General features: G+C 37.4%; 1 protein-coding gene and 1 long non-coding RNA gene across 2 annotated transcripts; both read left to right on the plus strand.

Moving 5' to 3' along the window:
• Positions 1-28987: 28987 nt before the first annotated feature.
• On the plus strand, positions 28988-73982 carry LOC145138733 (cytochrome P450 CYP72A219-like). Its single transcript, XM_079072765.1, has 4 exons — positions 28988-29410; positions 29486-29703; positions 29793-30037; positions 73042-73982. Exons 1-4 carry the CDS (start codon positions 29131-29133, stop codon positions 73847-73849), a joined length of 1551 nt encoding a protein of 516 aa, XP_078928891.1. The 5' UTR covers positions 28988-29130; the 3' UTR covers positions 73850-73982.
• Positions 73983-81686: 7704 nt separating this feature from the next.
• Positions 81687-82195, plus strand: LOC145136594 (uncharacterized). Its single transcript, XR_013720572.1, has 3 exons — positions 81687-81812; positions 81900-81987; positions 82092-82195. It is a non-coding gene; the product is annotated as an uncharacterized LOC145136594 (long non-coding RNA).
• Positions 82196-144179: the final 61984 nt, after the last annotated feature.

Below are 144179 nucleotides of genomic sequence, written 5' to 3' on the forward strand. Positions count from 1 at the left end.
TGGGCTAATGCTTATTGAGAATGGGCTAGGCTAGCATGGTAAGTCCATGGATAGTCCATGGAGCTTTAACCCATGGATCTCATGGAAATGAAAGGTCATGGGTATTAGGGTTTACATGGATATAACGCTAATCCACCACACTATATAAAGGAGTCCTTGGCACTTGAAATTGCACTAGTTTGTGTGTGAGAACTAAGGGTGGCCGATTTCTAGAAGTGTTCTACTATTCTCTCAAGTTTCCAAGGTTTCTGGTGATTTGTGACTTCCATTTGAGGCATCCATATTATTGGTGCTAGGCTCTCAAACTCCAAGCAATCAACCACTACTAAAAGGTATGTAACTCTACTAGCTTATTATGTTTCAAAGTTCCCCATGCCATGCAAGTTTGGTTAAGAACCTTGGAAAAACAAATTTGCATGTATCTTAGTAAAACATAGATCCAAGGTTTCTAGGGTTGCATGTACACCATAGGAGTGTTAGAATGCTCAAAACCCAACAATGTAAGCTCTCGTCTAGTTCGATCTCATCGAGGGGTATCACAAGTGTCTCATCGGACAGACACTTCTTTAGGTTCGACACGTGAAAAACGGGATGTACGTTGCTAAGTTCTCGAGGTAAATTATGTTTATATGCTACAGGACCGATCCTAGCGAGGATCTCAAATGGTCCTATGTATCTCGGGTTTAGCTTTCCAAGCTTTCCGAAGCATATCATGCCCTTCCAGGGTGAGACCTTCAACTGTACGCGGTCACCAACCTGGAATTCCAAGGGTTTTCGTCTCTTATCCGCATAGCTCTTTTGTCTATCTCTTGAAGCTTTTAGTCGTTCCCGGATTTGTACGATCTTTTCTGTAGTTTCTCGGATGATTTTTGGGCATGTAAGAGTGCTATCAGGGACTTGACTTTTGGCTAACTGCGTGTCGCCCACCTCAGCCCATCACAGAGGGGATCTGCACTTACGACCATCGAGGGCTTCAAACAACACTGCCTTGATGCTGGTATGGTAGCTGTTGCTGTAGGAAAATTCGACCAAAGGCAAATGTGTGTCCCACGACGTGACAAAGTCAATGACGCATGCTCTCAACATGTCTTCCAATGTTTGAATGGTTCTCTCACTCTGCCCGTCTGTCTATGGATGGTAAGCTGTGCTCATATCCAGCTTAGTTCCAAGAGCCTTCTGCAGTGACTGCCAAAACCTCGAGGTAAACCTGCTATCCCGATCGGAGATAATGGATACAAACACACCATGCAGGCGGACTATCTCTCGAATGTAGATTCGTGTCAGTCTCTCCATTTTGAAGTTTTCCTTGATTGGCAGGAAGTAGGAGGATTTAGTCAATCGATCGACAACTACCCAGATGGTGTCGTGCCCACTCGGAGATTTAGGAAACTTAGTGTTGAAATCCATCGTAATCCTTTCCCACTTCCACTCACGTATTTCTGGCTGCTGAAGTAGACTTGAGGGCTTTTGATATTCCACCTTCACCTTGGCGCAAGTTAGGCACTTGCCCACGAAGGTAGCGATCTATGCTTTCATGTTCGGCCACCAATAGAGTTGTTTGAGATCCAGATACATCTTATATGAACATGGGTGAACGAAGTATCTAGTCTTGTGAGCTTCGTTCATGACAACCTCCCTGTAACCGCCGTACTTCGGGGTCCAGATCCATTTCATGAAATAGTAGACTCCATCACCTTTGATCTCCAGGTTCTTTTCCATTTCCCTCAAAGCTTCATCCGAAATGTTTTCTGGTTTTAAGGCTTCCAACTGAGCCTCTCTGATCTGAGCGGATAGATGGGAATGGATGGTCATTGTCAGTGCCTTCACTCTTTGACCTGAATACTCTTTTTGGCTGAGGGCATCAGCTACCACATTGGCCTTGCCGGGATGATAGTGTATTTCGCACTCATAATCATTGAGTAGCTCTACCCATCGTAGTTGCCTCATATTCAACTCTTTCTGATTGAAGATATGTTGTAGGCTCTTGTGGTCGGTTAAGACGGTACACTTGGTTCCGTATAGATAATGTCACCAAAAATTTAATGAAAAGACCACTGCTCCCAACTCCAAATCGTGAGTTGTATAATTTACTTCATGTGCTTTCAGCTGTCCCGAGGCATAAGCAATAACCTTTCCTCGTTGCATGAGCACACAGCCTAGGCCCTGATTAGATGCATCGTAGTTGACAACGAAGTCCTCCGTCCCTTCTGGCAAGGATAAGACAGGTGTGCTGCATAAGGACTGCTTCAACGTTTGGAACGCAGTGTCTTGCTTTTCTCCCAAACTAAAGGTTACACCTTTCTGAGTCAGGGTGGTTAAGGGCTTAGCAATCCTGGAGAAGTTCTGGATAAATCTGCGATAATAGCCAGCGAGACCCAAGAATTGATGAATTTCTGTGGGTGTCTTCGGTGCTGACCAATTCTCAATTGCTTTGATTTTGGAAGGGTCCACGTGTATGCATTCCTCACTAACCACGTGACCAAGGAAAGTTACTTTTCTGATCCAAAATTCGCACTTGGAAAACGCATTGGTAATTCGATGTTATAAAACGTATAAATCTTTAAACTTAGAGATATGAGTTGTTGACTATGAGTTGGTTATCCATTGATTGTACGAAAATGCATTGGTAATTCGATGTTATAAAACGTGCTTTTGTGCATAATTCAACAAGTGGTCAGTACAAGCATATGAGTCGAAGTTTATCTGTTCCTTCTAGAAATAGAAGCGATATATGGGCCCCTCGATGTTTTGGTTTTGACTTATGTACCGGGCCCGGTCAGAACCTAATTGATGTGTTCAATTTAGTTCTATGTCAAAACAAATCAGAGATCGAGAAACAAATGCTGGACAATAAGTAAGACCATGTTCCATGTGTTTGTCCGGCTGATATCTTGAGAGCAGAGGATTATATGATCACTTATCTTAAATGGTGTATCATTATTATCTCAGTTCCGAGAGACTTTGAAAGAGCTATGATTGCTAGTCGGATCCTGAAGTCATATCTGCAAATACAGTTATTAGACTTATCCAAGTGGGAGACTGTTGGATATAGTCTCTAAGTCCATAACTTTATTTGGTATGTACTTGACCCGACCCGGCATGGTCCATTTGGGTTGCATGGCATTGCAATACTTGGATAGACTAAATGAGAGAAAGGACACTTGTGATTATTAATATATTATAAGTTCTAATATATTAATAATAGTATTATTTAATTAGTATTGATCAAGTATTAATTTAGAATTAATTTGGTGATCAAAATGAGACTAATTAAATACATAGGGTTGATTATGACAATCATCTAATCTTTTATGGTGGATTCATGATCCATGGTTTATTGTGATTTGGAGCTCCATGGATATGGGAGTTACAAACCCATGGATCATTAGAAATCAAGAGTCATGACAATTAAGGGCATTCATGTGTAAACCCTAATTGTGACAACACTATAAAAGGAACCCTATAGCTAGCAAAATCGGACTAGTTGATTCTAAGAGGGCATAACCGATTTTGAGTATTAGTGACATTCTCTCAAGTTATTCCAAGTCTTGTGGTGTTGTGTGAAGCATTTGAGGCACAACATTTGGGGTGCTAGGCTCACAAAGTCTTCAAGGAATCCAAGCAACAATAAAGGTATGTACTTCTACTAGTTTTTATATTACATATTCCCCATGCCATGCTAGTTAGGAAGTAAACCTTGAAAAATCAAATTTGCATGTATATTAGAGAAAACATAGATTCAAGGTTTATAGGGTTGCATGTACACCATAGGAGTGTTAGAATGCTCAAAACCCATCAGTGGTATCAGAGCCTAGGATTGTTTTCTGTATATTTGATGCAAACTGCTTGAAAAATCGAAAAACTGTTCACTGTTCGACTGGACTCGCCGAGTGCAAGGGGAGAACTCGACGAGTCCAAGACAAAATTCATCCTACTCGTCGAGTAGGATCATGCACTCGACGAGTAGGTGCGTGCTGGGCAGTTTTCCGAGTTTTGTTGCTGGAAATGGGCTAGAATCATTATCTCAAACTGTTTTAGACTTGTAAAATCTGTTTTTAAAAGTGGTAATGATTATGTTAACCCATTTCAAATGACTATTATCAATTTTCAAGTTTTATATGTGATTTCTTGAAATTGCTAGATATGAATATTTGTTCTTATGAGTTTTAGAAGATCATAGGAATTGTGTGTAACTTACATGCTAGATTAATTCATGATCTTAATGCTTATGATGGTGTTCATAACTTGTCCTCCAGTTATGGATAACCAAAAGTCACTTCTTTAAAAGTTGTCATTAAAGAATAGTAGGTTTCATAAAATGAAGAGTCTTCAACTTTATGAACCATTAAAACTCATAAGTTACAAATTTGAAGAGTCTTGAAATAGTTTCAAAACTTGCCCTCAAGTTTTGGAATTTGTAAAGTCTTACACTTTAATACTTTAATTCCAAATTAAACCTTAGATTTTTAAAAGTTTAAAAATCAACACTTATACTATTATTATAATCTTATTTATATAGATATGTATAAGAATAAGTCACTCTTACCACAAGTAGGCCTCATTCACGAAGCCGGTCTATAAGGGGGGTATAAGGTTGTTGCCTATAAAATGGCAGCTTAATGGGTGTCTACTCTCACCCACCGCTTCCTTGACTGGTGGAGGGTCGTTAGCCGAACGAGTAGGATAAGACTTTAACTCTCATTAAAAGTATAATGAATTATAAAGTAACTATACATTATTAATTCCCAATCTTAGTTACTTTAGGAAAATGTGAAATAGGTGCTAGCCTATAAAATTACACTTTGTACCTTACCAAGTCGTTAGTGGAGCGTGTGTGGTTAACCGGCACACTAACAAGGACTAGTAAGTGTGGCAAAGGGTAACTTGACTTTATTATAGATCGGTGGAGCGTGTGTGGTTAACCGGCACATCGATTAGGTAATATAGTGAAGGGTACCAAGTCAATTTGTATGGTTATTCACACATTGTTTGTGATCCTCGGCATCCCAGTCACAAACTTGAGAGGGCACAATCGAGATTTAAACATGCCATTGAAAAGTTCAATGTATCTCAAAAGATCTAGGAGTTTCAAATCCAATAAAACCTAATAATAAAATATTTCGCTCTTATGGTGGAAATTGGTAAATCGTCATTTACCTACCTTCAAATATTTTATAGCTTGGATTACGGCATCCCTCTTCCAACTATAAATAGTTTGTTGGATCCTAGCCTTAATATTTCATTTGGGTGACTTATTAAGGACTCTTAATCTAATGAAACTTGTCTTTCTTTTCTTTCAGATGTCTTCCAACAATGCTTCTGGCTCAAACCCAACAGGCTCCTTTTCCCTTATGAACTTGTGTGGGAAAGTCACTTTTGATGGATCCAACTTCAATGAGTGGATCAGAAACATCAGGATGATTACCCGCTATGAGGACAAGGAGTATGTTCTCGATAGGGAGCTTAAGGTTGTGAATGAAGCCACTGCTACTCCTGAAGAGTTTGCGGAGTTTGTTGCACATGAAAAGGATGCTACTAAAGTAGCATGCATCATGATGGCCACCATGACTCCTGAACTTCAAAAATCCTATGAAGATTTTTACCCCTATGAGATGCACCAGGATCTGATGGAAAGGTACCATCAGAGCGCGCGTCAGGAGAGGTATGAAATCATCTCCTCCATGATAACAACCAGAATGAAAGATGGTGAACCCATCACCGGTCACATGCAGAAAATGCAAAGGTTTGTTGACCGGTTATTGAAGCTCAATGTGGACTTTCCTGAAGAAATGGCGATTGACATCATTCTCCATTCCTTACCTCCAAGTTATGATCAGTTTCGTATGACTTATCATATGAACAAGGAGGAAGTCACACTGAGTAAACTTCAAGGACTTTTAAGGACATCTGAAAATGGCCTTAAGAGTAAAGCGGTTATTACTTCTACTTCTACTCCTTCAGTAGCCCCTGTTCTTGCGATTGGGCAGAGAAAGGGTAAGAAGAGGAAAACCCCTTCGAAGGGTACCAAGGGTAAGCCCCTTGATGGTTCCGCTTCTAGTGGGACAAAGAAAGGTCCCATCACTCCTTCCTCAAACCCAAAGGAAGCACAATGCTTCTATTGTCAAGAAAAGGGGCATTGGAAGCGAAGCTGCCCCAAATACTTGCAAGATGTAAAGGATGGGAAAGTTAAACCCACCCATGCAGGTATTTATACAATATTGTCTAATAACTCATCTAATGCTAATTCTTGGGTGCTTGATACATGTTGTGGTATTCATATTTATACTGATTTGCAGGGTCTAAGAAGAAGTGAGCAAGTGGAGCACGAGAAGATAAACTTAGTCATGGGCAACAGGAAAGCATCACCTGTCACCAAGATAGGAGTTTATTCTTTATTGCTAAATAATGGGTTAATGTTATATTTGAATAAATGTTGTTACTCGCCAGAAATGGCGAGAAATATTATTTCTTTTCATGGCTTGTACAAACAAGGGTTTACATTTTTATTTGATAATAATAATGGTGCTATTAATGTTTACTACAATGATGTATTTTACTTTAAAGCATTACCTTGTGATGGTGTATATGAAGCTGTGAATGTTGTAGACAATCTAGGAAATAATGTGTTGTATATTGATTCTTCGAATAGCTTGGATAAAGCATCCTTGTGGCATTGTCGTCTTGGACATGTCAACAAGAAGCGCATAGGCCAACTCCAAAAGGCTGGAGTCTTGGAATCATTTGACCTAAAGTCGGATGATAGTTGCGAGTCTTGTTTACTTGGAAAAATGACGAAGTCACCCTTCACAGGTACTTGTGATAGGGGTGAAGGTTTGTTGGACCTGGTACACACAGATGTGTGTGGGCCCTTCAGAGTTGCTACAAGAGATGCTACTCGCTATTATGTGACTTTTACAGATGCTTATAGCAGATATGGATATATCTACTTAATCAAGTATAAGTCAGAAACCTTTGAAAAGTTCAAAGAGTTTAAGCACGAAGTTGAGAATCAATTGGGCAGGAACATCAAGATGCTCCGATCCGATCGGGGAGGAGAGTATCTTAGCATTGAGTTCCTTGACTATCTTAAGGAATGTGGGATTGTCTCACAATTGACACCTCCCAGAACACCACAGTTGAATGGTGTAGCTGAGAGGCGCAATCGAACCTTGTTGGATATGGTTCGTTCCATGATGAGTCGAGCTTCGTTACCAATCTCTTTCTGGGGGTATGCCTTAGAGACTGCCGCCCATATCCTTAATCTAGTCCCTAGTAAAAAGGTTGCCAAAACACCTCACGAGATGTGGAATGGGAAAGTTCCCAATTTAGACCACATCAAGATTTGGGGTTGTGAAGCTTTCGTGAGGCGTGAGACTCATGATAAGCTTGAACCTCGAAGTGAGAGGTGTATTTTCATCGGCTACCCACAGAGATACTTTGGTTACCTCTTCTACAGACCCAGTGATAATGTGGTCTTTGTAGCAAGAAGAGGAGTCTTTCGTGAGAGAGAATTTATAAGCCAAGGGGACAGTGGGAGGCAAATTGACCTTGAAGAGCTTCAAGAGTCAAGCGGTGAAGGAACCTTAAATACTATCAACCAACCTGAGGAGGAAACTCCTGTTGATCCGATAGATGAGTCTGTACCTCCGAGGCGTTCCACTAGGGTGAGGAACACACCTGATTTTTATTATGGTTATCACATCACCACTGAAGGTGATACATTTATTAGTGATAGTACACTAATAGATTTGGATGAACCTAATATTTACAGGGAAGCCATGGCAGGCCCCGAGTCTGCTAAATGGAAGGAGGCTATGGACAGCGAGATTCAGTCCATGTATGACAATCAAGTGTGGAACTTGATTGACAATGTACCAGGTCGTAAGACAGTTGGGTGCAAATGGATCTTTAAAAAGAAGACCGACATGGATGGGAAGGTACACACTTACAAAGCGCGACTGGTTGCGAAGGGCTTTACTCAAACTCCGGGAGTTGACTATGATGAGACCTTCTCACCAGTAGCGAAAATTAAGTCTATTAGGGTCTTACTGGCCATAGCTGCATTTCATGATTATGAAATATGGCAAATGGATGTCAAAACTGCTTTCCTTAATGGAAAGTTGGCTGAGGATGTTTACATGGCTCAGCCAGAGGGTTTTGTCGATGCTAAGTACCCTAATAGAGTATGTAAGCTTGAGAAATCCATTTATGGATTGAAACAAGCATCTCGTAGATGGAATCTTTGCTTCGACGAGAAAGTCAAAGAGTTTGGTTTCTCGAGGAGCGAAGATGAGTCATGTGTATATGTTAGGGCTAGTGGGAGTATAGTTAGCTTTTTGGTGTTGTATGTGGATGACATACTACTCATAGGAAATGACGTCCCAACCTTGCAGGAGGTGAAGTCCTGGCTTGGGAAGTGTTTCGCAATGAAGGACCTTGGAGAAGCTGCCTATATCCTAGGGATAAGGATATTAAGAGATAGGAGTAAGAGACTAATTGGACTTAGTCAAAGTGCTTACTTGGATAAGGTGCTGAAGAGGTTCAGCATGCAAGAATCCAAGAAAGGGGAATTACCCATCCAAAGTAATGCCAAGCTGAGTAAGACTCAGAGTCCGAGTATAGAGGCTGAGATAGTTGAGATGAGTTATATACCATATGCTTCCGCTGTGGGCTCTATCATGTATGCTATGACTTGTACTCGCCCTGATGTGGCCTTTTCTTTGAGCATGGTCAGTAGATATCAAGGGGAACCCAGGCAAGGCTCACTGGACTGCGGTAAAGAACATTCTCAAGTATCTGTGGAGGACTAAGGACTGGGTCCTTACCCTCGGAGGCAGTGATGACTTGAGAGTGGAAGGATATAGCGATGCTAGCTTTCAGACTGATAGGGATAATTTCCGCTCTCAGTCAGGCTGGGTCTTTATCCTAAATGGAGGGGCAATTACTTGGAAAAGTTCCAAGCAGGAGACAGTAGCTGATTCTACTTGTGAATTAGAGTACATAGCAGCGAGTGAAGCAGCAAAGGAGGCGATATGGCTAAAGAACTTCATCGGAGACCTTGGAGTTGTACCAGCTATAAAGGAGCCAATGGAGATTTTCTGTGACAGCGAAAGTGCGATTGCTTTGGCTAAGGAACCAAGAGATCACGGGAGATCTAGGCACATTGACAGAAAATACCATTTCATCAGACATCGAATAGAAGAAGGACTCCTCGTGGCTAAGAGGGTATCATCAAATGAGAACCCAGCAGATCCCCTCACGAAGGGACTGAGTAGGATTAAGCATTTACAGCATGCGAGGCGCATCGGGCTGAAGGATGATATTAGTTTCAACAACTAGATTTTTGAAACTTGTAAAATGTAATTGACATTTTGATGATTAAATAAAAGTTGTTATTTATTTATGAGTAAAGTGTTACTATCTTATGTTAATCGTTTACTATGGTTTCAATTTTGCATGTTTTGACTTCCAGAATAATTATTTTATTCGAACTTTCCACAGTCGGTCATATGTCGGAAGTAGATATGAATCAAGACTGTCATGAATTTGGTTTGTATGATATGTCTAAATGGTATTAGACATAGCAATAGTTGCTGCAACATTCATGAGTGCTCATAAGTTCTGAGTATTGGATTCAACCCACGCTCACTTGCATCACTTCATGGAATTTATCTCGAGTGATCGTGAGACGGTAATATCATATAAATCTTTAAACTTAGAGATATGAGTTGTTGACTATGAGTTGGTTATCCAGTGATTGTACGAAAACGCATTGGTAATTCGATGTTATAAAACGTGCTTTTGTGCATAATTCAACAAGTGGTCAGTACAAGCGTATGAGTCGAAGTTTATCTGTTCCTTCTAGAAATAGAAGCGATATCTGGGCCCCTCGATGTTTTGGTTTTGACTTATGTACCGGGCCCGGTCAGAACCTAATTGATGTGTTCAATTTAGTTCTATGTCAAAACAAATCAGAGATCGAGAAACAAATGCTGGACAATAAGTAAGACCATGTTCCATGTGTTTGTCCGGCTGATATCTTGAGAGCAGAGGATTATATGATCACTTATCTTAAATGGTGTATCATTATTATCTCAGTTCCAAGAGACTTTGAAAGAGCTACGATTGCTAGTCGGATCCTGAAGTCATATCTGCAAATACAGTTATTAGACTTATCCAAGTGGGAGACTGTTGGATATAGTGTCTAAGTCCATAACTTTATTTGGTATGTACTTGACCCGACCCGGCATGGTCCATTTGGGTTGCATGGCATTGCAATACTTGGATAGACTAAATGAGAGAAAGGACACTTGTGATTATTAATATATTATAAGTTCTAATATATTAATAATAGTATTATTTAATTAGTATTGATCAAGTATTAATTTAGAATTAATTTGGTGATCAAAATGAGACTAATTAAATACATAGGGTTGATTATGACAATCATCTAATCTTTTATGGTGGATTCATGATCCATGGTTTATTGTGATTTGGAGCTCCATGGATATGGGAGTTACAAACCCATGGATCATTAGAAATCAAGAGTCATGACAATTAAGGGCATTCATGTGTAAACCCTAATTGTGACAACACTATAAAAGGAACCCTATAGCTAGCAAAATCGGACTAGTTGATTCTAAGAGGGCATAACCGATTTTGAGTATTAGTGACATTCTCTCAAGTTATTCCAAGTCTTGTGGTGTTGTGTGAAGCATTTGAGGCACAACATTTGGGGTGCTAGGCTCACAAAGTCTTCAAGGAATCCAAGCAACAATAAAGGTATGTACTTCTACTAGTTTTTATATTACATATTCCCCATGCCATGCTAGTTAGGAAGTAAACCTTGAAAAATCAAATTTGCATGTATATTAGAGAAAACATAGATTCAAGGTTTATAGGGTTGCATATACACCATAGGAGTGTTAGAATGCTCAAAACCCATCATAATTAACATTTGATGATGAATAAAAGTTGTTGTTTATTTATGAGTAAAGTGTTGCTATCTTTTGTCAATCGTTTACTATCGTTTCATTTTGCATGTTTTGACTTCCAGAATAATTATGTTATGGTATCTCAAAATCCTTATCCCTGAAAATGTTAAAACTGTAAAGAAATGGGGGTATGAACTCACTTGATTAGGAGTGACTAGGATGAATAACAACAACAAGATGCTTGGTATGCTAAGTGAAGTCACGAGCACAGTACGGTCCTATTAAGGACATATTAACATGTATAGGCCTACAAATAGTGTCTAACCCACTAACAATCATAGGATACACCCTTAGGATGTAGGAAACACTCACAATGAAGTGTTAGAATCAAGAATGAGGGACAAGAAAGTGTTCACGGCCAAACCTCCATGGGTTCACGGCTCAAGAGGTGTTCACGGCCCATGAACACATGAAGGGTTTACAGCCAAAGATGTGTTCACGGCCCAAGAACACATGAATACTTGAAGGGTTTACGGGCCATTCATGAAGGGTTCACGGCCGTGAACTCTTGAAGACCATGAAGATGGTGATGAAAAAGTGATGAATCAAGGCTAGAATCATGGGGTTTCTAAGCATGAACAAGTAAGGGATGGAATACTTACGTTTTGAGGTCTTTAAGAGTGTTCACGGTTGAAGATAGTTGAGAGAGAATGGGGATGTTCACGGCTGGAGCTTGAAGAAATGAGGAGAAAAATGTGTGAATCACACACACACACACACACACACACACATATATATATATATATATATATATATATATATATATATATATATATATATATATATATATATATATATATATATATTGTCACACCCCCAAACCTGAACGGCAGAAACATTCGGGGGCGTAGGACGTCATGTACAGTATCATAACAATTGAATAGTAAAGAAAGTACACACCACCATAACATATATTTGAAAAGTTTACATGATAGTTGTTTTACATATTTCAAAAGTCAAATACAATATGATGTTCCAAAAGATATTACTAACGCCAGAGCATTAGTCCCCAAAAGCAGTTGCTAACCTGGTTTAGCGATTTCCTAAGAATACAAGTTATTTCAAAGAAAAAGTGTCAACATTTAAGTTGGTGAGTTCATAAGTATATATTTGTATAAATGTATGCCATTCGAAAGTTCGTGTTCCTTTTCCGGAAAATCCGATATATTCTCATAAAAGGAGTTATGAATCTTTGTTTGTATAGTATGAATGTATCGAACCAGGAAAAACCTATATTTTCCTAACAGTGATGAGTACTCTCAAATGTCCGAGACTATGATTTTGTAAGTAAATATGTCATACTTAAAATAATGATGCATAGTTTTATTAGTAAACAAAACTATAAGAAGTTTGTAATTTCGCGTAAAGATAATTGTAATATTACTTTTCCCGCAAAAAGATAAATACCATAATAATTGTCTATCCTGTATTATGAACATGCTTATAATACCCTATTATATAGTTATTACCCCCCGAGCATGATTGAGTTATGTATTACTACGTGCATGAGTGATTGTTTCCGCGTGTTGTGAGCTCCTCATAACCATACTAGACCCAGTACCTAATGTTGACATTTGTCACCCCGGGGACTGTAGCTAACAGTCAGGGTGCGGAGTCGTCAGCCCCGTATAGATCTATACACACTTGTCACCAACCTAAAATTCCAAGGGTTTTCGTCTTTTGTCGGCATAGCTCTTTTGTCTATCTATTGAGGCTTTCAGTCGTTCACGGATTTGGACAATCTTTTTAGTCGTATCTCTAATGATTTCCGGATCAGTGAGAGTTTATCAGGGACTAGGCCTCTCGCCACTGCGTGTCACCCACTTCCGTCCAGCACATAGGTGATCTGCACTTGCGGCCGTAGAGGGTTTCAAAAGGAGCAGTCTTGAGGCTAGTGTGATAACTGTTGTTATACGAGAATTCAACTAACAGTAAATGGATGTCCCATCCTTACCGAAGTCTATTACACAAGCTCGTAACATGTCCTCTAGGGTTTGGATATTGAAATCTTTAGCCGATCTAGTTTCATAGGTTTTGGAAGAGGGTATCCCTCTTACTATTTTTAGTTATGAAGAAGGATGTCATATACCTATCTCATAGCGCAAGTAATATAATTACCAACACACTAGGTAATATTAATTATTAATTATACGTTTGACGCATTAGGTCCTCTACCACTTCGCATGCTTCACGAGTGGTTCCCTCTGTTCTCTGTCCTATTTTTGGTGGAAATGATTTGTTATCTCCTTGTATCTATATAGGGTGTCCTTCTCAGGTGTGTTGAATCTCTGTCATTGTATTGATTGCCCTAGTTGAAGTTGTAGAGATTTAATATCCTATGGTAACTGTCTCTTTCTCTAAAGGGTGTAGGTGATAGGAAAGTTGGGCTTATTGAAGGATTTGGTTTGTTTGGTTAGAGAGACGGCATTTTCCCGCTATAGGGTTAAAGATGAAACGGTGGCAAGACTTAAACAAAGTTTCCAAGTTCAATTCTATTGAACTTCAATAGATTAGGTCAACAAGGATAGTGTAGTGAGTTGCTAAAACAGTTTATGACATGAACTGTTTACATAGCCAAAGCATGGATTGATAGTGATGATCTTTAAAGGAAACAAGAAGTTTGTCATAATAGTTGGGGTACAAGTTACATAGAATTCGGAAAACTTGACCTTGAAGTAGGTCTACAATACACCACACAGGGAAAACTTGACAGCATAGAGATCTAGTAACACAGTGCTAGCTAGACCGAAAAGTTTACATGAAAATAGTACTAATCGGAGTACATACGAAGGTTATTCCATAAACCAACAGAAAGAGCGAGTAGAGTGACCTCTACTCGTGATGTGAACTGCTTGGATGAGCCTTTGGTTCTGCCAACTGACGCTCCATCTTGCACATACGACTTTCATACATTGCCTGGTGTGCTCGAAGTTTTCTGACTGCAGTTTGAGTTGTAGTTAGCTCTCTCTGTAGAGCTTCATTATGATTCACGATTCTTCCATGGGCTAATCCTAACTGTCGGATACGAACTGTATTGACCCCGGTGTTCGCATCATTCTCCTCGGTTCGTTGGATAGTTGCCCTTCCTTGCTCATCATTGCGAGCAATTCGGCGAACCATTATAGGAAGGACTCTGTCTGCTGAGCCTCCCTCGCTCAGATTGTAGAAGTTCCGGTCTCCATTGAACGGAATGGGTTGACCCTGTTCACGACTCCACCTATTCAGGTTCATTGCCCATAGAGGTGTCGAGCCTTGAAATCCCGGTCGAGGATTAGGATTTTGGATTGGAGTTACTAAGGGTAGGTTATTGTTTTCATGATCTAAGTCGGAGTCCTCTTGCATTTCTTCCTTGAATTCTTCTTCTTCCTCGAAAATTTCTTCTGGATCCTTTCCCGGATCATTCTCTATCCATCATCTATTGCCTTGGTTCGGGTAGTAGGGGTCCCTTGGTAAGTGAAATCCGGCCATTGAGTCTGCGCGAGAATAGGGATAAGAGAATGGTCTAAGAACGAAGGCATGTAAATTCGAACATGGAGGTTTAAACTATTGTATTTACAAAATACTCCTATAGTATTCTAAATGTTATGTTTGATTCTAAATATTTATGTTTGGTAAGTTTTAGACTTGTCGTTTACTGCAACTATTCCCTGACGTATGTTAGTCGGCTCTCGGATAAATATAGTTGATCACGCTATATTTATCCCAGTCCCGATTACATATTCCAAGGCATACTTGTAGTGTACAACTCATATATAATACTTCTATATTGTTTTCCTTATGATACTGTTATTGTTATGAAATGTATGCATGTATACTTTTTAATAAAATTTATATTTTTAAAAGTATGTCTCTTAATCAGAGTGTTTTTGACCAGTTGTGTTTATAGTTGTATATCGAAAATAAACAGTTTTGATATACTTAGTTCACTATAAACAATGCTCTGATACCAATCTGTCACACCCCCAAACCTGAACGGCGGAAACATTCGGGGGCGTAGGACGTCATGTACAGTATCATAACAATTGAATAGTAAAGAAACTACACACCACCATAACATATATTTGAAAAGTTTACATGATAGTTGTATTACATGTTTCAAAATTCAAATACAATATGATGTTCCAAAAGATATTACTAACGCCAGAGCATTAGTCCCCAAAAGCAGTTGCTAACCTGGTTTAGCGATTTCCTGAGAATACAAGTTATTTCAAAGAAAAAGTGTCAACATTTAAGTTGGTGAGTTCATAAGTATATATTTGTATAAATGTATGCCATTCGAAAGTTCGTGTTCGTTTTCCAGAAAATCCGATATTTTCTCATAAAAGGAGTTATGAATCTTTGTTTGTATAGTATGAATGTATCGAACCAGGAAAAACCTATATTTTGCTAACAGTGAGGAGTAGTCTCAAATGTCCGAGACTATGATTTTGTAAGTAAATATGTCATACTTAAAATAATGATGCATAGTTTTATTAGTAAACAAAACTATAAGAAGTTTGTAATTTCGCATAAAGATAATTGTAATATTACTTTTCCTGCAAAAACATAAATACCATAATAATTGTCTATCCTGTATTATGAACATGCTGATAATACCCTATGATATAGTTATTACCCCCCGAGCATGATTGATTTATGTATTACTACGTGCATGAGTCATTGTTTCCTCGTGTTGTGAGCTCCTCATAACCATACTAGCCGCAGTACCTAATGTTGACATTTGTCACCCCGGGGACTGTAGCTAACAGTCAGGGTGCGGAGTCGTCAGCCCCGTATAGATCTATACACACTTGTCACGCTCTCCCTCCAGGAGACTCTGGTTATAGGTGGGGACTTTTGTTTGGTACAAACAAAGCCATATGACATCACATGATTGCTAACAACGAGTTCACGAGTAATATGATGAAAAACCTTTTGTATGAAATGATTACCCTTTCTACATTGTTAACAAAGGCATAATAACGAGTTGTGATTTCTTAAAAAAACATGATGATGTAGTTGAAATGGTTACCCTTGTAGTATGCAAACGTATAAATAAAACGTATTTCATTTATAAAACATATTGTATCCCTTGAGGGTATAGTTGCGATGTGTGATGTTTTACATGTTAACAACTTCATATGATAGTTATAACAATAGTAAGATAAGTATAGCAAAAGATTGATGTTTTTCATACGAGTTTAACCGTGTGTTTACTTGTATTCCCGCCCCCCCCCCCCTTAAAAGTGTTTAAAAGCATTTAAAAAGCATTTGAAAACTTAGTGATAGGGGTATGAACTCACTTGGTAGATCGAAGAAGGTGAGACAAAGATCGAGCAGAACTTCGACTGGAGAAAGCTGATTTCTCGGGATTCTCGGGAATCTCGGGAGCCTAACACTTACTTCGGGACTTGGATGTGCAAACCGGGATGGCTTCGAGGGGTTAAACGCAGAGCATAAGCACTAGAAAGAGAGGAATTGAGCATTAAACCCGGAACCCCTTGGGTTCTATTTATAGGCTGATTTTGGGGTCTCACGTCGTGAACCTGAAGAAGTCCACGTCGTGAAAGTCTCTCCCACATCGTGAAGCTTGATCTTATCTCTTCCATGGACGCGACGTCTGCTGGCCAGGTCTGGAACCCATCAATCAAAATCTCACGTCGTGAGCTTCTGGCTCACGTCGTGGGCTGCCTGACAGTCTCGGGTTTCGTGTCCCGAACTTGTAAAATCCGTAACTTTCGCGTACGAGCTCCGATTTCGACGTTCTTTACATGCACGCGTAGGTGAGATTATGCTCTACAACTTTCGTTTAGACTCCGTCGGCTAATTTTGAATTTATTTTTAATATTGTATTTTTAACAGGCCGGGACTGGAAAAGTCCGTTAAAAATCCATAACTTCTTCATCCGACGTCCGATTTTGTCTGTCTTTTTACCGTTGTACTAATATTGTTGAGATCTTCGATTCTCGTTAAGGTTGCGTTGGCTAAAAGTCGCTCGATCTCTATTTCGAGTTTTTAGCTGTCTACTGCTATGTCTGAAACTTTGAAAAATCATAACTTCCTCATACGAAGTCAGATTTTGACGTTCTTTTTATGTAAGTTTATGGTTCAATGATATCTACGACTTTGATTTAGATACCTAAAGCTGAAAAGTATTTTATTGAAATTTCGTATTTTACGCTTAACAGTGTTTTGCCGGTTTTGTTGAGGATTTTCGATTGGTCATAACTTCTTCGTTATAACTCAGATTTTTGTGTTCTTTATATTTTTGAAAACTTTGATACGATATCTACCACTTAGTACATTCACATTGAGATTTTCGAACATTTCATTTTTGACGTTATTCCTATTATATTAAGATAGGTTACCAAACTCGACTTTGGATCGTTACATTGATTCGAAATATCGGGTTGTTATATATATATATATATATATATATATATATATATATATATATATATATATAATCTTGAGACTATTTCCCATATTTTTTTCCATTGCCAGGTTGCCTCGCAAATTTGGAGGAGGGTAGCAATGTGGTTGGACGTTGATCTTCTGGTATTTTATTTAGCAGTAAATATGGTGGACTGGATAGATGTGAGACCAGTGGCGAGATCAGAAAGGGTTATCAAAGATCTATTTTTATGGTAGTCATTTTGGTGCTTTGGACTTAGGAAAATGTTGTTTTGTTCCGTCAAATTTGAGTTTAAAAAGCATCTTATTTTAGATAGTATTGTTGATAATTCTTTTCATTGGTTTGCGTATAGAAAAATGCTAGGGTTAATTGGGTCTCTTGGATGCCAAACTCAATCCTGCATTAACTGTTTTTGTTTTTTGCTAGATTCTAGCTAGCCTTCTTTTTTAATATATTGCTGCCGTTAAAAAAATTAACTAAACATAAATCCACATAAATGGTTTTTAAGAAATAAGTATTTATATTTTATATATTTTACGTAGAAAAATTTGTATGCAAAATGATCAATAAATTCATAAAAATTACTAATATTATGTATAATTGGTAATAAAGCAATAGGGTAAAGTTCAAAATTTCTTCAATTTTAGAAAACCCTCGGAAAAAAAAGTAAACACATCAAAACTTGGAGCGGGTTTTCTTCATGTAGAAACAAAAGAGGTGGAAATGGAAACCGGTAAAATGAGAGAGACAAAACAACATCGGAGATATGAAACAATGATGGAAATGCGAAGTGGCATCGACACCAAGAGCCTGAGACGAGACGAAATAGGTAGGACGAAGGTGTCAAGCAACAAAGGAGTAGCATGTAACGCTCGATTCTGTTATAAGCTTCATTTTTTTAATTAATCAAATTTTTCATCCGGGACTCGACGAGTTGGAAGCTCCAACTCGTCGTGTCGAGAGGGTTTTTGGCCATGGGTATTTCCGGACCAACTCGACGAGTCGGGGTGTCCCAACTCGGCGAGTTGGTGGCCGTGAAGAAACCCTAATTTATAGGGTGTTGCACCCTATTTAAGGACCTTAAACCCCATTGACTAGCCTCCCTACCATCCGCCTTATCTAAAAACCCTAATATCATACATTATCCTTCTAGATTGAGTGTGTGAGCTTGTGGTGAAGCTTTGAGAGTTGGTTTTTGGTGTTCTTTGGAAAGAGCTTGAAGTTAGATGTAACACCGTAAATTTTCAAATAAAATTTTCATTTAAAATCGCATAATTCTCATAAAACATTTTATGAAAATATTATTTATTTAATTAAAAATCGCAACTCCATAATTATTTGATTCAAATTCAGGATCCTCAAAACATAACTCCTTCACTGATGTGTACAATCAAGCTGGTGCCTTCCCGCGATCCTGAGAAACCTGAAACACATAACACATAACACGGTAAGCACGAAGCTTAGTGAGTTCCCCAAAATACCACACACACAGCTCATTAGCCACTCGAGGCTATATCACTGTAAGACCCTCCGGTCAATGTGTCTCAGTGGGACCCTCGAGTCCCATGATTCGTTGGACCCAATGGTCCGGTCTGTAAAGCTCCGCATAGCATAAATCACAAACACATAATGCACAGCACAAAACATAAGGCAAGATAACATAATAGTCAATGTAAGAACATAAGACCCTCAGGTCACGCATAAGTACCACTCTAGGTAAAGTATAGTGAGAAGACTCACCTTGCGAACAAGCAAGCAAATATCCTCGAACTCGAATCTCGAACTAGCCACCGCCTAACACATAGGGTAAATATCTCTAATTAATACTCGATTCTCGACTCTAAGTAACCACATGTTATTCTTCTCTCTCTAACTCTCGAATTGGGTAAAAGACCATTTTACCCCTCCATGGTCTCCATTACTCATGTTGACCAAACCCTAAAGTCAACATAAGTCAACTCGAGTCAACAGTCCATGTTTGACCCGACTCGTCGAGTGCACTCTTGCGACTCGTCGAGTCCCCTCGTTTCCTCAAAAGTCTCAAGAAAGTCCAGCTGAACTCGTCGAGTTGACCCCCAACTCGTCGAGTTATCACACAATCAAACCCATCGAGGCAAACCCTCACCGACTCGTCTAGTCGGCTCCTTGACTCGGCGAGTCCATTCAGACTCATAACTAATCCAGTCGTTTTCAAGGCAGAGAACCTTCCCAAATTCTAGATCTGCACTCCTAAGGCTCATTAATCACGTAAAGTCACAAACTTTATGTTCATACATGGCATTTTGAGCTTAAAATGCCAGAACACACCTCAAAAAGGGTTTTTCACTTAAGATCAATATTATGGTTGGATAAAGCGGGGACTTTTGGACTCTAGAGACCTCACATGGTCCAGATCTGAAGTTTAATCCCTCTCAATGAACATAAAACACTCAAGCTCCTCATATTTGGGTGGAAAAACCCTAGATTCATAAAATCATGAGATCTATACAAAATAATGAGAAAGGTGCAAGCTTTATACCTTTCCCAGAAGCTCTGAAGAGGAACAATATCAGATCTAGCAGCACCTTCTTGTCCCTTGGCTTGGAATTCTTCTCTCCTCTTCACAAGATGCACCAAACACTCACAATTAGCCAAGCACTCTTTCTCAAAGCTCAAAGGTCGTCTAGGGATTGTTCTTAGGGAAGTGTAGCCGCAAATAAGGCTATAAGTGCATTTAAATATGCCCCAACCCACGGAAATTAGGGTTTCTCTGCCCAGCACCTACTCGGCGAGTCATCTCTCTGACTCGTCGAGTCCACTCATTAAATCCACGTGGCCAACCCGACCCTACTCGGCGAGTCGGACTCACAACTCGTCGAGTTACTCCATACATCTCAAAGATAAACACACATTAATGCATCTGAAAGTCTGGATGTTACAATTCTCCCCCACTTGAATTAGATTTCACCCTCGGAATCGCTTCTCGACGTCACATAGATCGAACCCAAAAACCCTAAAAGTACCATCGAAAGGATCTCACACCACACAACCAACTTCCTCCATAGACACCTGAAACCAAATAGGAACTCCCAAACCCGAAAGAGGACATACCCTTCTGCCGCTACGATACCCCTTTTGACTCACCAGAATTTGAAAACTCTAGTGGCCTGTCTCACTGCCCGAACGGTCTCTCAAGCTATCATCATGTTATTCGCTCCTCGAATAACGGACCCTACAAACTCATTGCCCCTCTGATTCTCTCGTAGCGACTGATAGAAACAAGTCAAAGCCCAAAAATTTTCAACCGATCACTCATACCAGACATACTAACAATCCATATCATACTCCAAGGAATGAAAGGGTCACATTACACCAGAGACCCATCCAATATACTGCAATCGAAATCCCATATGAACAAAGAACTCTCAATACCCTGCCCTCAAACACAAGAAAATAATCATGGTTGCTCAGAAGCATCCTCTGACATCTAATAATCATAATCCCCAGCTCCCTCTCGGATATCCCCTTCAACACTGAGCACCAGGTCAACTCCCAACCCAACTGTTGAACCTCCAAAGGTTACCCGTTTCATACCCCAAAACGTCTCACTGACTTTCTTTTCACAACAACTATCTTGGCCCATTGTGACGCACAAGTCACGAAGTTAATCCCAACTGAAATCGTCTCACCCTCGACCTCTGCCGCCTACTACTCATTAGTTCCATGGGTCTCGCGCTCCTTCCCATACAAACGAACTGACCCACTCAGGTCTAAGACATCAGATGACACACAATACCCCTCAAAATGGAACCCATATCTGAATCCGGAATCTCATTCGCCTACCCAATTCACCACCAAAGCTAAACTCAAACTCGAGAGTTCGGTCCGACACAGAATTGGAACCACTCGTCCCATTGAAGCGCTCAACTCATGACCCATGACCCGCAACCCACCCGTACATCACTTCCCCAATTCCTTTCGATTGCGATAACCACAACTTAACTCGAAATATAACGATTCCCGACAATTATAGAGACCCCAATCTCGCACCTGGTCCGACCACCAGGTTCCCGAAACTAAAAAAATAAGGCTACCCAAGCCTAAAGCTCTTCTGCGTCATGATCTGACTAGCGAATAGTACGACTCCCCGTAGTATCATAAAATTCCCTTTCACTAACCTGCGAAGGCTACGACTCCCCGCAGGCCTACGACACTCTCTCACTTACTTACGGATGCTACGGCTCCCCGCAGTATCACAACAATCTTTCTCACTGACTCGCCATGGGCTCACTCCATGGTTTTCCCTTGATAATCCGAAGTGATTACTCCCACTCGGATCCACGCACCCTCTTATCACCCCATAATCTCCTCTTCGAGTCATCACCCCACCAAGTTCACTATCGAATACTCCACGGCTCAACATAGATAGGTACACACACCCACCCACGTTATGCATCTCCACTCCTGACGACAACTGTCGTGTCCAACACTTTTTCTCGCTGCTATTCACATTCTTGGATCTCCCATTTGATGACCATTAGCTAAAGGGATCCCACTGGAACCGTAGTCACTTGATACTCCACTTGCCATCTCATAACTCAAGTCTCAAAGTAATCCGAAATTCAGGGCATTCTACTCGGATACCTCGGTACACCATCACAGAACCTCACGATGTCTTGCCTCAACCACTGATCTCCTACTTACGGCATCATACCCAGATACCGCACTGCATCCTTTCAGAATCTCACAACGGATCTTCCTCTCAAACAACTCGTAACGTCGAAATATTCCAACTCTCAATTGAAACACGGAGGAATCGTCGATGACTCAGAACACGTTGACGACAATCCGAAACTCCCTCCTCTAATGCTCAAAACCCATGTAGGAATACTCATATCGATCCTGAATTTGGTTGCCCAATCAACTTCTATCCTTCCCAAGGTGCATATAACAACCCATACATTGAACCAAAAATTCTCAACCGCCGAAACTATCCTTACGAGCCAACCACCTCGAATTTACCATTACAACCTCGAAGAATTCATATCCACCACAAGGTCTCTGACCAATGGCCACCTTCCATGGAGACACTCATCCCTTCCGAAACACGTACAACATGCACTATTTCACTCTGCACCTCGCCTCGACCACCAATAACCCTGGTCTCATATAACCGTACAGTAGGTCACCATATCCATTCCTCTAGCCGTTGTTGAACGAATCTCTGATATCCTCAATAAAATAACCGGTTCTCCCCCACTCAGGGCTCGAACCATCACCATTTGGCACACCAACCATCTATTCTACAGACTGTTTCACCAAGTACATCACACTTACTCTTGGAAAGTACCACAGAACACTCGATGATCTTCCCGATAGGGACAAAGAAACTCCAAACATCCCGAATCTCAGATAAAATCTTCGAAAACTTCCCAACTTGACTGCCCCTAGTCAAGTTGAATGCCTCAGACCGACACACCGTCGGATACTCCGACTATCCCGACACAGTCCTGGCTTTCAATCTGGAAATAATGCACTATTACACACCTCATTTCTGATTCCTCGACCAGTCTCCCAACGTCATTCAAATCTCATACTGACACACCACCATACATCTCAACTGTCACGTAGTAGTCATAACTCTTAGTCTGAAAATTAATGAACTATCACACTCCTTATCTTCGACTCCCCAACCAACATCCCATCATGAGAATTATCATGATAGCAGAGACCTTACTCCCACACTCGATATCCATCATAGACGATGAGAGCCACCGCCTAACATACTCCTCTTGATCACCCGACACTACTGCTAACATATGCCCTACTATACTCAAATAGGGTATATCCTTGTCCTTGACCATCTCAGTCTCCACTGATGATCCTTTCATACTATAATACTACCTTGCGGTAGACAACTGCCCAGATACTCCGGCGAAAGATCGCAACCAATGCTACCCCACAAGGTTTACCTTCAAACTCAGAAACTGAAAACTCAATGGGTCTTCTGCTTCTCACAGGAAAAGGAAATAGCACGACTCTCGTCATCGAAAGTGATGTCTCCACTATTGGCCGTTTGCTCAAATCAGACCGTAATCCTCCATAAAGCACCATCTTTACTCATCCCTGAATCTTGCGACTCCAACTAACATCTCACCAAAAATCTCCCGGAAACTATCTCGATTTCCCTCTGACGATATGCTCCCTTGAACTCGTTCAACATGGCCCTCTGGCCCCACACTCTATCACATCTGATCTCAGTCTAATAAATCACAACAGGATAACTGGTAAAACCAAAAACACTTACCTACTACGAGTCATGGTACTCGAACCATGTTATCTCCCTTCAATCTACTATAAATCATGGTACCCGAACCATGTTATCTCCTCTCAATCTGCTATAAATCATGGTACCCAAACCATGTTATCTCCTCTCAATCTGCTACTTAGAACCTCTGGAGCTCTCTCAGTTTCGAGTACGGGTCCTCTGCTTTCAGTAGTACGAGCCCATACTACCTGCCACATCTACCCATACTTTCCGCACGAATCGTTCCAGATTTCCTAAGTAGCTGCTCAACCTTCTCGATCACACATCCCATTAAACCTGGTCGCTCCCCAGCGAATACTCTAATCTATCAGAGTACTCATCTGACTAAGGTTACTCCCTAGGCTCTTCCTAGGTTCTCACACTTCTCTGCCATCAGCTGTTGAAGAACTCCTTATGATGTCAGCCATCTACCTCCTGAATATTATCATATTCAATTAGTAGTTGACTCCCATCATCGAGAGTTCCACAAAGCACGAAGCAAGCAGCATTCGGGCATCGAATAATCTCCACCCACACGCAAAACCACTCTATGTTACAACTCTATCTGTTCTACTCACACTCAAAAGGTGTCACCAAACTCAAACAACTCTACCCCACACGGGTATCTAACTACTCTCTCAGTAGGCTCCCCTAATGCTCATCTAGGTATCTCTCCTAGATTACTCCTCTACTCAAAGCTCTATCCCTGAAATATTCCTGCTGGATACTCTTACTCCGCACATACTCAAAGCAGATCACAGATAACAACAATTCCTAGACTAAGGCATCACAAATCAAGCAACTCTAGCCCTATTATATGGGATACCTAGCCTATCATCTAGCATGCATCACTAATATCTCAATAATAACACAAGTGAGTAAGGGTACTTTGGGAAATCACCGTTCGGGCTCTGGCTGATTGTACACACCGCTCCTTCTTGTTGTCTCTTAGAAACTCTTACTCGTTATAGAAAAATCTTTTCTTTTTGAAAACTTTTCTCAAATCCTCAGTTTGAGTCCAGACTTACCCGAAGGTACATCCGAATCCCTCAAACCAATGCTCTGATATCAACTTGTAACACCGTAAATTTTCAAATAAAATTTTCATTTAAAATCGCATAATTCTCATAACACATTTTATGAAAATATTATTTATTTAATTTATAAATCGCAACTCCATAATTATTTGATTCAAATTCAGGATCCTCAAAACATAACTCCTTCACTGATGTGTACAATCAAGCCGGTGCCTTCCCGCGATCCTGAGAAATGTGAAACACATACCACATAACACGGTAAGCACGAAGCTTAGTGAGTTCCCCAAAATACCACACACACAGCTCATTAGCCACTCGAGGCTATATCACTGTAAGACCCTCCGATCATTGTGTCTCAGTGGGACCCTCGAGTCCCATGATTCGTTGGACCCTATGGTCCGGTCTGTAAAGCTCCGCATAACATAAATCACAAACACATAATGCACAACATAAAACATAAGGCAAGATAACATAATACTCAATGTAAGAACATAAGACCCTCAGGTCACGCATAAGTACCACTCTAGGTAAAGTATAGTGAGCAGACTCACCTTCCGAATAAGCAAACAAATATCCTCGAACTCGAATCTCGAACTAGCCACCGCCTAACACATAGGGTAAATATCTCTAATTAATACTCGATTCTCAACTCTAAGTAACCACATGTTATTCTTCTCTCTCTAACTCTCGAATTGGGTAAAAGACCATTTTACCCCTCCATGGTCTCCATTACTCATGTTGACCAAACCCTAAAGTCCACATAAGTCAACTCGAGTCAACAGTCCATGTTTGACCCGACTCGTCGAGTGCACTCTTGCGACTCGTCGAGTCCCCTCGTTTCCTCAGAAGTCTCAAGAAAGTCCAGCTGAACTCGTCGAGTTGACCCCAACTCGCCGAGTTATCGCACAATCAAACCTATCGGGGCAAACCCTCACCGACTCGTCGAGTCGGCTCCTTGACTCGGCGAGTCTATTCGGACTCATAACTCATCCAATCGTTTTCAAGGCAGGGAACCTTCCCAAATTCTAGATTTGCACTCCTAAGGCTCATTAATCACGTAAAGTCACAAACTTTATGTTCATATATGGCATTTTGAGCTTAAAATGCCAAAACACACCTCAAAAAGGGTTTTTCACTTAAGATCACTATTATGGTTGGATAAAGCGGGGACTTTTAGACTCTAGGGACCTCCCATGGTCCAGATCTGAAGTTTAATCCCTCTCAATGAACATAAAACACTCAAGGTCCTCATATTTGGGTGGAAAAACCCTAGATTTATAAAATCATGAGATCTATACAAAATAATGAGAAAGGTGCAAGCTTTATACCTTTCCCAGAAGCTCTGAAGAGGAACAATCTCAGATCTAGCAGCACCTTCTTGTCCCTTGGCTTGGAATTCTTCTCTCTTCTTCACAAGATGCACCAAACACTCACAATTAGCCAAGCACTCTTTCTCAAAGCTCAAAGGTCGTCTAGGGATTGTTATCAGGGAAGTGTAGCCGCAAATGAGGCTATAAGTGCCTTTAAATAGGCCCCAACCCACGTAAATTAGGGTTTCTCTGCCCAGCACCTACTCGGTGAGTCATCTCTCTGACTCGTCGAGTCCACTCATTAAATCCACGTGGCCAACCCGACCCTACTCGGCGAGTCGGACTCACAACTCGTCGAGTTACTCCATACATCTCAAAGATAAACACACATTAATGCATCTGAAAGTCCGGATGTTACATTGGAGATGCCTAGCTTGGAAAGAGGGTTATAGATCCAGAAACTCTCCATTTGTTGCAGTCCTTTTGAGGTATAAAGTCGATACCTTGCCTTGTTTTTACCTAGATCTCATTGTTTGATGTTTTAGCTTGATTTTGGGTTTATGTTTGGGTTGTCCCAAGAAGTTGAGGGTTCCAGGGGTTATTATGCTAGATCTAGCCCTTTCATGACCTCTCTTGGCTTAAAGTTGAAAGCTTTACTAGGTTCTAGGTTCCCTTCATGCAAAAAGTCCCTTATTAAACCCTTTCGTGTCCTAGGGTTCATTTCTGGCATGCATGGACGTAAAGTTGGAAACTTTACGTGATTTTCCAGCCTTGGGATGCTAGATCTGTGTTTCGGGACTGTATTTTGAGAGTTTAAGGGCTTAATGGGTTAAGTCTAACTCTTTTGAGACTAGAGTTCAGGTTTGAGCCCATTATGGTGGTTCTAAGGATAAAGGTGGAAACTTTACCCATATAGACATCATTTTGGAAGGAGATATGATATTTTGGAGTCCCTAGATTCAATGGAAACAGCTTAATACATTAAGTTGTTGGGTTTCTGGCCAACTCGGCGAGTTCATTGGTGAACTCGACAAGTTGATAGGATTTTTCCCGATCTGAACAGTTAATGGAGGAACTCGACGAGTTGGAGGAAACAACTCGGCGAGTTAGGTCAACTCAGGGAGTTGACTTTGAATTTTGACCTTGACCTTTGACCAAGTTGACATATAAGGGACTTTGGGGCATTTAAGTTGAATTTAAGGAATAGTTTTTGTTTATTCAGTAGAGCTGACACTCGGAGCCAGGACCTAGTCAGCTATCGTTTAGTATTCAAGGTAAGTCTCCTCACCATACCAATAGGTCTAGGGCACCAAGGTCGGCCTATATATGTTATGTAGCTGTAATAGTTATGTATTCAATGAATGTGCTAGAATTATGATATATATTATGTGAAGAACATGGGGGGAACTCATGGCAACTGGTTAATACCATGGGGGAGCCCATGGCACACGGGTGTAAGACCACGGGGGTAGCCCATGACATTCCGAATGAAGACCATAGAGGGAGTTCATGACATCTCTATGTGTATGTTTGCATGTCAATTATGTGGATTTGTGGTTGGGTATGTATGGGGAACTCACTAAGCATTAGCTTATAGTTTGTTGGTTGTTTCAGGTACTTTAGGATCTAAGGGCAAGGGCCCGACGTGATGGTGCATCGTGCACTCTCAAGCATTTTTACCCATTAGTTACCTGGACACTCTGATCTTTCTAAATAAAATGTGAATGTATTGGATTTTTAGGAACAACTTATGATATGAATTTCTAATTATTAAACATGAATGGTTAATATCTAAATGAAAATTTTTGCTTGAAATTTTGGGTCGTTACATAACAGCATCAATTTATTTTTTTGCTTTGATATTTGTTTTTTATCATTTATACAAATTTGATTGTCTATGTTGCTAATTACTAATTAGTAAACAAAAATCTAGCCTCCCTTGGCCTTTAACTGTTCTGCCGATTGACATCATAAGTTGCCTAAAATGTATTTAGATATGTAAATCTTTTTAAAATATATTTTTAGAAAAATTGTAAAAAAAAATCACTATATTAACACAAATATTCGATTTTGACACCGAATTATTTTTTACGCAATTATGTCACTATATTTACAATTTTATTGCAATATCAACCAAATGATATGTTCTACATGTTCTCCCGGTAACCACTTTTCCCGAATTACAATTTTGTTGTAATATCAACCAAATAAACATTGTATTTTAATTTTATTCAAAATATTACAATACATTGTTTCAAAAGAAATATATTACAACATATTTTTCGAAAAAATTAATGCGAAAAAACTATTATGAAATAGTCATAAAAATATTGAAAAAAAAATATAAAATCATTATAATTTTATATTTTATAAATGAAATCTCATTAAATATTTAATACAAACAACTAATTAGTAAATAAATAAAAAATATTTAAAACTAAAAATTATTTAAGAAAGATAAAATAAAAATACTATAATACTCCGAGTTGATTTTGAAGGTACATGTGCTGTTCGCCTATTAATATATATTTTTTCGTGAAATTCTATAACATCTTAGATAATAATCTTTCTCTGCATAATATGTTTCTACTTTTGAATTCTTTGTTATATGTTAAATAAATATGGTTAGCAAATATGATTATCTTTTTCTTTCATGTTAATAATTTTATGTTATTTTTTTCATTAAAATATGTAAAGATTGTAAAACTTAAATTAACCGGTTTTAAAATTGTAAAAAAGGTGTGTTTGTATTATAAAGAGATGGTAAAATGATTATCTATTTACTTAATCTAAATGGCTTTAAAATTGTGAAAAATAGTGTGTTGAGATTTTGATGACTGTGTAGAGTATGTATCTGACGATCTATTAGATATCCACCCCGACTACAGGTTTGACGGATTGAATGACATCAATCATTCAATCTTATAAATTAAATAGTTGAGATTTTGGACCAAAAGACTAAGAAATACAACTGTGGGACTAATGTTGTTGGTTGTTAAATAGATCAGGGCATACTTTATGTAATTTAGTATTAATCAGCTCGTGATGTCAACCACAGGATCTCATATACACGCCAACCGGTGGTAATAATCTTATCTTCACCCCAAAAATGGTAGCAACAGTGGGTAAAGTTTTGATCGCCTTGGCTATAACAATAATCGTGAGCTGGGGATGGAAAGTACTATATTGGGTCTGGTTGAAGCCAAAGAAGCTAGAGAAGTTGTTGAGAAAACAAGGGTATAAAGGTAATTCATACAAGTTGCTGATTGGTGACATCGTAGAGCTTGCAACAATGGTGAAGGAAGCTAGATCAAAGTCTATTCATCCCATCTCCCATGATATTTCTTCACATGTCATGCCTTTTGATCACCATGTCTTCAACAAATACGGTATTTTTCTCCACAAATAGTTTTATAAAGGATACCTTTTGTTCTAAAATCCCTATATTCGTTATTTCGTTACAGGTAAAAAGTCATATATATGGTTCGGGCCAAACCCGAGGATTTTTATCATGGACCCAGAACTGATCAAGGAGATATTATCAAGACCCGACGAGTTTCAGAAGCCGCATCCTGAGGCATTCCGTGATAGCATCGTTGGTGGACTTGTAATCTCTGAGGGTCGTAAATGGGAAAGTCATCGTCAAATAATCAGTCCAGCTTTTAATGTTGAAAGTATGAAGGTCAGTGTCGACGTCTTTACTTTAATTACACTGATCATGTTTTATCTTCAAAATCTAAAGCAATTTGTTTGGTTTAATGGTGCACATAGAGTATGTTCACAGCAATTTGTTCGAGCTGTAGTGAAATGACCAAGAAATGGGAGCTTCTCACTGCGTCAACTGGTGTGGTGGACGTTGATGTTTGGCCCTACATCGATGACTTTGCTGGAGATGTCATTTCAAGAACAGCATTCAGCAGCAGTTTCGAGGAAGGAAAGAAGATATTTCAAATCCAAAAGGAACAAATGGATCTTGCTATCCAACTGTTGTTCATACTTTATCTTCCTGGAGCAAGGTACCAATGATTTTAATTACAATTGGACTATGTTTATCATGAATCATGATCGGTCACACACGTTTTCTTTAAAAAACAATAGATATTTTATTCAAATATACAACCAACTAAATCTGAATTTTAGCATTTTTCAACAAACTAGCATCATCAAAAATATATTTTATATAAAAACTTGATATATATATATATATATATATATATATATATATATATATATATATATATATATATATATATATATATATAACCTTCGTCTGATAATAAAAAAATAGTTATTAGTGTAATTTGTTATTTTCTCATAATTTATATTCTTTTAATTGCTCTATAAAATTGATATTTGTCATTTGTTATTTTTTTTTAAATATTGATGTTGATAATAAATTAAACAATTATTTACTTGATCCTTCATTTTTAGGATAAATTTAAATTTGTATCGTACAAGTTTTGGTTATGATTACCAATAATTAATTGTATTTTTATATTGAAAATCTTAAAAAATCATGTTTAATTAAGAATTTATTGAAATTAATTGATTAATAATAATGAGTTTTTACTATAAAAAATTAATTATTTTTGTAACAGTAGTTCCCACGAGCTATAAACTAGTATTATAATATTTATAGGAAATTAAAAATCATAAATTTCACTATATTTTTTTATAGTTTTTCAATAAATATATATTATCTAATAAATGACAATTAAATATAAGTAACAACATACAATAAAATATGACAATCATATTCAGCTAGTGGAAATGGTCAATGTTATGATATTAGATCAGCCAGCCATTTTTCATTTTTTTTTTCTTATAAGCAATCGTGGGTATTATGATATTAAATCTTTTTTCTTTTATACACCCAATCGGTGCAAAAACGACATTCAACTTATTGGGTCAAATAATATAAAACCGTTTTTGAAATTGAACTAGGTGTAGGTGTAACTTGTAAGACCATATAATTATTATATGAGTTAATTAAAAAAATAAAAAAATAAATATGTCTAAATATTTAAAAACTTTGGATTTATAACAAATAAGAAAAATAATGAATTATTAAAATTGATTTTTTTTATCTTTTAAATTTAAATAAATAAACAAAATAAAATAATGTGCTTTAATTTGATAATTTTAAAATAAAAAGGTAAGTACATTAATGAAATTGATATTAATTTATTAATAAATTTATTTTAATTATTACATTAAAGTGTTATGTGAAATTTATTAAAATAGAAAAACCCATAAAATGACATGTGGAAAAGAAATTAATTCAGAATAACCATAAAATGACATTTGACAAATTGAATGAGAATATAACATGTGACAAAAAAACTTTTATTTATTAGAGTAGATTATTACATTTTAACGTAGTCTTTTTTTTTTATTTTTTTTTGTTTATTATAGTTAATCACTTTATTAAATAATATTTTATTTTACTATTTACTTTAATATATTTTTTAAATTTTATTATATATTTTTAAATTATTTTATATTAATCATTTTTTAATATTTTTCTTTTTAGAATAGCCGAATTTTATAAAAATCACCCGCTAGCAAGAAGCTAGACAAAAACAAAAGTCAAAGAAACATTAAACAATAGACCACATAGCATCTGGACAGTTAATAGCGTCGAGATCTCAACGAGATCTCGGTGGGATAGCGTTTCGTAGGTCTTTGCCAATTAACGCTCATAATAGCGGAGCCGGTAATATCGCCGAGATTAGACGAGATTGGCCGTTATTTGCCGCTATTTCGATTTCGAGATCTCGGTTTTTTACCGCTATTTCACAAAATCGATTTTAGCTATGCAGATTGTTTTTTCTTTTTGATTCTATCACTTTTTTCCTTCTTTTATCGATTAATTTTATATATGGAAACGATTAACTTATTTATAAGGAAATTTTAATTGATTGATTTTACTTAATTCAATGAATTGATTGGGTTAAGATTTTGGAATAAAGGAGCTGTGTATTTCTCTTCTATTATATATATATATATATATATATATATATATATATATATATATATTATAAAAGTCAAAAAATTATTGAGTTAGACATAGCATGTGGATGAATATTTTTCACCTTTCAAATAGTTTCCTTTAACTATTTAGTTATTATTTTGATAATGTAGAATATGATGATATGTAGTATAAATACTAATCAAATGTGAAAGAAATAAACACACCATGTTGAATACAATCTTCTAAGTGTTCAAGAATCCTCTCAAATCTCCTTTTATTTTATAATGTTTTAGTTTAATTTTCTTAGTTTTAGTTTTAATTACATCAAATTTATAACACGTTATTAGCACGAAAGCTCTAATCACGGTTATTAAACAAGTGGAAATCACATCTATCTTAATCAAGGTATGTATTACTTAGTAAAAACATTATTAATTATAAAAACCTCTATCATATTAAAAAAAATACTAATTGTTATAAATTTGATGTAATTAAAACTAAAACAAACAAAATTAAACTAAACCATTATAAAATAAAAGAAGGAGATTTGAGAGGATTCTTGAACACTTAGAAGATTGTATTCAAGATGATGTGTTTATTTCTTTTACATTTGATGGGTATTTATACTACATATCATTCTATTCTTACATCATCAAAATAGTAAATAAACAGTTAAAGGACACTATTTGAAGGGTGAAAAATGTCCATCCAGATGCTATGTCTAACTCAATAATTTATGACTTTTATAACACCCCCCTTGGATGACATTTTTTCAAATCTGAGTTCAACCTCGAAGTACTGCCTGATTAAAAACCTTGCTAAAAAAACCCGGCGAGAAAAAAACTTTAACGAAGGGGAAAAGAGTGCAGTATATAGTTGACTCCCCTTCATTTAGACATCTGTTACGTTACATGTTATGCACATGTCGCATTCCGATGGCATGTACATGTTTTCTAAATATTACAGTAGGAAGTTCTTTCGTGAAGAGGTTTGCTACATTGTTGCTAGATTGAATATATTCTATCTCAACCTTTTGATCTTTTATAAGCTCTTGAATGTACTCAAAAAACTTTGGAGGTATGTGTTTTGTCCTGTCACTCTTGATATATCCTTCTTTCATTTGAGTGACACATGTTAAGTTATCTTCGTAAATTAAAGTTTGACCTTTATCTTTATCTAGTCCACATGAAGACAAAATGAGTTGTCTCGTCGATCTTAACCATGCGCATTCTCTACTAGCTTCATTTAATACAATTACTTCAGCATGATTTGAGGATGTGGCGACAAGTTTTTGCTTTTGAGAGCGCCAGGAAATTGTGGTGCCTCCGTTCATGAATACGTATCTAGTTTGAGATCTAGCTTTATGAGGATCAGATAAATAGTCTGCATCTGCATGACCAATCAAACCTTGTTTTCAATCATTAGGATAAAATAACCCTAAATCAGTAGTTCCTCGAAGATATCGCAAAATATGCTTAATCCCATTCCAATGTCTTTTTGTTGGGGATGAACTGAACTTTGCTAGCAAGTTTACAACGAAAGAAATGTCAGGTCTAGTACAATTGGTAAGATACATAAGAGCCCCAATTTCATTTGGATATGGTACTTCTGGACCTAGAACTTCTTTATTTTCTTATCGGGGACGAAATGGATCTTTGTCAATATTTAATGATCTAACAACCATTGGGGTGCTTAAAAGATTGGCATTGGCCATATTGAAACATTTCAAGACTCTTTCTGTATAATTTGATATTCCGTTAGACATATGCTCAATCTGCAAACCAAGAAAATATTTGGTTTTACCAAGATCTTTCATTTTAAATTCTTTCCTTAAAAGTTCAATCACTTGTAAGATTTCTTTATTCGTTCCAATGATGTTTAGATCATCAACGTAGACCGCTATAATCACATACCCAGATGTTGTTTTCTTAATAAATACACATGGACAAATAGTGTTATTTTTATAACCTTTATTTGTCAAATAATGGCTTAAATGATTTTACCACATGCATCCAGATTGCTTTAACCCATACAAAGATCTTTGCAATTTTATAGAATATATTTCTTTGGGTGTTGTACGTAATGCTTCAGCCATTTTAAATCCTTCACGTATTTTCATATAGATATCACTATCAAGTGATCCATACAAGTAAGATGTAACAACATCCATAAGGCGCATCTCTAAATTTTCAGAGACTGACAAGCTAATTAAATACCTAAAAGTGCTTGCATCTATTACCGATGAATAAGTTTTCTCATAATCAATTCCAGGTCTTTGAGAGAAACCTTGAGCCACAAGCCTAACCTTGTATCTTACAATTTCGTCTTTCACATTTCTTTTTTGTACGAAGATCCATCTATACCCTAAGAAGATAATAGCCCTAAAAACCTTTCTCTTGTTAAGAGAATTTAATTCAACTTGCATATCCTCCTTCAATTTAGCCCAATCATTTCTTCTTTGAGATTTATGAATGATAAAGGTTCGAGATCATCATTCATAATATCAGATGCAAATGAATAAGAAAATATTGCACATATATTATCAGTTTTATATTGGTCACATTCTATTTGTTTGACCATAATTTAGTACAATATCTTCCTTTCCTAGGGGAATTTTGATATTTCGTGTTTTTTCCAGGAACACTTTCCTCATGATCTACTGCATTTTCTACTCTTCTTTTTCGTGGGTTCTTATCCTTAGAACCAAATGGTCTTCCATGCTTCAAGCGTGTTTTAGACTCTTAAGTGACTTTATCATCAGATTGTCCATATGGAATTTAAATTCGAGCTGGAACATTGACAGCTGGTATATATGATTTAGTCACCCTTTTCATGCCAGTAAATGCATCAGGCAATTGATTTGCGATTTCTTGGAAATTCGTTATCTTTTGAACTTCTATTTCACATTGCTCTGTACGAGGGTCAAGATATGATAAAGAAGGCTCATACCATGAAACATCATTTTCTATAATCTTCTTTTCTCCCCCTAATGATGGGAAATATGCCTCATCAAATTGGCAATCAACTAGGTGCAGTAAAAACATCACCTATTAAAGGTTCAAGATATCTTATAATAGATATTGGCTCATAACCAACATATATTCCCAACCTTCTTTGAGGACCCATTTTTGTCCTTTGTGGTGGTTCAATGGGGACGTATACTGCACACCCAAAAATTCTAAATGGAATATATTTGGCTCTTGACCAAAAGCAAGTTGTAGGGGAGAATATACATGATATGAACTTGGTCTCATGCATATCAATGATCCAACATGTAAGATTTCATGGCCCCAAACATAAAAATGAGGCTTGGTTCTCATTATCAATGGTCTAGCTATTAGTTGGAGATGTTTAATCAGTGATTCAACTAAACCATTTTGTGTGTGTACATGAGCAACTGGATGCTCAACGAAAATTCCTACAGACATACAATAGTCATTAAATGCTTGTGAAGTAAATTCACCAGCATTATCAAGTCTCACTATCTTGATACTATAATCAAGGAAATGTGCCCTTAATTTAATAATCTGAGCAAGAAACTTTGCAAATGCCAAATTACGAGTTGATAATAGGAAAACATGAGACTATTTGCTACATGCATCTATTAGGACCATAAAGTATCTAAATGATCCAGATGGTGGATGAATTGGTCCATATATATCACCTTGAGTTCTTTCTAGAAATCTAGGTGACTCCCTTTCAACTTTCATTGGAGAATGTTTTATAATTAACTTTCCAAGGGAACAAGATGTACACGGTCTTATGCTACTGGATTGAGGGAACTTCTAGTCCTTCAACGGGTGCCCATGCATATTCTCAATTATCCTTCGCATCATTGTTAATCCCAGGTGGCCCAACCTATCACGACCTAGACCTCCACCACAGCCACACCCTCGTCCACATGTATTGTTTTGATAACCATCAATATTTTAGCATTTTCTTATGGAAGTGCTACTGATCCCGTTGGACGAGATTCATGGTTTTTCATCAAGAGCTCATTGTTTTACTCTACAACAAGCAAGCATGCATTCAGTTCAGAATATTTTGTGAACTTTTGGAACCGATATTGTTACATCAAGGTAATGTTTGTTTCATGAAATGTGGAGTAAGTTTTCTCCAACATATCTTCATCACTAACTTCTTGTCCACAATACTTGAGTTATGAACATATTCTGAACAAAGCTGAGTTGTATTCATTTATCTTGAAGTCTTGAAACCTCAGTGTTCGCCATTCATCTTGCATTTGGAAGTATAAATTCTTTTTGATGATCAAATCTTTCTTTCAAGAGATTTCATAGAATACTTGGATCATTAATATGAAGATATTCAAATCTTAACATTTCATCAATATGCTTACGAAGGAAAACTTATGCTTTCGTCTTGTCTTGTGCCAATAAATTATTAAATTCATATATAGCATTTGAGATTTCCATGGACTCAAGATGCATTTTTACATCTATCATCCATGACACATAGTTTTTCCCACTAACTTCAAGTGCTGCAAACTCGAGCTTTGCAATGTTGGACATATAGTAACTATAAATTTAAATAAAATAACAAGATGAAAATTAAAATCCATTTAATACTTGAAGTTAGTGGGAAAACTATGTGCCATGGATGATAGATGTAAAAATGCATCTTGAGTCTATGGAAATCTCAAATGCTATATATGAATTTAATAATTTCTTGGCACAAGACAAGGCGAAAGCACAAGTTTTCCTTCGTAAGCATATTGATGAAATTTTAAGATTTGAATATCTTGATATTATTGATCCAAGTATTCTCTTGAATCTCTTGAAAGAAAGATTTGATCATCAAAAGGAATTTATACTTCCAAATGTTAGAGACGAGTGGAGAACACTGAGGTTTCAAGACTTCAAGAAAGTAAATGAATACAACTCCGCTTTGTTCAGAATATGTTCATAACTCAAGTATTGTGGAAAAGAAGTTACTGATGAATATATGTTGGAGAAAACTTACTCTACATTTCATGAAACAAACATTACCTTGATGCAACAATATCTGTTGCAAAAGTTCACAAAATATTCTGAACCGAATGCATGCTTGCTTTTTGTAGAGTAAAACAATGAGCTCTTGATGAAAAACCATGATTCTCGTCCAACGGGATCAGTAGCACTTCCAGAAGCAAATGCTACAAATACTGATGGTTATCAAAACAATACATGTGGACGAGGGTGTGGCTGTGGTGGAGGACGAGGTTGTAGCTATTTTAATCAAAACCAAAGCCATAATCAGAACCATAATTTTGGTCGTGGACAAGGTAATAATCATGGTCGTGGACAAAAAATGATTAATTACCAATCTTTACAAAGAAACAATATCCATACACAAGAAAAGGCCAAAGTGGCAAGGCATGATGTTGGGACATCACAAAAATCTGATGGTTCATGTTATAGGTGTGGTAGCACAGGCCATTGGTCAAGGACCTGTCTCACACGTGCACATCTTTGTCAACTTTATCAAGAGTCCATTAAAGGAAAATGAAAAGAAGCAAACCTCATTGATAATGTTGAATCCACTCCGCTAACTGTTGCTAATTTCTGCAATGACATGGAAGACATAAACTTAAAATTTATGTTATTGTTCTTGTAAACCTGTTTTTCCTTCCTTTGTTTTTCATGTAATGTCTTTCCTACAATAAATGAACTTTCTTAGTAATAATTAATGTGATTATGTTTATTGGCTTATTATTTCTTTCATATGTGAAGTTTAATATGAGTCCAACTGGAACACAACACCAAGAAAAAGATTGGAGATCTTTGTATAGAAGATAATGGTAGCACGCATACTATTTTGAAATCAAAGAAATATTTTTCAAAATTAGTACCAACAAAAACAGTCATACATACAATATCAGGTCCTGCAGACTTGATAGAGGGAACTGGGAATGCCCAATTTATATTACCAAATGGTACGAGCTTTTGTATAGAAACTGTCTCATTTTCTCCAAAGTCTAATAGAAACTTACTAAGTTTCAATGACATATATTTCAAAGGATATGACACAAAAACTGTGACCATTGAAAATAAGAAATATATGTATATTATAGACAAAAACCATGTGCTTGAAAACTACCAACACTTAATTTTGGTTTGCATTATACATATATACATATGATTGAATCGAATATGGCAGTCTAAGAAAAACATTGTGATCCTGGGACATTCAGTTGATCACATGATAGGTTGGGCCACCCAGGATTAACAATGATGCGAAGGATAACTGAGAATACACATGGACACCCATTGAAGGACCATAAGTTCCCTCAATCCAGTAGCATAAGACCATGTACATCTTGTTCCATTGGAAACTTAATTATAAAACATTCTCTAATGAAAGTTGAAAGAGAATCACCTAGATTTCTAGAAAGAATTCAAGGTGATATATGTGGGCCAATTCATCAACCATCTAGACCATTTAGATACTTTATGGTCCTATTAGATGCATCCAACAAATGGTCTCATGTTTTCCTATTATCAACTCATATTGTGGCATTTGCAAAGTTTCTTGCTCAAATTATTAAATTAAGGGAACATTTCCCTGATTATAGTATCAAAAGAGTGAGACTTGATAATGCTGATGAATTTACTTCACAAGCATTTAATGATTATTGTATGTCTGTAGGAATTGTTGTTGAGAATCCAGTTGCTCATGTTCACATACAAAATGGTTTAGCTGAATAACTTATTAAACATCTCCAGCTAATAGCTAGACCATTGATAATCAGAACCAAGCCTCATGTTTATGTTTGGGGCCATGCAATCTTACATGCTGGATCATTGATACGCATGAGACCAAGTTCATATCATGTATATTCTCCCCTACAACTTGCTTTTGGTCAAGAGCCAAATATATCACATTTGATAATTTTTGGGTGTTCAGTATATGTCCCCATTAAACCACCACAAAGGAAAAAAAATGGTTCCTCAAAGAAGGTTGGGAATATATGTTGGTTATGAGCCAGTCTCTATTATAAGATATCTTGAACCTTTAATATGTGATGTTTTTACAACACGCTTAGTTGATTTCCAATTTGACGAGGCGGATTTCTCATCATTAGGGGGTGAAAAGAAGATTATAGAAAAGGGTTTAATGGTATGATCCTTCTTTATCATATCTTGACCCACGCACAAATCAATGTGAAATGGAAGTTCAAAAGATAATGCATTTCCAAGAAATGGAAAATCAATTGCCTGATGCATTTACTGATACGAAAAGGGTGACTAAATCATATATATCAACTGCCATTTTTCTAGCTCGAACTGAAATTCCATATGGACAATCTGATGATAAAGTCACTCATGAGTCTAAAACATGCATGAAGCGTGGAAGATCATTTGGTTCTAAGGATAAGAACCCACGGAAAAGAAGAGTATAAAATGCACTAGATCATGAGGAAAGTGTTCCTGGAGAAACACGAAATATCAAAATTCCCCCAGGAAAGGAAGATGTTGTACTAAATTATGGTCAAACAAATAGAATATGTGACCAAAATGAAAATGATAATATAAGTGCAATATTTTCTTATTCAGTTGTATATGATATTATGAATGATGATCATGAACCTTTATCACTCATAAATGTCAAAGAACAAATGATTGGGCTAAATGGAAAGAGGTTATGCAAGTTGAATTAAATTCTATTAACAAGAGAAAGGTTTTTGGGGCTATTATCTTCTCACCTGGAGTTGTGAAACCATTAGGGTATAGATGGATCTACGTACGAAAAAGAAATGAGAAAGACGAAATTGTTAGATACAAGGCTCGGCTTGTGGCTCAAGGTTTTTTTTAAAGATCTGGAATTGATTATGAGGAAACTTATTCATCGGTAATGGATGCAAGCATTTTTAGGTATTTAATCAGCTTGACAGTCTCTGAAAATTTAGAGATGTGCCTTATGGATGTTGTTACAGCTTAATTGTATGGATCACTTGATAGTGATATCTATACGAAAATCCCTGAAGGATTTAAAATGCCTGAAGCATTACGTACAAAACCCAAATAAATGTATTCTATAAAATTGCAAATATCTTTGTATGGGTTAAAGCAATCTGGACACATGTGGTACAATCGTTTAAGAGATTATTTGACAAGTAAAGGATATAAAAGTAACTCTATTTGTCCATGCGTATTTATTAAGAAAACAACATCCGGGTATGTGATTATAGCGGTCTATGTTGATGATCTAAACATCATTGGAACGAATAAAGAAATCCTAGAAGTGATTGAACTTTTAAAGAAAGAATTTGAAATGAAAGATCTTGGTAAAACCAAATATTGTCTTGGTTTACAGCTTTAGCATAACACAATACTTTTACATCAATCAAATTATATAAAAAGAGTCTTGAAATGTTTCAATATGGACGATGTTAATCCTTTAAGCACCCCAATGGTTGTTAGATCATTAAATATCGACAAAGATCGATTCCGTCCTCGGGAATAAAATGAAGAAGTTTTTGGTCCAGAAGTACCATATCTAAATGCAATTGCGGCTCTTATGTATCTTACCAATTATACTAGACCTGACATTTCTTTCGCTATAAACTTGCTAGCAAGGTTCAGTTCATCCCCAACAAAAAGACATTGGAATGCGATTAAGCATATTTTACGATATCCTCGAGGAACTACTGATTTAGGGTTATTTTATCCTAATGATTCAAAACATGGTTTGATTGGTTATGCAGATGCAGGCTATTTATCTGATCCTCATAAAGTTAGATCTCAAACTGGATACGTATTCATGAAAGGAGGCACCACAATTTCATGGCGCTCTCGAAAGCAAACACTTATCGCCACATCCTCAAATCATGTTGAAGTAATTGCACTAAATGAAGCTAGAAGAGAATGCACATGGTTAAGATCGATGAGACAACTCATTTTGTCTTCATGTTGACTAGATAAATATAAAGATCCAACTTTAATTTATGAATATAACTTAGCATGTGTCACTCAAATGAAAGAAGGATATATCAAGAGCGACAGGACAAAACACATATCTTCAAAGTTTTTTGAGTACATTTAAGAGCTTATAAAAAATCAAAAAGGTTGAGATAGAATATGTTCAATCTAGCAACAATGTAGCAGACCTCTTCACGAAAGCCCTTCCTACTGTAAGCTTCAGAAAACATGTACATGGCATCGGAATGCGACATATGCATAACACGTAACGTAACATATGTGTAAATGAGGGGAGTCAACTATATACTGCATTATTTTTCCTTTCGTTGAAGTTTTTTTCGGCTGGGTTTTCTTTAGTAAGGTTTTTAATGAGGCAATACTTCAAGGTTGAACTCAGATTTGAAAAAATGTCATCAAAGGGGGAGTGTAATAAAAGTAATAAAATTATTGAGTTAGACATAGCATGTGGATGAACATTTTTCATCCTTCAAATAGTTTCCTTTAACTATTTAGTTACTATTTTGATAATGTAAGAATATGATGATATGTAGTATAAATACTCATTAAATGTGAAAGAAATAAACACACAATCTTAAATATAATCTTCTAAGTGTTCAAGAATCCTCTCAAATCTTCTTCTTTAGTTCATAATGTTAGTTTTAGCTTTAATTACATCAAATTTATATATATATATATATATATATATATATATATATATAAACCGTTATCGCACCGCGAGAACCACTATTTTAAATCACGGCAAGTGATCGTTATTAGATTTTGGACCGCGATAACTGCATAGCATAGGATTCGTAACCACATATGCTTATCAAAAGAGCAATCCTTAGAGCTATTAGAACACCAAAAGAAAGTTTGAGAGAAAAAATTGTCAAACAATAAATTCTTTTTAGGAAGCTCATTCCCTAACAAAACAATATTTCTAAAGTTCCATAGATACCACCACCTGACATAAAACACTCCTTCTAACACATTCCCTATACCACTTTCTCAAACGCTACCCAACAAACCATCTCTACTTGAATTATAGGCTTCATCGACAGAAAATTCTGAAATTTCTGTCGTAGAATGTGTTGGGTTTTGAGCATTCTAACACTCTTATGGTGTACATGCAACCCTATAAACCTAGGATCTATGTTTTCTCTATTATACATGCAAATATTAACTATTCCAAGGTTTCATCCTAACTAGCATATTATGAAGCACCTATACTACAAAGTTCTAGTTAGATGACATACCTTTTGATGTAGCTTGATGTCTTCAAGCTTTAAGAGCTTAGCCCCAATAGTGTGGAAGCCTCAAATGGAATCACAAATCACCAAAACACCTTGGAAAAACTTGAGAGAATATGTATGCACACTAAAATCGGCTCACTCTTATTTTCACACACTTGTGCCCAATTTTGTGAGCCAAGGACCCCTTTATATATTATGGAGGATTAGGGTTACATCCATGTAAACCCTAATACCCATGACCTTTCATTTACATAGGATCCATGGGTTAAAAGCTCCATGGACCATCCATGAAAGCTTAGCCCAACCTAAATGAACTTGGCCCATTCCATATATATAAGAGTCAATATTTAATTAGTTATTTTTGATCACTTAATTAATTCTAAATTAATTCTTGATCAGTACTAATTAAATAATATGAGTCCATATTAATATATTAGAACTTATAATATATTAATATAAATCATAAATATACTATTCTCAAAAGACTATCCATATAAATTGTGCCGGTGAAGTGCAACCCAAATGGACCATGTCGGGTCGGGTCAAGTACATACCAAATATAGTTATGGACTTAGACATTAATCCAACAGTCTCCCACTTGGATAAGTCTAAAACTATTATTGAGTATGACTTCAAAACCTAACTGGCAATCGTAGCTCTTAAAGCGGCTGTCGAACTCTGACCTTGTCAATGACTTGTCCATTAGATAAGGGATCATGTATTCCTCCATTCTAGATATCATATGGACTGAGACATGGATTATAATCATTCTCTATGTCCATTTGTTGTTTCCCGATTTTCGATATATGATGACTGACTGATTGAACAAATCAAATCAGTCCTGGCTTGGCCAAGCACTCACATGTGTCATCGCTAAATCATCGAGGGGCCTACATATATCGCTTTTATCCCGAAGGTAAAAGGAATGGATAAACTTCGACTCATATGGCTTGTTCTACTACTTGTTGAATCATACACAAAGGCACGTTTTATAACATCGAGTTACCAATGCGTTTTCGTGCAATCAATGTATAACCAACTCATAGTAACAACTCATATCTCTAGGTTTTAAGAATATAAGATATTATCGTCTCATGATCACTCGTGATAAAATCCATGAAGTGATTCAAATGAGCGTGGGTTGAATCCAATACTCAGAACTTATGAGCACTCATGAGTGTTGTAGCACCACTTTGTCCACCAACTTGGACCTCTACAAACCAACCCATGACAGTCTTGATTCATATCTACTTCCAACATATGACCGACTGTGGATGGTTTGAATAACTTAATCATTCAGGAAGAGCGACTTAGTTATTCTGGAAGTCAAAACATGCAAAGTGAAACACAAGAATAAATGAATCAAATATGGTATCAAACCCTATGAATATAAATAAACACTTTTATTTATCACCATACTGATTACTCATTACTCATTGTTTCGGTTTTATCAACTTTATACTTGAATTAAAAACACTAGTTGTCACATGCTCCAAGCATGTACACTATGTTTTTCTTAAACAATAGCTTTGCCATACACCAAGTATGCACTCTATGTTTGTCTATGATCCTTACTTTGTGAAATAAACCAATTGAACATAATTTCAATGATTCTAATTTCACACTCCCAAATCCTTATCGAAAAATGTGAGAATTTCAAATTCCTATCATTTATCGAAATCTGTTTAGATTTTAAACTTATATGCACTGACCCTCCTGTAATGAATATGTACAAAGTCACAAAGACTTGTCAACAGTCATTATAAGGTATTCCAATGGAGATCAACTCCATGGAAACTAAGTCTCATATTCAAAGTACATTGCTTTGGACATGCTTCTTGCATTAAGTTTTCTAATCTTACACAGATAACTTCCACCTATGGAGACAACTCCATATTCTCATTTTGACTATCACTTCTGAATAAGAGATGCCTCTTTTCAGAATATGTCAATATGGTCCTTCCAAAATTAGCACTATACTTCCAACTGTCCCTAAGCAACCAATCTTTGGTAAACCTCAGATTGTCCTCGACAATTGCTTAATCATTTTAGTCATATCCAATTCTAGACCTTTTCCCTTCTTAATGCCTCTGGGCATTTGGAAAAATTTAGAAATGACAAATATTATAGCACATGCAATAGATCCTGTACCCAAAGCAAATGGTACACGATTCATGATGTCTCACATAAAGACATGATTCTAGACTAGTCTTTTGCTACAATATTTTATTTGCCATGTTTTCAAAATTTGACTATGAAGAGGGATGCCGTAATCATAATCGAATTTTTGAGAACGCAATATATAGAATTTCCTTACGTTGAACCAATCCAACATGAAATTCATATATATATTCTTGACTAAAGATGATTAAGGTCTCAATCTAAGCCTTTAGAACTGAAATAAAGTATATCCTCTCCCTTAATTATAGCAAAACAACTTTTTCAATCCCTGCAGCCTCACGAATTGAAACTTTTGTTTTCTATAATTAACATTGCTAACTTGCAACACTAATAATAATTATCATGCTCCCACTAACATGATGATTATTAGCATAACACTTATGCTCCCACTAGCTTTGACATGTACTCAGAAATCAGCTGGACTTCTAGAAATCAATACTTTAATGACTTTCTTACCAAAGTTCAGATTTCTGATACGAGATGCTTTGATAAAACTTTATCAAAATCATACACCTTTCCTTAGATAGCATGCATGTGTGTCTAAACAATTTCAGAACTATGAAAAGGGATGCCGTAATCATAGTCTCAATTGTTTAGACCCTTTGCCATCTACTTCAAATCTACTTGGTGGAAGTGTTTCCTCACCATCATTTTCATGAATCGGAGAGAAACCTTATGACCCTTAGATTTTATGGTGTATGTGTTCTTATCCATGTGAATCGTCAAAACCATAGTCACAAAACAAGGATAATGACAAATCCAAACTCATATGGACTGAACTTATGCAATCTTAACTTCTTGCCACCTGGCAGTACAGGGCCTGCCATTGCTTCCAAGTTGTTATGTAACCAATTGAGAACTTTCAGAACTCCTATGCAAAGCCAACTTTAACTGGAATGGGCACAAAATATGTCAACACGATAGGTTATAAACCTCAAGTCGTGTGCTAGTGAAGAACCTCAGGTTTTATTCTTGATTAGTTCTTGAAATTCTTTTTAGGATCTTTAAGACTCCCACTATCCTCTTGACATATAAGACTATCTTGCCAAATATTCAAGACATAGTGCGGATTCTTTATCAAGACAAACACTTCACACAATTGGCCTTAGTTGGTCTTTGTTTTATCCAAAACATCACAACTTACCAATTTCAAATGTACAAGAGTAGGACACTTTTACTCTTACATTTGACAAGTGTTTTAAACCTTTCTTTAAGATATGTCACTCAAGTTACAATCTTGGAGTATGACTCTAAGAATTGTTTTGGAACGAAGTATGACTCATCTTCCTAACCTAACCATTTCAACAATTCATGACTCCTCTTCTTAGTCATAAGAATGCACTAAGATGACCTTTAGAGGACTAATTGTGATATGATTTCTAAATCATTAAGATGATCACAAACATGATACTAAAGTACTCTCCCATCTTTTCAGATTTGAGAAACTTTTATCTTTCTGCCTAATTTGATTCTTCCCATTCGTTCTGCCAGACATTGAGACTTTTCCAATGTTTCAGAATTATACTTAAACTTGTAAGTATAACCATATTTACTAAACTTTAGTAAATCAAATAGTCTTAACGAGCTTTGTGGTGGACATGACCAGTGCACAAGAATGTGTACTCGATCCCTTTAGTCCTTCACTTGACTCACACATCCATGTGAACAAGTAATTAGTCTTGATTTTCCAATGCTTGAAAGTTCTCATTCATCATACTATTCAACTTGCATGATTCCAAGTTTCGGTCCAATTGAAACTTGGGTGATGAGGAACTTTCCTGATTTGGTAAATTTAGACACTACCACAAATGAAAGAATCAAATCCATTTTCCAATATTGCTGTCAGTGGAATCATATAAGCAACAATTTTCCACAAATGTCATTGTAAGGATACTTCAAATAAATAAAATTAAACAATTTTCTTTTATTTTAAAACTTTGTGGAAAAACTTATCCTTACAACCCACATGGAAAATTGTTGTTATCTATTCCTTAGCAATATATCATAACTTCTTAAGCAACTGCTCAAAATTCTGATGCGATCGAAATCCACCTTCGCGATCAGAATCAGCATATATTTCCTTTAAGATTTCTCTCTATTCTTTGATTCTTAAAACATCAACATGTGACCCAGTCACATCATGTAATGAGGATCTCAGAATAGAACTTAACAGAGTTAGATAATGGGCTCTACCTGATGTAGAGTCAAACTTATTGACTTTAACATCCTTAGGTAAATTTGGCAGCTTTGCAATCAACGCCCCTTCCTTTGGCAAAATAAACATATGGACCCTTTGGTAATGGGACTATCTCAGACTTAGCCTTTCTCTTTACCATTTGGTCAACCGGGTTGACTATGGCCAATCCCTTTCCATTGGGAAGAGAATGCTTTTTCTGGATTTCCAGTGTCACCATTGTCACTGTCCATAAAGTTTTTGGGAAGTTGATCTTCTAATCAAATTTGCTTTACTATCGTTCCAAATCATTGCTGATTCAGCAGCACCAAGCAAATAGATATGATCATTAAGGTTCATGTCATAGTCTGTTTCATAGTAGTCCCAAAGGAACTCACTATGTGACTTAGAAAGTGATTGAACATCCAACTTTCTCAAGACTTTGACACCCAACTCTCCCGGCTTGTCAATATGTGACTTCATCTCTAAGATGTGATCACACATAGACCTTGCTTGCCATTAGGGCTTGAGTGACCTTGAACTTGTGGGTTATGGAGAATAATTGGAGGAGGTGGAGGAAGAGAAGTATGACTTCCATGAGCCAAACTCGGGAAGTCATATTCATTAGGAAAGCTTGGTTTGGGAAGATCATTGTTGTCTAAACCAGACATCAACAATGGGAGAAATTCACGTAAAGTTGATTTAAGTCCTTAATATAACACCCAATATGATATATTAAGGCTAGGACCCAACAAACTATTTTATAACTTGGAAGAGGGATGTCGTAATCCAAGCTATAAAATATTTAAAGGTAGGTGAATGACGATTCACCAATTTCCACCAAGATAAACGAAATGTATTATTAGGTTTTAATTGGTTTTGAAACTCCTAGATTCTTTTGAGATTCATTGAACTTTTCAATGGCATGTTTCAATCTCGAGTGTGCCCTTCAGGTTTTGTGACTGGGATGCCGAGGATCACAAAACAAGGTGTGAAGTAACCATGCAAATATACTTGGTACCCTTAATATTTACCCCTCAATCGATGTGTCGGTTAACCACACACGCTCCAACGATACTATGATAAACATTAAGTTACCCTTTGCCTACCTTGTTAAGTCCAGGTTAGTGTGCCGGTTAACCACACACGCTCCACTAACAGCTTAAACAAAGTGCAAAGTGTAATTTCATGGATTAGCACCTTATTCACATTTTCCTAAGTAACTAAGATTGGGAATTTATAAGTGTTTAGTTACTTAGTATTTATCATTATACTTATAATGAAGGGAGAATTATAGTCCTTGTCCTACCTGTTTGGCTAACGACCCTCCACCGGTCAAGGAAGCGGTGAGTGAGAGTGGACACCCATTAAACTGCCATTTTATAGGCAGTAACCTTATACCCCCCTTATAGACCGGCTTCGTGAATGAGGCCTACTAATGGTAAGACAACTTGCTCTTATACATATAATATATTAAACTTTTAATATTATTATAGTATAAGGGTGTATTTTAGACATTTAAAATACTTGGTGGTTTAATCTATTAATTAAACTAGACTTTTAATTTAATTAAACTCAAACCATATATTTATGGATTAATAATACTCTTTTAATTAAACGCTTTAATTAACTATTAATAAAGTCCATAAGAGTTAATTTGAACTATTCAACAAAACATCATAATTCCAATTATTAAACTCAAAATTAAAACCATTTAATTAATTGTTTAAGTTATGAACCCAATAGTTTTAGAATTCAATTCTTTTTTTTCATAAAAAACTTTTCTCAAATTCCAAAACTTGAGGGCAAGTTTTGTAATTCTTGAAAACCTTTGGATTCCATAACTTATGGAATTAATGATGTTTTATGATGAAACTTTCCATGTTCCATAACTTAAGAACAAGTTATGGAGTTCTTTAAAACATTAACACCAAATTTTGTAACTCCATAAAAACTTTGAATCAAATTTTTTTTTTTTAAAAAAAAACTTTCATATCCATAACTTATGGAAGTTTCAAAAACCCTTAAGATCACAACTTTAAAAAAAAACTTTTGAGCTCCAAAATTTTATGACAAAATATGTAACTCCTTAAAACATTTAGATCAAACTTTTAAAACTAATAAAATAATCATATCATTTTATCTTTTACTAAATTTGACCTAATTCAACTCATATAACAAATGATTCAAATTTTACAAATAATTCGTTTTTCACAAAACAAGTAATTATCTTAAAATTTGACAAACGTCATGTTTTTTTTCCTTTTTTTCCAACTTGAAAATAAAACATTTGCATCAATATAACAGAAAACAACCCATGGCTCTGATACCACTGTTGGGTTTTGAGCATTCTAACACTCCTATGGTGTACATGCAACCCTATAAACCTTGGATCTATGTTTTCTCTATTATACATGCAAATATTAACTATTCCAAGGTTTCATCCTAACTAGCATATTATGAAGCACCTATACTACAAAGTTCTAGTTAGATGACATACCTTTTGATGTAGCTTGATGTCTTCAAGCTTTAAGAGCTTAGCCCCAATAGTGTGGAAGCCTCAAATGGAATCACAAATCACCAAAACACCTTGGAAAAACTTGAGAGAATATGTATGCACACTAAAATCGGCTCACTCTTATTTTCACACACTTGTGCCCAATTTTGTGAGCCAAGGACCCCTTTATATATTATGGAGGATTAGGGTTACATCCATGTAAACCCTAATACCCATGACCTTTCATTTACATAGGATCCATGGGTTAAAAGCTCCATGGACCATCCATGAAAGCTTAGCCCAACCTAAATGAACTTGGCCCATTCCATATATATAAGAGTCAATATTTAATTAGTTATTTTTGATCACTTAATTAATTCTAAATTAATTCTTGATCAGTACTAATTAAATAATATGAGTCCATATTAATATATTAGAACTTATAATATATTAATATAAATCATAAATATACTATTCTCAAAAGACTATCCATATAAATTGTGCCGGTGAAGTGCAACCCAAATGGACCATGTCGGGTCGGGTCAAGTACATACCAAATATAGTTATGGACTTAGACATTAATCCAACAGTCTCCCACTTGGATAAGTCTAAAACTATTATTGAGTATGACTTCAAAACCTAACTGGCAATCGTAGCTCTTAAAGCGGCTGTCGAACTCTGACCTTGTCAATGACTTGTCCATTAGATAAGGGATCATGTATTCCTCCATTCTAGATATCATATGGACTGAGACATGGATTATAATCATTCTCTATGTCCATTTGTTGTTTCCCGATTTTCGATATATGATGACTGACTGATTGAACAAATCAAATCAGTCCTGGCTTGGCCAAGCACTCACATGTGTCATCGCTAAATCATCGAGGGGCCTACAGATATCGCTTTTATCCCGAAGGTAAAAGGAATGGATAAACTTCGACTCATATGGCTTGTTCTACTACTTGTTGAATCATACACAAAGGCACGTTTTATAACATCGAGTTACCAATGCGTTTTCGTGCAATCAATGTATAACCAACTCATAGTAACAACTCATATCTCTAGGTTTTAAGAATATAAGATATTATCGTCTCATGATCACTCGTGATAAAATCCATGAAGTGATTCAAATGAGCGTGGGTTGAATCCAATACTCAGAACTTATGAGCACTCATGAGTGTTGTAGCACCACTTTGTCCACCAACTTGGACCTCTACAAACCAACCCATGACAGTCTTGATTCATATCTACTTCCAACATATGACCGACTGTGGATGGTTTGAATAACTTAATCATTCAGGAAGAGCGACTTAGTTATTCTGGAAGTCAAAACATGCAAAGTGAAACACAAGAATAAATGAATCAAATATGGTATCAAACCCTATGAATATAAATAAACACTTTTATTTATCACCATACTGATTACTCATTACTCATTGTTTCGGTTTTATCAACTTTATACTTGAATTAAAAACACTAGTTGTCACATGCTCCAAGCATGTACACTATGTTTTTCTTAAACAATAGCTTTGCCATACACCAAGTATGCACTCTATGTTTGTCTATGATCCTTACTTTGTGAAATAAACCAATTGAACATAATTTCAATGATTCTAATTTCACACTCCCAAATCCTTATCGAAAAATGTGAGAATTTCAAATTCCTATCATTTATCGAAATCTGTTTAGATTTTAAACTTATATGCACTGACCCTCCTGTAATGAATATGTACAAAGTCACAAAGACTTGTCAACAGTCATTATAAGGTATTCCAATGGAGATCAACTCCATGGAAACTAAGTCTCATATTCAAAGTACATTGCTTTGGACATGCTTCTTGCATTAAGTTTTCTAATCTTACACAGATAACTTCCACCTATGGAGACAACTCCATATTCTCATTTTGACTATCACTTCTGAATAAGAGATGCCTCTTTTCAGAATATGTCAATATGGTCCTTCCAAAATTAGCACTATACTTCCAACTGTCCCTAAGCAACCAATCTTTGGTAAACCTCAGATTGTCCTCGACAATTGCTTAATCATTTTAGTCATATCCAATTCTAGACCTTTTCCCTTCTTAATGCCTCTGGGCATTTGGAAAAATTTAGAAATGACAAATATTATAGCACATGCAATCGATCCTGTACCCAAAGCAAATGGTACACGATTCATGATGTCTCACATAAAGACATGATTCCAGACCAGTCTTTTGCTACAATATTTTATTTGCCATGTTTTCAAAATTTGACTATGAAGAGGGATGCCGTAATCATAATCGAATTTTTGAGAACGCAATATATAGAATTTCCTTACGTTGAACCAATCCAACATGAAATTCATATATATATTCTTGACTAAAGATGATTAAGGTCTCAATCTAAGCCTTTAGAACTGAAATAAAGTATATCCTCTCTCTTAATTATAGCAAAACAACTTTTTCAATCCCTGCAGCCTCACGAATTGAAACTTTTGTTTTCTATAATTATCATTGCTAACTTGCAACACTAACAATAATTATCATGCTCCCACTAACATGATGATTATTAGCATAACACTTATGCTCCCACTAGCTTTGACATGTACTCAGAAATCAGCTGGATTTCTAGAAATCAATACTTTATTGACTTTCTTACCAAAGTTCAGATTTTTGATACGGGATGCTTTGATAAAACTTTATCAAAATCATACACCTTTCCTTAGATAGCATGCATGTGTGTCTAAACAATTTCAGAACTATGAAAAGGGATGCCGTAATCATAGTCTCAATTGTTTAGACCCTTTGCCATCTACTTCAAATCTACTTGGTGGAAGTGTTTCCTCACCATCATTTTCATGAATCGGAGAGAAACCTTATGACCCTTAGATTTTATGGTGTATGTGTTCTTATCCATGTGAATCGTCAAAACCATAGTCACAAAACAAGGATAATGACAAATCCAAACTCATATGGACTGAACTTATGCAATCTTAACTTCTTGCCACCTGGCAGTACAGGGCCTGCCATTGCTTCCAAGTTGTTATGTAACCAATTGAGAACTTTCAGAACTCCTATGCAAAGCCAACTTTAACTGGAATGGGCACAAAATATGTCAACACGATAGGTTATAAACCTCAAGTCGTGTGCTAGTGAAGAACCTCAGGTTTTATTCTTGATTAGTTCTTGAAATTCTTTTTAGGATCTTTAAGACTCCCACTATCCTCTTGACATATAAGACTATCTTGCCAAATATTCAAGACATAGTGCGGATTCTTTATCAAGACAAACACTTCACACAATTGGCCTTAGTTGGTCTTTGTTTTATCCAAAACATCACAACTTACCAATTTCAAATGTACAAGAGTAGGACACTTTTACTCTTACATTTGACAAGTGTTTTAAACCTTTCTTTAAGATATGTCACTCAAGTTACAATCTTGGAGTATGACTCTAAGAATTGTTTTGGAACGAAGTATGACTCATCTTCCTAACCTAACCATTTCAACAATTCATGACTCCTCTTCTTAGTCATAAGAATGCACTAAGATGACCTTTAGAGGACTAATTGTGATATGATTTCTAAATCATTAAGATGATCACAAACATGATACTAAAGTACTCTCCCATCTTTTCAGATTTGAGAAACTTTTATCTTTCTGCCTAATTTGATTCTTCCCATTCGTTCTGCCAGACATTGAGACTTTTCCAATGTTTCAGAATTATACTTAAACTTGTAAGTATAACCATATTTACTAAACTTTAGTAAATCAAATAGTCTTAACGAGCTTTGTGGTGGACATGACCAGTGCACAAGAATGTGTACTCGATCCCTTTAGTCCTTCACTTGACTCACACATCCATGTGAACAAGTAATTAGTCTTGATTTTCCAATGCTTGAAAGTTCTCATTCATCATACTATTCAACTTGCATGATTCCAAGTTTCGGTCCAATTGAAACTTGGGTGATGAGGAACTTTCCTGATTTGGTAAATTTAGACACTACCACAAATGAAAGAATCAAATCCATTTTCCAATATTGCTGTCAGTGGAATCATATAAGCAACAATTTTCCACAAATGCCATTGTAAGGATACTTCAAATAAATAAAATTAAACAATTTTCTTTTATTTTAAAACTTTGTGGAAAAACTTATCCTTACAATCCACATGGAAAATTGTTGTTATCTATTCCTTAGCAATATATCATAACTTCTTAAGCAACTGCTCAAAATTCTGATGCGATCGAAATCCACCTTCGCGATCAGAATCAGCATATATTTCCTTTAAGATTTCTCTCTATTCTTTGATTCTTAAAACATCAACATGTGACCCAGTCACATCATGTAATGAGGATCTCAGAATAGAACTTAACAGAGTTAGATAATGGGCTCTACCTGATGTAGATTCAAACTTATTGACTTTAACATCCTTAGGTAAATTTGGCAGCTTTGCAATCAACGCCCCTTCCTTTGGCAAAATAAACATATGGACCCTTTGGTAATGGGACTATCTCAGACTTAGTCTTTCTCTTTACCATTTGGTCAACCGGGTTGACTATGGCCAATCCCTTTCCATTGGGAAGAGAATGCTTTTTCTGGATTTCCAGTGTCACCATTGTCACTGTCCATAAAGTTTTTGGGAAGTTGATCTTCTAATCAAATTTGCTTTACTATCGTTCCAAATCATTGCTGATTCAGCAGCACCAAGCAAATAGATATGATCATTAAGGTTCATGTCATAGTCTGTTTCATAGTAGTCCCAAAGGAACTCACTATGTGACTTAGAAAGTGATTGAACATCCAACTTTCTCAAGACTTTGACACCCAACTCTCCCGGCTTGTCAATATGTGACTTCATCTCTAAGATGTGATCACACATAGACCTTGCTTGCCATTAGGGCTTGAGTGACCTTGAACTTGTGGGTTAGGGAGAATAATTGGAGGAGGTGGAGGAAGAGAAGTATGACTTCCATGAGCCAAACTCGGGAAGTCATATTCATTAGGAAAGCTTGGTTTGGGAAGATCATTGTTGTCTAAACCAGACATCAACAATGGGAGAAATTCACGTAAAGTTGATTTAAGTCCTTAATATAACACCCAATATGATATATTAAGGCTAGGACCCAACAAACTATTTTATAACTTGGAAGAGGGATGTCGTAATCCAAGCTATAAAATATTTAAAGGTAGGTGAATGACGATTCACCAATTTCCACCAAGATAAACGAAATGTATTATTAGGTTTTAATTGGTTTTGAAACTCCTAGATTCTTTTGAGATTCATTGAACTTTTCAATGGCATGTTTCAATCTCGAGTGTGCCCTTCAGGTTTTGTGACTGGGATGCCGAGGATCACAAAACAAGGTGTGAAGTAACCATGCAAATATACTTGGTACCCTTAATATTTACCCCTCAATCGATGTGCCGGTTAACCACACACGCTCCAACGATACTATGATAAACATTAAGTTACCCTTTGCCTACCTTGTTAAGTCCAGGTTAGTGTGCCGGTTAACCACACACGCTCCACTAACAGCTTAAACAAAGTGCAAAGTGTAATTTCATGGATTAGCACCTTATTCACATTTTCCTAAGTAACTAAGATTGGGAATTTATAAGTGTTTAGTTACTTAGTATTTATCATTATACTTATAATGAAGGGAGAATTATAGTCCTTGTCCTACCTGTTTGGCTAACGACCCTCCACCGGTCAAGGAAGCGGTGAGTGAGAGTGGACACCCATTAAACTGCCATTTTATAGGCAGTAACCTTATACCCCCCTTATAGACCGGCTTCGTGAATGAGGCCTACTAATGGTAAGACAACTTGCTCTTATACATATAATATATTAAACTTTTAATATTATTATAGTATAAGGGTGTATTTTAGACATTTAAAATACTTGGTGGTTTAATCTATTAATTAAACTAGACTTTTAATTTAATTAAACTCAAACCATATATTTATGGATTAATAATACTCTTTTAATTAAACGCTTTAATTAACATTAATAAAGTCCATAAGAGTTAATTTGAACTATTCAACAAAACATCATAATTCCAATTATTAAACTCAAAATTAAAACCATTTAATTAATTGTTTAAGTTATGAACCCAATAGTTTTAGAATTCAATTCTTTTTTTTCATAAAAAACTTTTCTCAAATTCCAAAACTTGAGGGCAAGTTTTGTAATTCTTGAAAACCTTTGGATTCCATAACTTATGGAATTAATGATGTTTTATGATGAAACTTTCCATGTTCCATAACTTAAGAACAAGTTATGGAGTTCTTTAAAACATTAACACCAAATTTTGTAACTCCATAAAAACTTTGAATCAAATTTTTTTTTTTTAAAAAAAAACTTTCATATCCATAACTTATGGAAGTTTCAAAAACCCTTAAGATCACAACTTTAAAAAAAAACTTTTGAGCTCCAAAATTTTATGACAAAATATGTAACTCCTTAAAACATTTAGATCAAACTTTTAAAACTAATAAAATAATCATATCATTTTATCTTTTACTAAATTTGACCTAATTCAACTCATATAACAAATGATTCAAATTTTACAAATAATTCGTTTTTCACAAAACAAGTAATTATCTTAAAATTTGACAAACGTCATGTTTTTTTTCCTTTTTTTCCAACTTGAAAATAAAACATTTGCATCAATATAACAGAAAACAACCCATGGCTCTGATACCACTGTTGGGTTTTGAGCATTCTAACACTCCTATGGTGTACATGCAACCCTATAAACCTTGGATCTATGTTTTCTCTATTATACATGCAAATATTAACTATTCCAAGGTTTCATCCTAACTAGCATATTATGAAGCACCTATACTACAAAGTTCTAGTTAGATGACATACCTTTTGATGTAGCTTGATGTCTTCAAGCTTTAAGAGCTTAGCCCCAATAGTGTGGAAGCCTCAAATGGAATCACAAATCACCAAAACACCTTGGAAAAACTTGAGAGAATATGTATGCACACTAAAATCGGCTCACTCTTATTTTCACACACTTGTGCCCAATTTTGTGAGCCAAGGACCCCTTTATATATTATGGAGGATTAGGGTTACATCCATGTAAACCCTAATACCCATGACCTTTCATTTACATAGGATCCATGGGTTAAAAGCTCCATGGACCATCCATGAAAGCTTAGCCCAACCTAAATGAACTTGGCCGATTCCATATATATAAGAGTCCATATTTAATTAGTTATTTTTGATCACTTAATTAATTCTAAATTAATTCTTGATCAATACTAATTAAATAATATGATTCCATATTAATATATTAGAACTTATAATATATTAATATAAATCATAAATATACTATTCTCAAAAGACCATCCATATAAATTGTGCCGGTGAAGTGCAACCCAAATGGACCATGTCGGGTCGGGTCAAGTACATACCAAATATAGTTATTGACTTAGACATTAATCCAACAGTCTCCCACTTGGATAAGTCTAAAACTATTATTGAGTATAACTTCAAAACCTAACTGGCAATCGTAGCTCTTAAAGCGGCTGTCGAACTCTGACCTTGTCAATGACTTGTCCATTAGATAAGGGATCATGTATTCCTCCATTCTAGATATCATATGGACTGAGACATGGATTATAATCATTCTCTCTGTCCATTTGTTGTTTCCCGATTTTCGATTTATGATGACTGACTGATTGAACAAATCAAATCAGTTCTGGCTTGGCCAAGCACTCACATGTGTCATCGCTAAATCATCGAGGGGCCCACATATATCGCTTTTATCCCGAAGGTAAAAGGAATGGATAAACTTCGACTCATATGGCTTGTTCTACTACTTGTTGAATCATACACAAAGGCACGTTTTATAACATCGAGTTACCAATGCGTTTTCGTGCAATCAATGTATAACCAACTCATAGTAACAACTCATATCTCTAGGTTTTAAGAATATAAGATATTATCGTCTCATGATCACTCGTGATAAAATCCATGAAGTGATTCAAATGAGCGTGGGTTGAATCCAATACTCAGAACTTATGAGCACTCATGAGTGTTGTAGCACCACTTTGTCCACAAACTTGGACCTCTACAAACCAACCCATGACAGTCTTGATTCATATCTACTTCCAACATATGACCGACTGTGGATGGTTTGAATAACTTAATCATTCAGGAAGAGCGACTTAGTTATTCTGGAAGTCAAAACATGCAAAGTGAAACACAAGAATAAATGAATCAAATATGGTATCAAACCCTATGAATATATATAAACACTTTTATTTATCACCATACTGATTACTCATTACTCATTGTTTCGGTTTTATCAACTTTATACTTGAATTAAAAACACTAGTTGTCACATGCTCCAAGCATGTACACTATGTTTTTCTTAAACAATAGCTTTGCCATACACCAAGTATGCACTCTATGTTTGTCTATGATCCTTACTTTGTGAAATAAACCAATTGAACATAATTTCAATGATTCTAATTTCACACTCCCAAATCCTTATCGAAAAATGTGAGAATTTCAAATTCCTATCATTTATCGAAATCTGTTTAGATTTTAAACTTATATGCACTGACCCTCCTGTAATGAATATGTACAAAGTCACAAAGACTTGTCAACAGTCATTATAAGGTATTCCAATGGAGATCAACTCCATGGAAACTAAGTCTCATATTCAAAGTACATTGCTTTGGACATGCTTCTTGCATTAAGTTTTCTAATCTTACACAGATAACTTCCACCTATGGAGACAACTCCATATTCTCATTTTGACTATAACTTCTGAATAAGAGATGCCTCTTTTCAGAATATGTCAATATGGTCCTTCCAAAATTAGCACTATACTTCCAATTGTCCCTAAGCAACCAATCTTTGGTAAACCTCAGATTGTCCTCGACAATTGCTTAATCATTTTAGTCATATCCAATTCTAGACCTTTTCCCTTCTTAATGCCTCTGGGCATTTGGAAAAATTTAGAAATGACAAATATTATAGCACATGCAATCGATCCTGTACCCAAAGCAAATGGTACACGATTCATGATGTCTCACATAAAGACATGATTCTAGACCAGTCTTTTGCTACAATATTTTATTTGCCATGTTTTCAAAATTTGACTATGAAGAGGGATGCCGTAATCATAATCGAATTTTTGAGAACGCAATATATAGAATTTCCTTACGTTGAACCAATCCAACATGAAATTCATATATATATTCTTGACTAAAGATGATTAAGGTCTCAATCTAAGCCTTTAGAACTGAAATAAAGTATATCCTCTCTCTTAATTATAGCAAAACAACTTTTTCAATCCCTGCAGCCTCACGAATTGAAACTTTTGTTTTCTATAATTATCATTGCTAACTTGCAACACTAACAATAATTATCATGCTCCCACTAACATGATGATTATTAGCATAACACTTATGCTCCCACTAGCTTTGACATGTACTCAGAAATCAGCTGGATTTCTAGAAATCAATACTTTATTGACTTTCTTACCAAAGTTCAGATTTTTGATACGGGATGCTTTGATAAAACTTTATCAAAATCATACACCTTTCCTTAGATAGCATGCATGTGTGTCTAAACAATTTCAGAACTATGAAAAGGGATGCCGTAATCATAGTCTCAATTGTTTAGACCCTTTGCCATCTACTTCAAATCTACTTGGTGGAAGTGTTTCCTCACCATCATTTTCATGAATCGGAGAGAAACCTTATGACCCTTAGATTTTATGGTGTATGTGTTCTTATCCATGTGAATCGTCAAAACCATAGTCACAAAACAAGGATAATGACAAATCCAAACTCATATGGACTGAACTTATGCAATCTTAACTTCTTGCCACCTGGCAGTACAGGGCCTGCCATTGCTTCCAAGTTGTTATGTAACCAATTGAGAACTTTCAGAACTCCTATGCAAAGCCAACTTTAACTGGAATGGGCACAAAATATGTCAACACGATAGGTTATAAACCTCAAGTCGTGTGCTAGTGAAGAACCTCAGGTTTTATTCTTGATTAGTTCTTGAAATTCTTTTTAGGATCTTTAAGACTCCCACTATCCTCTTGACATATAAGACTATCTTGCCAAATATTCAAGACATAGTGCGGATTCTTTATCAAGACAAACACTTCACACAATTGGCCTTAGTTGGTCTTTGTTTTATCCAAAACATCACAACTTACCAATTTCAAATGTACAAGAGTAGGACACTTTTACTCTTACATTTGACAAGTGTTTTAAACCTTTCTTTAAGATATGTCACTCAAGTTACAATCTTGGAGTATGACTCTAAGAATTGTTTTGGAACGAAGTATGACTCATCTTCCTAACCTAACCATTTCAACAATTCATGACTCCTCTTCTTAGTCATAAGAATGCACTAAGATGACCTTTAGAGGACTAATTGTGATATGATTTCTAAATCATTAAGATGATCACAAACATGATACTAAAGTACTCTCCCATCTTTTCAGATTTGAGAAACTTTTATCTTTCTGCCTAATTTGATTCTTCCCATTCGTTCTGCCAGACATTGAGACTTTTCCAATGTTTCAGAATTATACTTAAACTTGTAAGTATAACCATATTTACTAAACTTTAGTAAATCAAATAGTCTTAACGAGCTTTGTGGTGGACATGACCAGTGCACAAGAATGTGTACTCGATCCCTTTAGTCCTTCACTTGACTCACACATCCATGTGAACAAGTAATTAGTCTTGATTTTCCAATGCTTGAAAGTTCTCATTCATCATACTATTCAACTTGCATGATTCCAAGTTTCGGTCCAATTGAAACTTGGGTGATGAGGAACTTTCCTGATTTGGTAAATTTAGACACTACCACAAATGAAAGAATCAAATCCATTTTCCAATATTGCTGTCAGTGGAATCATATAAGCAACAATTTTCCACAAATGCCATTGTAAGGATACTTCAAATAAATAAAATTAAACAATTTTCTTTTATTTTAAAACTTTGTGGAAAAACTTATCCTTACAATCCACATGGAAAATTGTTGTTATCTATTCCTTAGCAATATATCATAACTTCTTAAGCAACTGCTCAAAATTCTGATGCGATCGAAATCCACCTTCGCGATCAGAATCAGCATATATTTCCTTTAAGATTTCTCTCTATTCTTTGATTCTTAAAACATCAACATGTGACCCAGTCACATCATGTAATGAGGATCTCAGAATAGAACTTAACAGAGTTAGATAATGGGCTCTACCTGATGTAGATTCAAACTTATTGACTTTAACATCCTTAGGTAAATTTGGCAGCTTTGCAATCAACGCCCCTTCCTTTGGCAAAATAAACATATGGACCCTTTGGTAATGGGACTATCTCAGACTTAGTCTTTCTCTTTACCATTTGGTCAACCGGGTTGACTATGGCCAATCCCTTTCCATTGGGAAGAGAATGCTTTTTCTGGATTTCCAGTGTCACCATTGTCACTGTCCATAAAGTTTTTGGGAAGTTGATCTTCTAATCAAATTTGCTTTACTATCGTTCCAAATCATTGCTGATTCAGCAGCACCAAGCAAATAGATATGATCATTAAGGTTCATGTCATAGTCTGTTTCATAGTAGTCCCAAAGGAACTCACTATGTGACTTAGAAAGTGATTGAACATCCAACTTTCTCAAGACTTTGACACCCAACTCTCCCGGCTTGTCAATATGTGACTTCATCTCTAAGATGTGATCACACATAGACCTTGCTTGCCATTAGGGCTTGAGTGACCTTGAACTTGTGGGTTAGGGAGAATAATTGGAGGAGGTGGAGGAAGAGAAGTATGACTTCCATGAGCCAAACTCGGGAAGTCATATTCATTAGGAAAGCTTGGTTTGGGAAGATCATTGTTGTCTAAACCAGACATCAACAATGGGAGAAATTCACGTAAAGTTGATTTAAGTCCTTAATATAACACCCAATATGATATATTAAGGCTAGGACCCAACAAACTATTTTATAACTTGGAAGAGGGATGTCGTAATCCAAGCTATAAAATATTTAAAGGTAGGTGAATGACGATTCACCAATTTCCACCAAGATAAACGAAATGTATTATTAGGTTTTAATTGGTTTTGAAACTCCTAGATTCTTTTGAGATTCATTGAACTTTTCAATGGCATGTTTCAATCTCGAGTGTGCCCTTCAGGTTTTGTGACTGGGATGCCGAGGATCACAAAACAAGGTGTGAAGTAACCATGCAAATATACTTGGTACCCTTAATATTTACCCCTCAATCGATGTGCCGGTTAACCACACACGCTCCAACGATACTATGATAAACATTAAGTTACCCTTTGCCTACCTTGTTAAGTCCAGGTTAGTGTGCCGGTTAACCACACACGCTCCACTAACAGCTTAAACAAAGTGCAAAGTGTAATTTCATGGATTAGCACCTTATTCACATTTTCCTAAGTAACTAAGATTGGGAATTTATAAGTGTTTAGTTACTTAGTATTTATCATTATACTTATAATGAAGGGAGAATTATAGTCCTTGTCCTACCTGTTTGGCTAACGACCCTCCACCGGTCAAGGAAGCGGTGAGTGAGAGTGGACACCCATTAAACTGCCATTTTATAGGCAGTAACCTTATACCCCCCTTATAGACCGGCTTCGTGAATGAGGCCTACTAATGGTAAGACAACTTGCTCTTATATATATAATATATTAAACTTTTAATATTATTATAGTATAAGGGTGTATTTTAGACATTTAAAATACTTGGTGGTTTAATCTATTAATTAAACTAGACTTTTAATTTAATTAAACTCAAACCATATATTTATGGATTAATAATACTCTTTTAATTAAACGCTTTAATTAACTATTAATAAAGTCCATAAGAGTTAATTTGAACTATTCAACAAAACATCATAATTCCAATTATTAAACTCAAAATTAAAACCATTTAATTAATTGTTTAAGTTATGAACCCAATAGTTTTAGAATTCAATTTTTTTTTTTCATAAAAAACTTTTCTCAAATTCCAAAACTTGAGGGCAAGTTTTGTAATTCTTGAAAACTTTTGGATTCCATAACTTATGGAATTAATGATGTTTTATGATGAAACTTTCCATGTTCCATAACTTAAGAACAAGTTATGGAATTCTTTAAAACATTAACACCAAATTTTGTAACTCCATAAAAACTTTGAATCAAATTTTTTTTTTTTAAAAAAAACTTTCATATCCATAACTTATGGAAGTTTCAAAAACCCTTAAGATCACAACTTTAAAAAAAAACTTTTGAGCTCCAAAATTTTATGACAAAATATATAACTCCTTAAAACATTTAGATCAAACTTTTAAAACTAATAAAATAATCATATCATTTTATCTTTTACTAAATTTGACCTAATTCAACTCATATAACAAATGATTCAAATTTTACAAATAATTCGTTTTTCACAAAACAAGTAATTGTCTTAAAATTTGACAAACGTCATGTTTTTTTTCCTTTTTTTTCCAACTTGAAAATAAAACATTTGCATCAATATAACAGAAAACAACCCATGGCTCTGATACCACTGTTGGGTTTTGAGCATTCTAACACTCCTATGGTGTACATGCAACCCTATAAACCTTGGATCTATGTTTTCTCTATTATACATGCAAATATTAACTATTCCAAGGTTTCATCCTAACTAGCATATTATGAAGCACCTATACTACAAAGTTCTAGTTAGATGACATACCTTTTGATGTAGCTTGATGTCTTCAAGCTTTAAGAGCTTAGCCCCAATAGTGTGGAAGCCTCAAATGGAATCACAAATCACCAAAACACCTTGGAAAAACTTGAGAGAATATGTATGCACACTAAAATCGGCTCACTCTTATTTTCACACACTTGTGCCCAATTTTGTGAGCCAAGGACCCCTTTATATATTATGGAGGATTAGGGTTACATCCATGTAAACCCTAATACCCATGACCTTTCATTTACATAGGATCCATGGGTTAAAAGCTCCATGGACCATCCATGAAAGCTTAGCCCAACCTAAATGAACTTGGCCGATTCCATATATATAAGAGTCCATATTTAATTAGTTATTTTTGATCACTTAATTAATTCTAAATTAATTCTTGATCAATACTAATTAAATAATATGATTCCATATTAATATATTAGAACTTATAATATATTAATATAAATCATAAATATACTATTCTCAAAAGACCATCCATATAAATTGTGCCGGTGAAGTGCAACCCAAATGGACCATGTCGGGTCGGGTCAAGTACATACCAAATATAGTTATGGACTTAGACATTAATCCAACAGTCTCCCACTTGGATAAGTCTAAAACTATTATTGAGTATAACTTCAAAACCTAACTGGCAATCGTAGCTCTTAAAGCGGCTGTCGAACTCTGACCTTGTCAATGACTTGTCCATTAGATAAGGGATCATGTATTCCTCCATTCTAGATATCATATGGACTGAGACATGGATTATAATCATTCTCTCTGTCCATTTGTTGTTTCCCGATTTTCGATTTATGATGACTGACTGATTGAACAAATCAAATCAGTTCTGGCTTGGCCAAGCACTCACATGTGTCATCGCTAAATCATCGAGGGGCCCACAGATATCGTTTTTATCCCGAAGGTAAAAGGAATGGATAAACTTCGACTCATATGGCTTGTTCTACTACTTGTTGAATCATACACAAAGACACGTTTTATAACATCAAGTTACCAATGCGTTTTCGTGCAATCAATGTATAACCAACTCATAGTAACAACTCATATCTCTAGGTTTTAAGAATATAAGATATTATCGTCTCATGATCACTGGTGATAAAATCTATGAAGTGATTCAAATGAGCGTGGGTTGAATCCAATACTCAGAACTTATGAGCACTCATGAGTGTTGTAGCACCACTTTGTCCACCAACTTGGACCTCTACAAACCAACCCATGACAGTCTTGATTCATATCTACTTCCAACATATGACCGACTGTGGATGGTTTGAATAACTTAATCATTCAGGAAGAGCGACTTAGTTATTCTGGAAGTCAAAACATGCAAAGTGAAACACAAGAATAAATGAATCAAATATGGTATCAAACCCTATGAATATAAATAAACACTTTTATTTATCACCATACTGATTACTCATTACTCATTGTTTCGGTTTTATCAACTTTATACTTGAATTAAAAACACTAGTTGTCACATGCTCCAAGCATGTACACTATGTTTTTCTTAAACAATAGCTTTGCCATACACCAAGTATGCACTCTATGTTTGTCTATGATCCTTACTTTGTGAAATAAACCAATTGAACATAATTTCAATGATTCTAATTTCACACTCCCAAATCCTTATCGAAAAATGTGAGAATTTCAAATTCCTATCATTTATCGAAATCTGTTTAGATTTTAAACTTATATGCACTGACCCTCCTGTAATGAATATGTACAAAGTCACAAATACTTGTCAACAGTCATTATAAGGTATTCCAATGGAGATCAACTCCATGGAAACTAAGTCTCATATTCAAAGTACATTGCTTTGGACATGCTTCTTGCATTAAGTTTTCTAATCTTACACAGATAACTTCCACCTATGGAGACAACTCCATATTCTCATTTTGACTATCACTTCTGAATAAGAGATGCCTCTTTTTAGAATATGTCAATATGGTCCTTCCAAAATTAGCACTATACTTCCAACTGTCCCTAAGCAACCAATCTTTGGTAAACCTCAGATTGTCCTCGACAATTGCTTAATCATTTTAGTCATATCCAATTCTAGACCTTTTCCCTTCTTAATGCCTCTGGGCATTTGGAAAAATTTAGAAATGACAAATATTATAGCACATGCAATCGATCCTGTACCCAAAGCAAATGGTACACGATTCATGATGTCTCACATAAAGACATGATTCTAGACCAGTCTTTTGCTACAATATTTTATTTGCCATGTTTTCAAAATTTGACTATGAAGAGGGATGCTGTAATCATAATCGAATTTTTGAGAACGCAATATATAGAATTTCCTTAAGTTGAACCAATCCAACATGAAATTCATATATATATTCTTGACTAAAGATGATTAAGGTCTCAATCTAAGCCTTTAGAACTGAAATGAAGTATATCCTCTCCCTTAATTATAGCAAAACAACTTTTTCAATCCCTGCAGCCTCACGAATTGAAACTTTTGTTTTCTATAATTAACATTGCTAACTTGCAACTTGAAAATAAAACATTTGCATCAATATAACAGAAAACAACACATGGCTCTAATACCAATGTTGGGTTTTGAGCATTCTAACACTCTTATGGTGTACATGCAACCCTATAAACCTTGGATCTATGTTTTCTCTATTATACATGCAAATATTAACCATTCCAAGGTTTCATCCTAACTAGCATATTATGAAGCACCTATACTACAAAGTTCTAGTTAGATGACATACCTTTTGATGTAGCTTGATGTCTTCAAGCTTTAAGAGCTTAGCCCCAATAGTGTGGAAGCCTCAAATGGAATCACAAATCACCAAAACACCTTGGAAGAACTTGAGAGAATATGTATGCACACTAAAATCGGCCCACTCTTATTTTCACACACTTGTGCCCAATTTTGTGAGCCAAGGACCCCTTTATATATTATGGAGGATTAGGGTTACATCCATGTAAACCCTAATACCCATGACCTCTCATTTACATAGGATCTATGGGTTAAAAGCTCCATGGACCATCCATGAAAGGTTAGCCCAACCTAAATGAACTTGGCCCATTCCATATATATAAGAGTCCATATTTAATTAGTTCTTTTTGATCACTTAATTAATTCTAAATTAATTCTTGATCAATACTAATTAAATAATATGATTCCATATTAATATATTAGAACTTATAATATATTAATATAAATCATAAATATACTATTCTCAAAAGACTATCCATATAAATTGTGCCGGTGAAGTGGAACCCAAATGGACCGTGCCGGGTCGGGTCAAGTACATACCAAATATAGTTATGGACTTAGACATTAATCCAACAGAATGTTCTTGAAAAAAGTAAATTCTATCGCAAGTCTGTCGTTGACTAGATAATAGCGACGATTTTAATGACCAATTATATTGTCGCAACGGATCCTAATACTATTCAGTTCCGTCGTAATTCTTTCGCAATTTTCTCACCAGATTGTTTACATCAACAATGGATTTGATGAACTATTATTTGTCAATTCTATAATCAAAATTCACAAATCAAAATCAAAATTTATATTACAAAGCTACATAACATATTCATATTCGATTTCAAAACGTTAAATTTGACTACCAAAATGAATGTTAATATTTGATTTCAAAACATAAAAATCGACTAAGAAAATGAACATCATTATTCGATTTCAAAACATAAAAATATGACTACCAAAATGAATATCCATACTCGATTTCAAAGTATCGAAACCAAGTCACGAAAGTCCAAGTACCAACATATAATTAGGGTTATTTCCTTGGGTGAGCTTCAATATTTCGTTATACATCTTCGCAATTTCTTGTTTTTGTGCCTCAACTTCCACATGTTTGGGCAAAATCTCTTGTTTCATATCTTTACGCTCCAACTTAAGTTCTCCGGTAGTAGCCTGCCAACCCAAGAAAACTCCTGATCTCAGATGGGGACCTCTACACCTCCCATCGCATAACTGCCTCAATCTTGGCCTGGTCGACCAAAATCCCATTCTGATTAACGAGGTGCCCTAGGAACTGGACCCCTCGTAACCAGAAATCACACTTGGAGAATTTGGCGTAAAGCCTTTCCGTCCTCAATACTCCAAGAATATCCCGAAGATGTTCCTCGTGCTGCTCTCTGGACCTCGAGTATACTAGAATATCGTCGATGAACACGATCACCAACCGATCCAACATGGGCCTGAACACCCGATTCATGAGATCCATGAACGTTTCCAGTGCGTTGGTGAGTCCGAAGGGCATCACCACAAACTCGTAGTGCCCATAACGAGTCCTAAATGTCGTCTTCTGGATATCCTCCTCGCAAACTCTCATCTGATGATACCCAGATCTCAAATCAGTCTTGGAAAACCAAGACGCCCCCTGTAACTGATCGAATAAATCGTCGATCCTCGGTAGTGGATAACGGTTCTGAACCGTCAGCTTGTTCAACTCCCGGTAGTCGATACACATCCGGTGTGAACCATCCTTCTTCTTGACAAAAAGGATCGGTGCTCCCCACGGCGAGCTACTCGGTCTAATGAAACCTTTCCCCGGCAGCTCCTAGAGCTGCGAGGATAACTCCTGCATATCGGGCGGCACAAGACGATAAGGTACCTTAGAATTAGGCGCCGCACCCAGAACCAAATTGATCCGGAACTCCACCTGACTCTTGGGAGGCACACACGGTAACTCCTCGGGGAAAACATCCGGGAACTCACACACAATCAGAACATCGGAGATAGAACTTGGCCTCTCAGTGGCAACTCTCGTACCCGTCACATACGCTAAATATCCCATACATCCCTGCTGTAAACTCCGCCTCGCCCTGGCGGCAGAACCAAAAGCTGATCCAGATCTGGTCCCCTCGCCATACACAGTAAGCACTCCCCCACTAGGGTCTCGTATGGTCACCATCTGACGCTCACAGTCAATCACAGCTCCAAACCGACTCAACCAATCCATGCCCACTATGACACAGACATCAACCATCGTTATCGGCACCAGATCTATCGGGAAATCAACACTGAAAATCTCTAATACACATGCCCGAAATACATCAGTGGCAAAAACCGCATGCTCGTCGGCTATAGAAACCCTCAATGGTCGACTCAACGCCTCGCGTCTGACATTAATGTGACGACTAAAGGATAAGGACACAAAAGATAGACTGCCACCCGAGTCAAATAACACCAAAGCAGGCACAAAAATCACAAGAAAAGTACGTATACACAGCACAATATAAGCATAAACAAATCTCAAAACAAGATAAATAAGGAGATACGTACCAGCAACGACATCAGGTGCTGCGTGGACCTCCTCCGCAGTCAACTGAAATGCTCTCCCACGAGCCCTCGGAGGCTTGGACGTCCCCGTCCGGTCATCAGTAACACGTAAAGCAGCTGAAGTAGCAGTTTGGGCTGATCCCTGGGTGAGTTGGGGACACTCGGCCTTCTGATGGCCCGTCTGGTTGCAGTGAAAGCAAACATGAAATCCCTTAGGGCAGTCCCTCGCCATATGCCTCTCCTTGCCATATTTGTAGCAAATCCCTGCTCGGCAAGACCCCTCGTGGCTCTTGCTGCACTTGTTACAAGTGCGGCCCTTCTGGCCTTTAGTTCTCGAATTAGCGGGCTTAGCCCGCTTAGCCGCCGACTACGACTGTACCGGTCTCCTATCTCTCCCCTGCTGCTCTCCCTCCTCCCTGGTCTGAATCTCCAACTCAATCTCTCTCCTCCTGGCATTGGTCTGCAACTCAGCCAATGTCCGATAAGACGAGTTCGCCACGAACTCCCGAATTTCTCTCCTCAAGATGCTCAAATACCGACTCACACGTGCATGCTCAGTAGACACATGCTCAGGGCAGAACAACGCCCTCTCATGAAACATCCTCATAATCTCAGTCACTGACTCTGTCTTCTGCTTGAGAGATAGAAACTCATATGCCAAACGTTCCCTCTCCACGTGGGGAATATACTCATCTCGGAATAACTTGGTGAAGCTCTCCCAATTCCCTGCAGCATGATCTGCAGGGGTGAAATCAGTCGTCACAAACTTCCACCAGTCCTTCGCTCCCAAGCGAAGCTGGTTCAGCGCGAACCGGACTCTCAGATGCTCTGGACATGAACACGCATAAAAACATCCCTCAATGTCGGAGATCCATCTCATGGAAGCTATCGGATCCTGCGTCCCATCAAACTCTGGTGGCTTCGTGTTGCTGAACTCACAAAATAACGAGTTACCTCCTTGTGGCCTGGGTGCAGCTATGGCCGCGGTGGCTGTAGCAACAGCAGTGTATCGCTTATCGAATGTCTCAATCATTGTGGTCTTAATAGACCGAAACATCTCCAGTATGGCCTCTCGGATAGTTGCGACCACCTCCTCATGAATGATCTTGCGAATCTCCTCGTCACTAGCGCCACTGCCCTCGGGGTTGTTGCGGGTAATCACCATAGTGTCTCTGAAACACACACACAAAATCATCAGAGACTAGGTCAATACACATACTCACTCGATTACCCACCCCTACATGCTCCTTAACATCCTAAGATTCTTACTTGGGTCCCATACAGATCCGGTGTTTTTAGTAGTACGGGCCCAATACTACCTTCCACACCAACCTATAGTCGTCTCAAGTCCTCCTATGATGATCCTAATTCATAGTACTCTATCCCTCACGGATCTCACTACTCTCTCGGTAGATTCCTCAATGCTCATCTAGGTATCTCTCCTAGATTACTCAAAACTCTTTCTAAAAATTCCTGTTATGTTTCTCCCTACTCAGTACACACACAGAGCAAATGGCGGATAAAATCAATCAATAGCATACCCTAGGCTAAGGCAACATGAATCAGGCAACTCTAGCCCTAGTTTCTGAAGTACCTAGCCTATTCTCTAGCATGCAACTCTAATATCTCATAAATATCTCATTATATACACAATTAATGGTATTTTGGGAAATCACCGTTTGGGCTCTGGCTGATTGTACACACTGCTCCGTCTCGTTTTCTCTTTAAAACTCTTACTCATTTTAGGAAAAATCGTTTCTTTTTAGAAAAAATTTCTTAAATCCTCAGTTTGAGTCCGAACGCACCCGAGAGTACATCTGAATCCCTCAAACCAAGGCTCTGATACCAACTTGTAACACTCTAAATTTTCAAACAAATTTTTTTCATTTTCAAAATCACATAATTCTCAATATCATATCTCAAAAACCCCAATTGTAAAAATCTAAAAAACACAAATTCATAAATTGTTTGATAAAATCCAGGATCCTCAAAACATAAACTCCATCTCGTCTGTACAATCAAGTCGGTGCCTTCCTGCGATCCTGAGAAGTACCTGAAACACGGTAAGCACAAAGCTTAGCGAGTTCCCCAAAATACAACATACACAAATAGTAAGCCTCTCATGGCTATAACTCGGCATGGACCCCCTGGTCTCATGCGTCTCAGTGAGGACCCTTCGGTCTTACGGCTCGGTGTGGACCCTCCGGTCATGTGTCTCAGTGAAGACCCTCCGGTCTCACAACTCGGTTTGGACCTCCGGTGCTAACTCGGTAAAGCACATAATAATATATCATATATCACAAAGACAAAATACATAATATCACATAAATCAATGTAATCACATAGGACCCTCCGGTCGATAACTCAAATAAGACCCTCTCATCACCCAGTATTACCACTCAGGTAAGTATAGTGAGAAGATTCACCTCGTAAGTACGCAAGTAGATCTAGTACCCTACGAACAGTCTAGACTCCGCCTACATAATATAATTATCTCCAATAAAGAATTTGCAATAACCACCAATATAACACTTCTACTAGGTCTCCAAAGGGCGAAAATACCATTTTGCCCCTCCATGGTCTCCAAAGTCCACAATTGACCAAACCCTAAAAGTCAACGGAAGTCAACACTCGAGTCAACAGTCCCTGTTGACCCAACTCGGTGAGTGCACCTATGTGACTCGTTGAGTTCCTCCTGTCCTCAGAAGAATCTGGAAAACTCCAACTCAACTCGTCGAGTTGTCTCGTCAACTCGCCGAGTTGTAGCGCATCCAACCTATCGGGGAAAACCCTAACTGACTCGTCGAGTTGGCTCATGCACTCGTCGAGTCCCTCTTGACTAATTCTCATTCAGTCGATTCTAAGGAGAAATATTGTCCCAAACTCTAGAACTAACCTCCCAAGGCTGAAATACCATGTAAAGCTGCAAGCTTTACGTCCATGCATGACACCTAGGGCTCGAAATGCCAAAACCAGCTCTATTATAGGGTTTAATGCATAAAGGCTTGCCTCTAGCTTGATAAAGCTTAGATCTTTGGGCTCAAAGGACCTACTACAGTCCAGATCTGAGGTTTTAATCTCATGACATGCTCAAGTGACTCAATAACCAAAAGATGGATGAGAGAAAGCCCTAAAACTCCCTAGAATGAGATCTAACAAAAGAAATGGTCAAGATGGTAGCTTTTTACCTCCAAACTGAAGCTAATCACTGAAGAACATTGGATCCAAAAGTCCCTCCTCAATCCAATCTGTGTTGCTCTCCAAATCTCCTTCCAAAAAATACACAAGAACACACACACACACACACACACACACACACACACTCTCTCTCTCTCTCTCTCAACGAGTGGAACTGGTCTAGGGTTTCTCACAAAGCTCTAATGTGAGAAGGGAGGTGGATATGAAGGCTTAAGGTCGTTTAAATAGGACACAAACCCTGAAAATTAGGGTTTTCTCACTCAGCACCTACTCGTCGAGTAGACTCTAGAAATCATGCGGCCATTAACTCCTCTACTCGGAGAGTTGGGGCAACCAACTCGTCGAGTTCCTCATAAATAAAGAATGAAAATAATTAAATATTATACCTGGGAGTCGGGATGTTACATTATAAAGGCTGATATGAGAAGAATTTGAACCATGAAATTAAGGGATGTTGCGTAAATAACAAACAAGGGTCCACCCCTTCATCAATAAAAGTGAGGAATAAGGAAAATTAAAACGAAATTTACGAATATGGGGAACTTACTGGGGCGTGTGTGACGATCCTCAAAAGAAATCGAATTACACACACACACACACACACACAGAGAGAGAGAGAGAGAGAGAGAGAGGGAGCAATTCCAACAACTTGATAAATTTAGGATAAAGTTCAATGACCACAATACCCTTTAATCTATTAACAATTAAAAATTTCATCCCTCAAATTCCAAAAATTATATAAATGGCCTATCGATATTAGTCATAGATCTTAGTATTTGGAAGGCTAAGATTTATTCTTGCATTCTCAACTTTTTTGGTATTCTTAATTGATCATATATATATATATATATATATATATATATATATATATATATATATATATATATATATATATACTAAATTTCATAATAATCTTTATAAAATATTTCATAAAGTTGAGGATGATTAATTAATTTCATAAAAAAAAAAGTTAAATGACCGATGATCCAAGATAAATTAAGTTAATAGAAATATTTTAAATAATGTGACGCATAGCGTGACGGCAAGGTCAATGCTCATGTTTTAGGAGTCATGTCAAGTTTTGATGTTTTTAAGACGCGTCTTATAACGTAAATTGTGTGTGTATATATATATATATATATATATATATATATATATATATATATATATATATATATTTCATTATGATCTAATTTTATTATAAATGATTACTATATATAAATTTAAATGATTTAAGACAGCGTTTTTTATGAGTTAGAGCTAGATGCGAGCTTAAGAGCTAAGACACGCATTGGTAAAATCATGGCAAATTTTTTTTTGAGCATTGGTTAATACATCTTACTCCGTATTTGATAAGGTTAGTAGAAAAGTGATGTGGAAAAGAAAAAACTAAAAAAATAAAATTATACGTGAAGTCGTTGATTGGATATGCTCGTAGGTTAACTTTTATATTTTTTTCAAAACATTTCATTCTTAATTTTTTAATATCGAGTTGTTGGTCACGACTAAAGTGAAATGAAAAAATTATAGGGCGTATAGATCAAAACTACAACTGCTACACTTAGAGACACTATGTAACAAAATATACCATCGGCAATACTTACTACGAAATCTAGCATCCGTCATATCAATAGTCAGTAAAAAAGGAATGTGAAAGACTTTTCTCTAATTACTCTTTAACTTATTCTGTAAATATAGGGTTGTAAAAAAATCTTCGGCAGCAGGCCAACTTGTGGGTGGCAATCATGTTCTTTTTCTTCAAAAAACACCATTTTTACGAATGGATTTAAAGTTGTCTTATTTATTATAAAAATATTTCTAAAAGGACTTATATTCCAAAAAAATAGATTTATACCTACAAGAGCAAACAAGAAGTTCAACGAAAATCGCAAGAAGCTTCATGCTATGGTGAGGGGTATAATACACAAGAGGAAGAAAGTAATCGAGATGGGAGAAAGTTGCTACGATGACTTACTTGGAATTTTGTTGGAATCGAATTCCAAGAAAATCAAAGAAGGGGGAGTTGGAATGAGTATCGAAGATGTGATCGAAGAATGCAAGCTATTTTACATTGCTGGATCTGAAACAACCTCAAATTTGATTGTCTGGACCATGGTTTGTTTGAGTTTGCATCAAGAATGGCAAATTGAAGCTCGACAAGAGATTTTACAAGTCTTTGGTACAGGAGAGCTGCATTTCGAAGGCCTAAAGCATCTCAAGGTTGTAACCATGATACTAAACGAGGTTCTTAGGCTATACCCACCTGCAGTCATGGTGATACGAGCTACTGTCAAGGAGACAAAGCTAGGAGACATGATGATACCTTCAGGTGTGCACATAACGATACCAATAATCCATGTTCATCATGATCGTGAAATATGGGGAGAAGATGCAACAGAGTTCAAACCCCAAAGGTTCTTAGAAGGAGTATTGAATGCCACCAAAGGAAGTGGATCGGGTTCTTTTTTACCATTTACTGGCGGTCCTCGGATTTGCATAGGGCAAAACTTTGCCATGATTGAAGCAAAAGTAGCCATAGCAAAACTTCTGCAAAGCTTTTCCTTCAAGCTTTCTTCATCTTATATACATTCTCCATTCTGTGTGTTCACTATTCCACCCCAGTTCGGAGCTCATTTAATTTTACAGAAAATATAAGTAGACTTTCTTTTAAACCGTTAGGTACAAATGCATCTATATATGTACGATTGTAAATGTAAATCAAAAATAAAAACTGATGTAATCTTAAGTGTATTCCAATGCTAGTAAGACAACCCACAATGTTTTGTAACCAACTTTCTTGGTTATTGTTAATTATGAAGAAATTTTTATGGAGCATCCACTAAAAAAGTTGTTGTGCAATGGCAAAAGCTGAAATTTTTGCAAGAGGTAGCACAAAAAAATTCCCAATAAAAAATACTAAGATAATTTTTTTAATTACGATTTGATTAAAAATAACAAGTTTCAGCTCTTAAAAGATACTAAGATAATTTTGATACTAAGATGAAAGATACTAAGATAATATTTTTGATATTATTAGTTAGTTTTCATTTTTCATTTAATCTAGAAGTTGCATAATTTTTTTAGTAGTGCACTTTTATATATATATATATATATATATATATATATATATATATATATATATATATATATATATATATATAAAAGGGACGGTTAACTTAAGATTAAAAAAATAGAGATCTTGAGATTCAACGTAACTCATATATTTTTCATTTGCCGCTCTAACGATCCAATGTACTGACAACAGCAGTGTATGCATGATCATAAATTAATGATTCTACATATATGTCTATTCTGAGTAATCATATATGATTATGACAGTTGATGGCAGAAAAGGTGATGGTGACAGAGGTGACGGTGGTATAACTGATGAAGGTGACAGCGGTAGGGTCGGCTGGTGTCAGAGGAGGTGGTGGTGGCGGTGGCGGTGGCGGTTGTTGTGGTGGAGATGGTGGCGGAGGAGAAAGAAACGGGCGACACTATATAATCATTTATGATTATAACAGGCTGCCGCGCCGGTACGCCGGAGGGTTAGAACAACATACTTGAAATATGTGGTTGAGGTTAATCTCAAGATCTCTATTTTATTTTTAATCTCAACGTAATATATATATATATATATATATATATATATATATATATATATATATATATATATATATATATATATATATATATGCTTAGGTTATTCTATTCAAACTAAGTATTGTGTTATTGTATGCATAATTGTGGGCCAATCATTTTACTTAATTTTGGAAAGTGAATAATACATATTATTAAATTAAATATAATAAAAAAAATATCATCTAATTTCATTCTAAGGGTATTTTAGTCAATTAACATAAATTAAAAAAAGATAAATTGCATATTTTAAGGAAAATAGATTATATTAATTTTAAAAATCTGATTGTATGTATGATAATTCTCCTAATTCGAAAATTCTGACGGAATATTTTTATCAATATATTGAAAAATAACAAATATGATTAAACCATACAAGAATACACATTCTGACATAATATATATTTTAATTTAATGAACTTCTTGAAAAATAACAAAATTTTGGATACAAGTTAAAAAAATTTCATTACATTCTTAGAAAAGAAAAAATTTATATATACTATTCTATGAGAATGTTACACTTATTAATAACAAAAAAACAGAATATATAAATCATTCTACCAGAATATACTATTACATTTATTTTTTTTCATTATATTGTATATTATTCTGGTAGAATAATCCATTCTTTTTGGAAGATCGGTGGTCATTGTTCATCTTCATTCCATACAATATTCATCTTCAAGATTCTATTCTGACAGAATCAGAATTCAAGATTCCATTCCAGTAGAATTGGAATTCGTGATTCTATCCCGATAGAACTGCAATCGTAGAAAATACACAAATCACAAAGGAAATATCGAGATTTAATTCCCACAGAATCGGAATTCGCCACCATCTGTAGCAGTGCAAATATGATTAATTTCTTCCAACTTGCTCCTTACTCGATTCCTCTGAAATTAAACAGCAGCAAGTAATAAGATTTGAAACTAAAAGATCTAAGTATTACCAAAAAACGTACAAGGATATTGTATCCTGAAAGCAATAATCTAAGAAAAGAACCTGACACTTTGAAGGGTAGATACGTCCTTTCGCCTGATTTTAGCAATGCTTTCACTTCTTTGGTTCTATCCAATATTGTTAATATTGTTTCCTTGTCAAAATCGTTAATGTGCAAAAAGTCCTTGAACCCTGTCTTCTCTAATAAAGAATGATAATAAATCAGGCGTATTTGATCTTTCTGTGTTAAATCAAAAAGAAACATACATGTATAGCCTACTAGATTAAATCATATCAGTGTAACTTTTTTTTTTTCCTAATATGTAATTTAAGTTTGTATTTGCCAAAAATTAGCACAGAATGAGTGTACCTTCAACACAAGACAATGCAGATTTGATGTGCAGAACTTTGGTTGGCATTTTGACTGATCCTTTGACTTTCAGCTTGTCAGTGTGGGCTCCACTAACAAAAACTGTTGAATGTAATTGAACATATGAAATTAAGAAAACATAAAATTCAATGGTTAAGTTTTGATATATGCACACACAGAGGTTTGTCAAATCATACAATGAACAGAAACTTGTTATATTGGAAACATAAGAAAGAATAGTTATAGAATATACTCAGATTAAAAGGAACATATGCTCATATGATTAGAATGAAAATTAGTAAATGGATAAATGAAAGTAGAAGATGACCTTTACTGAGATTGTCTACATTCATGCAGGAAAATGGTTAAAATACAAAGAAAATCGCGATTTGGAACACAAAAATAGCTTCTGAAATCGTTCTTCATCTCGATTGAAACCCAAAAAAAAAACGAAATACTTACCATCGACAAGGAACCTGAATCGGGAATGGGGAACCTGCACATCTTGAGCATTGAGATCTGAATCGGGAATGAGGAACCTTAATCGAGATGAATCGAGATTAGTACCAGATATGATAACTCGATAGTAGTGGTGTCATCCGATTGGGGGGAATTGGACCTTGCAGTCGCTTCGTGCTTTCCTTAGCCTGCAATCGATCGACATCCATTGGACCTTGCAGCCGCTTCGTGCTTTCCTTCTCACCTTCATCGATGTACAAATACATGTGTCGACGCCCATGAAATCAGAAATCAAGAAATCGGACTTTCTTTCCCCTTCTTTCTTCATTCGAGCCCTAACTATGTGCGGGTGTATGTGTATCGTTACTCTTAAATCAGAATTGCAGAAGAACATGTAGAGGCGATAATGGCTTGGTATTTTTTTGAAGATGGCGAAGAGATGAAGGGAATAATAGCTGGTGTTCAGTCAAGATCCAAACTTTGGATCGTGGTGGCTGAAAGCTTTCGATCGAATCCTACGGGGGGTTTTTCAAAGTGACCTCGGTGGTAATTAAAAGGGGATAAATTAGGTTAAAATCAACTAGCATAATTATAGGAAAGTATTTGGGGAAGTTGTTATAAAATTACCTAATTACCCTTATTTATTTATTTAATTATTTATTTATATTTTAAATTTTGATTGGCCCACATTTATACATACAATAACACAATAAATACTTTAAACAATTGAACCTAGCTCTCTCTCTCTCTCTCTCTCTCTATATATATATATATATATATATATATATATATATATATATAAAAACTATAATAAATGAAGATTCATTTTGCTATGTCTCAATCTCTGATTAATTTTGACACTTGTCATTTTATTATATTTTTTGAAATAAATAATATTTAAATGTCAATTTCTAGATTTTTTCAATTTTTAAATTAAAAAGCCACATAATACTTCTATATTTATATATATAAAGTATTAAATGTAATAAATGTCATAGTAATTATAATTAATAGGTTTCTTCATTCCTGATTTCAAAATTTTATTTAAAAAAATACTTAATGTTTACATTTTATTATTTAATATTTTGTCTAATCAGCTCGTGTAATACACGTGTTTTACACCTAGTATATATATATATATATATATATATATATATATATATATATATATATATATATATATATATATAAACCTTATTTTTTCTAAAAATAGATTTAAGACGTCGAAACCATAAAACTAAAAGTACAACAATCCATAACTATAATAATATTATAATTTAAATTGTACAACCCTTTAAACTGAAAGTGCAATTAACTAATACATAGTTTAACTTGGCTCATTATCTTCCCTTTTTACATTTTATCTCTTCATTTGACTCAACTCTTTGTTAATTTGAATCAGTCAAATAGACAAATCTGCCAATTGAATCGATCGATTCCTTCATATATCTCTTGAGTCAATATTGAATCCTGAGATATCGGCTACTATATGTTGATTCTGGCCGCCTTCCCTTATGTATGGGGTCATACAACAAACCATTCAGCACCAAAATAACTATCGTTAATTGGATGTCATATTTGTTCATTCTTCGTGAATAAAAGCTTCACAGTCTACGAAAAACACCCCATGTGCTCTATCTCCACTCGAAAGCGGCAAAATACTCGAATTACACTTTCTATCTCTCTGTGTGTTTGCAAAAACAGAACCAAACCACTTTGATTTCATATTTCACGAATCGAGCAGGGGCTTAAGTTCACAAGGGTTGTCCTTCACGATTTTCTTATCTAAAAGTAATGGCCTCCGACCTCCTATTTCCGCCTTCTTCATCGATGCAAACGACCTCCTCCTTTCGCCTTCTCAGTCGATGCAATGACCGCCATGTGACCAATGGGAAAAACAGGTGATGAAGACAGTGGTGTAACTAGGATTTAGTTTTAGGGTAGGTCAAATAATTTATAGAATATGAACGAGTAGCAAAATACTTCAAATGATACCAAAATATAACAATGTATATATTCTAAAATAAATTGTTCATTTAAATTGCACACGACGCTCTATTATATCATTAAAATCATCTAAAATAGAATCTAAGTTGAAAAGTTTACAGTGGCGTAGCCACATTGAGGCAATGGTGGGCCTTGGCCCACCCTACAAAAAATCAATTTCATATATTTAATGTATATATTTTATTATATATAAAAAGAAGTTTGGTTTCATAGCCGGCCCAAAGACAAATTAAAATTGGTTATTGTCACTTTTGACGATTATAGACTATTAATCTTTTTCTAATTCAATAATTTATGATGCTTGTTCGTAATACTTTGCTCATACGTTTAATGTTTCTTTTCCACTTGTTAATCGTTATTCATCGATTGTCATCATGAGATCAGTTTATTAACTTTTTTTCATGTTATCTTGATTATTCAATTGCTTCAGTATTGTTTTTATTTTCATCATAGATTTTATATTTTATCGTAGGTTCCTAAATCCTAATAAATTAGGTTATTATTTCTTGATATGAATTATTTTATTTGTATTATTATATTATATGTATGTTGGTTTTGTTAAAAAAATATAAGAGTATGTTTGTAATTGAAATTTTTTGTGATTAGCGAATTTTATTGAGGAATGAGAACAAAGCAAAAAAAGATTAGATTCATAAAGAATAGATTATGTAATTAAATGAATGATGATTTTATTGCTGACAATCTGGTTGTTTACATTGAGAAAGATATCGCTAAATTTCATGAAGAGGTAAACCTCAGCAAGCCAAAATGAATATGAATGTTGTATTTTCTGAACTTTATAGAAAACCTTTGTTTCTTTTTTGTTATTTTATGGGATTAAAAGCCATTGATTTGTTATTTTTCTCAGGTTATATAGAATAGATGGGTATATGACTTTGTATCGGGTGACACAACAGTGCACAACATGTGTTGGATAAAATGCATGAAAGATTGTTCATAGTTGAATGATGATTGTTGACTTTAGTTTTTGTGCAAATGATTTGTGTCGTTGGCGATGGAAGGTCAGTAGATATCTATATCAATGAGGAAGGCTTGATGGAAAAGAGTGAAGGCTTTAAGGAAAACAAGTTTGTTTTTATTGTTTTGCATCCTTGCTTTTATCTCTACCCCTGACTTGCTTCTATCTTTGCCTCTAATCGTTTGTATCAGGTAACGGATATCGATTGTTTGTATTAGGTAATTTCTCTCACGTATTTCTTTCTCTTTTCATAACATTGATCTCTGTTGAAGGGCTGCAATTGGAAGTTGGTGGTGTTAGATTTGTTGTATTGTTTGTTGACCGCATTTAGTTAGGAATCAGTAAGCTTCATGTGATGTCTCAGACCGGTAGATCCTTGCCTATCAATGATGTTTCAGCTTCTTATAATTATTCTTTCAATGGTTTGTTACCATCAATTGTTGCTCCACGACCATCACATGCTTTGCTTAGTGCCATCGCTTTGTACCTTGCTTTGTACCTTCATGTGATCACATCGCTTTTTTTACATTTATGCAATAATGTAAGGTTAATAAATCTCTAAAATTAATTTAATGTTTTTTTTACTAATGGTGTAGGAAATGGAAAAGTTTATGCCTTGATTCAAAGGAAAGTTTATAATATATGACCTAGATTTCCATGATTTCGATCAACTAGGTATTTTTGGTCATAACAGGTAAAAAAAAACTTCACCGTTTTACCTTGATTTTATTCAAAATTTGACCGAGAAATCGTTGATGTGAGTTTTTCTTAGTTTTTTTAGTATGTAGGTTCTTATTTGCACTTTCTCATATTAAGTGTCTTGCAAAACCCAAGAACCGATGTGAACTTATTGAAATTAATGTAGGTTTTCCATCTCAGTTTACTGAGGTAACAAAGACGTTTGGAATGATGAAAGGTCTATGTTATGTTGAAAGTTCTGTTAATTAAGAAGGTAAAAATATCAAATTATACTCGATATAATAAAATAATGAATTAGTTTTTGTTTTGAATGCAATAGGTAGATAAATATTAATTTGTCTTCTTTAATGCAACATGTGGATAAATTTTTTTACTAGAATTTTCACCAACCACCTGGGTCTCTGACTTCTGTAAGAAATCTTTTTTATATTTCAGAAATTTATTTAAAAAATAATGTCTTTTTGATATGTTATTTTCTCTAACACTTTTTTTTATCCATTTCAGTTCCTTTTTCCCTCAAAACACAGTTTCCAATCTTATTAGCCTTGTGTTCCTCCTCAATGCAACCTCTGATTCTTGGCTGGTGAATGTCTCATTGTTTTGATGATGTTTATAGTTAGGTTTAATTAAATATTGATTTTATTATTTCTGTTGAATGTTAACTGCTCTTAAGGAAAATCGATATTTTCATAATAATAGATTGAAGCTCTGTTTTTTTTTGCATGAATTAATTTTTGTTTTGTTATAGGGGCAAGGTCTGTGATAGGCTCTAACTAACTAGCTTAAAATACCGAGGGACTTTGGCAACATAACACTATTTCATCCTTTTTTGCTCTAGTGGTTAATGAAACTGGTTTGACAAAGAAAGATATATTAGGTGCTTGGGTAGACTCGAAGAAGGAATCAAGGAAAGCATGGAGTCACCACATAACTGCTTTGCTACTAGCAATGAAGGTTTATATATTGATATGTTTGACAATAAAAAAGGATAAATTGAGAAAATAGAAACATAATTTTCTCTCTTGACCAATATAGGTAATGCATTGCGTTTACCCTTTATATCAGTTTACTTACAATTATCTACTAATAATAGCAATCTACTAACATTTCTTTGCCAGTAATCATAGTTTACTTACATTTATTTGTAAAGAATAAAAGTATGTTGCTATGATGTGGATAGATAGATTAAACCATTATCTGCCCCTTAAAACTGTAGTTGATGTCAAAAGCTCTTTGCTTATTTTATTTATCGAGAAAGATAATTTACCATCTTATCTGTTTGTAGGTTATTCAGAAGATGATGAGAGGGAGCTAGATCAATTCTACTTTGAGCTCCTGTTTGTAATAGGTCTATAGTTTTCTACTAATGTCGCTTTGTTTTCTTTTATCGGTTTGTTCTTTTATATTTTGGAATCAATCTCCAACAACTTTTGTTGGACCCCCCTTGCGTACAAAACTAATGTCACCTTCAAATCTACGAAGAAGTTACACTGAAGAAGCAATAATTGTGAAACCACCGACAGAAGGTGGGGGTATTTTCTTTGAACTTAGAAACTGATAATTTTTCTATTTGGAAATATATATGTTAAATTGCCGCCTTCATACCCTTACAGATTTCATGCAGGGTTGTACTTCTTGAAACTATTTCATATAGAAAGTCTTCAACAGAGGTTGTCATCTTATCAAGGCCTGCCAACTAAGGTTATAAATCGATGCCTTTTCTTGTAGGTCTTTCAATCTTATCTATTATCATGTTTATTAATGTTTACATAGTAACTAATTCGTTGCTATTTTCTAATTGTCAGGTTGATGAAGATAAGGGGAAGACTTTTACTTATGTTACATCCATAGGAAGTGTCTTTGAATGACTAAGAGGAAGATGTGTTAAATATCTAGAAGTCTGCTACTATGTGGTTAACGATTATTATGAATAATGAATTTCTTTTATCATTCATCTTGCTAATAGCTCTAGATGGTTGTCCGGATTTATTAGAAAACTTGTAGTGTCGCTCCTTGATCTTTTGCGTTTGTGTCTCATAGTAGGGCATTCATGGTGGCCCATGTTTCATGTGAAACACTAATTTTAATATCTTTATTTTTAGGCCAATTACATGAAACGGAAAGGTACTTCCGTTTATTTATTTATTATAACATATTAATTTCATTTTTCCTATAACAGTAATATATTAAACACAAATGATGTGAACGGACTAAGAGTGAACATTATGTTACTATAACTCACATTTTACTTGTTTCATGAATCTCCTCATAAAATATCTTACATGCACAAGATATGATAGCATAGATTGAAGTCATTATATGTTAGTTTTTTTTTCCTGTAAAGATTGATCTACTTGTGTATGGTTGTGGTTGTATTTGTGTAAAGTTATATAAAGTTAATATATATGAAAGTATGTTGTTATTTTTTGCATTTATTCTAACGAGGTACTTTTAACATTAGGAAGCATCTAGAGTTTGTAAACCATAATTTGTTTTTTTGCCAATTTTATCTAGGTCATGTATATAGAACCACACCTAATGATGTTATGCCACGTTTGAATACTACCTCATTATTATATAAAAAATATAATATATACAAATTGTTTGACATCAATATTTCATTTTTAATTCCAACTATATAACAAAATTAAAAACAAAAAAAAGAAATTGATTTATTCTATATTTTTATGGTTATCTCATTTATAAATATATAACTTTTTGTCATAAACTATCAATATTTTATAAAACATTGATTTAATAGCATGGCATGATCGAATGGAAAAAAAAACTTATTTAAACCGGTCCGGAACCATAAGAACCGAAAACCAAATTTGAACAAAAATAGGAACCAAAAACCAGAGCGGTTATTTCAGTATGAGAATCAGGTATATTACCGGTTTCGGTTCAGGTACTAATGGGGAAGAACCAAAAAACATGTACAATTTTCTATGGACCCGAAAATAACCAGGTTAGGTTCTAGAACCAGCAAAATCGTATTGTCTTTGTAAAAAAAATGTATTTATGGGCTGTTTCGTACTCTTTTTAAGGTCAAGGGCTGTTTGGTACTTTTTTTAAACTAAAGGGACTATTATTCTTTTGTAATTATAAGTTAGGTTCACACAAAATGTTCATACAATCAATGAAATTCTTATAATTTAAATATAAGCCATATATAAGTCTAAGAAAAAAAAAAAACTTTATTGAACACACATATTTTGCAACATATTAGTCTTATATAAGAAATATCAAACAAATTGGTGATCGAGTCGACCGTAGAGACTTTGAGTTCGTGGCATATATGATCAGAAGTTTATTTATTATTATTATTATTTTATTTTTTTAATGTGTATGTTGTGCTATACGTCCCTATTCACCAATACTCACTAGATAAGGGGAAAAAAATATTTTTACATTCTCAGTTCCAATTTTGTAGAACTTATTGAGGCCATAAACGGTAGAACTGACCCTATAGAACCGATGACCGATTAAACCTAAATTACATATTTGGGAACCAAACTTGATATACTTATTCGGTTAACCGGTTCGGGTCCAGGTCTAAACACCCATCCCTAAACCCATATGTATTTTAATAGTAAAAATGTATTATTCGATGTGTCACATGTTACTTGTAAGCACAATGTTTTCTAATGGAACTTAATAGCCGAAGAAACTCTATGCATGCCCGTCGCTCGGCGCGGGTAAACGGTTAATATATATATATATATATATATATATATATATATATATATATATATATATAGGGTGATGTTCAATAAAGAACCATAATTAACCAAGGAACCAATCTTTTTTTCAATTTTTAGAACTTATTTTTTATCAAAAAAAAAAAAGCTGAAAATACAAAAATTCATAACTTTTTATCATTTTTCCAATGATATCAAATTCAATTCTTTTTTTTTAATTTTCTTTTAATTTTTTTTTTACGTCAAATTCACAATGTGAATCTTTGAAAATTCACAATGTGAATCCGGATTCACACGGTGAATCCGAAAAATATTTTTCACATTCACAATGTTAATATATAAATTTAGATATTTTTAGATATTTTTTTCAATAAAGAATAAGCTCTAGAAATTGAAAAAAAAGATTTGATTCCATAAAAAATCAATAATTATGGTTTTCTATTGAACTTTTCCATATATATATATATCCGGTTGTGCATACACACAAGGTAGCAAAATATACGGTTGGAATTGAAAAAGAAAAAAAAAAACAAAAAATAAACTTAATTTATTGTGCTTAATAGCTTTTTTACGATAATGAAAACAAAAAAATATATAAAAAAAAAATCAATATATAGACAAAGCGGATGAGTTTCGCCATGCACGATGGATCCAATACTGTCAAGTCGTCCGTTTACATTCAAAACCGGGTAAAAGAGATATAATCTACTTTAATAAACAAATTTTTTTTTTCGGCTTCACACATTCAATTTGTCAGATGTAATTTTATGTTTATTTTGAATTAATTCTTTTTTCACACGTTATTTTATGACTTTTTCTATTTTATTAAATTTCACATAATATTTTAATTTAATAATTGTAATAAATATATTAATAAATTGATATCAATTTCATTGATAAACTTATCTTTTAATTTCAAAATTTTCAAAATTTTCAAAATTAAAGCTCATTAGTTGTTTTTGTTTATTTATTTAAATTATTTGTTTAAATTTAAAAGATATAAAACATTTCAATTATAATAATTCATAACTTTTATTATTTTCTTATAAATTCAAAGTTCTTACTTATATATTTAACTTTTTTTTTTTTTAAATTAACTAATGTAATACATGAGTCTCACAACTAGTATTGATATAATTAAATAGTCACATACAAGTTAAATGGTCTAAAAAAAGGATTATTGAGTAATCCAGTAAAAAAATTGACAGCCGGACAAAATGACATTAATCATATGCGCCTCCCATTTTTTTTCTTTTATTTTTTAATCATCTCTAATAAATGAATGGTTTTTTTGCCACTTGTCACACTCTCATTCAATTTGCCAAATGTCATTTTGTCGTTATTTCAAAATTCTCAAAATTAAAGTCCATTAGTTTCTTTTCATTATTTAAATTATTTGTTTAAATTTAAAAGATGAAAAACTTTTCTATTATAATAAATCATTATTTTTCTAAATAGTCACATACAAGTTAAATGGTCTAAAAAAAGGGATTATTGAGTAATCTAGTAAAAAAATTGACAGCCGGACAAAATGACATTAATCATATGCGCCTCCCATTTTTTTCTTTTATTTTTTAACCCTCTCTAATAAATGAATGGTTTTTTTGCCACTTGTCACACTCTCATTCAATTTGCCAAATGTCATTTTGTCGTTATTTCAAAATTCTCAAAATTAAAGTCCATTAGTTTCTTTTCATTATTTAAATTATTTGTTTAAATGTAAAAGATGAAAAATTTTTCCATTATAATAAATCATTATTTTTCTTATTTTCTTATAAATTCAAAGTTCTCAAATATTTTGACCTTTATATTAATTTTTTTTAAATTAACCCATGTAGTAAATGAGTCTCACAACTAGTTTATAATAGAGAATAACCCTTCCACTTTCTTTTTTAGGTAAGGTTAGAGAGAATGGTAAGACTTCCAACACCTTGTCACATCATTTTTTTGACTGTCATATCATGTTTTTGCTTGCCATCTCGATATCAACTTATTTTTAATATTTCATAGGGAATGGTAGCACTCATAGCACTCCATTTTTTTAATTTTCTTTTTCAAATTTAAATAAATTATATGATTTATTTCAAATTTAAATAAATTATATTTTTTTAATTTATGATTTTCTTTTACAAAGTTATGATTTTTTTTTCAAATGTAATCAAATTATGTTTTTTTTAATTTACATTTTTTTTTTCAAATTAAAACTAGTTATATGTTTTTTTTCAGATTAAAATAAATTATATTCTTTTTAATACACAAACATTTAATATTGCATAAATTATATTTTTTTAAAGACAAACATTTAATATTAATAAAAAAGGTTATAATAATTTAAAACATAAAATAAGATTAAAAAATATTAAAACTAGACTTACCACCTGCAATGTTGACTTAAAACCTTAAAATTTACTACTAGACTTAAAACATAAAATAAACTACATCTAAACATAAAAATTGTAACATCCATAAAAATCAAGCCAAATTAAAATTTTTAAAACATTTCAAAACCAATAATTATTACAAATGTATTTTCAAAATGGCTTATTATCAGAGTTTCCCAGAATCAAATCATAAAACATGAGGAGGTGCACGATCACGCCTTTACCTTCCCGTGATCATCAGAAGTACCTAAAACAATAATCGATTAATGTAAGCTCGAAGGCTTAGTGAGTTACCCCCAAAATACCAACGTCATACCAATATAACCACATCATATAACATACAAACAAACAACACGCATAATGAGCCTTCAGCCTGACTGGACCGCCTCGCATGCCTTCAGTCTATCTAGACCGCTCTCCAAGCCTTCGACACGTCTGGACCGCCTCGCAGGGCCTTTAGCCTATCCGGACCGCTCGCCGGGCCTTCGGTCTGACCAACATGCCCTCCTGGGCCGGTGGTCTATCCGGACCGCCCTGGGTATCTTGGCCTACAGCACGAAGCAGGACCTGCCTCAACCCATTCCCCCAAACGAACAAACATGTGCACATACATATCATACGGTAGCATATATCACAGTCAAACTGATCTAACAGATCACTAATCATACCACATACAGTCCCGCTACCAGCTAACCCCCATGGAATGCATAACCATAAGTAACCAGAGGTGAGATAGCCACCCGAACAGATAGTCCTACTCTAGAGCCACAACCAAACAAGGAACAGGCAGGAGAGCCTAGACCAAGAGTTCTCAGGCTATCCTACGTGACCACCGACAGTCCCTAAGGGCACTCCATAGATGGTAACCAGCAAGCACATATAACATACAGATCTAACAGATCCCTAACATGGCAACCATCCTAAAACAGGATACATAGCAACCATCCTTTAACAGGATACATAGCAACCATCCTAATTACCAGGATGTAAATCAATAAGCATAACATACAATAACCCAGATACAAATCCGAAAAGGGCCGATATTGGTGCCTTAGACCCTGTTGATATAGTGAGAATAACTCACCTGGCACTGCTGAAGTCCCGCAGATAAAACTCTAGCTACTGGTTGACAGCTTCCCAAACTGTCAACATCAAACAATACCCAATTAATAATTGGTTCCAAGCCCAAGGTCTAACTCACAATCCAAAAGCCCAAAAGCCAAGTAATGGGCCAAAGCCCAACATATGGCCCACTTTTCCATATTGGGCCCAGGTCTCTCACCTAGACCTTACCCAAAAGCCCATCTAATTACCTTGGTCCATTAACTTGTTCTTGGATAGACCATCAATAGTCTAATCGCCAAAGCCCAATAGGAAGACCCAACTCAAGGCCCAAGTGAAATTAGTGTTCTCACATGAAATGACGATTAGGGTTAAGTGTTCCTACTTAACCCATTAAGGACTTAATCCTTTAAGGACTTAATCCATTAAGTCCATTATTGTCTTAGGTTAATTATACTTTAATATTGTAAGTTTATTAATTAATTCAGATGCGGTCCCGATAAATCCCAAAATTAGGGTTTCATGGCATTAGGGTTTCCAACCTAATACTAGCCCATTAATCAAATGGTTGGGCTTTTAGGTCAATTAGGGCTTCATTGGGCCCATTAGGGTCTCTTTGGCCCCTCTAGGGTTTCATTGGGCCCAAGTTGTCCAAGCATCCCCAAACGAGTCCAAATACAAACAAGGCACACCGCCACCCAACACGACGGTTGGTGGAGGCAGGAGGTGGCAGCCACCACTTCACGGTGGTGGTGACAGATTTTCTTTACTATTCCGATTGGTTACAACTTACAATACAATCCAAATAACACACACACACATACTAATAAACACACACACAACCACCTCGAAACAGTTACACCACCACCCACCTAGTGGTTCACGGTGGTCGCAGTGGCTGAGGTTGGCGGCAACAGCTTTGGTTAACGGCGACGACCACAGCAACACTAGCACCCACAATCACGTTATCGGCGGGCAGGAGAGTAGGGACGAGAGGGACTCGACCACAACCACAGTGACCTCCGCTGCGTCGACGACCTTAGATCTCCAAGGCGGAAGGATGACGGTGGTGGCTCTCGTCTTCGTCGACAGCAACACGATGGCAGTGTAGGGTGTAGCAGCGCTGGAGATCGGATGAAAGGGGAGTGGCGGCCGGTGGGGGAAACATAAGGTGGCGGCTGATGTTTGAAGTAGGGCTAGGGTTTGAACGACCGTAGCGATGGGTTATATACCCGGCTCCTAAACTCCATCCCATAATAACAACAATGACCCTCCATTCTCTATTTTTTTTTTCAAAACGGGTCCTAGTATTTACCCTTTTAACCCCTCCTTCAGAAAACCCTTACAAATCAGGTCCAAATCTTACCAATCAGCCCCCCCCCCTCTACAAAATCTTCTCATATAAGGTCCAAAATTTACTCTTTAGTCCCCGCTTCCATAAATCCTTACATATTAAGTCCTAAAGTTACACTTTAACCCTTGGAGATTCAAATCTTGCCATTTGGCTTCTTGAAACCAACTCCCAGCTAATTATTATTTGGTTTTGGTCTATAATAACATAAAATAATAATACAAATTGCTTCTCGGGTTCCAGGTTTATTATTTAATTATTATATTTTAAATGGGATGTTACAAAAATACTACGGATTATCACAATTGTATTGTTTAGCAATGTTCTTCCTTGCATTGTTGAAAATCTGAGAATCCTCATCGGACAAGTCCTTTCTCGGGTTTAAGAAAAGATTTAGTGCATAGTTACTTTCTTTTTTCTTTTCCAATTCCAAAAAACATCAAGCTTAGCGTCTAATCCTTTGATTTAGCTCCTTATTTCCTCTACTTCACTCGATGAACTTTGTGCTCCTTTCAACTTTCTTTTTGCACTGTCACGTCCTATAAGACGAGTTGGAGATTTATATGGATCGTCGTTGTTGAGGTCAATCCCCCCGATACACGCATTAGAAGGTTCACCGCGGGTTGACTCGGAAGTTTTGCTTTGTTTGGACATGCCTGCATAATCATCAATAGTTTTTAGATTAAGTTATTTTGGTTTGTCCTTCACAACTCCCCAAAATGCCTCATTGCCAAAAAAATTTCCGACTTTAAATTCGCCATATAAATCTTACGAACTTTTGATAGTACATCAACCTCATTTGTACCGCTTTGGGGCTTGCGGGTCACGTTCATGTAGATGTCATTGAATTCCGTTAAGGCTTTGTTGGCGGTCCTCCATTTTCGAGAAAAGTTTATTAGCTTTGTGGTACTCATTTTTCATTCGGATACAAAAACTAATCCAAACTCTATTTTTAAAGATTGTTGAATCTTGGTCGTCGCCCATCGCCGGATTCGCCAACATATCAAGCTATGCTATCGCTAATGCCCTTTCTTCGTCGTCCGTCCATCCTTTGCATGCAACCTTCCGTTTTCGTTTACTTTTTCCTTTTGGTTTTACTTCGGGCTCCTGAAACGACTCTTGAACGGGCCCTTCATTGGTTGAATTATTGACTATGTAGCGTGGCTAGGATTGGAAATTAGTTTGTGGTTGAGGTTGTGAAAAGAATTGAGTTTCTTGAACCGTCTTAAACAGATCAAGATCAAAATTTGTACGAGGTATTGGTTGGGATTGAAAATTACTTTGGGGCTGGTTTTGGTAAAATGGCATGGGTTGAGAAGAGTAAAGATTGAATGAAAACATGTGTGGAGCCATAGTAGGATAGTAGTAACTAGCGGGTGAGTGAATTGATTGATCAAATGAAGGTCGATAACATGGTGTTGATAGAAGGTTTAGTGATTAAGGGTTTCGAGGTGGAAGGTTTAGTGATGGAAGGTTTGAAGATTTTTTCTTGTTTTTTTCTTGGGGTTTTGTTTTGGGTAAATGAAGACATCTTTGTTTGGTGAATTGAGAGTACTTGTGAGATATGTAATGACATTTTTCATGTGTGAAATGTTGAAAGTGTAGTTTAATTTATAGTGGTTGAATTATAATTTGAAAGTTTTGAATTTTAGAGGTAAAAACATTTGTTTTTTTTAATTAAATGAAGTTAGGTTTGAATGGTCAAAGGTCTTGCAAGCAATCCAATCAAACATATATCCTCCAATCACAACAAAGTTTTTCCTTCTCTTTCCTCTTGCTACGTCTGTAGCGATCTTACCTTATCGAGTCCCCTATCGAGAGCTACAGGGCGGTGTTCATTGTCTTAGCGAGAAGCTTGGAGAGCATGGTAACGACTCCACACATCTCAACCTAATTGGGACATTAAAACATATCTCTTGCCTACTCTGTCTGTGTTCCAAGTTCTTGACACAAATCTCTCCCTCCCCCTATGCTAACCCAAATCCAACTAACTTTAATTTTTTTTACATCTGTCACATATTTTAATTTTCATAAAAAATTGGCCCAAAAAATTTTAAAATTTGTCCCAACTTTTTTACAAATGTGTTTTATATGTTTTTGTAAATTTAGTTTCTTTTACCATTCATTTTTAAACTTCATTTCAAATCTTATTCTATTTACACCTTTTTACAATAAAAAGTTCAATTCCTAGTTTTTTTATAATGTTGCCCCCAACTTTTATAAACTTTGTTTATGTATGTTTTACGAAAACAAATTAGTTTCTACAAATTACTCTATTTAAAAAATTTTATAACCATCCAAAAATCATAAGGTAAAAATTTCATTTTTAACTCAACATGTAAACACCACTTGTCCTTATCAACCGTTTAAAAGCATGTCATAGTGAAAATAGTTATCAGAGTACAATTCCAAAATCATAAAATGCAGAAAACATGGGTGAATGCGTTGTAATCAAACTGAGCCCCTTCCATTTTCAACCGGAAGTACCTGAAACTATAACCATAAAACCGTAAGCACAAAGCTTAGTGAGTTCCCCAAAATACCACATATCATGCATATCATTGGGCCTAACCCGCATATTGGGACCATCCCACCATAATGGGCACAACCCTACTAAATTAATGTGCCCAACCCGACATACAAATGCAAGAGTCACAGAGACAGCCAGCACCCTACATAACATATAATGGGCCTAGCTCTTCCTGATCCATGGGCCCAGTCCAACATACAAATGGGCCTAGCCCGTCATATAGTGGGCCTGACCCATCATTAAGTGGGCCTAGCCCAACATACCATGCAAGAGTCACAAAGACAACTAGCATAACAGATCCTAGTGGGTGGGCATTTGTGGCTTCAACCCACGGGTATAGTGAGGAGATTCACCTCAATCCGAGATAACTGCGATACATGCTCTACTGCTACAGGAAGCCTCACACTGAACATGACTAATTATCCTTAATCAATAATTAAGATAAATTCCCCAAATCCAAGGCCCAATCAATATTCTATCTTCCTAAAGGGTAAAAGACCATTTTACCCTTACCATAATTGGTCCAACATCTATTGGCCCAACTCCTAAAAGGCCCAAAATGAATTTCTTGGGAGTACGCTCTGCTTACTAGAAACACATGCCCTACGTACATTCCGTCACAACACAATGTATAAGTCGCTGATGCCTGATCCATGCATTACGTTGAGCGTACTTCTACGTATGCCTAACATACTCATCATAGGGCCAAAACTCAAAATAAGATCTTAATAGTTATGAAAAAAGTGTCCAAACACATATCTGAACCTTAAAGGGTGTCTTAAGTCATAAAGTTCCTGACTTTATGACTTTGCATGGTTTAATGGGTCCAAACCATAATCTTAGCTTCCTAATCTTCATAAAATGGTCACCAATACTTGCATGAGAGGGTAAAACTACACAAGACCCAAACTTTATGACTTAACGATCTCAACAAGGACCAAATATGAGGCTCAAAGGTTCTGGAGTAGCTTCTACTCATAAGAACCACCATCATGGGACGAAAACATGATAAATTACCACCCAAAACTAGATCATACAAAGGAGCTATCAAGATTAAGACTTTATACCTCCAGAAGATGTAGAAAGGAAAACCAAGCCTGGATCTACAAGCTCCAAGAAATCCAACTCTCTTCAAGAAACTCCTTCTTCTTCAATGAGAACCAAAACACATGAAATCACACCAAGAACTCAAGAATCATTCTAACTGGGGCTATAATTTCGTATCTAGGGTTTCATGGGATGGAGGCTGAAGGTAAGAGGGTTTGGAGTTGATTTAAGGCCATTAAATAGGGTCTAAGACCTTAAATTAGGGTTTGCACTTGACTGGAGTATGCCCATCGTACACCAAGGGCCATCCGCGATCCTACTGCCTAGTACGCCCAGCATGCTAGGCTTAGCGCTAAACCACTAAACTTCCGAAGGCCATAACTTCTTCGTCCTAAGTCTGATTTTGATGATCCTTATATCCCTAGAAAGGTAATAAGAAACTCTACACTTCTATGAACTCAGTCTTGCCTTAAAACTTTCTGAACTTAAATCCAAAATTCATAAAGGCCTGAACTATCACTTTACGGTTATACCCTTGGGCTCCAAAACACAAGCCAAACTCTCGAATCATCTAATCTACATTATCCACATCCAAAGGGGTCTAAATATCTCCTTCCCCAATGCCCATAGCCTTATGATAATTGATCTTCAGGTCACATCCCCGAATTAGGAAACGATTCGAAACAGGGTGTTACAACTCTCCCCCCACTTAAATTAAGATTATCTCCTCGAAATTACTCCTAACCACCCTCCTGATAACAACATGCTCCGAACAATACCTCTTAATTCTCCAAATCGCCGGACAAGTTGACTCATACTTTGAGCGACCCTCCAAAGCTACCTCAAAACCCATCCTTATCAGAACTCATACTCCTAATGGTGAACAAATCATTGATCCCTTAACTAACGAACCGACACCTCACTGCTATAATTCTAAAACCCCAAAGCTTTGCCTGACCTCCACACAGGTAGGACCATCCCGTAACACAATCACAAAGACCTCTTATGGCAATCTGAACTTAAAAACATCCTTTTGATCTAGAACCATCCAGTTGATACCTTTGGCAAATAGATTCCTTAACAATAATTTGCTGATGAAAAGATCCTATATATATATATATATATATATATATATATATATATATATATATATATATATATATATATATAGTGACGAATCCTAATGCGAGTCCCGACCAATTGCCATCCCGGTGCATAATTCATATCCCGAGATCCAAAGATTTGCACTTGCGTTTCATCCGAAATATTTTGATTCCATGGTGACCTTCCACTAAACAGAGACATAATGTAACGCCCGCAGATTCGAGCTACTCAATTTAGAGAAAATGAGCGTGAAAAATGACTTTTTGATAGAAAATATTATTTAGAATTAATAATATTAACCAAGTTATATTATATGTCACAAAGGTTCCGTACATATAAACAACGCCGATATCCGAGTTATAACGAAGAAGTTATGACTTATCGAAGTTTTACAGCAAAACCGGCACGACACCGGGAATCGTAAAAAGTGCATTTTTGATAAACTACTTTTTAGCCTTCGATATCTAAATGAAAGTTGTAGTATACGTTAAACCGAGAGTGTGCATAAAAAGAACGTCAAAATCTGACTTCGTATGAGGAAGTTATGATTTTTTTAAATTTCGCAAAGCAGTATACATCCCGGAATTCGAATTTCTGATCGAGCGATTTATAGCCGACGCAGCCTAAATGAGAAATAAAGATCTTATTAATAGGAGCTCATAGATAAAAAGACAGACAAAAACAGGGTATGTATGTAGAAGTTTTGAATTTTACACGGTCATTTAACAGTGTAATCTTCTCATGTCACAAAGATTTGCCCGAGGGGGTGGTGGCATCGACTTGGTGGAACACAATCGCCAATCGGTTCTACATTCCGTCATCCGCTCAAGAGGGGAGCATCCGTTCCCCAATCCACCGCTTAATACATCGTCTGATCGCGAGCACAATTAACATGCGAAATGATGACGATAAGGTTCCCACCCTTGATATTTTCTATATGTGGAGTATTATAACTCCCGATGTTTTCTACAACTTGCCATATTGCTTGGCGAAATATTTAGCACAAGGGGCAGTCAAAGAGCGGATCACCTCAAATATCAACGGGGGCATGTTTGTCACAAAGCTTGCGAGAACATATGGGATTTTTGAAAAAAGGGAAGCTCGGATGTTGACAATGGTTCCGTCCCCCCCTTTTAGCATCACCTTATATAGGAGGGAGAGGATCATTGACGACTATGGTAGGGGGCACATTGGCATCCCCAATGCGGACGGGAGAGGATCAACCTCACCACTACTATCCCAGGGGAGTTTGTTCCAATTCCCTATTTACTTTATCGTTCTTTTTCATGCATAACATGCAATGGGGACATTGCATAAATTAAGTGTGGGGTAGGGGGTTGGTTACATTAGTTATAATTTTAGTTAAAATTGAAATTTTTGAAAATTTTGCATAAAAATTTCTAGGATCTAATTTAGAAAATTTTGGTAAAAAGCAATTAGGAATCATGCTAAGTGTTATGTTTGATGATTGCATGAAGACCCAAATGTTTAGTTGAGCGTATACATGTTATAGTGCATTTGTGGCCCCCTTTGTTCTAGTGAAATCATGGGACAAAAACATAACCTCGCTTAGTTTGAGGGATGCAATAAGTTTAGCATCGTGTACCAGAAATGTATCCAGGAAATTTTTTTTCTTTAATCAATAAAGGTTGAAGTTGAGCGCCCTTGCTTAAGCATGTAGGTTTTGAGTGATAAAAAAGTGAGTTACATGTAAAAAAAAGAGAGAGAATTACAAGAAAAGTTTGAAGAATTTTGGAGCAATTAAAGTGAAGATCAAAAGATCAAAATTCCGAAGGATCAAAAGTTAAAGATACTAAAAACCAAAAGTTTGTGAATTCAAAGAAATAAAGATCAAGTCATCAAAGAGTGAAGAATTCCAAAAATCGCTCCATAGTGGTATCGAAAAAAAATTGTAATTTTTAGATTATGTATGCTTGGGTTGCTCAACCAAAAACACCTTGAGACTAGGAGGTTTTCTGCGGATGGATTCAGAGGGATGCATAAAATGAGCATTGTTCAAAAGAAGTGGGCGAGTGTTTATGAGGATTGTGAGTATTTAGGATGAGTAGGGTCGTTTAGGAAAAATTTAGACACAAATGCATGCGTTGCGGTCTTGGCATAATGGTTGGGTTTGATTGGGATTGTCTCATGTGATTCTAGTGTGCAAAAATTCAGTTTTGCTTGGGGGCAAGAAAAAGTCAAGTGTGGGGTATTTTGATATTTGCATATTTAGCCATATATTTAGTATAGATTTTTATCAATTATTAGCTAATTATTTTCATATTATCGACAAAAGGTACTTAATAATGTTTAAATTGTATTTTCAGTCTAGAAGTCATGCTCGAGAGCAAAAAGGAGGAAGGAGATGCAATTAGAAGCTGCAGAACGAAGAAAGAAGTACAAACCTGAAGCTACTCGGCGAGTCCAATCGTCTACTCGACGAGTTTCCACGAAGATTCGCGAAGCAACACGTAAAGTCCTTACCGTACACGGATTCTTCAAAGGTACTCGGCGAGTCGGTTGTCTACTCGACGAGTAGCCCCTGTTTTGAGTTATCTATAAATAGAAGCAATAAATCCGATTGGAGGAACTTTTCTGGCTTTTCTGGAAGATACTTTGCGACTAAGGAAACCCTTGGAGACCTGAAGAACATGAGAAGAACCCTAATCTCTCATTCTTAGAAGATTCAAGGCAACTTAGGTTTAATTTCCACTTTATCTTTGAATTAAACAATGTTTGAGTTGATTACTTTCGTTTTTAGCTTTTTGACTACTGTAATCATGAGCTAAATTTACTAGCTTCTGTTTGGGTAAGACAAATTTGAGACTATGGTTTGATTAATGGTAGGATTAACTCTAAATTGGTGATTTTGTTAAATTAAGCTTGTTAAAGATCCTTATGCATTAACCATAACTATTTTCTGTTAATAGGAAGGCAATTAGGTTGCATGAACATCTCTTAATTGTTTACCTCATGTGATTTATGTGAACACTTTATTATGTGTCTAGGATTAGCGAATATGAAACTAGGATTAACTAGAAAGTGGGTAAATTAATGTGTGAGCTTGTGTGACAAACCAACAACAAGAGGCTAATTGAATTATTAATTTGATTAACCATTACAAGTCTTATTTAACTCGAATAAATAACCTATAGAATTAATTAATTTAGACAACTGGCCACTGCTTGAATTAGTTTATTTTCTAAGGATTAGCGATAGCGAATGTGAACCTAATCACCTGAATCGGTAGCCAATAAAAGGTTAATCCACTGCACTATTACCATTAAATCAACCATAGGATCAATTGAGTCGAACCTGAACGGAAGTCCCTTTTAGATATTGAATTTAGTTGGTCTTTGCTTGCTTAGTTGTTAGTTAGTTACTTAGTTTAACTGTTAGTAAGTTTCTAGTCTTGTAAAACTAGAGAAAACCCCTCTTTTATTATTTGATATTTTTAGATAATTTTAGTAATTAGTTTAATTGCCGTTTCCTGATTTCGATACCCTGCTTACTAGATCTATACCACCAATTGACAGGTCCACTGCCTTTTGTGTTATTAAATTACAAATTAGAAGTAGGAATAAAACTAGTTGGTTTAACACTCATCAAGTATGCAATTGAAGAAGATGTCACAAGGAAAAGGAAGGAAGAATTGCGACGGGCATATAAGAGAAAAATATATGCTTACAAGACAAAGTATAAACAACAAAAGATTAAGCGTGAATTCCCGATGAAGGAAAACGAAGAAACGTAGAGCGGGAAGGAGTCCAGCTAACGACTCCTCAAAAAGAAGCGCTTCCGGGAGGCAACCCGAGTTTAGAGTTTGCTTTCTTTTTCCTTTATTTTTCATTTTAAGTTTTCTTAGGACCTGCTTTTATCATTCTTCTTCTGAGTTTCCGATGATTTCTTGAGGGCAAGCAATGCTCAAGTGTGGGGTGTGGCATACAATTTAAAAATTTGATGTTTTTCGTTTTCTGAATAAAGGACTCGTCGAGTCCCAAAACCTGCTCGACGAGTCCATTTGAGAAATCCCGTTTAAACGCGGAATCGCGAAACTACTCGGCGAGTAGGTACACCTACTCGGCGAGTCCACGTATTTACCAGAAAAAAATTATTTTTCACATTCAGTAAAAGGGGTTTTTAACCCTAATTGAGAAACATTTCAACATTTCACAGCCGCCGCCCATACACGATGAGCGAGTTCCCTCAAGGTTTTCATCTTGATTTCTTCCATTTTCTTCGAAATCCAACCACAAGGTAACCATTTTTCACCTTTAATATGTTAAAAGTTTCAATCTTTGGTGTAGTTCTACCCTTAATTTCTGCAAAATCCCGATTTTGACTAAACTTGGATTTTAGGGTTTTGAGTTCTTGTTAAATTAGGACGTTTTAGACAAAATTTCTTATATATTGATGCTCCTGGAACATACCGAAGCAAACCCCTAAAGTAATTATTAGATTTGGGCGGTTAATTTCATCTAATAGATCTGGACTCGCAAAGTTCGTCCTGCTCGCCGAGTCGGTTCGTGGACTTGGCGAGTCCATGTTGCAGAAGCTAGGAATTTTTATGTTTTTAATCTTTCTGTGTTTTGTTTTTGGTATGTTCGGTTGTGTTTTGCAGGCAGAATGTCTAGAAGAGGGCAGAGTTCCAGGGGAGGTGACTATGGGGATCTTTCATGGTTAAACTTTCCAAGCATTACCTCAAAATCTTCATTGGCTCGTGCGAAAAACAAACTAGAAGCATTGAAACGCAAGGAAATATATGTTCCAAATGCAACTGACTGGCCGTGGTTTGGTCAAACTGGGTTGGAGGAGGAGTTGACCCCTTATTTGGTCAAGTCTTTTAACAAAGAGGGGATGAATATAGTTTGCGATGGCTGGAGCCGACTCTTTAAAATTCAAGAGCCCGTTTATCAAGAGTTGTGTTGGGAATTCTTTGCCACTATTTCCTTCCGAGGTGGTAGTGACTATTACAATCCAAACACTATTACTTTCTGTCTTGGAGGGGAGTTGCATCAATGTAGCATTGCAGAGCTTGCTTGGAGGATGGGGATATATGATCATGCTGTGATTATGTCCGAAGATTTTGAAACCTTCCTAGAACAATGTCACAAAGATTTGCCCGAGGGGGTGGTGGCATCGACTTGGTGGAACACAATCGCCAATCGGGTCTACAATTCGTCATCCGCTCAAGAGGGGAGCATCCGTTCCCCAATCCACCGCTTAATACATTGTCTGATCGCGAGCACAATTAACATGCGAAAGGATGACGATAAGGTTCCCACCCTTGACATTTTCTATATGTGGAGTATTATAACTCCCAATGTTTTCTGCAACTTGCCATATTGCTTGGCAAAATATTTAGCAGAAGGGGCAGTCAAAGAGCGGATCACCTCAAAGATCAACGGGGGCATGTTTGTCACAAAGCTTGCGAGAACATATGGGATTTTTGAAAAAAGGGAAGCTCGGATGTTGACAATGGTTCCGTCCCCCCCCCCCCCCCTTTAGCATCACCTTATATAGAAGGGCGAGGATCATTGACGACTATGGTGGGGGGCACATTGGCATCCCCAATGCGGACGAGGTGTTAGTACCGGAGGAGCCGGGAAGAAGGGTGAGGCAAAGGAGGGAGCAAGTCCGAGAAGACCCACCGGTCATTCCGGCAGATGATGAGTTGCCTACGGATTGGTACCACGTTGAGGCAAGAAGGTACCAAGATGACCTTGGTAGAAGTATGAATTATAACAAAGAGTCATTTGTTTATCTCTTTGAACAAATGAATATTGCACCGAGGCCCGGACCCAGATTCCCGTATGTGATGAGTTAGGAGGAGCGTGTGCAGAGGAGGAACAATCAAGCAAGTGGGAGTGGAGCTGGAGGAGATGATATTGAAGAAGATTGAAAGTTTATGCTTTTAATTTGGATGTTATTTTATTTTGTTGGTTTTGTGTTTTGAACTTTTATGTATTAAGACATAATCAGGAGTGTGCTTGTTTTCTTTTACTGTGGTTGCCTTGTTTCTTTTCAGGATTGAAGATTAGGATGCAATATAAGAGTCTCATTGGTCAAGGCTAGAGTGAGGGTCGGGTCTAGATGAGAGTATGCAATTTCAAGTTTAGGATCGAGTCTGTTAGGAATAAGGGTGACAAAATGTGTTATTTACTGAAGAAATCAAAGAAGAGTCGCTGAATTGTCATATTCCAGCAGAGTAGCAAAGGATTAAAAGCAGAACATTTTTTTCCACTCAGCGCTCTACTCACCGAGTGTACATATTGGACTCGACGAGTCCATCTACAATATCACGATTTTCTGCTTGGAGTCAATTTACTCGCTGAGTTCCCGTTCTACTCGACGAGTCACTCAAGATTCTACTCTCATGATTCGGATTTTGGGCACATTCGCTGCAGTTTTTACTCATATTATCATGAAGATTAATTCCTAGAGATTTCTGAGAGCTTTTTCCTTAATAATTGAAGCTATTTAGATGTTTTTCCACACGAGACATGACACCCACGACATGGATGAGCTGTTCCCATGTCTAAAGTCCATTGAAGATGGAGCTTAAAGAAGATCAACCTCGCCACTACTATCCCAGGGGAGTTTGTTTCAATTCCCTCCTTACTTTATCGTTCTTTTTCATGCATAACATGCAATGGGGACATTGCATAAATTAAGTGTGGGGTAGGGGGTTGGTTACATTAGTTATAATTTTAGTTAAAGTTGAAATTTTTGAAAATTTTGCATAAAAATTTCTAGGATCTAATTTAGAAAATTTTGGTAAAAAGCAATTAGGAATCATGCTAAGTGTTATGTTTGATGATTGCATGAAGACCCAAATGTTTAGTTGAGCCTATACACGTTATAGTGCATTTGTGGCCCCCTTTGTTCTAGTGAAATCATGGGACAAAAACATAACCTCGCTTAGTTTGAGGGATGCAACAAGTTTAGCATCGTGTACCAGAAATGTATCCAGGAAATTTTTTTATCTTTAATCAATAAAGGTTGAAGTTGAGCGCCCCTGCTTAAGCATGTAGGTTTTGAGTGATAAAAAAGTGAGTTACATGTAAAAAAAAGAGAGAGAATTACAAGAAAAGTTTGAAGAATTTTGGAGCAATTAAAGTGAAGATCAAAAGATCAAAATTCCGAAGGATCAAAAGTTAAAGATACTAAAAACCAAAAGTTTGTGAATTCAAAGAAATAAAGATCAAGTCATCAAAGAGTGAAGAATTCCAAAAATAGCTCCATAGTGGTATCGAAAAAAAATTGTAATTTTTAGATTATGTATGCTTGGGTTGCTCAACCAAAAACACCTTGAGACTAGGAGGTTTTCTGCGGATGGATTCAGAGGGATGCATAAAATGAGCATTGTTCAAAAGAAGTGGGCGAGTGTTTATGAGGATTGTGAGTATTTAGGATGAGGGGGGTCGTTTAGGAAAAATTTAGACACAAATGCATGCGTTGCGGTCTTGGCATAATGGTTGGGTTTGATTGGGATTGTCTCATGTGATTCTAGTGTGCAAAAATTCAGTTTTGCTTGGGGGCAAGAAAAAGTCAAGTGTGGGGTATTTTGATATTTGCATATTTAGCCATATATTTAGTATAAATTTTTATCAATTATTAGCTAATTATTTGCATATTATCGACAAAAGGTACTTAATAATGTTTAAATTGTATTTTCAGTCCAGAAGTCATGCTCGGGAGCAAAAAGGAGGAAGGAGATGCAATTAGAAGCTGTAGAACGAAGAAAGAAGTACAAACCTGAAGCTACTCGGCGAGTCCAATCGTCTACTCGACGAGTTTCCACGAAGATTCGCGAAGCAACACGTAAAGTCCTTACCGTACACGGATTCTTCAAAGGTACTCGGCGAGTCGGTTGTCTACTCGACGAGTAGCCCCTGTTTTGAGTTATCTATAAATAGAAGCAATAAATCCGATTGGAGGAACTTTTCTGGCTTTTCTGGATGATACTTTGCCACTAAGGAAACCCTTGGAGACATGAAGAACGTGAGAAGAACCCTAATCTCTCATTCTTAGAAGATTCAAGGCAACTTAGGTTTAATTTTCCACTTTATCTTTGAATTGAACAATGTTTGAGTTAATTACTTTCGTTTTTAGCTTTTTGACTACTGTAATCATGAGCTAAATTTACTAGCTTCTGTTTGGGTAAGACAAATTTGAGACTATGGTTTGATTAATGGTAGGATTCATTCTAAATTGGTGATTTTGTTAAATTAAGCTTGTTAAAGATCCTTATTCATTAACCATAACTATTTTCTGTTAATAGGAAGGCAATTAGGTTGCATGAACATCTCTTAATTATTTACCTCATGTGATTTATGTGAACACTTTATTATGTGTCTAGGATTAGCGAATATGAAACTAGGATTAACTAGAAAGTGGGTAAATTAATGTGTGAGCTTGTATGACAAACCAACAACAAGAGGCTAATTGAATTATTAATTTGATTAACCATTACAAGTCTTATTTAACCCGAATAAATAACCTAGAGAATTAATTAATTTAGACAACTGGCCACTGCTTGAATTAGTTTATTTTCTAAGGATTAGCGATAGCGAATGTGAACCTAATCACCTGAATCGGTAGCCAATAAAAGGTTAATCCATTGCACTATTACCATTAAATCAACCATAGGATCAATTGAGTCGAACCTGAACAGAAGTCCCTTTTAGATATTGAATTTAGTTGGTCTTTGCTTGCTTTGTTGTTAGTTAGTTACTTAGTTTAACTGTTAGTAAGTTTCTAGTCTTGTAAAACTAGAGAAAACCCCTCTTTTATTATTTGATATTTTTAGATAATTTTAGTAATTAGTTTAATTGCCGTTTCCTGAGTTCGATACCCTGCTTACTAGATCTATACCACCAATTGACAGGTCCACTGCCTTTTGTGTGATTAATTTACAAATTAGAAGTAGGAATAAAACTAGTTGGTTTAACACACATCACCACCCAACATGGAGGTTGGTGGCGGCAGGAGGTGGCAGCCACCACCTCACGGTGGTGGTGACGGATTTTCTTTACTATTCCGATTGGTTACAACTTACAATACAATCCAAATAACACACACACACACTAATAAACACACACACAACCACCTCAAAACAGTTACACCACCACCCACCTAGTGGTTCATGGTGGTCGCAGTGGCTGAGCTTGGCGGCAACAGCTTCGGTTAACGGCGACGACCACAACAACACTAGCATCCGCAATCACGTTATCGGCGGGCAGGAGAGTAGGGACGATAGAGACTCGACCACAACCACAGTGACCTACGCTGTGTCGACGGCCTTAGATCTCCAAGGCGGAATGATGACGGTGGTGGCTCTCGTATTCGTCGGCAGCAACACGATGGCGATGGAGGGTGTAGCAGCGCTGGAGATCGGAGGAAAGGGGAGTGGCAGCCGGTGGGGGAGACATAAGGTGGCGGCTGATGTTTGAAGTAGGGTTAGGGTTTGTGTTGGAACCTGAAAGTGAACCTCTAGCAATCCTAACTCCTTATTCCGAAGTATGTGAATTCCGAAATAAAGAGTGGTCCGGAACCTGTCCGGACCAAGTAAGAAGGAGAAAAGAATGAAGGCATTCCGGAGCTGATCCTCATGTCCGGAATGCATGTTGGTCCAGAACTAACCTTCATGTCCGGAATGATGCTTGTCCGGAATGAAGTTATTTTGTCTTTTGTGCATTTATTACTTTTGTCTTGTATTTGATGTAACGTTTCATAGGACTTAGTCTAAAGTTGTATTTGGACAATCAGAATGTCAGGCTTATGTCTTTTGTCCGGTCCTATGTAAACACTTGGGTTAATTCGCTGTAACATTCACTCCTATTTATAGGAGCATTCAATAAAAGTCAACTACGGATCTTTCACTCACTTTTTAACATTTACTCTACTCTAAGCATATTCAAAACATTCTTCTTGCTCTTCATTTATTAGCTTTACCTTGACCATTCACCCTTATTCTTCATTTAATGGCTTGATCATTTGTTGAACATATTATCTAAGACTTGACTGGTCTTTCCAGCCTTGACTTGAACATCTCTTAGTAAGCAGACATTGATCTTAAACATTCACTCAAGGTTTGAGTTTTCAAACCTTGTCCCTGTGCATCGATCTTGGTCTCACAATTGGTATCAGAGCTTGAGTGGTTATCCTTTGAATCCATAAAGATTAGATTATAGTTGGTCTGAAATTACCTTGGTGTTTCAACCATTTCTGTGTCAAGGATAAAAGTTCTTCTATATACCACTTTAGCTTGAAGATATCTTAACTTCAATGGCTGCTTCTAATTCTCAGCAAATGATTTTAATGCAAATCGCAAATAGTGTGGGTGGCCCCACACGTGCCCCATTACTAGTTGTGGAAGAATATGATCACTGGAAAGTTAGAATAGAAAAATTTCTAATTGCCAAAGAAAAAGGTGAAGAAATATGGAGATCCGTCACTGAAGGTCCACATGTTCCTGTAATAACAATTTTAAGAGATGCAGCTGCTCAGCTCATGAGAGAAGATGAAACTCGTCTTGCTCCTTTGACTGCTGATGATATTGAAAAGCTTCATGCTGATCAAGTTGCTTTCTCTGAAATGGTGTTTGGTGTTCCTCCCTCACTCTTTGAGCACATCAAGCTGTGCAAATCTGCCAAAGAGATATGGGACACTCTTCAGGACCTAATTGAAGGTTCCGAAAACATAAAGGACAAGCGCCTCACCTCAGTTGTCAACGATTTCGACACCTTCACATACCACTCTAGGTGAATCTGTGGCCTCAGCTTCCAGTCGTTACCGAATTGTTGTCAACAACATGATTGCTCATGGGATTGTTCGAAATCCTTTGGAGTACAATCTCAAGTTTATTAACAGTCTCAGCAAAGGATGGGGAAATGTGATATCTTGTCTCCAAAGCAATGGTTCTTTGAAAAAGTTGAAGCTCTATCAACTTTTTGATGAACTTCAAGGACATGAGTCAAATGTTGCTCAGAACATAAGGGAACTCTCCGGAGGTCCTCTTGCCCTTGTCAGTTCCTTTGAACCAACCATTCCGAACTCATCTACCTCGGATCCCTTCATACCCATTGTTCCATTGGTTCAAACATACGCACCTACCTTACCCACACAAACCTATCCGGTTGATGAATTTGAAGCCATGAACTCTGAACTCCGTTTTCAACAGGAGTTCGCCCTACTCTCAATGAAGTACAAACGTCCGTTAAACTCCTCTTACAAACCATACCAAAACCGATTCAATGCTCCTCACCATAACAATCCTCAACCTCACTCTGCTCCGGAACCTAAACCAACTTCCAAAAATTCTCCAGCATATAAACCAAATATCACTAAACCAAACACTACTCCGGAACCCTCTCGGAATTCCAAATCAGACAAACCAAAGATTGTGTGTCATAAGTGTGGACATGCAAATCATTTTGCCAAAGATTGCCTGGCTGATGCTCCACAAAAACCAAAAGTCAAGGATTCAGCCTACTATGTCTGAAGAGCACAAGAAATGGCTGAAAGTGAGAAAGCATTTGTTACAACTGTTTCAAGAGATGTTGAAGGATATTGGTCATCCGGAGATGATGATGACATGGTAACTGGAAGAAACATGTGTTTGATGGCAACACAAACGGTTGAATGTGATGAAGGATACTGGTCTTCTGGGTCCGAAGATGATGATGATGTTACTGAACCTCACCAAAGCTACATGGCCACTAACGATCCACCTGGCCGAAGCATCGTTCAGCAGGTAAAATCTATGATCTCTTATAATAATTTTGATTTATCTCTTTGTGAACCTTATCTGACCCAAATCCAAATAGATATGAACACCATTTATAAAGCCTATGAGTATGCCCTAGAAGCCAGTGAGAAGAAGGATTGTGAACTAAATCGTCTTAGGTTACGTTTTGAGGATAAAATATTGAAAATCGAGTCTTTAGAGCATGAGCTTGTAATGTCAAACGATGAATGTATCATTTTAAAAGATAAATGTGAAATCACTTATTCTGAACGAAATGTTTTAAATGCTGATAACAAACGTCTTAATGCAAAAATAGATTCTTTGCATAATTCTGTTGATATGCTTGAAGCGGACATTCGGATGACTCACAATTTTCGTCATCCATGGTCTAAAGCACCTGGTCTCGGAAGCGAGTTTCCGAAACTAGTTGTCAGTCCCTTGAAGGAATTGCAAAATTTGACATTCATGGGAGAGGTTCCGAGTATCAAACATTCGGACAACCCTCCGGACGTCAAAGATCCGAAGAAGGCAGTTCGGAACCTTCAAGTCATTGAATATGACTACTGGATAGATGAAAAGATATTAGCATTCTGTCTGTTTCCAAAGAATTCCAAGAATATCACCCAGAAACACAAAGTTGTTCCTAAGTCACAATCAAAGTCCAAAGCCCATGCCTACGTCCCAAAGTCTAATTCGGAGCCTAAAAACTCCATCACTCACTAATTTTGCAGGCACTTTGTGCTTCGGAGCAAGAAACAATATGGTATATTGATAATGCTTGCTCCATGCACATGATGGGGCAGAAAGATTTTCTGCGAGATTTAAAGCTTTCTCCAAATGCTGGTTACGTGACGTATGGCAACAACTCCAACTCTGAAATTCGTGGTTATGGAACTCTCACCAACGGAAACTTCTCTATTTCACATGTGGCTTATGTGGCTGATCTAAACCATAATTTGATAAGTGTTGCTTAGCTCACTGATTCAAATCGACATGTGGAATTTTGCAAAAAGTACAGCTATGTAATGACCGAAGACCGGAAAGAGTGTTTAATCAAGTCGCTTCGCAACATGAACATGTACCCACTCGACATCAACATGATTATTGGCAAACCGCAACTCTAACTTCTCTCCAAAGCTGTTCCTGACGTCAGTTGGTTATGGCACCGAAGGATCGCTCATCTAAACTTTCGGTATATGAATGATCTTGTATCCGGTGAAATGGTAAGAGGTTTACCTCTTCTCAAATTCGAAAATGATCATTTGTGTGCTGCTTGTGAGTGTGGTAAGCAATCGAAGAAGGGTCATCCTGTTATCATCGAAAAGTCCATTTCGGAACCATTGGAGCTTCTACACATTGATCTCTGTGGACCATCCACTATAGAAAGTCTTCATCATAAGAAATACATTCTTGTGATTGTAGATGATTTTACAAGGTTCACTTGGGTCTTTTTCCTAAGGCTGAAATCCGAAACAGCCAAGAGCTCATAAATTTCATCAAAGGAATAGAAGTTCTTACAAAACTCCCAGTTACGAGAATCCAAAGTGAGAATGGATAGGAATTCACTAATTCCACCATTGAGAACTTTCTCACCGACAAAGGAATCGGCCACAACTTCTCAGCTCCTTATACTCCACAACAGAACGGTGTAGTCGAAAGACGCAATAGAACTCTCGTTGAAGCTGCTCAATCCATGCTAAATTTCGCAAATCTACCACTCTACCTTTGGGCTGAAGCTGTATCTACTGCTTGCTTCACTCAAAATCGGAGTATCATCAATCGACGTCTCAACATGACACCGTACGAAGCAATGAATGGTCGGAAGCCAACTATCTCGTTTTTACATATCTCCGGATGCAGATGCTTCATCAAGAACAACCGTGATCAGCTTACCAAGTTTCAACCTAAAGCTGATGAAGCCATTTTCCTTGGGTACTCTTCAAAATTGAAAGCTTATAGAGTTCTTAACCGGAGAACTCGTGTTCTGGAAGAAAGCTTCGACATTACCTTCGATGACAACTTCGTTTGGAATTTCGGCCCTACTCACATTACAACTCACATTATGGAGTCCGATGCTCCTCCGCCAGGATGTCCGAACCCTCAGACAATTCTTGAAGTTGACTTTGAAACTCTCTTTGGTCCTTCCGAAACCGCTCTTGATTCCGAATCTCGATCAAGACCTCCTCTCATTCCAATCCCATCTTCGGAAGTTCCAGTCTCTCGTAATGTCTCTGGTCCGATCCCAAGCCTCTCTCCATTTGATTCTGATCCGTTTCAACCTTCTCAGGTTGAGGGGGAGAATAATTCCAATCCCTCTCTTGAATCAAATGTGGATGACTTCCAAGATGCAGCTGCTGAGTTCGATGACTCCAATCCGCTCAACAATGATGAAAATGAACACTTCTTTGAGTTCCCTTCTGATGATGATGTCAACCTCTCTGGTTCAGAAGTTCAGGGGGAGCATCATCCCAACATTCAAACCATTCAGGGGGAGCAAATCAATTCCACTGTTGATATTGGTTCGATGGCTGCACAAGAACTCCCACGATTACATGTTTGGACGAAGGATCATCCTTCGAACCAAGTAATTGGTAACCCCAATGCTGGCGTACAGACTCGCTCGACCACTAATATTCAAAATGAATGTCATTTCTCAGCATTCATATCCGTGGTTGAACCCAAATCCATCAACGAAGCATTGGAGCACGTTGATTGGATTACAGCCATGCAAGACGAACTGGCAGAATTTGACCGAAATGAAGTTTGGACTCTCGTGCCTACTCCCCAGAATCATCCCGTTGTCGGTACAAGACGGGTATTCCGAAACAAGCTTGATGATGCAGGAGTTATCATCCGAAATAAGGCAAGACTGGTGGCTAAAGGTTTTACTCAAATAGAAGGGCTCGACTACGACGAGACTTTTGCTCCTGTTGCACGTCTTGAAGCCATAAAAATCTTTCTTGCTTATGCAGCTCATAAAGGCTTCAAAGTTTACCAAATGGATGTTAAGAGTGCATTTCTCAACGGTGAACTTGACACTAAAGTGTACCTTTAACAGCCTCCCGGATTCATTAATCTTTCCTTTCCGAATTACTGTTACAAACTCCGGAAGGTTGTCTACGGACTCAAACAAGCTCCTCGGGCATGGTACGAGACCCTCACTGATTTTCTCAAACGCTCCGGTTTTCAATGAGGAATTCTAGATCCCACTCTATTCCGAAGATCAAATGGAAAGCATCTCATGTTGGTACAAATTTATGTGGATGACATCATTTTTGGATCTACGGATTCATCTATGGTTGCTGACTTTGCTAAACTGATGATCAATCGATTCCAAATGAGTATGAATCGGGAGTTAAGCTTTTTTCTTGGCCTCCAAGTCAAACATACCAATCGAGGAATATTCATTCACCAAGAGAATTACATCTCGGAACTCCTCAAGAAATACTCTATGGACACCTGTGCCTCTGCCAAGGTACCCATGGGCTTCGGTCACAAGGTTTTTGCCGACCCTTCCGGTGTTCCTGTTGATGAAAAGAAATATCGCGAAATGATTGGATCTCTACTCTATCTCACAGCAAGTCGTCCGGATATCATGTTCTCAACATGTTTATGTGCCCGATTTCAAGTCAACCCAAAGATGTCTCATCTTTTGGCTGTGAAACAAATCTTTCGATATCTTAAAGGCACAAAAAATCTCGGACTTTGGTACCCAGCAAATGAGAGCTTCCTTCTTCAAGCCTACTCAGATTCAAACTATGGTGTTCTTCAACTCGATAGAAAAAGCACTTCAGGTGGTTGTCAATTCTTAGGTGGTCGATTGGTCTGTTGGGCATACAAGAAACAGAACTGCATTCCACTCTCTACAGCCGAAGCTGAATACATTGTTGCTGCCAACTGTACATCTCAAGTTCTATGGATGAAATCTCAACTCTTGGATTATGGTTACCGTTTTCAACGCATTCCTATCTATTGTGATTCTCAAAGTGTCATTGCGATTTCCCACAATCCAATTCAGCACTCTATGACCAAGCACATTGACATACGGTACCATTTCATAAAAGATCACGTTTTAAATGGTAACATTGAACTCATTTTTGTTCCATCTGATGATGAGATTGCTGATGTCTTTACCAAGGCATTAGATGAAACCAAATTTAACAGTTTTCTGAACAAGATGGGTATGATGATACCAGATCCTCAGCTCTTTCAAGAGACTTGTTCTCTTTGATAGACGTGTTTTGAAAGAAAAGTAGTTTCGATCCGTTTTTTTTGGAACTACTTTCTCTCTGAATACATAGGATCATTTTACTTGTCTTTATCTCTGACCTTCACTTGAGTTTGTTAAACTGTACAGTTCACCCTGTTTGTTTGCTATTTATAACCCACCTTGTCATAATGATCGAAATATACTTCATAATCGAATTCCGGAATTCCTCCCCGGAAAATGTGCCACATTATGCGCTCCGGACTTCCAACACTTACTCCAGAATTTTTTCAGTTGCGCTCCGGAATTTTCAAAATGCGCTCCGGAATTCTCAAAAGTGCTTCGGAATTTCAAAATTGATCCGAAATTTTCAAAAGTGCTCAGGAATTTCAAAATTGATCCGGAATTTCAAAATTGCTCAGGAATTTCAAAATCTGCTCTGGATCCCTTTTCAAACAAGTATGCTCCGGAACACGACTCTTACCCTCCGGATCATACACTGTCCAGAACAGCTCATCCGGAATACCAAAAGGTAATAATGTGAAACGGTTTTCTTAACGGTTACTTTTCAGGAAGATCCTTATCCGATCCTCCTCGATGTGCATGACACGATTGCACGCCCCATAAAATAGACATCGAATTGACGGTTGAATTCTCCATTTTTAGCCTCAAAATTACCTTGCCTTTCACCTCACCTGTCAAATCACGTTCCTAAACATTAAATGCGACCTATTTGTTCTCGGATCCTAATCATCATTTTTCTAACCCGACCCATTTACCTTACCTATAAATACCCTTTCAAAACCCCTTTTACCTCTTTACGCTCTCAAAACCCTCAACTCTCCAAAATTCTCTCACTGTTCTTCGTGTTCTTCAAGAACTCATAACCTGCAACAATGGCGTCCTCTACAGAACACACTCAAACTGCCCCTACTCCAAAGAAGTCCATTGCCAGAAAGAATTCATCCAAGGGCTCTAAAGGTTCCTCCTCCTCCGCCGATCCAGAACCGTTCTTGAGAGACACTACACAACTCTTTTTTTCTCAACCCATTGGATTATGATGAATCGATAAGAGTGATGATCGAGTTCATTGCAAACCACCCCATCTCCATTCCTCTCACTAAAATCCCTGAACCGCCCCTTCCTATTCATCACCTTCATCTCGCCTTCACCAGCATTCAACTCGATGATAGTGCTCTAATGATCCCAATCATCGGTGACAGAACCGTTCCAATCTACAAATCGACCTTTCTCAAGGCGATTGGTGTTAAAGCTAACCCAAGGGGTTTCAAAGTTGTTGAACCAAAGTCTGAAGAGTTTCAGACGTTCCTGAACTACATTGGATACTCTCAAGACTATAAAGCGAAAGATTTCAAGAAGACTGCTGTGTCCGGACTATGGACTGTATTGATGCACTTCATCCTCAGAGGACTGTCCGGAAAGCATGGAGGAACGGACACCTTAAGCAAGGACTGGCTCAATGTCGTATTCAACATCTACTCCGGATGCGAGAATGCTGTTGATCTTCCGGAAGCCTTGTGGCAAGACTTGTGCAAGTTTGCTACCAAGAGGAAGCCGAATGAAATTTCAAGCCCTAGGTTCTGGGCGCTGACGAGCGAACAAGTCTTCAAGGAGCTTTCTGAACCACTTCCGGTTAACACCATCCCTCCGGAGGTATGTGTCACATTTAAACTTGTAAAATCATATAGGATTCCGGACCAATCCTCTTTTGGTCCGGTCAGACGACTTCCGGACCACATGTTGGCCCTAATTCCTTCCGAGTCCCCTTATTTAAAACATCACTTAGAGACTTCGGTTGTGTTCGACCCAACACAAACTGCCCCTGTCTCTGTTGAACCCATCTCGGAAGAGGCCAATCCAACTACATACAGACCCAAAATCAAGAAACCAGCCAAATGAAAGGCTTCTCCCACCAAGCCTAAGACCAAAGAGAAAGCCAAAGTCAGTGCTCCCTCTCAACAGGAGGGCACCCCTGACATTCCGGCTAATTCTGGCCATCCGCACACCCCACCTACCCACTCATCCGAGGCACCCCTTGATGTTTCAAAAGCACAAGCACACACTCACAGGGAGTCACCACATAATCAACCCTCACCCTCCAAAAAGGGTGATGCCGGTGCTGAACATAGTTCCTTACAGCCCCTGGAACACACCCACGAGTCACCTTTGATGATCCCATTATCTCTTCTACACGCACACACTCCGGAACCATTGTTCCGGACCCCAAGCTGTCCGGAGCTGGAGTAGTCCCTCCTCCTCCGGAAGCCTCAACTGGTCTGATACCCGGAAGGCGTACAGGACGACTAGGTGTTAACGATCCCCAATGGGAAGATTTTGTCAACAGGGCTGCATCTAAATGTCCGGACCTCACCAGAGCTCAAGTTGTGACATCCCTAATTTCACGGCCAGAAAAGACCGATTTCGTTTATGATTTTTAAAATAAAATCAGATAAATCTTTTTAAAAGATGTTGCGGAATTGGTCCCCAAAACAAAACATGAGAAAAGTTTGTCAAAACCTTTCTTTAAGAAATATATAATTTCCTTTTATATCAAAACCTCGGGATGTCATGTTCCGATACAGATCAAAAGCATAAACAAGACATTATAAGCCTTACACAGTTATTTACAACTACTGGCCTATAATCCAAAAATCACTCATTGTCATCATCCGACTATGCTCGGGGTCCACTACCTGTAATATAAAAAGCTGAGTGGGTCAGGCTTGGAAGCCTGGTGAGCATATAGGGTTTTTAACCCACAATAAATAATAAACTCTTTAAGTTTATCAATCAACAAATAATTTATTAATTTAATCAACCAAAAACAACCCTAATTACCCGTTCCCGTTATCCTAACCTTACGCCCCTAAAACAACTATCACAAGGGACCTAGCCTAAGGGTTTTCATTAGGGGTGACAACATTGTTTTCCTCAACAATTTATGTCAAACAAGACAACCAATAAGGTGACAACTTTGCTTTCCTCAACAAATTATGTCAAACATGACAAACATCAGGGTGACAACATTGCTTTCCCTCAGCAATTTATGTCAAACAAAACAACCAATAAGGTGACAACATTGCTTTCCTTCAGCAATTTATGTCAAATAAACAACCAAAATGGTGACAACATTGCTTTCCTCAGCAATTTATGTCAAACAAACATCGAGGTGACAACATTGCTTTTCTCTCAGCAATTTATGTCAAAAGGGTGACAACATTGCTTTTCCTCAGCAATTTATGTCAAATAAAACAAACACCGGGGTGACAACATTGCTTTCCCTCAGCAATTTATGTCAAATAGGCACAAAGTCACATCGTCGCCAAGGTTTATACAACAGGAACTACGTCACATACTCGCCAGGGTTTATACAATAGGCACTACGTCTCATAGTCGCCAGGGTTGATCTAATAAGCACGAAGTCACATCGTCGCCAAGGTTTATCTAATAAGGCACTACGTCTCATAGTCGCCAGAGTGTATCTAATAGGCACGAAGTCACATCGTCACCAGGGTTTATCTAATAGGCACTAAGTCCATAGATGCCAACATACTAAATCCATAGCTACCAACGTACATCTATACTGTACTAAATTTATAGCTACCAACGTACATCTATACTCTACTAAATTCATAGCTACCAACATACATCTATACTGTACTTCTATCCCTCATACTTTATCTACCCATGTTTTACCCAACATATTTGAAGATAAAATATATATACATTTTAAATCATTTTAAGCATGTATAAAACAATTCATTCAACATCCATCTCAAATAAACAAACAACATATATACACATATCACGTATTTTATATAAAATAATATATACACATATCACGTATTTTATATAAAATACTTCATATCTATGTGTAAGATGAAAGTGACTACACACTCCCCTGATTTAATGAAAATCGGGCAGCAATTCGTTTCCTAAAACGATCGTTTCTAATAAAACCGAGAGTTTTATTGAGAAACCGGGCTCTGCGAAGGGTCGGGCTTCGAAACCGAAAAGATAAATTTTTCGGGTCTTCAGGCACTTCGGGGCGTATTCCGGGGGTTATAATCGATACCGGGGCTTCGGGGGACGTGAAAATAGCCAAAATATTGAAAAAGGGGCCAAAATTGCCAATTTCTAAATTCTAGCCGGGAGGGTTCGCACCCTCCTATTTATAGCATGCGAGCTGCTGATCGGACGGCCAGGAAAGAAGCCACGCGGCAGCAGATCCGAAGGAAGCAGCACCTGCTCGCACGTGGGTTGCGCATGCGAGGGCCTCGCTGGAGGGCTCTGATTGGACCGAAGTCCGGGTCCGAGGTGGGGGGGCTCGTGGCTCATGCGAGGCTCGGATGGATCAGAAGCGACACGGGGCGCGCATGCAAGCTTCCAGCGCATCGGACACATCATCGATTCGGACACCTGTGCGACACGCGTCGCTTCTCGGACGCGCCACGCAGTAGCTTCGGACACGTGGCCAACTCATAGCGAGGGTGACGTGGCAGCACTATCAATGCGAAATTTCTCGAAAAATGTGCCCAATCTTGTAAAATCCATAACTTTCTCATACGGGCTCCGTTTTTGACGTTCTTTATATGAACGCGTAGAGAAAATTATACTATACAACTTTCGTTTGGACTTCGTCGGAAAATTTTGACTTTATTTTTATATTATTATTTTTAACAGACCGGGACTGGTAAATCCGTTAAAAATTCATAACTTCTTCATCCGACGTCCGTTTTCGTCAGACTTTTTGCCGTTGTACTGCTAATGACGAGACCTTCGATTCTCGTTTAGGTCGTGTCGGCTAAAAATCACTCGATCTAAAATTCGAGTTTTTAGCTGTCTACTGCTAAGCCGAAACTTCGAAAAATCATAACTTCCTCATACGAAGTCAGATTTGGGTGTTCTTTTTATACCTACTCTCGGTTTAACGAACACTACAAGTTTCGGTTAGATCACTAAGGCTAAAAGTAGTTTATCAAAAACTCAGTTTTTACGACATTCGGCACCGTGCCGATTTGTCGCGAAACTACGACAGGTCATAACTTCTTCGTTATAACTCGGATTTCGGCATTCTTTATATATCCGGAAACCTTGACACATATACTACAACTTGGTTAAGATTAATCCTTCTAAATAATCTTCCATCAAAAATTCATTTTTGATGCTTATCGTCTCTAAATTGACTAGCCCGGATCTACGGGCGTTACACAAGTGGAGTCCAATTTTATCTCCATGAGGAACAGAGCCATCCAAAGCAATTTGCCATATGTTCCTCCCACTGACGCCGACACTATAAATGAGCGCACTTCGGAACTGCCTCCCCTCACAACTCATTAAAGCATCTTCCATACCGATCCGGAAGAAGAGATCTATGAAGAAATCATGCTGGAAGAAGAGGCAAAAACCATTCCTAATGCACATCTCATGAATTCAGTTCACTACTAATTCAAGGCATCCGTATCCAAGTCTACTTATGACTTCGGATCCTCCTCCTCTACCACTCCGGACGGCGGTTCGAACTCTAAACGTCAAGAAGATGATGATGTAACCAAACCGGGTCCCTATTCAAATCCAAACGTACACCAGCCTCCTCCGCAACACTCTGATTCTGATTCGGAATCCTCAGCTGGTGACTACGTTGACCCCTTCGCTCTTCTCGAGATCCGAACCAATGTCTCTGACACCATGCAGAAAGTGTCATCTGTGGAGACATCCGTAACAGAGCTGAACTCTAAATTGGATCAAAAAGTCTCCGGACTTGATTCCAAACTTGATGCCATTCTCCAGTCACTATCCCAGCAGTCCAGACCATCAATTGCCGAAAGAGAAGCCCACCTTGATCAGCTGATCTCCATCCGGCTCAAGCACACAATTGAGGAAGTTGACTCCAAGTACGACGTTTTGGTGGATAATTATCTCAACACCATCACTTCCATGCTCAAGGTCCATGATGATCTGGTGTCTGCCACCAACGACCTAATCAAGCAGACCCACGTTCGTCATGAGAAACAAATTCAACGGCTGGAGAAAGAGATCCGGAAGAAGGACGAGATGAACATGATTATTCAACAAGTCCTCATTAAACTTCTTCGTTCAACCTGGAATATTGTTGATGTTTCGAACCAGAAGTTTGATGAGATGATTGCCATCCTCAGCAACATGTTCAAGCACCTCTCTGATCAAGCCCCCACGACCGAAGCTTACGACACTCTCACTCTTCAACTCTCCACTGGCCTTCAAAAAGTCTTCTCCAAATTTGATGATCTCAAGGAGAATTTGATGCTTGCACCGGTTCCAAAATTCTCCGATGGAAGAGGGGGAGAAGGCCCAAGTAGACAATGGAAACCCGCCTCAGATTTGTACTCCGGGATGAAGATCTGGATTCCGAAGAGGAAGACGTTCAAATCGTCTCCGGAATTCTAGGTATCACGGAAGGAGAAGAAAGTGATGATGAGAATGTATATGTTCCGGATGAATCTCCCAAAGGAGTTCTTGGTCTTCAAGCTCCAAAGTTGACAATTCCGAAGGAAATGACTGAAGAACAAAAGAGGATTTGGTCCGCAGTCTCTTGGCCATCCTCTCTTCCGGACGCTTTTCAAATGGCTGTTACAATGGCAAAGGCAAAATCATTATTGACCGCTCATGCCTTTCGAGCCACCTCTTCAGTTCAGCCTCTCATTCCGGAACCAAAAATAGCTCCAATCGACCAGGACTCTCCCCTCCGGACCCCTGATGAAATTCCAGAAGAACCACTTCCAACTCCCACTCCGGAATTCACGATTGATGAAAACATGAAGCTGGTCATTGATGCACTTCAAAGAGACAAAGGGAAGAAACCAATGACTTCCGATCAACAAGCCTTCCACTCCGGACCTCCTCCCAAGCAAAAACATGGATGGTCTCAGGAGGAAATTCATAAGGCATTAGAGGATAGCATCCGGATTCAAGGTTTAAAAGACAATCCCGATCCGATGCGTGGCATCTATCCTATTTGCCGTGAAGGCATTCTTCAAGCACAGGAAATCATTCCAACCCTTTACTACGACCTTGCCCCCAATGACACCGACCAGCTGGATCTTCATCTCTCTTCTTACAACAAATTCTACACCAAATTTGCCCTTCTTCATCCATCAGACGATCCGGAAGTAATCATCCGGACAGAGCGAGAAAGGCTCAAAACTTTCTATGCTAAAAATGCTCAATCCTTCAAGGAAGTATGTTCAAGGAAGAGGATTACCAAAGTTCAAGGCTTCGGAAGAAAAATATTGGTGAAATTTGAGCTGAACTGTCCCTTATTCCGTTTCCACCTCCTCCGGAACAAGCCAACTCCTCGGACCGTTACTGATGCGGATTTTCCTTCAATGAATCCGAACGACATCCTCACCTTAGCGGCTTACTTCAGAGAAAATAAAAAGGATGACATAAGTATGGGTGCTTACCACGCAACTCTCAGCTTTCTAAAAGATTATGTTGCTGAGTTCTGCCGATATGACTACGAGCTTGCACACCTCTACGGAACAGAACAATTCGTTGCCAAAATCGACTTTGTTCTTCCGAAAGCTGAAATTCTTGCAGATGGTCCGAGTGAAGAACCGGTTCTAGGGTTTGTCTACACCACCAGAAGAACTAACAAGAAGGACTTCTTTCGAGTCCTTGACAAGCATCTAGTTCCAACCAAAGCTCTGCAGAAGTTCATATCCCGTGCATCCAAGTCTGATGCTCCAGAAAAGGTCAAGGAAAAGTTTGTAAGTCAATTGGCGTGGTACATTGCGGTGCGAGAATGGTTGTTCAGAGCCTACCCCTTCATCAAGGAAGAAATGAACTAAGCCTGCTGGATTGCTAAGTTCACTTAGGGGGAGATTTTTGGAACCTGAAAGTGAACCTCTAGCAATCCTAACTCCTTATGCCGAAGTGTGTGAATTCCGAAATGAAGAGTGGTCCGGAACCTGTCCGGACCAAGTAAGAAGGAGAAAAGAATGAAGGCATTCCGGAGCTGATCCTCATGTCCGGAATGCATGCTGATCTGGAATTAACCTTCATGTGCGGAATGATGCTTATCCGGAATGAAGTTATTTTGTCTTTTGTGCATTTATTACTTTTGTCTTGTATTTGATGTAACGTTTCATAGGACTTAGTCTAAAGTTGTATTTGGACAATCAGAATGTCAGACTTATGTCTTTTGTCCGGTCCTATGTAAACACTTGGGTTAATTCGCTGTAACATTCAGTCCTATTTATAGGAGCATTCAATACAAGTCAACTACGGATCTTTCACGCACTCGACCTAACACACTGAATGTAATTCGTGGCTAGAATCCCAACCTGATTCCCCAAATTCTGCTATCAAGCACCGAGAAGTTGCGATTCATATACTGGTGAGTTTTACCGAACTCCCAACTCACACAACCCTCAAACCAAACAGCCACTTGGGTTGTCTTCCTTCCTGACAACGATGCGAAACTTATCCCATTTTCAAAACCGCTCCTGTTTCTGAATCCTGGGATAATTCTCCCTCACTTAGATACAACTAAGTCTTCACAATACATGAAAGTAGGAGAATTCCCAATCGTTCTCACTTTCCAACGATCGATCTGATGACAACCAACTCTTTCCATCTAGTGCTCCATTACGAGTCAATCCCAAATGATCACACATTTTAAGAACTAGTTGAACACTTCCTGAATCCCAGTGAAACTGACAATCTCTAATGCTTGAATGATCCCACACCCAATCTTGAAAACCAAAGGATAGATGGTTCAACTAATACCTTAACAACGAGTTACTTCCTTTGGTGCCTTTATCCGTCAGTCAATAACGGTTACTAAAACCACTGAATCCTGACAATGCTGAATAAACCTCCTATGGGACCCTGTCCGCAGACCTCCCTCATAATACCCCTCTTCCCAAGATGCTCCAACAAAACTCCCACTCTTGGCTCTAGAAATCATATCATTCAGGGTCACGCACCGTGACTCACTTACCAGCTCAATCATCCACAACTGAACTGCAGTAGCTGAAACAACCTCTGCCCTAAACCGGGCTACAACTACTCCCAAGACATAGTCTACAATCCCAAAAGTGCAATAGATCGCACAATCAATCCTTACCGACCGATACAAGAGATCCAAGGCGAATCAGGTCTTAGCTCCTATGGGTAGGGACGGTAATCGCATACACCTCACAAAATACTCATGTCCAATCGACCCACATGCACTCACTAGCGCTGAAATAATGTCGTCAACCCTGGCGACTAACTACCCCGAGCTCCAATACAACCTGATCCTGGGGTCCCAAGTCTGCTCACTCCTTCGAGCTTGAAAACTGAAAGGGCACAATCCTTACCCTATAGAACGACATTCCAATCCATCAATTAACCATTCTACTTCCAGCTGCAAAACCCCAACTGAACATAATCATTACTCCCTTCTGGAGTCCCCGCGACTCACATTCCGGCCTCGAGCAAAACCCCCGAAGCCTCAAATCCAGAAAACTCCAGCGACAGCCTCTCTCGCTCAACCCGCGGAATGTAAGGAGTACAGAACATCTCCCTGATCCCAAGTAATTGCAACCCTCTACTCATCAGAGTATGTCCCAGTAACAAGTCCCGGTGCTGGAAGCTTGACCAGTTGCTTCCCCTGCCGCTGCTACAGTTGTTGTAGCTGCTACAGCAGCCGTCTTGGCAATGGCTGCATAGCGCTAATCGAAACACTCAACCATGGCGGTCTTGATAGACCCAACATCTTTGCCAACTGTCCTCGGATAATCTCGATCACCTCCTCCCGGATGGTCTCCGTGAAACGACCTCTGGAAATACTGGCCTATCCTGACTGCAAGTTCCTGATCCTGACCCGGATCCGTCTCAAGACGTCTCGTAACCACCATTCTGGCAATGCACCAGAAAGATCTCTAATAACCCATATAATAACCGGGAACAAACTCCTAACTAACCCCAGGGGTTGTGACTTCCTTGCTACGCGTATGGGTCCTGTGCTTTCAGTAGTACGGGCCCATACTACCTTCCACACCTACCCATATTTGTCTCAAGTATCACCACAACGCCCTAACAATAGACATAAACATAGGGAGTGCTCAACCCACCCATCAAACTTGACCAGTTGCTTCCACACCTACCCATATTTGTCTCATAACTGGCCTCCCGGCCTCTCACAACCCACCCATCAAACTTCCACCAACCTTGCAGCACTCGTGTATGCTAGCCATACATAACGCTGGACCCTATAGACTTTCGAATACCTGATCCTACCCTAAGCCCTTCATCAAACAAGAATAGGAAATAAGGCCAAACCAAACATTCTCAGGCTATAAGATCTTAATTATGTACAACCGTGATGCATACACAAGCAACTACATTAATGATGTCAATTTCATGTAAAGAAAACTCTAGGCTGTCAGACATCATGTAATCAGGCAATTCTCTCATGCAATTCCTGAAGATCCCTAGCCTAGTACTAGCATGTTATCCTAACATATCACAATATCAAATAACCGTATGGTATTTTGGGGTCTACTTACTGGCTCCGGCTGATCGTACACTCTGCATCCTCCTTTAGTATTTTGAAACCCATTTAAAAATCATTTTGAAAATCTTTTCCTTGAGTTGAGACTGGATTCACAAGAATGTTCCTCTAATTCACTCAAACCAAGGCTCTGATACCAACTTGTAACATCCATAAAAATCAAGCCAATTTAAAACTTTTTAAAACATTTCAAAACCAATAATTATTACAAATGTATTTTCAAAATGGCTTATTATCAGAGTTTCCTAGAATCAAATCATTAAACATGAGGAGGTGCACGATCACGCCTTTGCCTTCCCGTGATCATCAGAAGTACCTGAAACAATAATCGATAAATGTAAGCTCGAAGGCTTAGTGAGTTACCCCCAAAATACCAACGCCATACCAATATAACCACATCATATAACATACAAACAAACAACACGCATAATGAGCCTTCAGCCTAACTGGACTGCCTCGCAGGCCTTCAGTCTATCTGGACAGCTCTCCGAGCCTTCGGCACGTATGGACCGCTTCGCAGGGCCTACAGCCTATCAGGACCACTCGCCGGGCCTTCGGTCTGACCAACATGCCCTCCTGGGCCTATGGTCTATCCGGACCTGCCTCAACCCATTCCCACAAACCAACAAACATGTTCACATACATATCATACGCTAGCATATATCACAGTCAAACTGACCTAATAGATCACTAATCGTACCACATACAGTCCCGCTACCAGCTAACCCCCATGGAATGCATAACCATAAGTAACCAGAGGTGAGATAGCCACCCGAACAGATAGTCCTACTCTAGAGCCACAACCAAACAAGGAACAGGTAGGAGAGCCTAGACCAAGAGTTCTCAGGCTATCCTACGTGACCACCGACAGTCCCTAAGGGCACTCCATAATGGTAACGAACAAGCACAGATAACATACAGATCTAACAGATCCCTAACATGGCAACCATCCTAAAACAGGATACATAACAACCATCCTATAACAGGATACATAGCAACCATCCTAATTACCAGGATGTAAATCAATAAGCATAACATACAATAACCCGGATACAAATCCGAAAAGGGCCGACATTGGTGCCTTAGACCCTGTTGATATAGTGAGGATAACTCACCTGACACTGCTGAAGTCCCGCAGATAAAAATCTAGCTACTGGTTGATAGCTTCCCAAACTGTCAACATCAAACAATACCCATTTAATAATTGGTTCCAAGCCCAAGGTCTAACTCACACTCCAAAAGCCCAAAAGCCAAGTAATGGGCTAAAGCCCAACATATGGCCCACTTTTCCAAATTGGGCCCAGGTCTCTCACCTAGACCTTACCCAAAAGCCCATCTAATTACCTTGGTCCATTAACTTGTTCTTGGATAGCCCATCGATAGTCTAATCGACAAAGCCCAATAGGAAGGCCCAAGTGAAATTAGGGTTCTCACATGAAATGACGATTAGGGTTAAGTGTTCCTACTTAACCCATTAAGGACTTAATCCATTAAGGACTTAATCCATTAAGGACTTAATCCATTAAGTCCATTATTGTCTTAGGTTAATTATACTTTAATATTGTAAGTTTATTAATTAATTCAGATGCGGTCCTGATAAATCCCAAAATTAGGGTTTCATGGCATTAGGTTTTCCAACCCAATACTAGCCCATTAATCAAATGGTTGGGCTTTTAGGTCAATTAGGGCTTCATTGGGCCCATTAGGGTCTCTTTGGCCCCCCTAGGGTTTCATTGGGCCCAAGTTGTCCAAGCATCCCCAAACGAGTCCAAATACAAACAAGGCACACCACCACCCAACACGGCGGTTGGTGGCGGCAGGAGGTGGCAGCCACCACTTCACGGTGGTGGTGACAGATTTTCTTTACTATTCCGATTGGTTACAACTTACAATACAATCCAAATAACACACACACACTAATAAACACACACAACCACCTCGAAACAGTTACACCACCACCTACCTAGTGGTTCACGGTGGTCGCGGTGGCAGAAGTTGGCTGCAACAGCTTTGGTTAACGGCGACGACCATAACAACACTAGCACCCACAAGCACGTTATCGGCGGGCAGGAGAGTAGGGACGAGAGGGACTCGACCATAACCACAGTAACCTCCGTTGTGTCGACGACCTTAGATCTCCAAGGTGGAAGGATGACGGTGGTGGCTCTCGTCTTCGTCGATAGGAACACGATGGCAGTGGAGGGTGTAGCAGCGCTGGAGATCGGATGAAAGGGGAGTGGCGGCCGGTGGGGGAGACATAAGGTGGCGGCTGATGTTTGAAGTGTTGGGTTTTGAGCATTCTAACACTCCTATGGTGTACATGCAACCCTATATACCTTGGATCTATGTTTTCTCTATTATACATGCAAATATTAAATATTCCAAGGTTTCATCCTAACTAGCATATTATGAAGCACCTATACTACAAAGTTCTAGTTAGATGACATACCTTTTGATGTAGCTTGATGTCTTCAAGCTTTAAGAGCTTAGCCCCAATAGTGTGGAAGCCTCAAATGGAATCACAAATCACCAAAACACCTTGGAAGAACTTGAGAGAATATGTATGCACACTAAAATCGGCTCACTCTTATTTTCACACACTTGTTTCAATTTTGTGAGCCAAGGACCCCTTTATATATTATGGAGGATTAGGGTTACATCCATGTAAACCCTAATACCCATGACCTTTCATTTACATAGGATCCATGGGTTAAAAGCTCCATGGACCATCCATGAAAGCTTAGCCCAACCTAAATGAACTTGGCCCATTCCATATATATAAGAGTCCATATTTAATTAGTTCATTTTGATCACTTAATTAATTCTAAATTAATTCTTGATCAATACTAATTAAATAATATGATTCCATATTAATATATTAGAACTTATAATATATTAATATAAATCATAAATATACTATTCTCAAAAGACTATCCATATAAATTGTGCCGGTGAAGTGCAACCCAAATGGACCATGCCGAGTCGGGTCAAGTACATACCAAATATAGTTATGGACTTAGACATTAATCCAACAGTCTCCCACTTGGATAAGTCTAAAACTATTATTGAGTATGACTTCAAAACCTAACTGGTAAATCGTAGCTCTTAAAGCCGCTGTCGAACTCTGATCTTGTCAATGAACTCTGACCTTTGTCAATGACTTGTCCATTAGATAAGGGATCATATATTCCTCCATTCTAGATATCATATGGACTGAGACATGGATTATCAATCATTCTCTCTGTTCATTTGTTGTTTCCCGATTTCCGATTTATGATGACTGACTGATTGAACAAATCAAATCAGTCCTGGCTTGGCCAAGCACTCACATGTGTCATCGCTAAATCATCGAGGGGCCCACAGATATCGCTTTTATCCCGAAGGTAAAAGGAATGGATAAACTTCGACTCATATGGATTGTTCTACTACTTGTTGAATCATACACAAAGGAACGTTTTATAACATCGAGTTAGCAAATGCGTTTTCGTGCAATCAATGTATAACCAACTCATAGTAACAACTCATATCTCTAGGTTTGAAGAATATAAGATATTACCGTCTCATGATCACTCGTGATAAAATCCATGAAGTGATTCACATGAGCGCGGGTTGAATCCAATACTCAGAACTTATGAGCACTCATGAGTGTTGTAGCACCACTTTGTCCACCAACTTGGACCTCTACAAACCAACCCATGACAGTCTTGATTCATATCTACTTCCAACATATGACCGACTGTGGATGGTTTGAATAACTTAATCATTCAGGAAGAGCGACTTAGTTATTCTGGAAGTCAAAACATGCAAAGTGAAACACAAGAATAAATGAATCAAATATGGTATCAAACCCTATGAATATAAATAAACACTTTTATTTATCACCATACTGATTACTCATTATTCATTGTTTCGGTTTTATCAACTTTATACTTGAATTAAAAACACTAGTTGTCCCATGCTCCAAGCATGTACACTATGTTTTTCTTAAACAATAGCTTTGCCATACACCAAGTATGCACTCTATGTTTGTCTATGATCCTTACTTTGTGAAATAAACCAATTGAACATAATTTCAATGATTCTAATTTCACACTCCCAAATCCTTATCGAAAAATGTGAGAATTTCAAATTCCTATCATTTATCGAAATCTGTTTAGATTTTAAACTTATATGCACTGACCCTCCTGTAATGAATATGTACAAAGTCACAAAGACTTGTCAACAGTCATTATAAGGTATTCCAATGGAGATCAAATCCATGGAAACTAAGTCTCATATTCAAAGTACATTGCTTTGGACATGCTTCTTGCATTAAGTTTTCTAATCTTACACAGATAACTTCCACCCATGGAGACAACTCCATATTCTCATTTTGACTATCACTTCTGAATAAGAGATGCCTCTTTTCAGAATATGTCAATATGGTCCTTCCAAAATTAGCACTATACTTCCAACTGTCCCTGAGCAACCAATCTTTGGTAAACCTCAGATTGTCCTCGACAATTGCTTAATCATTTTAGTCATATCCAATTCTAGACCTTTTCCCTTCTTAATGCCTCTGCGCATTTGGAAAAATTTAGAAATGACAAATATTATAGCACATGAAATCGATCCAGTACCCAAAGCAAATGGTACACGATTCATGATGTCTCACATAAAGACATGATTCTAGACCAGTCTTTTGATACAATCTTTTTTATTTGCCATGTTTTCAAAATTTGACTATGAAGAGGGATGCCGTAATCATAATCGAATTTTGAGAACGCAATATATAGAATTTCCTTAAGTTGAACCAATCCAACATGAAATTCATATATATATTCTTGACTAAAGATGATTAAGGTCTCAATCTAAGCCTTTAGAACTGAAATGAAGTATATCCTCTCCCTTAATTATAGCAAAACAACTATTTCAATCCCTGCAGCCTCGGGAATTGAAACTTTTGTTTTCTATAATTAACATTGCTAACTTGCAACACTAACAATAATTATCGTGCTCCCACTAACATGATGATTATTAGCATAACACTTATGCTCCCACTAGCTTTGACATGTACTCAGAAATCAGCTAGACTTCTAGAAATCAATACTTTATTGACTTTCTTACCAAAGTTCAGATTTCTGATACGAGATGCTTTGATAAAACTTTATCAAAATCATACACCTTTCCTTAGATAGCATGCATGTGTGTCTAAACAATTTCAGACTATGAAAAGGGATGCCGTAATCATAGTCTTAATTGTTTAGACCCTTTGCCATCTGCTTCAAATCTACTTGGTGGAAGTGTTTCCTCACCATCATTTTCATGAATCGGAGAGAAACCTTATGACCCTTAGATTTTATGGTGTATGTGTTCTTATCCATGTGAATCGTCATAACCATAGTCACAAGACAAGGATAATGACAAATCCAAACTCATATGGACTGAACTTATGCAATCTTAACTTCTTGCCACCTGGTAGTACAGGGCCTGCCATTGCTTCCAAGTTGTTATGCAACCAAATGAGAACTTTCAGAACTCCTATGCAAATCCAACTTTAACTGGAATGGGCACAAAATATGTCAACACGATAGGTTATAAACCTCAAGTCGTGTGCTAGTGAAGAACCTCAGGTTTTATTCTTGATTAGTTCTTGAAATTATTTTTAGGATCTTTAAGACTCCCACTATCCTCTTGACATATAAGACTATCTTGCCAAATATTCAAGACATAGTGCGGATTCTTTATCAAGAGAAACACTTCACACAATTGGCCATAGTTGGTCTTTGTTTTATCCAAAACATCACAACATACCAATTTCAAATGTACAAGAGTAGGAAACTTTTACTCTTACATTTGACAAGTGTTTCAAAACTTTCTTTAAGATATGTCACTCAAGTTACAATCTTGGAGTATGACTCTAAGAATTGTTTTGGAACGAAGTATGACTCATCTTCCTGATCTAACCATTTCAACAATTCATGACTCCTCTTCTTAGTCATAAGAATGCACTAAGATGACCTTTAGAGGACTAATTGTGACATGATTTCTAAATCATTAAGATGATCACAAACATGATACTAAAGTACTCTCCCATCTATTTAGATTTGAGAAACTTTTATCTTTCTGCCTAATTTGATTCTTCCCATTCGTTCTGCCATACATTGAGACTTTTCCAATGTTTCAGAATTATACTTAAACTTGTAAGTATAACCATATTTACTAAACTTTAGTAAATCAAATAGTCTTAACGAGCTTTGTGGTGGACATGACCAGTGCACAAGAATGTGTACTCGATCCCTTTAGTCCTTCACTTGACTCACACATCCATGTGAACAAGTAATTAGTCTTGATTTTCCAATGCTTGAAAGTTCTCATTCATCATACTATTCAACTTGCATGATTCCAAGTTTCGGTCCAATTGAAACTTGGGCGATGAGGAACTTTCCTGATTTGGTAAATTTAGACACTACCACAAATGAAAGAATCAAGTCCATTTTCCAATATTGCTGTCAGTGGAATCATATAAGCAACAATTTTCCACAATTGCCATTGTAAGGATACTTCAAATAAATAAAATTAAACAATTTTCTTTTATTTTAAAACTTTGCGGAAAAACTTATCCTTACAATCCACATGGAAAATTGTTGTTATCTATTCCTTAGCAATATATCATAACTTCTTAAGCAACTGCTCAAAATTCTGATGCGATCGAAATCCACCTTCGCGATCAGAATCAACATATACTTCCTTTAAGATTTCTCGCTATTCTTTGATTCTTAAAACATCAACATGTGACCCAGTCACATCATGTAATGAGGATCTCAGAATAGAACTTAACAGAGTTAGATAATGGGTTCTACCTGATTTAGAGTCAAACTTATTGACTTTAACATCCTTAGGTAAATTTGGCAGCTTTGCAATCAACGCCCCTTCCTTTGGCAAAATAAACATATGGACCCTTTGGTAATGGGACTATCTTAGACTTAGCCTTTCTCTTTACCATTTGGTCAAGCGGGTTGACTATGGCCAATCCCTTTCCATTGGGAAGAGAATGCTTTTTCTGGATTTCCAGTGTCACCATTGTCACTATCCATAAAGTTTTTGGGAAGTTGATCTTCTAATCAAATTTGCTTTACTATCGTTCCAAATCATTGCTGATTCAGCAGCACCAAGCAAATATATATGATCATTAAGGTTCATGTCATAGTCTGTTTCATAGTAGTCCCAAAGGAACTCACTATGTGACTTAGAAAGTGATTGAACATCCAACTTTCTCAAGACTTTGACACCCAACTCTCCCGACTTGTCAATATGTGACTTCATTTCTAAGATGTGATCACACATAGACCTTGCTTGCCATTAGGGCTTGAGTGACCTTGAACTTGTGGGTTAGGGAGAATAATTGGAGGAGGTGGAGGAAGAGAAGTATGACTTCCATGAGCCAAACTCGGGAAGTCATATTCATTAGGAAAGCTTGGTTTGGGAAGATCATTGTTGTCTAAACCAGACATCAACAATGGGAGAAATTCACGTAAAGTTGATTTAAGTCCTTAATATAACACCCAATATGATATATTAAGGCTAGGACCCAACAAACTATTTTATAACTTGGAAGAGGGATGCCGTAATCCAAGCTATAAAATATTTGAAGGTAGGTGAATGACGATTCACCAATTTCCACCAAGATAAACGAAATGTATTATTAGGTTTTAGTTGGTTTTGAAACTCCTACATTCTTTTGAGATTCATTGAACTTTTCAATGGCATGTTTCAAGCTCGAGTGTGCCCTTCAGGTTTTGTGACTGGGATGCCGAGGATCACAAAACAAGGTGTGAAGTAACCATGCAAATATACTTGGTACCCTTAATATTTACCCCTCAATCGATGTGCCGGTTAACCACACACGCTCCACCGATGCTATGATAAACATTAAGTTACCCTTTGCCTACCTTGTTAAATCAAGCTAGTATGCCAGTTAACCACACACGCTCCACTAACTGACTTAAGAAAGTGCAAAGTGTAATTTCATGGGTTAGCACCAAATTCACATTTTCCTAAGTAACTAAGATTGGGAATTTATAAATGTTTAGTTACTTAGTATTTGTCATTAATACTTTTAATGAAGGGATAATTATAGTCCTTGTCCTATCCGTTCGGCTAACGACCCTCCACCGGTCAAGGAAGCGGTGGGTGAGAGTGGACACCCATTAAACTGCCATTTTATAGGCAGTAACCTTATACCCCCCTTATAGACCGGCTTCGTGAATGAGGCCTACTAATGGTAAGACGACTTGCTCTTATACATATATATAAATATTATTAACTTATAATATTATAAAGTATAAGGGTTGAATTTTAACTTTTAAAATTGTAAGGGCTTAACTTGGAATTAAAGTATTCATGGGAAAACTTTACAAATTCCAGAACTTGAGGGCATGTTTTTGAAACTATTAAAAAATTTTCATTTCATAACTTATGAGTTTAATGGTTCATTAAAATGAAGACTCTTCATTTTTTATGTAACCTCTTATTCTTTAATAACACTTTTAAAGAAGTGACTCTTAAACATCCATAACTTGAGGACAAGTTATGGAGTCATAATACTATTTAATGAAAAAGACTCTTCATTTTTTTTTATGTAACCTATGACACTTTTATGAGTTTTAAGATTCATAAATGTGACCTTTTACGTAACTTGAGGACAAGTTACAAAAACACATTTTATGAACTACCTCTAGATTAATTAGGATTGAAAACAACTAAAACACAAAAATTTTTTCATTAATCTAAACTAACTCATAAATCAAGGAAACACAAAAAAAAAAAAAACAAAAAAAAAAACTTTTGGATTCCATAACTTATGGAGTTTAATGTTTTGTTTTATGATGAAACTTTTCATGTTCCATAACTTAAGAACAAGTTATGGAATTCTTTAAAACATTAAGACCAAGTTTTGTAACTCCATAAAAAATTTTGAATCAATTTTTTTAAGCCTTTTCATATCTATAACTTATGGAGGTTTCAAAAAACTCTTTAGATCAAACTTTTAAAACTAATAAAATAATCATATCATTTTATCTTTTACTAAATTTGACCTAATTCAACTCATATAGCAAATGATTCAAATTTTACAAATAATTAGTTTTTCACAAAAACAAGTAATTATCTTAAAATTTGACAAACGTCATATTTTTTTTTCCTTTTTTTTTCAACTTTGAAAATAAAACATTTGCATCAATATAACAGAAAACAACCCATGGCTCTGATACCACTGTTGGGTTTTGAGCATTCTAACACTCCTATGGTGTACATGCAACCCTATAAACCTTGGATCTATGTTTTCTCTATTATACATGCAAATATTAAATATTCCAAGGTTTCATCCTAACTAGCATATTATGAAGCACCTATACTACAAAGTTCTAGTTAGATGACATACCTTTTGATGTAGCTTGATGTCTTCAAGCTTTAAGAGCTTATCCCCAATAGTGTGGAAGCCTCAAATGGAATCACAAATCACCAAAACACCTTGGAAGAACTTGAGAGAATATGTATGCACATTAAAATCGGCCCACTCTTATTTTCACACACTTGTTTCAATTTTGTGAGCCAAGGACCCCTTTATATATTATGGAGGATTAGGGTTACATCCATGTAAACCCTAATACCCATGACCTTTCATTTACATAGGATCCATGGGTTAAAAGCTCCATGGACCATCCATGAAAGCTTAGCCCAACCTAAATGAACTTGGCCCATTCCATATATATAAGAGTCCATATTTAATTAGTTCTTTTTGATCACTTAATTAATTCTAAATTAATTCTTGATCAATACTAATTAAATAATATGATTCCATATTAATATATTAGAACTTATAATATATTAATATAAATCATAAATATACTATTCTAAAAAGACTATCCATATAAATTGTGCCGGTGAAGTGCAACCCAAATGGACCATGCCGGGTCGGGTCAAGTACATACCAAATATAGTTATGGACTTAGACATTAATCCAACATGAAGTAGGGCTAGGGTTTGAACGAGCGTAGCGATGGGTTATATACCCAACTCCTAAACTCCATCCCATAATAACAACAATGACCCTCCCTTCTCTATTTTTTTTCAAAACGGGTCCTAGTATTTACCCTTTTAACCCCTCCTTCAGAAAACCCTTAAAAATCAGGTTCAAATCTTACCAATCAGCCCCCCCCCCCCCCCCCTTTACAAAATCTTCTCATATAAGGTCCGAAATTTACTCTTTAGTCCCCGCTTCCATAAATCCTTACATATTAAGTCCCAAAGTTAGACTTTAACCCTTGGAGATTCAAATCTTGCCATTTGGCTTCTTGAAACCAACTCCCAGCTAATTATTATTTGGTTTTGGGCTATAATAACATAAAATAATAATACAAATTGCTTCTCGGGTTCCAGGTTTATTATTTAATTATTATATTTTAAATGGGATGTTACAAAAATACTACGGATTATCACAATTGTATTGTTTAGCAATGTTCTTCCTTACATTGTTGAAAATCTGACGATCCTCATCGGACAAGTCCTTTCTCAGGTTTAAGAAAAGATTTAGTGCACAGTTACTTTCTTTTTTCTTTTCCAATTCCAAAAAACATCAAGCTTAGCGTCTAATCCTTTGATTTAGCTTCTTATTTCCTCTACTTCACTCGATGAACTTTGTGCTCCTTTCAACTTTCTTTTTGCACTGTCACGTCCCATAAGACGAGTTGGAGATTTATATGGATCGTCGTTGTTGAGGTCAATCCCCCGATACACGCATTAGAAGGTTCACCGCGGGTTGACTCGGAAGTTTTGCTTTGTTTGGACATGCCCGCATAATCATCAATAGTTTTTAGATTAAGTTATTTTGGTTTGTCCTTCACAACTCCCCAAAATGCCTCATTGCCAAAAGTTTTTCCGACTTTAAATTCGCCATATAAATCTTACGAACTGTTGATAGTACATCCACCTCATTTGTACCGCTTTGGGGCTTGCGGGTCACGTTAATGTAGATGTCATTGAATTCCGTTAAGGCTTTGTTGGCGGTCCTCCATTTTCGAGAAAAGTTTATTAGCTTTGTGGTACTCATTTTTCATTCGGACACAAAAACTAATCGAAACTCTATTTTTAAAGATTGTTGAATCTTGGTTGTCGCCCATCGCCGGATTCGCCAACATATCAAGCTATGCTATCGCTAATGCCCTTTCTTCGTCGTCCGTCCATCCTTTACATGCAACCTTCCCTTTTCGTTTACTTTTTCCTTTTGGTTTTACTTCGGGCTCCTGAAACGACTCTTGAACGGGCCCTTCATTGGTTGAATTATCGACTATGTAGCGTGGCTAGGATTGGAAATTAGTTTGTGGTTGAGGTTGTGAAAAGAATTGAGTTTCTTGAACCGTCTTAAACAGATCAAGATCAAAATTTGTACGAGGTATTGGTTGGGATTGAAAATTACTTTGGGGCTGGTTTTGGTAAAATGACATGGGTTGAGAAGAGTAAAGATTGAATGAAAACATGTATGGAGCCATAGTAGGATAGTAGTAACTAGCGGGTGAGTGAATTGATTGATCAAATGAAGGTCGATAACATGGTCTTGATAGAAGGTTTAGTGATTAAGGGTTTCGAGGTGGAAGGTTTAGTGATGGAAGGTTTGAAGATTTTTTCTTGTTTTTTTCTTGGGGTTTTGTTTTGGGTAAATGAAGACATCTTTGTTTGGTCAATTGGGAGTACTTGTGAGATATGTAATGACATTTTACATGTGTGAAATGTTGAAAGTGTAGTTTAATTTATAGTGGTTGAATTATAATTTGAAAGTTTTGAATTTTAGAGGTAAAACATTTGTTTTTTTTTAATTAAATGAAGTTAGGTCTGAATGGTCAAAAGTCTTGCAAGAAATCCAATCAAACACATATCCTCCAATCACAACAAAGTTTTTCCTTCTCTTTCCTCTTGCTACATCTGTAGCGATCTTACCTTATCGAGTCCCCTATCGAGAGCTACAGGGCGGTGTTCATTGTCTTAGCGAGAAGCTTGGAGAGCATGGTAATGACTCCACACATCTCAACCTAATTGGGACATTAAAACATATCTCTTGCCTACTCTGTCTGTGTTCCAAGTTCTTGACACAAATCTCTCCCTCCCCCTATGCTAACCCAAATCCAACTAACTTTAATTTTTTTTACATCTGTCACATATTTTAATTTTCATAAAAAATTGGCCCAAAAAATTTTAAAATTTGTCCCAACTTTTTTACAAATTTGTTTTATATGTTTTTGTAAATTTAGTTTCTTTTACCATTCATTTTTAAACTTCATTTCAAATCTTTTTCTATTTACACCTTTTTACAATAAAAAGTTCAATTCCTATTTTTTTTATAATGTTGCCCCCAACTTTTTTAAAACTTTGTTTATGTATGTTTTACGAAAACAAATTAGTTTCTACAAATTACTCTATTTAAAAAATTTTATAACCATCCAAAAATCATAAGGTAAAAATTTCATTTTTACTTCAACATGTAAACACCATTTGTCCTTATCAACCGTTTAAAAGCATGTCATAGTGAAAATAGTTATCAGAGTACAATCCCAAAATCATAAAATGCGGAAAACATGGGTGAATGCGTTGTAATCAAACTGAGCCCTTCCCTTTTCAACCGGAAGTACCTGAAACTATAACCGTAAAACCGTAAGCACAAAGCTTAGTGAGTTCCCCAAAATACCACATATCATGCATATCATTGGGCCTAACCCGCATATTGGGCCCATCCCACCATAATGGGCACAACCCTGCTAAACTAATGTGCCCAACCCGACATACAAATGCAAGAGTCACAGAGACAGCCAGCACCCTACATAACATATAATGGGCCTAGCTCTTCCTGATCCATGGGCCGAGTCCAACATATAAATGGGCCTAGCCCGTCATATAGTGGGCCTGACCCATCATTAAATGGGCCTAGCCCAACATACCATGCAAGAGTCACAAAGACAACTAGCATAACAGATCCTAGTGGGTTGGCATTTGTGGCTTCGACCCACGGGTATGGTGAGGAGACTCACCTCAATCCGAGATAACTGAGATACATGCTCTGCTGCTACAGGAAGCCTCACACTGAACATGACTAATTATCCTTAATAAATAATTAAGATAAATTCCCCAAATCCAAGGCCCAATCAATATTCTATCTTCCTAAAGGGTAAAAGACCATTTTACCCTTACCACAATTGGTCCAACATCTATTGGCCCAACTCCTAAAAGGCCCAAAAGGAATTTCTTGGGAGTACGCTCTGCTTACTAGAAACACATGACCTGCATACAGTCCGTCACAACACAATGTACAAGTCGCCGATGCCTGATCCATGCATTACGTTGAGCGTACTTCTACGTATGCCTAACATACTCATCATAGGGCCAAAACTCAAAATAAGATCTTAATGGTTATGAAAAAAGTGTCCAAACACATATCTGACCCTTAAAGGGTGTCTTAAGTCATAAAGTTCCTGACTTTATGACTTTGCATGGTTTAATGGGTCCAAACCATAATCTAAGCTTCCTAATCTTCATAAAATGGTCACCAATACTTGCATGAGAGGGTAAAACTACACAAGACCCAAACTTTATGGCTTAACGATCTCAACAAGGACCAAATATGAGGCTCAAAGGTTCTGGAGTAGCTTCTACTCATAAGAACCACCATCATGGGATGAAAACATGATAAATTACCACCCAAAACTAGATCATACAAAGGAGCTATCAAGATTAAGACTTTATACCTCCAGAAGATGTAGAAAGGAAAACCAAGCCTGGATCTACAAGCTCCAAGAAATCCAACTCTCTTCAAGAAGCTCCTTCTTCTTCAATGAGCACCAAAACACATGAAATCACACCAAGAACTCAAGAATCATTCTAACGGGGGCTATAATTTCGTATCTAGGGTTTCATGGGATGGAGGCTGAAGGTAATAGGGTTTGGAGTTGAGTTAAGACCATTAAATAGGGTCCAAGACCTTAAATTAGGGATTGCACTTGACTGGAGTATGCCCATCGTACACCAAGGACCATCCGCGATCCTACTGCCTAGTACGCCCAGCGTGCTAGGCTTAGCGCTAAACCACTAAACTTCCGAAGGCCATAACTTCTTCGTCCTAAGTCTGATTTTGATAATCCTGATATCCCCAGAAAGGTAATGAGAAACTCTACACTTCTATCAACTCAGTCTTGCCTTAACACTTTCTGAACTTAAATCCAAAATTCATAAAGGCCTGAACTATCACTTTACGGTTATACCCTTGGGCTCCAAAACACAAGCCAAACTCTCGAATCACCTAATCTACATTATCCACGCCCAAAGGGGTCTAAATATCTCCTTCCCCAATGCCCATAGCCTTATGATAATTGATCTTCAGGTCACATCCCCAAATTAGGAAACGATTCGAAACAGGGTGTTCCAACTCTCCCCCCAGTTAAATTAAGATTATCTCCTCGAAATTACTCCTAACGACCCTCCTGATAACAACACGCTCCGAACAATACCTCTTAATTCCCCAAATCGCCGGACAAGTTGACTCATACTTTTAGCGACCCTCCAAAGCTACCATCAAAACCCATCCTTATCAGAACTCATACTCCTAATGGTGAACAAATCATTGATCCCTTAACTAACGAACCGACACCTCACTGCTATAATTCTGAAACCCCAAAGCTTTGCCTGACCTCCAAACAGGTAGGACCATCCCGTAACACAATCAGTAAAACCTCTTATGGCAATCTGAACTTAAAAACATCCTTTTGATCTAGAACCATCCAACTGATACCTTTGGCAAATAGATTCCTTAACAATAATTTGCTGATGAAAAGATCCTATATATATATATATATATATATATATATATATATATATATATATATATATATATATATATATATAGTGACGACTCCTAATGCGAGTCCCGACCAATTGCCATCCCGATGCATAATTCATATCCCGAGATCCAAAGATTTGCACTTGCGTTTCATCCGAAATATTTTGATTCCATGGTGACCTTCCACTAAACAGAGACATAATGTAACGCCCGCAGATTCGAGCTACTCAATTTAGAGACAATGAGCGTCAAAAATGACTTTTTGATAGAAAATATTATTTAGAATTAATAATATTAACCAAGTTATATTGTATGTCACAAAGGTTATGTACTTATAAACAACGCCAAAATCCGAGTTATAACGAAGAAGTTATGGCTTGTCGAAGTTTTACAGCAAAACTGGCACGACACCGGGAATCGTAAAAAGTGCATTTTTGATAAACTACTTTTTAGCCTTCGATATCTAAATGAAAGTTGTAGTATACATTAAACCGAGAGTGTGCATAAAAAGAACGTCAAATCTGACTTCGTATGAGGAAGTTATGATTTTTTTTAAATTTCGCAAAGCAATATACATCCCGAAATTCGAATTTCAGATCGAGCGATTTATAGCCGACGCAGCCTAAATGAGAAATAAAGATCTTATTAATAGGAGCTCATAGATAAAAAGATAGAAAAAATCAGAGTATGTATGTAGAAGTTTTGAATTTGACACGGTCATTTAACAGTGTAATCTTCTCATACTTTTAAATTTAAAATTGGTCGAGAATTAGCCGACGGAGTCAAAAGGAGAGTTGGAGATCTTGTCAATACCTACGCGTGGTTATAAAGAATGTTGAATACGGAGCTCGTATGCGAACGTTACGGCGTTTAGAATTTGGAAGGGTGCTGCTGCGAAGAGGGTGACGTGGCTGAATCTGGGCCATTGCTTTCTCCCCAAGCCTTGCAACCAGAGGGTGACATGTGGCACCAACTCGACGAGTTGGAGGCCCCAACTCGACGAGTTGAGCAATATTTCGGCCTATAATTACCTTGCTAAGGTGCCTTCATTTCTCACCCCTTCCACTTTTTCTTTCTCACTCTAAACTCTCTCTAAACCTCCAGAACCCCCCCCCCCCCTAAAGCCCTAGGAAACTCCCCTAGTGCTAGAAGAAAGCTTCGGAGCGCCCGACGACTCCGAGAAAAAAAGAGCTTTTCGGCTAGGAAGCTCTGCTCGATCGGAGCCCGATTTTTAGCAAAACCCACTGTAAGTGAGATACGCCTACCCTACTTTAAATATAGCTTATGTTTATATATAATATCGTTATTAGGAATCTATGAATAAGATTTATCAATGATTCATAGTCGTTATACTGATTTATCTACTTACGGGGATGATGTCTAGGCTGTGATTTTGTGAGGTGTTTAAAGTTGGATTTCCAAACAGTATACTTCGTATACCAAACGGACCCTACCTCCGATATGATCCTACCTGGTTGTTCCTTACTTGATAGATCATGAAAGTAGACTTTGAGTTAAAGATGAATCTAGACTACTAATTAGTCGCAATAAAGATTAGACTAAAACTTTGCGATAATAATGGTAGGTTTCGTCGAAGGAAAATAGAATCGTTAGAAGCAAAGCGCTGCCCGAGTTTGGCATCATCATTTTGACAAGTGAGTGCATAGTTACTTTGATCTTACACATACATATAAAGTATTTAATATAAGTTGCGTGCTATGTGTGCATATTATCTGTGTACTTAATATTTATGTTGGATGAACAAAAATATACATGTTTTAATTGTTTTAAACTGTATATGTATTTTATACCTATAATTATGATGGGTAAAGACGGGTAGGTGAAAGATGAGTTGGATAATGAGATAAAAGGTGATAAAGATCATGAGTTGAGGGTGAGAGGTGAAAAATGAGAGGAGCCTTTACCCAAGCGTTGGCCCCGTCATCTAGCAGAGTATAGATGACGACCACAGACTATTCTAGACAGTCCAGTGGAACACTAGCAGGCTCACAACCTGTAGGTGTTGTGAACGAGACATTCACCCGGTGTACTCTAAAAATCCCATTGACACGTATTGCGGGTGGACTCCTGAAAATAATATTGTCAATAAATGAGATAACCCTGGCAGCTATGGACTTAGCGCTCGTTGGATGAACCCTGTCAACTATGGACTTAGTGTCTGTTGAATAAACAATGGCAACGATGGATTTCGTGCCTATTCCTTAGGACAATCCTTAGGAATAAATAATGAGGAATAGATTATTCATAGGGAAGATACTTGAGAATAGAGAAGATAATGGGGATGAGTAATTGGGTTAATTGTTTGATGTTTAAACATAATAAATATATTATTGTGGGTTGAAAATCCTATGTACTCACCAGGTTTCCCAACCTGACCCACTCAATTTATTTGTATCACAGGTGTCGATATTAAGCTACACTACACTGAGAGATTAAGGAGATGTAGATCACTAGTGTAAATTAATGTAAGATCTGTTTATTCTTATGTTTCTGTATTGACAATGACATCCCAATGTTTTAAAACGAATAAAATACATTTCTTCGGGAATGCTTTGATAACGTATTTATCAAGTTTTTCTGGGAACAAATTCCACAACATTTTTCTTTAAAAGGATACTCTGATTTCCAAAATAAATCATAAACAAATCGGTCTTCTCTGGCCGTGAAAATGGGGATGTCATAGTTGGTGTCAAAGCATTAGTTTAAGCGAACTAGGAATAAGGATTTATTTCTAGACTTGAACTTAGAATGCTAAGCAATGATCGTGAGGAGTGAGTCGAATATATTTTAGGTAGTAAACCTGAATAAACACAGGCACTAGCTTAATTAGGGAAGATCCCTAAAATGCTTTTATGTGCTAAATGATTTATGATATGCATTATATGATCGGATCCATGGTGTGTTGCCGACCGGATCTAGAAACTTTATGTGTTCAAATTTCTAAACGTTTAATTAGAGTATTAGAACTGGCATGTAACTTTTCGGAGTGATAAGGAGATTTACACATTGATCATAAATAAAATCTTTCCTATCTTAATTCTCGTCATTACACACCAAACGTCTAATTTGGCGTATAGATCGATATGGTGAGAACTCGAAGTGGATTCAAAAACGGTAACCCGCAGCCTGAGCCACAAGTGATTGATCTTGCGCCAGAGGTAGCAGCTGCACCTGAGCCAATCACGATGGGAGGAGTACATGAAATGGTACGAATGATGTTGGATCAACAGATGGAAGAGACAAGGAGATTACTTCAACAAAGTAAGGACGAACTTACTGTGCCAGTACGCTAGGCACCTACTAAAGAGGCAACCATCTGGGTTGCTAAGTCTGTCGAAGAAATAATCAACGATAGGACCACCAACAAGGTTGAAGTTGGCAAGAAGAGGAAATTTGAGGGACCTTCAAGGTCCTACAAGAACAACATGTTCTTAAGGTATGGAGGAGGAAGAGGAAGTGAAGCAAGATAGTGCGAGAAGTGCAAAAAGAAACACTCTGGAAAATGCGGCAAAGAGGTGACTTGTTTCAAGTATGGAAAGTCTGGGCATTACGCCAATGAGTGTACATTCGACAAAAGGGTGTGTTACGAATGTAATGAGGAAGGGCACTTCAAGCAAGATTGCCCAAAGAGGAAAGGATCTACAAAGCCAAATGCACCGCTGGAGCACTATAGGAGATGCTACAAAAGAGTGACTTGTTTCAAGTATGGGAATACTAGGCATTACGCCAATGACGGTACATCCAACAAGAGGTTATGTTACAGATGTAGGGACAAGGGGAATATATCAAAAGATTGCCCGAAGAAAAACGAATCAGTAAAGGCGCTAAAGCCAAAGGAAAGAGCATTCCAAATTATCCTTGACGAAGCAGGTGGCAATGCAAGGGATCAGGAATAAGGATCTATGAAGTAACCATGTGGATAGTATCACGTGGTGTAGCCTATTAGAGGCCTAGTATAGGTTGAACTTGAACATTTATGTAATCATTTCAAGAAATAATATAAAGCTTCGTTATGTTATCTGATGTGTTAAGTTGATATGTGATTTTCAAGCATGGTGACTTGGAAAACTACGAGACAATACTTGGGACGAGTATGAGTAGGTGTGAATGTTGGTAGAGGCCTATACTACCGGAAGCACAATGTAACATCCCAAAAATACAGTCTAAAAATTTCGTTTTAATTTAATAATAAAACCATAGTCATCGAACATCATATAAAAATCATAAATAGTGTATCTCAAAATATCGTAACAATTGTCAACATATCAGAGTATAAACATCCCAGGCTGAACAGATGGTGTGTGCACTGCAATCTTCCCGAGCTCCTCTTTTGAAAACTGAATACCTGAGACCAAAACTGAAACTGTAAGCACGAAGCTTAGTGAGCTCCCCCAAACTACCACATACCATAAAATAACATATAAAGCACATACTGGGCCTTGCCCACTGCATCGGACCGAAGTCCGGAACTGACTAGGGCCTTGCCCACTGCATCGGACCAAAGTCCGGAACTGACTAGGGCCTTGCCCACTGCATCGGACCGAAGTCCGGAACTGCATCGGACCGAAGTCCGGAACTGACTGAACATAGCATAACATACTAATAGCATATAATATGAACACATATACTGTATACTGCATCGGCCCATGGTCCGGGACTCATAACACATACCATGCCTGTATCACAAAGACACCAAGCATACTGAACTACTGCATCAGACTGTAGTCCGGAACCGCTGCTAACTAAACGGATCGGCATTGTGGCCGTAGACCCGTTCCTACTGAAAGGAAAACTCACCTGCAATGTTGAACTCTGCCAATAACCCTCTGGCTGCTATCCGACAACTCTCCGAAACGTTGCTCCTCTAGCTCCCTGATCTACCAATACCAAAAATAACACTTAGCCTAAACTGTCATCCAGAGGTCAACTAAGTCAACTCTGGTCAAGGTCCTGGTCAAAGTCAACTTTCCAGTTGACCCGACTCGTCGATTTGTTCTACCAACTCGCCGAGTCCATGCTCCTCAAATCCCAAAAAAACCCCGACTCCACTCGTCGAGTCTAGCGAGAACTCGACGAGTTCTCCTTCATCTAACACTTCGGGACTATCTTCCACCGACTCGCCGAGTTCTACTCATCGTATGAATATCTAGGCCATGACTCGCCGAGTTGTATGAACAACTCGTCGAGTTCATCTTCATAACTAAGAAGCTTGTCTTGGACTCGCCGAGTTCCTCTTCGAACTCTTCGAGTACTATGATCTTCATGTCCATTACGGACCCAGTCTGGTTGAATCCTTTACTAACTCCACTCACTGATCCGAATCATAAGCAGAAGGGTTTGGGTTTGCGACCCGACTCACCGAGTCCATGAACTGACTCGCCGAGTCCACCTTATGACATCTCTATTCTGTCGATTACAGTCCCTTCCAACACCTTCAACCCATAGATCTGGACTTCTAATGCTAGCATTGCACGTAAAGTTGCTAACTTTACGTGCATGCAAGGTGTTATGAGGCTAGAACACTTAATCCAAGCTACAAAGAAGGCCTAGGTCATGAAATGAAGCCATGGCTGGGTAAAGCTGCCCCCTCAGAGCTTCTAAAGCTCAGAAATGCTTAGATCATAAGTCATTTTCGTCCTCAATGGCTCAATGTTCGGATTGACCTTGGAAATGGTCAAAATGTGACAAAATCTATGCTAGAAAGGGGATCAAGATGATTAACAGCCAAGGTGTACGCTTTTTACCTCTAAATGGTCTGAAATGCTACCCCAACTCTGGATCTATAACTTCTTCTTGCACCACCAAGGTCCTTCTTCCTTCTCCAAGCTTTAATTTACTCTCAAGGCAAGAACTAGCTCAACAATGGAGTTGGGTGGCTAGGGTTTCGAGTTCTGGACAATAGGGGCCGTAAATGAGCCCTAGGGAAGAGAATAAGATGCTTAAATAGGGTACCAAGTCCTGGAATTAGGGTTTCCAAACCCAGACCAAACTCGCCGAGTCCACTCGCCGACACGCCGAGTCGGTCACTTAATCTTTGACACGGAACCCGCTCCGACTCGTCGAGTTCTTCCCTAGACTCGATGAGTTGACCCCTTTGACTTAAGGTTTTTCTTTCCTTTCTTAGTCTTCTGGATTCCGAATGTTACAACTCTCCCCCACTTAAACTAGACTTCGTCCTCGAAGTCTGCCACGGCCAACTACCTTACAATCCACTTACAACTTTCGTGCCCGATACTCGCTTCACCTGCTCAATCCATTCCTCGGAGGGCTGCCTCCAATGGCCTTCTGCCCGGTCATTCCGGCCAAAACTAGCCCTTGCAAATAATAACGTCGAGTGTACTCTAATCCCCGTCAATCCTGAGAACACAACTTACTCAACCGACAATCCTTCCGGTATCCATTAATCCAGTCACTCCCAATGCTGGTCACTACTGCCGATACACACTGAATGCTTCTGACTACTATAACTTAGTGCTGAGCACCCAACCCAGCGAGTGGATCAGATAATCCTTCGAGTAAATGATTCATCCCTGCAATGGTTAGACTCATACGAGAGCTGCGCAACAGGGTCAAACCCTTCCCTCTGAGATTATTTAACCCTGCTGTGAGAGGCGTAGCACTCCCCGGTCAACTAGCTGCCCCCTACCATCCTTCTCTTATCATCATTGCCCTTGCCTGAAGGTCCTGCTGTCTCGAGATGGTCTGAATCCTTGACAGACCACTCATACTGAATCATTATCTTTGAATCCAATCCTTTTATCCCTCAACTGACTACTCAACTCCTGCTAGATCGAAATTCCCACTACAAAACAGGTTCATAAACCTAATTATCCCGGCAGATCACTTATACTTTGGCCAATGCTCAGCTATTTCCGCTGTGAGTGACTTGTCACTCACCAACCCATTTATCTATTTCGCCCGTATTCGCAACCTGAAGCACCAACGCTAACACTGCCCAAACACTGAAACTGTTTGAACACTGGACTGCCTGAAGTAGTATGCTGCTACATAGCTGCTTCCCAAAATCTATTGAGACCTTCCTGGTCTTGATTCATCCGTCAGTCATCTGAAATACCAGGTTCTTGCCCGGCTGCGGAGCCAAAAGATCCCCACTTAATCGTCTCACATGACTCGTGAACGAAATCCTTCTTTGGAACTAGTTGCCACTGTGGCTCTAACAACCTCCTGATCCAACCGATCAGGTCCATGCGTCGAATCCTGACGTTACCAATCCAAGACTAAAAGTGATTTCTACTTGACCATTGGTAGCCTTATGTTACAAGCAATCTTATATAGTCTGTGGCTTCCCTGATCCCATGACTGTAGTGACGTTCCTACAGTCTCATCACTGGCTTACCTAGATCTAATCCCTCTTGGGAAATCCATAAACCAATCCAGAGATTTCCATATTCTAACTGCTACACCCGAACTGGTGGGTAGTACTGTTCTTTCCGCGATCTAACAACACTCCCATTCGATCTACCAACCTAGTGAACGCTACGGCTACACCCGCAGTCTTACAACACTCTAACACTATCTGACTGCTAGTGAATGCTACAGCTACACCCGCAGACTTACAACACTCTAACACTATCTGGCTGCTAGTGAATGCTACGGCTACACCCGCAGACTTACAACACTCTAACACTATCTGGCTGCTAGTGATTGCTACGGCTACACCCGCAGACTTACAACACTCTAACACTATCTGACTGCTAGTGAATGCTACGGCTACACCCGCAGACTTACAACACTCTAACACTATCTGGCTGCTAGTGATTGCTACGACTACACCCGCAGACTTACAACACTCTAACACTATCTGACTGCTACTGAATGCTACGGCTACACCCGCAGACTTACAACACTCTAACACTATCTGGCTGCTGGTGATTGCTACGGGTACACCCGCAGACTTACAACACTTTCCTCACTAATCCGCTACTGGGGAATGCTGCGGCTATCCCGCAGTCCTACTACACTCTCCAGGCTGTCTCTACCACTGGTTACTACTTCGAAGGTATCCCGACTCTCCCAAGTCCTGCTGGCGATCCTCCAACCTAATTCCCAAACCATCCCTCAGTTACCCAGTGCTGCTACTATCTTGTAGTCTTACATCCTTGCTACGCTCGCGCTCTGACAAGCAAATCTTCAACTTGGTTTCCCGAACCAATCATCTACTAATCCCAATTACATGATCCCAACGTTGGGAAGTTCCCCAAACTCCCAACTCCTGCACTCCTCTACCTACACAGTCCCTCAGACTGCTTTCCTTTCCTCCTCGAAGGTCACTAACCCTTTTAAGTTTAGCATGCTACCAACCATGAATACTTGAAGGGTTCTCCCCCACTTTGATCCCGCTAATCCCTTACAGTTAACCTCTTGAAAAGGATTACCCCATCCTTCCTATCATCTAAAGGGTCGATCCACTGACCACAACGCTTACCTCTGCTGGAATATAACCGATCTATACCCAAACGACACCTTCCCGAAGGTAGTGAGATGCTACCGAGTCTCACACATACTTGCTACCGCTACTGCATCTGAAGTAACCTGCTCTACAGGGGACGACCTCCAACTATCATTCTAAAATCCAAGACATGCAGATGGCATATAACTCAATCACAAGCATGCCACCAAATTCTGAAGTATCATTATCATTACCGATGCAGAACCATAACAATAGAGTCATTACAAAAGGGAGAATTCAAACGACATACCTGCGATCTAGTGCGGCTCGATCTTGACTTCTTGCGGAACAATGGGCGCCTGAACCTGGACTCTCTCCACCACCAAAACAGGACAGCGAGACTTGAAATGACCCGGCTGGTGATAATGAAAACATATCTGATCCTTCTTACAATCCCGACACACATACTCCTTTTCCCCGCACTTGAAACACCTGAACTTGTGACAAGCAAACCCATGAGTCCCTCCACACTTACCACACACCTCAAGGTCCTCCTGACTTCCAACACCCAAGTCAGCTGAGTATGATTCCTCACTTCTTCCCAATTGTCCTGAAATAAGTGCTCGCTTCCTTTTACTGAGCTGCCCATCCAAACCAATCTCCTTCTCCCGCACTACCCCGACTACCTCATTAATCGAATGAGTAATCGCTGTCTGACCCTGAAGCCTAGCAGTTAGCCCAATATTGTCGAGTAGCTCTTCGCGTACTGCTCGCGACTCCACTGTAGACAACTAAAAAGCCCTACTTCCCACCGCAGGCGCCTCTACCCGGCCCTGGCGGCCGTCGATGATCCTCAAAGTGGCAGGGGCAGGTGCTATCATTTGTCCTGCCGAAAGTAAACTCGGA

Source organism: Lactuca virosa, chromosome 9 (assembly GCF_052849685.1).
Source record: "Lactuca virosa cultivar CGN04683 chromosome 9, Lactuca_virosa_CGN04683_v6, whole genome shotgun sequence".
NCBI classification, from domain to species: domain Eukaryota; kingdom Viridiplantae; phylum Streptophyta; class Magnoliopsida; order Asterales; family Asteraceae; genus Lactuca; species Lactuca virosa.

Bases quoted from the DNA above. Each gene is read 5' to 3' on its own strand.
- LOC145138733 (XM_079072765.1), top strand. From the start codon at position 29,131: ATGGTAGCAACAGTGGGTAAAGTTTTGATCGCCTTGGCTATAACAATA. The intron at 29,411-29,485 runs GTATTTTTCTCC...ATTTCGTTACAG, and splicing joins CCATGTCTTCAACAAATACG to GTAAAAAGTCATATATATGG. The intron at 30,038-73,041 runs GTACCAATGATT...CCAAAAAAATAG, and splicing joins CTTTATCTTCCTGGAGCAAG to ATTTATACCTACAAGAGCAA.